Here is a 144,179-nt window from a genome sequence, read left to right as displayed (position 1 = left end):
GGGGTATTTCCACCTCTAATATGATCTTTCTATTAAACTCTCCCCATCCTTCCATACACTTACTAGGTTGGCAAACACTGACCAGTTGTTTAACCTCTCTGAAGTCAGTTTCATTATCTGTAAACACTAAAGTAAAAACATAAATCTGTTCATCTCCCTGAGAATGAAGTAATATATGTAAAAGTGTTTGTTGTAGTTCTCTATTACTATATACAATATTGTCATATACCTAGAGGCTTAAAACAACACAAATGTATTATTTCAAATTCCCCAGGATGAATTGTCTGGGCATAGCTTAACTGGATCCACTGCTCAGGGTCTCATAAAACTGCAATCAGGGTGCTGGTCTTGATGCTATTCTCCTTTGGAGCTCAGGCTTCTCTTCCACACTTAGTCATTTATGGGAGAACTCAGTTCCTTGCAGTTGTAGGACTGAGGTACCCATTTTCTTTCTAGCTATTGACTGGTGATCAAAAGCCATTCAAAGTTCCTTGTCACATGTCTCCCATAATGAGTCCACAATACCAAAGTTTGCTTTCTTCTAGTATATCTTCTGATGTTTCTTATATCTTTTAAGAGCTCACTCGATTAAGTCAAGCTCACTGAGGATGTCAACTAAAAAATATAGTCACAACCTGGAAGTAGAGAGTTATTTTATTTGGTGGGAATGTCAGGGGCCCTGAGGCAAGGAGATAGCATCTCAGTAGCCCTGAGAAAACTGCTCCAAGGCGGCAGGAGGGGGAATCAGTCTATATACAAGTTTGCAACAAAGGGAGCAGGGTCTGAACATCAAAAATTATTTTGAGGTAAGAAAACTCAGATATCAAGTTAAACAATTTAGCATTCTACGTATGAGAAGTTGCAAGCCTCTGGGTTTACTGAATTCCTTCCTTCCATATGTATCTCAGCTGTGTGCTGTGCTGTACTAGTTGCTTCAGTTGTGTCCAACTCTGTGGGACCTTATGGATTGTAGCATGCCAGGCTCCTCTATCCATGGGTTTTCCAAGCAAGAATACTGAAAGGGTTGCCATTTCTTCCTCAAGAGGATCTTCTGGACCCAGGAAAGGAACCCGCTTCTCTTATGTCTCTTGCATTGGCAGGCAGGTTCTTTACCACTAGCACCACCTGGGAAGCCCCATGCACCTCAGCTCTCTGGGGCCAAATCCTGGTTCCTTTTTCACCTTGAGGAGTGGCAGGTGGCTGCTTCTTGCATTTCCCCAGCTCCTCAGCAATCACCGTGGGGGTGGCAGCATCTGCTGGATCACAGTTTGGGGAGCCCTCACTTACATTTGGAGGCCAGAAATCACTGATGGCTGTGATAATTCTTATTTATTGATATGGTAGGGGATATTTTCATTTGACAAAGATAATCTCCATCTTGAGATTGGTCAGTCAACTAGTTAGTAACCTAGTCATAAGAGAGATACCCCACCATATTCACAGTTTTACCCACACTCAAAGGGTAGGGGCCATACAAGGTCATGGATCCTTGGGTATTAGTCTAGAATCATGCCTATTTATGCAGCATATCATTACACCCACTCCTCACATATAAACAATTAGAGCAAAGTTTTACAAAAAGTACAACTTGGTTTAATCTTTTGGCACACCAGATCTTGACTGGTTCACTCTACATAATGATAGAATAATGTTACCTAAAGGATTTCTCATATTCATAAATTTTTGCTTTCTTCATTCATCTGTCATTCATTTAGCAAATATTTGTTGACTATTTACTATATACTAGGCACAATGCTAGGCATTGGTGACATAATAACATAGGCATAGATCCGCCTTCACTGAGCTTATACTTAGTCCTGAGAGAATAAAACAAACAAAAACCCCAAACAAATAGGTACAATCTTTGCTAATTATGTTAAGAGATTTCAGTCATTAAAGGGCTTTTAGTAGAATGGTGATATTACTCAGATGGCATTTCTGAAAATAACACTGAACATTATGAAGAGATTATTGTTTGTTGAGATTGATTCGACTTATTCATGAAATGTGAATTTGGGACTTTTGGCCACATATAAACATAAATACATTGCCTTTGGGAAGACTCAAGTGTCTCTAATAAGCCTACCTTAAACTCTACTCACAATGCAAAATAACTGATGTCTAGTCTAATTCAAGCCTCAGAGCCCTGAGCTTGTGCCACAGCCCTAGGTGTCTGCTCCAGTCTAGTCACTCAAGTCTCTTCTTTAATTTCTGGATATTTTTGCATGTGATCTTAATTAGAATTTTCTCCAACTGGAATGGCTCATCATTTAGGACTAGCTTGGCTGCATATAACAAAATAATATTGACTTAAAAAATAAGTTTATTTCTCTCTCATGTTTAAAAAAATGCCTGAAGATATGTATGCCAGGGGTGATATGGAGCTTCATGATATCATAGACCCAGGTTTCATCAACTTCAGCTCATGCCTTCCACCTCATGGTGCAAGGGAACCTGTCTGTGCAAGGGAACCAGTCAAGTTCCCCGGGAACTGGTAAGAGAGAAAAGCCAGTTGAAAAGAGGGGGGCTTGAAGAAGAAAGGGGGCAAAGAACACATACCAGCTGATCAGTAAAGAAGGTATTTGAGAAACTGTAAAAACAAAAGTAAAAAAAAAAATCTTCTGCTTACATATCATTCATTTCAATCGCATGCCATAACTACCTGCCGGGAAGATTAGAAAGTAGAGCTTTTTTCTTCCTCAGGCAATCATGTTTCCATCTAAAATCCACAGTTTTCATCACAAGGAAGAAACGGGGAATGAAAAGTGGAGTGGGCAACTAGCAGTCTCTGCCATGAGGTCTAAGCCAAGGCATGAGTTTGGGTGGAATAGTCCAAAGGACTATTGGACTTTGGGAGGCAAAGTCCTCCCCTTTTGGCCAGTTTTGTTTTGGGTCACTCAGGCTAACTTGGTCTAGACAATAGGGGTGCTCTACCTGGGCCAGCACCTTCAACTAGCATTCTCAGTACAGAATCTAAAGGTTGAAGCCAATGAGGACTCATAGAGCAATTTGAGGGGAACTGCAGTGGGTCAGTTACTGCATGCAGGCTTCCTCTAGCTGCGGTGCATGCATGGGCTTTTCATTCGGACTTTAGGGCATGCCAGCTTCAGTGCTTATGGTGCATGGGCTTAGCAGCCCTGAAGCATGTGGAATTTTCCCGGACCAGGGATCAAACCCATGTCCTCTGCATTGGCAGGTGGATTCTTAACCACTGGACCACCAAGGAAATTCAGCCACTTTTATGTTAGAAAAAATAGAACAATCGAAAGTCTTGATGTATTAGTCAAGATTCTATCACATATAAGTGACAGAAACCCACCTTGAACTAGCTTAAGTGAAAGGGGAAACTTTATTGGAAGGATATTTGTCTAATGTTCAGAACTTAGAAAACAATCAAGACTTTGGAAGAATGGGTGTTGAACTAGCCTCAGGAATAAATCAATACTGAAGGACTCTTCTGTATATGGTAATATTCTCAAGATTTTCTCTCTACTTCTCATCTCTATTTTGAGGGGTGGGAATTAGCTTTATTTTCCTGGATTTCTCGTTCTGGTCGATATGTAGAATGCTTCCTGACTATTTACTTACATCCTATGGTTTCTGACCAGACAGAAGATAGAAAGAGGTTAAATTCCTACAAAGAGACTGATTTGCCCATTCTGGGAAATATTACCATCAATGGACCAATCACTGTCAGCCCCCAAGTGAACCAAACAGATGAAAACAGGAGTAAATGGGAGCTGTACATGAAGAAGCAAGAAAACAGCTGAGCAAATAAACTCAACAAAAGTTGCTAGACTTGGAGCTGATATGCTACAGTTTTGGAAGTCCTATGCATTGGTTTTAACAGCAGAGTGAGAGGCTGAAAGAGTATAGATTGTTCTGTATATATTTTAGAATTTTAATATTTCTTCAGGAATAATTTGAAGAGTAAGACCCCTTTGGGCTTCCCTTGTGGCTCAGCTGGTAAAGAATCTGCCTGCAATGTGGGAGACCTGGGTTCAATCCCTGGGTTGGGAAGATCTCCTGGAGAAGGGAAATGCTACCCACTCCAGTATTCTGGCCTGGAGAATTCCTTGGACTGTATAGTTCCTGGGGTCACAAAGAGTCATTCTCTTGTGATAACAAAGAGTATTCTTGATTAAGAGAACAGGTTCATTTTGCTCAGTTTTATAGAAAGCAAACTATTTTCAGACACTTCATATTTCTGGCCTCATATAACTGAACGGGGCTTTCATCTGGTCTATGTTGCATAGCCCTGGATAGTTCTTCCACCCAGCTGCATAAGAAAAGCCAAAGGATCTTCACTGAGTTCATCTTCCAGACAACCCAAAAAAATGGAGAAGGAGGGGATCCAACCAGCTTTGCCCTATGCCTTGAACCAAATACTTTCTTGATTTTTGTGCTTTCTTCCTGTTTGTTGCTAGATGATGTGCTTTCCTTGAGTGCTGATATTCAGAATTCAGATTTAAACCTTGGACTAGAAGCAAAGAAAACAAGAAAGTCTTCCTCTGGACTTGGTCCTAGCCCACTTAGGACCAATCAGCCAAGTCAAAAGAATTAGTGTATGGTCTAGGCTAGCCCAGCCACTGAAGATCCCCATGGGACTTTGGAACCAACACCAGATAACAAAAGTGTTCCTCTTTTTGTTTTTTCTGTGCATGGCTTGGGTGTTTTGTTTTTGTTTTATGGGTAGGGTGCTCAGCTTGTAAAGAATCCACCTGCAATGCAGGAGACTCTGGTTTGATTCCTGGGTAGGGAAGATCCACTGGAGAAAGGATAAGCTACCCACTCTAGTATTCTTGGGCTTCCCTGGTGATTCAGATAGTAAAGAATCCACCTGCAATGTGGGAGACCTGGGTTGGGAAGATCCCCTGAAGAAGGGAATAGCTACCCATGCCAGTATTCTGGCTGGAGAATTTCATAGACAGAGGAGCCTGGCAGGCTACAGTCCATGGGGTCACAAAGAGTTGTACACGACTGAGTCACTTTCACTTTCACCTGTTAAGAGTAGAACTAAAGTGTTCTATCTGGGCTAACCGTGTCTCTTTCTATAAAGGTCAGTTGCAGTTCACACATGTGTATATATGCACACTCACACACTCATATACTTTTCTACAGCTGTGCTTGGTGGCTCAGCAGTAAAGCATCTGCCTGCAATGTAGGAGATCATTTACAACGTAGGAGACATAAGAGATGCAGGTTCCATCCCTGGGTCAGGATGAGACCCTGGAGAAAGAAACGGCTACCCACTGCAGTATCCTTGCCTGGGAAATCCCCTGAACAGTGGAGCCTGGTGGGCTACAGCACACGGGGTCACAAGAGTCAGACATGACTGATATACTTCTAAACTAGATGTTTAGTTCTTTTTTACTGAGGAGCTTATGACAGCATTTTAGTCAGTGTAGATGAGAATACATAGTACATATACTGCTTCAATCTGTAATTCTCTTATATTCTCTTCTATGGCTGTGATAGTTTTATCAGGCCACCCACATTGGGATTTGTGTATTTCTTATTTGAAAGCCCTCGTTACTATTTTCAGAGTATCTTCATTTTTTCTATCTACATGCTTAGATTCCACTACCAGTTGATTCCTATGGAGAGTTGACTTCTCTAATTTGTTCTATAAAATGCTTTCAGCCTGCTTTACTTCTTAACCTTGAAATGCACCTTCTCTCTCTCCTTTCCCCTCTCCTTCCCTCCCTCCCTCTCTCTCTCTCTCCTATCTGTTTCTTCCCTGGATGGATAGATGGATGGATGGATGGATGGATAGTGGATGGATAAGAAAGAAGGGAGAGAAGGAGGGAGGGAAGAAAACAGAAAGAAAGAAAGGAAGAAAAAAAGAAAGTTCTCAGAGAGAAATGTTCTATAGACATTGGTAAGATGGGTTATCTCCAGATGGGTCGATAAAAACTTAGATATTGATTAAAGCATGAGTATCATGTATGACATGTCCTATGTCAACACAGACCATAGTAGTTGAAGATGTGTCTATTTAACAGCTTCGCACACAACACCAAAGAGGTTAAACATAGTTAAAACTCAGTTTACTTCTCTATTGGTTGAGGATAAATTCTCAGGAGCCCTAGCTAAGGAAAACAACAACAACAACAACAAAAAAACAAAAAGGCTCAGAAAAGAGAGACTGAGGCTGCCAAGTATAAACTTTACTGCCTCATTGCTTGGCCTTTTCTGGGCCTTTGGAATGAGGTGGGGAAAGGCTTTGCAGGGCCTAGGAGTGAACTGAATGATCCATTTGGTACATTTGAAATCAAAGAATCAGTAAGAGATGGCATCTCCCTTAACTTCCATTGTTTTGTAGTGGCCTGGCTCCTGTCAGAGAGCCCAGCACAGTCATTAGAGGTTACCTCTTGCCCCCTCATTTGGGCTTCCCTCGTAGCTCAGTGGGTAAACAATCTTCCTGCAATGTGGGAGACCTGGGTTTGATCCCTGGGTCAGGATGATCCCCTGGAGAAGGAAATGACAACCCACTCCAGTATTCTTACCTGGAGAATTCCATGGACAGAGGAGCCTGGCAGGCTACAGTCCATGGGGTCACAAGAGTCAGACACAACTTAGTGAATAAACCACCACCACACCCTCATTTAGAAAACTTCTTCACCTGAAAATGTTAATGAGCCTGTGATATGTGTTAACCTTGGAAAATCTCTTCTCTTTCCTACATCATTATCACTTGTGCCAACTTGTAAGTATAATTATAAGAAAAGTGAGTCTGAATTAAGTTTCAGACAGACTATAGTTACTATTCTTAAAAAAATGGAACTAGTGTCTAATCTAACTAGGTAAGTGTTGTCACGACTCAAGAAGAAGAACACCAGATGTGGAAAATACCACCTGTGTTAAAGCACCAACACTTACGAAGGACTAAAATTTTAAAGTAAATTTGAACCTATTCAAATTTTATTCCTAAAATGTTGTCAATTCATCCTGCATTTTGATATGTGTAGGGCTGGGGACGTTCTCAGTGTTCTGCCTAGAGCTCCTTGGGGCCCCATTACCTTCCCTGAATGGCCCTCTGCCCATTTCTAGCCTGTCCCTGAGTCTCCTCAGAAAACTGCCTAAGGCCACCTGAAGCTGTTTGCCTGTAGACTTGGAGCAAAGAAGCGAAGGCACCTGAGAGCTTATGTACCTGCCATGGTCCCAGCCCTTATAACTACTGACATAGAAATATGAAAGCCCAGTTCTTTCCCCCTCCAGTCAGGACAAATGTTGAGGTGAAATTCACATTCTGGAGAATGTGACATTCCCTCAAATCAGGCTGAGGCTCCTCCCTGGTTTCTTTCGCTTCCCTGTCCTGCTAACATGGCTCCCTTCCTGTGGTCTCTGAGCACTTCCTTTACAAATCATGAACCTGGGGGCTCCCGTGCTTCTCAGAAACTTGGCCTAAGACTATATGTTATCTTGAATAGAAGAGAAACTGATAAACTTTTTTCTCTCTTCCAAGGCAGAAAGACTGAATATGTTAAAAAGATTCTCCATCTAGGCTTAATTGTGGAGGGATTACAAGCTTTCTTTTGGAGTGACACCTCTCACAGATGGCATTCCAGGAGGGACAGTTCTGTGGGTGAACTTGGAGTCCTAAACAGTTTTTGACAGAGCATCTCAAAGTTTGTCTGTGTCTATAATTGGGCTCTATTATCATCAGCATACTTCAAATGGGAAAACTCCAGCTCTGAGATGTGAAGATATTTGTCCAAGGTCATCTCACAGTATGTGGCAGAGCTGAGGTCTGGTCCCAGGCAATCTGACTTCAGTGCATGTCCTCCAACCCACTCTGCTATACTACCTGCCCTGGGAGAGAGTGAGAGAAGTAAGTAGAAAGTGGCAGAGACAGAAAAGGAAAAAAAGAGAAAGTGAATTTAACATGTAAAAACTGACCCATACATAAAGATAAAGGAATGGGCAGGAAGGTATGAACAGAGAGAAGCACAAATACATCCCAGAGAGGCAATGGGAAATTGATATTAAAAAATTCATATGGTAACACAATCACAAAGAGAGATCCACACATATGAAAGAGGCATGTACTTTATAAAGTACATTTTATAAAGACAGATCAATATACAATCCAAGACAGGAAAGAGCACACATACACATAAACAAGCAGAACTCAGGAAAAATGGGATGATGGGCCACTAAAGGAGACTGGGAACTGGAATTCAGGCAAAGAAACCTTTATCTAGTGCAGGACTGGCTTTGTTGCTGTGATTTGAAAGGAACCATTGGGGCTTCCCTGGTAGCTCAGACAGTAAAGAATTTGCCTGCAATGCAGGAGACCCAGGTTCCGTCCCTGAGTCAGGAAGATCCCCTGGAGAAGGGCATGGCTACCCACCCCAGTATTCTTGCTTGGAGAGCCCCATGGACAGAGGAGCCTGGCTGGCTATAGTCCATAGCGTCGCAAAGAGTCAGACACGACTGAAGAGACTTAGCATGCATGCACGCACCCACATATAGCACCATCAGGATAACTCTTCTGCTTGATTTGGTCCTGATGTATCCAAGGAAAGATATGTACTCCACATCCACCTATTCCTCCACCCTCTTATTCCCCCTGTCCCTGTTTGATTTGTTAATCGGAAGACACAGACAAGGACTTCTTGGTGGTTGGTCCAGTGGTTGGGGGCTGAGACTCCTTGCCCCCAGTGCAGGGGCTGGAGTTCGGGCCCTGGCTTGGGGACTAGATCCTGCATGCCTCAACTAAGACCTGGTGCAGCCAAACAAATAAAGACAATTTTTTTTTTTTAAGTCACACACAAAGTGGATACATGCCTGCTAACAGTACTGTTGCTCAGTCATGTCCAACTTTTTGCAACCCCATGAACTGTAGTTGTAGGCTCCTCTGTTGATGGAATTTTCCAGGCAATAATTCTGGAGTAGGTTGTCATTTCTTGCTCAGGGGATCTTCATGACTCAGGGATCAAACCTGCATCTCTTGTGTCTCCTGCATTGGCAGGTGGAGTCTTTACCACTGAGCCACCAGGGAAGCTGATAGTACTGGCCAATTAGTAATTAAATCAGCAGGGTTTTCTTCTTCCAAGGTGAAAATAGAATAATTTGAAACAAAGTGGTATGGGCAAAGTACTCACTCTGGAGTCAAGTATAAATCTACCATGCCATTTGAAAGGTAACTTTTTAATCTTGTATTTAATGTGAAGTTAGTAATATTTATTTTCTAAGATTGTTGGGATTATTCAAGAATGCATGTTATGTGGATAGCACATAATAGTCGTTCAACATATTGTACCAATCATTATGAATACCATAACAGCTCAATATTACAATGCAAGTAGGGAACTAGAATAAAAGAATAAAACCTACAGGTGTAGTCCTTTGATCCAGTTAAACCTCTTCGCCTCTGGAACTTTAATTTCTAATATTTTACTTATTTTATAGTTCAACTCATATAATTACATGAATATTATGCAGATAGTTTATATGTATAACTCATATGATTATGTACTCTCCTTAAATCAGAAAACACACATTACATTGAAGTTTTCACCAAAATTTATTTTTAGAAATATTGTTCATTCTATCGCAAATTTGATTTGACTAGTGTATGATTTCACTGATTATCTATTTGATTATCCATTCTTTATTAACATGAAAATGTAGAAGATATTACTGTTAATGAGAAGCAATAGATTTAAAAATGACTTTTTAAAATCATAATGTCTGCTTGATGGATTATTTCTGGATAATCCGCAGTATATTTAAAAGGAATACTCTTGAAAAATGTGTGTAGCACTACAAAAGAAAGACCCCAAAAAGTGAGTCTTCTAATATGGAAGAGAATTTAAAATAGGTCCCTATAGGGACTTCTTTGGTGGGCTAGTGGTTAAAAATCTGCCTTGCAATGCAGGAGATGAAGGTTCAATCCCTGGTTGGGGAACGTGCGACAGAGCAACTACTGAGCCCCTGCTCTGCAATGAAAGATCCTGTGTGACCTAACACAGATCCCATGTGCCACAACTAAGACCCGATAAAGTCAAGCAAATATTAAAAAATAAAACAGGCCTCCCCATATCTATTTTATAGGTTCCCTTACATTAGAATTTTCTACTTCCTATATGACCGGGATCTGGTCACCAGGTTGTAACATATTATTTGTTAGCTCTTCTCTGTACACTTCAGTTAGAATTAATCTCTCCTTCATCCTCCTCTGTTTTTAAAGGGGATATGTTGTGTTTTTTAAAGAACTTATTTTAACATTTTTATTTGATGCTTTATATAAAGTTGTTTGTTTTCTGCCTGCCTCCCTCACTTACTAATGAGTTCATGAAAGATTAAAGACATTAACCTATGCTCAAAATACAGCCCAAAATACAAGTCAAGAATCTTTGTACATAAAAGTTATTCAATAAAAGGTATTAAATTTGCTAAAGCATACACATAAGCTAGGCATGTACTTCATTAACCAACCAAAACCAGATGATAATATAAAACAATAAATACTGGCTTTCTATAGCAACAGAAATATTTTTATGATGAACTCTTCAAAACACTGTCCTTACTGAAGTATTTCTGACTAGTTTTAATCCAAAAATTTATCATCTAGTGTCTTGAAACAGAATTGCAACTTTAATTTCTAAAGTTTAGACCAGTGTTACTCCAAGTATAGTCTGAAGACCACAATAGCATCTTGACCTCAGAATTTGTCAAAAATGCAAAGTATCTGGCTTTACCACAGATCCACTGAATCAGAAACTCTCAATGCAGAAATCAAGAATCTATGTTTTAACAAATTCACTGGGTGATTTTGTTGCTTGTTTAAGTATGAAAGATACTGCTAAATACTTCTTTTTTTAAGAAAAATAAAAACTCTATGCTGGAAGAGAGTTAGAGAATCTTTTGAGTCTAGCCTTTTACTTATTTATTGGATGAGAAATTGAGGCTAAGAAGGGATAAGGTAATTGCCTAAATGGCAGAACCAAGATCACAATCAGAACTTTTGTTTCCAAACCAGTGTTTTGTTTTGTTTTTTTCCAGTGTAACCTCCCTAAAAAAAAAAATCTCCTCTTAAGCAAACCAAAAAAAACTTTGGGCTAATACTATGTAGAATTTGGATTGAATTGAATTCAAATTGAATCAATGTGAGGTAGAATTTGGGACTGAAAATAAAATCATCATTTGTTAAAAATTGTCAGGTTAACCAAAAATTCTTACAAAGCATGGAAAGGTTGTATTCTTTTGGCTTCTGGGAAGGAATCCTCCTATATGTGACCTCCCTATTCGTGACCTGCCTATTCGTGACCTCCCTATTCGTGACATCCCTATTTGTGACCTCCCTATTCATTCTATCACTGAGAAATAAACAGTTAGGCACTTGCATGTATTCTTACAGATATAAACAAGGGAAATTTCACTTCAGATATGCAACTCTATCATGATGTAGCCCTTCCTCCCAATGACGAATTTAGGAAGAGCCAACATTTATGTCTTGTTCCTGCCCTTAGAGGAAAAACATTTGTTCTTTCTTTTACCATTAAGTATTACATCAGCTGTAGGTTTTTGTTTTTGTTTTTACAGATTTCCTTTTTCAGGTTGTGGGAGTATGCTTCTGTTATTTCTTTGCTAGTATTTTTACGAGGAATAGATGTAATTTTGTCAAGCATTCTTTCCATTTGTTGAGATGTTTTCGATATGATTTTTCTTTTTTAACTTGTAATTTAGTGAATGCATTGTTTTATTTTCTGTAAAACCAGCTTTCTATTCCTAGGCTAAAACCCATTTCATTATGATATATTATCCATTTAATATATTTAGGGGCTCAATTTGCTAAACTTTTGTTCGGAGTTTTTTATAGATGCTTATGAGGCATGTTGATCCATAGTTTTCTTATTTGTTTTCTTTTGTTTCTTTGCACAACTTTGCTTGGTTTTGGTATCACTTCAGTGGTAGCTTTACTATCTTTGTGGGAAGTTATATAATTGTTATATAATTATATAAGTTATGTAATTGTTATCTCTTTAACAGATGTAGGAGCATTCAAATTATCTGTTCCTGCTTGACTGAGCTTTGGTGATTGACGTCTTTCAATTTAACAATTTCCTCCCTCTCCACAGCCTGGAAACTGCTTCCCCTGGCCCTTTGGGATTACTTTGCCCCCGCATGCACCCCCCTTCCATGTATTCCGATATGGTACACAGAGGCTTGGGTTCAGTCCCTGGGTTGGGAAGATCCCCTGGAGGAGGGGAACTCATTCCAGTATTCTTGTCTAGAGAAACCCATGGACAGAGGAGCCTGGTGGGCTACACATCCATAGCATTGCAAAGAGTCAGACACAATTGAAGGAACTTAGCATGCACACGTGTCCACTCCCAAGCTGTGAGTGTATGTGGACAGTAAACCTCTGCCAGTCTCCTCTGTCCATTGTTGAGTGTCATGTGTTTGGCCACTTCATACTATTTAAGGTGAAGTCGCCTTCCTTCATCAACAGGCTAAATAGGAGGTCATCAGAACAATGTCCAAAGTACCCTTCAGTCTAGAGCTAAAGAAGTCCCACTAATGTGATGCTCTTCGGAAAATGTCATCTGATGAGCTTTGTATTGTATGGTATTTACACATTTGTTGGTAAGAACATGAACAATTCCCAACTGTGAGTGATCTCTAGGAATTATTCTGCTTACTTCTTCATGACAGTTCTTTCTATGATCCTCTGATAGTTTTTCTTATTTATGTGTAGGTTGCTTTTCAGCTAAAAACTCAAGAGATCCCTCTGAAAAATCTCTGGAACTCTTTTTGTGCAGCTTTTGATCTCTTCAGAAATTTTAGCAGCAAATTCTAGTCAATTCAGGCTCCCAAACTCTTACTTTTTTTCTCTTCAATTTAGTAAGGCCTTGGTAATTCAGTTTCCTTGAACTATATTGCAGCATGAAAACTATCTGTGAGAATAAACTGGTAAAAATGTAAGTCTTGCACTGTTTATTTCCCTTCTCTCAGGAGTCATAGTCCTGTGCTATTTGCTGTCCAGTGTCCAAAACCAGGTATTTCTCATGTGTCTCTTTTTCTAGTTGTTTAAAGCAAAGGGGGTGGGTTTCTGGTCTTGAAGGCAATATGTTCTCTATTAGTTCATTGTGACTGGAAGAGAAAGTTCTGGTTAAAAATTTTAAATTGTATTTTAAAAAAATTATGTGCTCACAAAATTTTTAAAATATAAATAAAAGCTAATTTTCCCTTTTAAAGTCTGAGAATTTATAGATGTATGAAGCACAAATTTTAAAGATTTACTTTGAAACTCTGGAAACTTGATTTTCATCAAGATTTACATGATATTTCATTTATAAATGAGGCAACTGACAAGGGATTAAGCTCCAAAACATGCAAACAGCTCATGCAGCTCAATATCCAAAAAAAAAAAAAAAATCAATCAAAAAATTGGAGGAAGAGCTAAATAAACATTTCTCCAAAGAAGACATACAGATGGCAAAAAAACACATGAAAAGATGCTCAACATCACTAATCATTGGAGAAATGCAAATCAAAACTACAGTGACGTATCACCTCACACAGGTCAGAATGGCCGTCATCAAAAAAATCTACAAACAATAGTGCTGGAGAGGGTTTGAAGAAAAGGGAACCCTCCTACACTGTTGGTAGGAATGTAAACTGGTACAATCACTAGGGAGAAAAGAATGGCGGTTCCTTTAAAAACTAAAGATAGAGCTACCATATGATCCACCAATCCCACTCCTTGGCATATATCCAAAGAAACCCATAATTTGAAAAGATACATGCATCCCAATTTGCAACATTATTTACAATAACCAAGACATAGAAGCAACCTAAATGTCCATCAACATTTATCCACTCCTCTATGTCCATCAACATGGAGGAATAGATACAGAAGATGTGGTATGTATATACAATAGAAAATTTCCTTAGCCATAAGAAAGAACAAAATAATAGCTTGTCTTACTGAGTGAAGTAAGTCAGACAGAGAAAGACAAATATCATATGATATCACTTACACATGGTATCTTTAAGAAAAAAAGGCTACAAATACAAAACAGACACAGAATTACAGATATAGAAAATAAACTTATGGTTACCAGGAGTAACAGGAAGTAAGGATAATTTAGAATACTGGGATTGATATATACACACTACTATATGTAAGATAGGTAACTAATAATGGCCTGCTGAATAGCACAAGGAACTCTTCTCAACACTGTGCAATAGCCTACATGGGAAAAGAAGCTAAAAAAGAGTGGATATATGTATATGTACAACAGGTTAAATCTGCTGTACATCTGAAACTAACAACATTGTAAATCAACTATACTCCCCAAAAAGGTTTGTTTTTTTTTTTAAATAGATGTATGTGATATTTCTTGGCAGTGTTTCCTATTTTTTCTCAATTTTGCCTTGCAGCATTCTTGTCATCATATATCTCTAGATTAAAATAAACTCAGATCTCTTGTTCAACAGTGTCAAATAGATTGCTCTCTACCACTATCTTTACCATAGTATCCTGTTCAAAACTGAAAGATAGGTTTATAATGCAGAGGAACAAAAACCAATGCTACAAATGAAAACTAAGAAAATGATATTCAAGGCATATACCTCTCCTTAAAAAATTCTTCATGGAGAAATCAAAATTCTTGAGTGCTTTTACAAAATTAGTACAAAATAATGACAAGAAAACAAGAAGTCCAATCCAAGAAATTAGAAAAAAGAATGCAGTAAGTGAAAATAAGGGAGACACAGTGAGAGGAATTAATAAACACAAATGTTGGAATATTCATCTTAGTTGAAATTCAAGGCAGAATTGGAAAGTAGACGAAAAGCAGGAACAAACACAGCAAACCTAGCTAGTATAGATGGTTTCCCTCTGACAATAAAGAAAATTCTGAATGAAATATTTTTTCAAGGGCTTAGCACAACTTTCAGCTTGAAAAGAAGACAGGAAATCTCCACGAGCCATGAACATAGAAATAAAGCAATAGTAGAGAACAAAGGTGAAGCTAGGTCTCAGCTCATGGTGTATTCAATCAGATATATCCGTAGGGCCTGGAATTCACAGGCAGAAAGGAAAATTGAAGTGTGACAAGGTATCTGCACAATGGAGACAAGTATTTTCACACCTGTCTCCAAGAAACTGACAGTTATGCATAGTTACTGATGGTTAGGGCTTCACTGGTAGCTCGGACAATAAAGAATCTGCCTTCAATGCAGGAGTCCTGGATTCAATTCCTGAGTCGGGACGATTCCCTGGAGAAGGGCATGGCAACCCACTCCAGTATTCTTGCTGGAGAATTGCATGGACAGAAGAGCCTGGCAGGCTACAGTCCAAGAGATCACAAAGAGTCAGACAATACTGAGCGACTTAACACTACTACTACTGACAGTTAATTTTAAAACATTTTTTAAAAGATGTGAGCAACAAAATTAATACCTTAATGAAGGTACTAAATTAGTGTACTGGTGGATGCACATTCTTTTCAAGCTCAAATGAGACATTTTCAAATGCTGACTAGGTTCCAGACAACAAAGTAGTCTCAACAAATGCCCCAAAATGAATAACATACACTGTGTTCCATAACTACTCTGCTACAAAATGAAAAACCAATATGTATAGCCTAAGAAATAAACAAATAAAAATCACAGTAACAAATATCTGGGCATTTAAATGAGCAGGAGTCTAGATAAGTCATGAGTCAAGGAAGAAATCATAATGGACAGTGTTTATTATCAAATATTAGGTCATGAATTACAACTAGGCTCCCATAAAGCAAAACCTGTGGAGTTCAATCTAAATAGTTTTCAGAGGAAAAATATGTTACAAAACAAGAGAAACTAAAAATGAATGAGTCAATCATCCATCTAAGAACTTAGAAAAATAATAAGATAAACCCTAAAAATAGATAAGGAGAATTATAACTAAGATCAAATATCTATTACTCTAAGAAACAAAGATATAAACCAGAGAATTAAATAATCAAAAATTATTTTTTGACAAAACTAGCCTTTTAGCCTTTGACTGTGTGGATCACAATAAACTGTGGAAAATTCTGAATGAGATAGGAATACCAGACCACCTTACCTGCCCCTTGAGAAACCTATATGCAGGTCAGGAAGCAACAGTTAGAACTGGACATGGAACAACAGACTGGTTCCAAATAGGAAAAGGAGTACGTCAAGGCTGTATACTGTCACCCTGCTTATTTAACTTCTATGCAGAGTACATCATGAGAAACACTGGGCTGGAAGAAGCACAAGCTGGAATCAAGATTGCCGGGAGAAATATCAATAACCTCAGATATGCAGATGACACCACCCTTATGGCAGAAAGTGAAGAGGAACTAAAAAGCCTCTTGATGAAAGTGAAAGAGGAGAGTGAAAAAGTTGGCTTAAAGCTCAACATTCAGAAAACAAAGATCATGGCATCTGGTCCCATCACTTCATGGGAAATAGATGGGGAAACAGTGGAAACAGTGTCAGACTTTACTTTTTTGGGCTCCAAAATCACTGCAGATGGTGACTGCACATGAAATTAAAAGACACTTACTCCTTGGAAGGAAACTTATGACCAACCTAGATAGCATATTCAAAAACAGAGATATTACTTTGCCAACAAAAGTCTGTCTAGTCAAGGCTATAGTTTTTCCTGTGGTCATGTATGGATTTGAGAGTTGGACTGTGAAGAAAGCTGAGTGCCGAAGAATTGATGCTTTTGAACTGTGGTGTTGGAGAAGACTCTTGAGAGTCCCTTGGACTGCAAGGAGATCCAACCAGTCCATTCTGAAGGAGATCAGTCCTGGGTGTTCTTTGGAAGGACTGATGCTAAAGCTGAAACTCCAATACTTTGGCCACTTCATGCAAAGTGTTGACTCATTGGAAAAGACTCTGATGCTGGGAAGGATTAGGGGCAGGAGGAGAAGGGGATGACAGAGGATGAGATGGCTGGATGGCATCACTGACTCAATGGACATGAGTCTGAGTGAACTCCGGGAGTTGGTGATGGACAGGGAGGCCTTGCGTGCTTCGATTCATGGGGTTGCAAAGAGTCGGACATGACTGAGCGACTGAACTGAATTGAACTGAATAAAACAGAAAAATATATAATAAGTTTGATGGAAAAGAGAGAAGACGAGAGGGAAAAGGGGAGAAAAAGAGTAGGCAAAGAAAGAGAGGGAGTTATGCTGGTTAATCAGCTCTCTCTGGAGTGGAGGTAGACTCTAAGTTGTAAGATTTCTGATCCCTATAGTGTAAATATTTGCACTTTTGCTGATTTTAATATACTGACATGATGTCACTGTACACATTAGGAAGAGACCATATAAATGGTTCTGGGCAGCTGGCACAAACCAGCTCCAGCACACCACTGGAGAAAAGTCACAAACACATATTATTAGAATTGAAAACTAGAGCACAATGCTCCAAGACTTAAAACATTATAAGAGAATATCCTGAATAATTCTATCGACATAAGTGAAATTGTGGACAATTTCTTAGAGAGCTATACCTTTCCAAATAGACTCAAAAGAAAACTAGACTAGAATTAGATCTATAATGAATTAATAGTTTCAAATGCACTCATTACTTAAGAAAATAAAACTGAACAACTTGGCCCATCAGATTTTATGAATAAATTTTACCAAATACTTATAGCAGTAGTTTCTGAAGCTGAGCCCTTAGAACATGAGCATGAGCATCACCTGAGAACTTGTTAGATCCACAAATTCTCAAGTTCCACTTCACACCCACTAAATGAGCAATCCCACGTGAGAGCTGATGAGTCTGTACACAAGGCAGGCTGAAGTTTGAGAATTTTGTTTCAAGGAAAAGATTGATCTAAAATTATACACACTATTTTAAAGGACAGTAAAAACAGAAACCCCTCTCTAATGACTTCATCTTAGAAAGCCAAGAAAGCCTTCACTCCAAAGTCAGATACAAATACTACAAGAAAGAAAAATTATAAGCTGACGTCACGTGGGATAAAAACCCTCTAAACAAACTATTAACGAATGGAATCCACCAGTGTTTATGTGTGTTTGTTTCTGTGTACGCCTTGACTCAGCCCTGGGATTTCTTTGGAAGGAATGATGCTAAAGCTGAAACTCCAATACTTTGGCCACCTCATGTGAAGAGTTGACTCATTGGAAAAGACTGATGCTGGGAGGGATTGGGGGCAGGAGGAGAAGGGGACGACAGAGGATGAGATGGCTGGATGGCATCACTGACTCGATGGACGTGAGTCTGAGTGAACTCTGGGAGTTGGTGATGGACAGGGAGGCCTGGCGTGCTGCAATTCATAGGATCGCAAAGAGTTGGACACGACTGAGTGACTGAACTGAACTGATGCCTTGACTAAGTTGAGAATATCTGGAAATCTGTTACTATATTTACCACATTGAGAAATTAAAGGGGAAAACTACCATATGATGATCTCTATCAATACAGAAAATATTTTTGATGTTTAAATACCCGTTCACTGTAATAATGATTAACTTTAGCAAACTAGAAATAGAAAAATTTTAGCCTGATAGAAATTATCTATTAAAGACCTTCAATAAACATAAAAGTTTGATAAAATTATAGACATGATTTTTTTTAATTGAAACAAGAAAAAGATACCTGCTATTACCACTTCTTCCCAGCGTTGTACTGGAGATCCTTTCTGTGCAGTTAAAAAAAAAAAAAAAAAAAAAAAAACAGTATGGATTAGGGACTAATATAATGGTCCAGTGGCTAAAACTTAGAGCTTCCAATGCAGGGGGCCTGGGTTCAATACCTGGTCAGGGAACTAGATCACACATGCTGAAACTTAGAGTTTGGAAACTGCAACTAAGAGTTCACATGCTGCAACGAAAGATCCTGTGTGCCACAATTAAGACCCAGTATAGCCAAATTTTAAAATATATATATATATTTTTAAACACGATTAAAAAATATGGATTTGAAAGAAGTAAATAAAGCTCATTCTTTTTAAGTGATGTTATTGTAAATACATAACATGTAAATACATAACATGTAAATACATGGATAAGGCAATGGCACCCCACTCCAGTACTCTTGCCTGGAAAATCCCATGGATGGAGGAGCCTGGTGGGCTGCAGTCTATGGGGTCTCGAAGAGTCAGACACAAAGGAGCGACTTCACTTTCACTTTTCACTTTCATGCATTGGAAAAAGAAATGGCAGTTCACTCCAGTGTTGTTGCCTGGAGAATCCCAGAGATGGGGGAGACTGGTGGGCTGCCGTCTATGGGGTCGCACAGAGTCGGACACGACTGAAGCGACTTAGCAGCAGCAGCAGCACTGTAAATACAAAAATTCAGGATAGTTTATAAGCAAATGCATTAATAAAGTTCAATAAGACTGCTAAATATGAGATCACTAAACAAAAATTAATAGAATTTCTGGACAGTAACAAATTTTCTCGTTTAAAATAACTTGAAAAATTTTAAGTCACCTAGGAATAAATCTAACAAAATGAGACAGATATACAACCACAATGATTTAGTGATACAAACACTAAATAGATGAAAAGGATATAGTATTTGTGAAAATGATGACAGTATTTTAAAGATGTCATTTCTTCCCAGATTACATTGTCAGAGTTATCAAATTAGAATAGAAAATAGTTAAATTTCAATTTCAAATGAATAATAAAAAGGCTCTTTTGTATAAATATGTCCCAAGTATTATACTCTTTGTGATCCCATGGACTGTAGCCTGCCAGGCTCCTCTGTCCATGGAATTCTCCAGCCAAGAATACTGGAGTGGGTAGCCATTCCCTTCTCCAAGGGATTTTCCTGACCCAGGGATCGAACCTGGGTCTCCTGCATTGTAGGTAGATTCTTTACCACCTGAGTCAACATGGAAGCCCTATATGGGCTGTACTTATACTACAAAATTATATACATACAACAATTATACAAATATATACATATATTTTGATTATCTGAACTTCAAATTTAACTGAACATCTTGGATTTTACTAGGTAACTCTATAATATATTCATCTGTTGATCCAGTATGATCCAAAATAATCCCAACAGGTTTTAAATTAAATTTAGAAATAATCCTAAAAATCATATGGAGGAGTAAAACATGCAATATATTAAATATGAACATGGCTTTTATAAGAATAATGGATAATGTAAAGAAAATCTATACTATTCCTGTGTTTCTCCTTTACTCTCATATTACTATCAGACTCACAATATTTCACATTTTAAAATTTTTATTAGAGTATAGTTGATTTACAATGCTCTGTAGTTTCTGCTCTATAGCAAAGTGAATCAGTTATGCACACACATAAATCAACCCTTCTTTAGGTTCTTTTCCCATATAGGTCATTACAGAGTATTGAGTTGGGTTCCCTATGCTACACAGTAGGTCCTTCCTTTTTAGTCATCTATTTTATATATAGTAGTCTGTATATGACAATCCCAATCTCCCAATTTATCCCTCGCCTGCAACCATAAGTTTGTTTTTTACATGAGTGACTCTATTTCTGTTTTGTAAACAAGTTCATTTGTATCATTTCTTTTTTTTAGATTCCACATATAAGTGATATCACATACTTGTCTTTGTCTTTTTGCTCAGTATATTTCTTGTCTATTTTGCTCAGTACAAAAATCTCTAGATCCATCCATGTTGCTGTAAATGGCATTATTTCATTCTTTTTATGGCCAAGTAACCATTCCAAATAGGAAAAGGAGTACGTCAAGGCTGTATATTGTCACCCTGCTTATTTAACTTCTATGCAGAGTACATCATGAGAAACGTTGGGCTGGAAGAAGCACAAGCTGGAATCAAGATTGCCAGGAGAAATGTCAGTAACCTCAGATATGCAGATGACACCACCCTTATGGCAGAAAGTGAAGAGGAACTAAAAAGCCTCTTGATGAAAGTGAAAGAGGAGAGTGAAAAAGTTGGCTTAAAGCTCAACATTCAGAAAACAAAGATCATGGCATCTGGTCCCATCACTTCATGGGAAATAGATGGGGAAACAGTGGAAACAGTGTCAGACTTTATTTTTGGGGGCTCCAAAATGTCTGCAAATGATAACTGCAGCCATGAAATTAAAAGACGCTTACTTCTTGGAAGGAAAGTTATGACCAACCTAGATAGCATATTCAAAATCAGAGACATTACTTTGCCAACAAAGGTCTGTCTAGTCAAGGCTATGGTTTTTCCAGTGGTCATGTATGGATGTGACAGTTGGACTGTGAAGAAAGCTGAGTGCCAAAGAATTGATGCTTTTGAACTGTGGTGTTGGAGAAGACTCTTGAGAGTCCCTTAGACTTCAAGGAGATCCAACCAGTCCATCCTAAAGGAGATCAGTCCTGGGTGTTCACTGGAAGGACTGATGCTAAAGCTGAAACTCCAGTACTTGGCCACCTCATGTGAAAAGCTGACTCATTGGAAAAGACTGTGATGCTGGGAGGGATTGGAGGCAGGAGGAGAAGGGGACGACAGAGGATGAGATGGCTGGATGGCATCACCAACTCAATGAACATGAGTCTAAGTGAACTCTGGGAGTTGGTGATGGACAGGGAGGCCTTGAGTGCTGCGATTCATGGGGTCGCAAAGAGTCGGACACAACTGAGTGACTGAACTGAACTGAACATCCCATTGTATATATGCATCACATCTTCTTTATCCATTCTTTTACCAAGTCCAAGCTTGCTCTTCTCACCACATGACAGGCCAATGAATCCAAGAGACAGAGGCGTTGATGCAAAGAATACATTATTTGGAAAGCTGGCTGACCAAGAAGACGGCAGACTAAAGTCTCAAAGTAATCATCTTGTCTGGGTCTGGATGCAGGTCCTTTTGTAGAACTAGAGATTTGAGAAGCAATGTAGAACTAAAGTCAAAGGGCAGAATAGAGAGGAAGAGGCAGTGAGGAGGTAAAGTAAAAAGGGTCTGCAGTCTTGCAAAACATCTTTGGGAAGGGCCAGCCTTTAGAAGGGGTGTGGTAATCCCTTCTCTTCACAGGTGGGCAGGGTCAGATTATCTCTCTATGAGCTGAACAAAGGCACTTTAAGTCAGGCAGAGGGCAGGGGCTTTTGAGGCAGTTCATTATGTATGATTATAATAACAGCAACAAAAAGCAAATCAAAGAAACAGTTCCAACATGGAGTCAGAATCAGTTCTCTGTAACAAACAATTGCTCTGTGGATGGACATTTAGTTGCTTTCATGTCCTGGCTATTGTAAATAATGCTGCAATGGAATATTGGGAAGTATGCATGAGACTCACAATACTTCTGACACCAGATGTGTGGGGGTTTTCCAAACACCAAGCAATTCTGTGACACCATCTGTGTGTCCTACAATTGAATTCAATTCTGACACTATCTACTAAGAGCATCTTATGCCGCAAGGTAAGGGCTCAGTCTCACAAAGCTGCCCACATCCTCAGACGCTAACAGCAAGTCCAGAGTCCAGGCTGTTACCTATACTTCTGACTGATCAGCTATAAATCAGAGTTCCTGTAACCACCCCCGCAGGTTCAATTCATTTTCTATAGCTTTTAACAGAAGTCAGGAAAAGAGCTTAATTACTATTTACCAGTTTATTTTAAAAGAATATAACAAAGAATACAGAAGAACAGCCAGATGGAAGAGATACAGAAGGAAAGGTATGTGGGAAGTAGTGTGGGGCATCCAAGCTCTCTGAGGCACACCACTTTCCCAGCACCTCCACTTTGTTTAGCAACCCAGAAGATCCCTGAACCTAGTATCTTTGGGATCTTTATGAAGGCTTCATCATGTAGACACGATCATAACTAACACGTTGAAGAGCCCATCAGGAGTCACCTCATTAGAGTGAAAGACACTGTTATCACCCAGGAGATTCCAAGGGATTTAGGAACTCTGAGTTAGGAATAAGATCAAACACCAAATATTAGAACAAAGGATACTCCTAGTTCCATTATCACTTAGGAAGTTACAAGAATTTTAGGAGCTTTGTGCCAGGAACCCAAGACAGACCCACAAACACACTTAATTTTTTTCTATTATCTTACAGACAGATTTTTGCTTTATAACTGTGATTAAAGCAGTTAGGGCTTCCCTGGTGGCTCAACGGTGAAGAATCTGTCTGCAATGCAGGAGACCACCTGTGATGCAAGAGACATGGGTTCAATCTCTGCGTCAGGAAGATCCCCTGGAGTACAAAATGGCAACCCACTCCAGTATTCTTGCCTGGGAAATCCTATGGACAGAGGAGCCTGGTGGTCTACAGTCGTTGGGGTCTCAAAGAGTCAGATATGACTTAGCCATTAGACCACCACCAGGGCATTCCTGGTGACTCAGGTGGTAAGGAATCTGCCTGCAGTGCAGGAGACCCGGGTTTGATCCCCGGGTTAGGAAGATGCCCTAGAGAAGGAAATGGAAACCCACTCCAGTATTCTTGCCTGGAGAAGCCCATGGACAGAGGAGCCTGGCAGTCTACAGCCCATGGAATAGCAAAGAGTTGGACACGACTGAGCTACTAACACTTTCACTTTAACTTTTAGGCCACCACCACCAAAGAGATTAGAGAAATACTTAGAGAGACATTTTTAAGAAGTCTAATACAAAACAAGGGATTGTCTTGCCCAAAGATAAACTCAAATTTTCACCCAGAACTCATAAGCCTCAGTTCTGATTACATTTGCATTTACCTATTCATTCCTGCCAGGTGGCAAGGACAGGAGAAAGACCTTGCACATCTCTGGTCATTATTTCCATTCTTTTCTTCTGTTTCAGTCATGGACTCAAAGAGTGCTTTTGATTTGAAGCAATAGAAAAGCAAAAATGAAAGTATTATTATTTGAAAATGCATCCTGAGAGTTATTTTACCTTACCAACCACATTCCAGGAATGACCTGATCTTGATCTCATGCTGGGATAGATCCAACATCTCAAGAGAAAAGTAGACCAGATGGGTGAATGGAGTTGGTAAGACCAATGTAGAATTCCATCCTGATAGACGCAGCTGAGTAACAGGAAGTTGGGCTTCTCTGGTGGCTCAGATGGTAAAGAATCCCCCTGGGATTGGACAGGAGACCAGGGTTTGATCACTGGGTCAAGAAGATCCCATAGAGAAGGGAATGGCAACCCACTCCAGTATTCTTGTCTGCAGAATTCCATGGACAGAGTTATCTGGTGAGCTACAGTCCACGGTATCACAAAGCTTCAGACACGAATGGGAGACTAACACACACACACACAACAGGAAGTTTAGAGAAAAAGCACACTTACATAAAAATACAATCATGAGTAGAACTTGTATTACTTAGAATTTTAGGTGCAAGAAAAAACCATAGAGGAATATATTGGAGGATTGAGGAACATGGGACATCTTTACACAACTTCAGAGTCAGTCCTGGAAAAGCCAGAAGCCAAAGTTTCTACAGCAAAAACGAAAAGGAATGAAAAGTCACAGCCAGATGGAATTGATCCACTCCAAGTGCTTTTTCCACCTTTCCCCACATTCCACATGTGCTTCAAATTCCAAGAAAAGAAAGGATCTGGTTGGTATAGCTTGGTTCGTGTGTCCTTCCCTTGGCCAGGGGAAATGGGGACATCTTGATTGATTGTTCCAGGGTTGCAACTAATAGTAAAGGAGTAGTTTTCCCAATGTTAAGTTCAGGGCACCATTTCAAAAGAAGGGGAAGTGGATTTTTGGCGGCCTTTAACAACAGATGTCCAGTGCATGACTGAATAACACAGGTTTTGGGAATTGTACAAATATAGAACAACATTGTGATGCAAGTTGAACCTTGGTTCATGACCATGATATTTTTTAGTAAGAGAAAGGATTTTTCAAGATCAGTCATTCCAGGAAGTGGTTAATACTAGAGTATGAATTGAGATGGGCCTCTATCTGGGAGAAAAAAGGTCTTTCTTCACTCTCTGGAGCTGAAGGCATCATGATGACACCAAGATGTTATCCTAGAACTACTTCTGCCTAGGGTGGCTTCTGGGAATCTCCGTGTGCTGTGTGAGGTGCAATAGCAACAGTGAAGAAAGATAAGCTATTTTCTGGAGCTTTTTGTGGTTGTAGAATTCTTCTGTGTCATGGAAGGCACCTCTGAGTAATAACTCAGTTCAGTTGCAGTCGTGTCCAACTCTTTGCGACCCCATGGACTGCAGCACACCAGGCTTCCCTGTCCATCACCAACTTCCAGAGCTTGCTCCAATTCATGTCCACCAGGTCGGTGATAATTGGTGCATAGCAAAAAAAAAAAAAACAAACTCTGAAAACAAAATAAACACATTCCCCCAAAACTGTTCTCTCCAAAAAAAAAGAAGAAGAAAAAGAAAAAGAAAACTGCAGTCATTTGGATTGCAGGAGTTTTTTCTTTGCTTAAGATCAGGAAGGGGTTTCCTCAACAGTGACCAATAGATGGTTTGTGGCCAGCAGAATAACACTCAAGAGAATCAGCAGCAGCAATATAGCATAGAAGCCAGATGAGAATGCTGGCGTGAAAGAAACTGCTTAGTCCAAAGCAAGCATTTAGTGAAAATTCATGTAACCATTTTTTGTACAATGAGATTCATATAAAAAGACAAAGAGGAAACTAGAAACACACACACGTGTGTAACATGTAAATGTGTATTTCACTTAAGAAATAACTGCTCCTAATAATCCCAGCAGTTTTTCATTCCCCTTTTAATTTAAGGTATTTTGATCTACAGAAACTTGTCATTTTTGTGGCATTAAATATTTTCTTTTCTCTTGTAATTTCTTCCATTTCTTTTATACTTGGAAAGGGCTTTTTCTGCAAAATGCCAGTATACTTCACTTTGAAGAACCTGAGCATAGACAGTGTGCTACAAGGTACCCGCTCCTTGGCTTAAGCTACTCCTTATGTGTAACTGTTTGTCCTAATTAGAATTTCTCATCCAAATGGTGATTAACTAGCACTCAATCAGAAAGGCCGCACTCCAAAGACTGAATGCTTCAGCGAGTTTGTCTCTAATACTGCTACTGCTAGAGTTTTGGCTAATCAATATACAAATTGTGGGAAAGGGTTTTTGTTGGTGAGATGAGTTCTTATTGGTGAACTCATTGGTGAAATTAATGGCATTTGAGATATGCACATTGGATAAAAAATTTCAGAGACACTTCCTACTCTTGTTTAATTAGGATATAAGAATTTGCTTGTTCAGTTGCTAAGTCATATCCAACTCTGCAATCCCATGGACTATCGCCTGTCAGGCTCCTCTGTTCTCCAGGCAAGAATACTGGAGTAGGTTGCCATTTCCTCCTCCAGGGGATCTTCTAGACTGAGTGATTGAATCCATGTCTCCTGCATTGGCAGGTGAATTCTTTATCCTTGAGCCACCTGGGAAGCATTTATGTAAGAATTTAGGAAGCCCTAAATATCCTAATGCCCTGGAGGAGGGCATGGCAACCCACTCCAGCATTCCGCCTGGAGAATCCTCATGGACAGAGGAGCCTGGCAGGCTGCAGTCCATGGGGTCACAAAGAGTCAGACATGACTGAGCCACTAAGCACAGCACAGCATTTATCCTGATGAGATGTTTTGCCAACTTTCTCATAAAAACTGCTGGATAAATGGCTGCTTGTGGGGAAGAATTTGGTGTGAAGATCGCTTTCTCTAGAATCTGATAGAGAGTTGTGAGGAAGTACTTAATCCTCACTCACCCCTAACCCCTGGAGCCTACCATTCATTAACAAGAATAATCAAAGAGTTAGTCCAGCTCACGAGAACCAGTTAAATATCCACCTGTGTTTTCATCTAATTTATTTCATGGTTTCATCTTTCACATCTAACTCTTGATCCATCTGGCGTTTTTCATCTCAAATGGCTACAGGACTGGAGCCACTCATATAAACGTGTGAGGCAAGCTGGCATAGCACAGGAGGCAGGAAGAGTTGTGCCAAATTGCTGAGCACCAGGAGGGCTGCCACTCCTCTGTTCCTGCCAATTAGTGCCATCTGGAAACGTGGGTCCAGCCTTGCTCTATCTTCCGATTTGCTTTTTCTTCCCAAGCTGTTTTTTTTTTTTTTTTAACTTTTATATTTTGATGTAAAATTTTCTGATTTTTAAAATACAATGCAATAAACATATACATTTGTGGTCCAATTATGGCAAAAGGATGGCCAGTTTGTAATCTTGATTTTACAGTATAAGAGATGGAGAGAAGATATTTTTTATTCAAGTACACAATATTCCCCCCAAACTGGTTGCTGAAAACATAGACTTTCTTAAGATCTTTTTCTTGCTTCATCACACACTGTACACTTGTTTACTAGCCGCTGTCTATTATTTACTGCGTGCATGCATGCTTAGTTGCTCAGTTGTGTCTCACTCTTTGCGACCCCATGGACTGCAGCCCACCAGGCTCCTCTGTCCATAGGGATTCTCCAAAGGAGAATACTGGAGTAGGGTGCCACGCCCTCCTCCAGGGGATGTTCCCAACCCAGGGAGAGAAACCCAGGTCTCCTGCATTGCAGGCAGATTCTTTACCAGCTGAGCTACCAGCATATTGGGATAAATTTAAGACTAACAGAAAAACATCTATTTCTGCTTTATTGACTATGCCAAAGCCTTTGACTGTGTGGATTACAATGAACTGTGGAAAATTCTGAAAGAGATGGGAATACCAGACCACCTGACCTGCCTCTTGAGAAACCTATATGCAGGTCAGGAAGCAACAGTTAGAACTGGACATGGAACAACAGACTGGTTCAAAATAAGAAAAGGAGTACGTCAAGGCTGTATATTGTCACCCTACTTATTTATCTTCTATGCAGAGTATATCATGAGAAACGCTGGGCTGGATGAAGCACAAGCTGGAATCAAGATTGCCAGGAGAAATATCAATAACCTCAGATATGCAGATGACACCACCCTTATGGCAGAAAGTGAAGAGGAACTAAAAAGCCTCTTGATGAAGGTGAAAGAGGAGAGTGAAAAAGTTGGCTTAAAGCTCAACATTCAGAAAACAAAGATCATGGCATCTGGTCCCATCACTTCATGGCAAACAGATGGAGAAACAGTGGAAACGGTGTCAGACTTTATTTTTTTGGGCTCCAAAATCACTGCAGATGGTGATTGCAGCCATGAAATGAAAAGATGCTTACTCCTTGGAAGGAAAGTTATGACCAACCTAGATAGCATATTGAAAAGCAGAGACATTCCTTTGCCAACAAAGGTCCGTCTAGTCAAGGCTATGGTTTTTCCAGTAGTCATGTGTGGATGTGAGAGTTGGACTGTGAAGAAAGCTAAACACCGAAGAATTGATGCTTTTGAACTGTGGTGTTGGAGAAGACTCTTGAGAGTCCCTTGGACTGCAAGGAGATCCAACCAATCCATTCTAAAGGAGATCAGTCCTGGGTCTTCTTTGGAAGGAATGATGCTAAAGCTGAAACTCCAATACTTTGGCCACCTCATGAGAAGAGTTGACTCATTGGAAAAGACTCTGATGCTGGGAGGGATTGGGGACAGGAGGAGAAAGGGACAACAGAGGATGAGATGGCTGGATGGCATCACTGACTCGATGGACATGAGTTTGAGTGAACTCCGGGAGTTGGTGATGGATGGGGAGGCCTGGCGTGCTGCAATTTATGGGGTTGCAAAGAATCAGACACGACTGAATGACTGGACTGAACTGAACTGAAGACTAACTTGTCCATCTCCAACAACATCCTTTCAGATTTTGATTTTGATTTTGAAATTTTAATTTCAAAGTAAATCATTATTAATTCAAACAATATTTATAAAATAAATAATATTTTTTTGCTATTTTAATAAAATTTTAATTTTTTATAATCTATTCTATATCTAAATATTTGACTTAATTTTTTTCTAGTTCTAAGTATTTTTAAATTTATTTTTTTGGGTTTTCTAAATGTATAGCTGAATAAATGGTCATAATTCTGGGCTATCAAACATTTTATATAACACAGAGAGTTTCTATTTATTGAATATTTAAAGAGTTCAATATTAACACTGTAATGCCTTGAAACTATTTTTTAAAGTAATACCATGATTATTGTATGTATATTTTGTGATTCTTATCATTTTTTACTTTCCTAAAAATTATTTTAATTATTTAAGGCTTTTATTGATAGAAGCTCTGTGCCTCTGTTCTATGAGCTTTGGGCAATACAGGTTTACAAGGTTCCTAATCTCAAAAGACTTACATTCTCAGAAGAAAAAGCATAATAAATTAAGATAAAAAGGTTTAAATATCAAGTTAACAAAAATATTTTGGTGAAATTAAGGATGTGATATGATAGGGAATGACACGCTGAGGGATGCTGAAGAATTTTGAAGAGTCAGAAGAAATTGTCTATGAGCAAGTGACATTTAAGGCTAAGACATCATTGACAAGAAAGAACCAGCAAAAATCAATGGAAAGACATTTGTCTTAGTCCATTTGGGCTGCAAGGAGATCAAACCAATCAATCCTAAGGGAAATCAATCCTGAACATTCATTGGAAGGACTGATGCTGAAGCTGAAGCTCTAATACTTTGGACACCGGATGTGAAGAGCCGACTAATTGAAAAAGACCCTGATGCTGGGAAAGATTGAAGGCAAAAGGAGAAGAGGGTGGCAGAAAATGAGATGGTTAGATAGCATCAACAACTCAATGGACATGAATTTGAGCAATCCTTGGGAGATAGTGAAGAACTATAGAGATAGAGAAGCCTCTATCTCTATAGACATAGAGAAGCCTGGGATGCTGCAGTCCATGGGGTCACAAAGAGCAGGACACAACTTAGCAACTGAACACATCTGGGCTGCTATACCAAAATACCACAGACTGGGTAGCTTATAAACAACAGAAACCTACGCCCACAGTTCTGGAGGCTGTAAGTCCAAGATTAGGGTGCCAGCCTGACTGGGTGAGAGCCTTCTAACAGGCTGTAAACCTCTCCCTTGTATCCCCCCAGGTGGAAGGGCTAAGGACCTCTGTTGTTGTTCAGTCGCTCAGTCATGTCCGAGTCTTTGCAGCCTCATGGACTGCAGCACACCAGGCTTCCCTGTCCTTCACCATCTCCAGAAACTTGCTCAAACTCATGTCCGTTGAGTTGGTAATGCATCTAACCATCTCCTCCTCTGTCATCCACTTCTCCTTCTGCCTTCAATCTTTCCCAGCATCAGGGTCTTTTCCAGTGAGTTACTTCTTCACATCGGGTAGCCAGTGTTGGAGTTTCAGCTTCAGTATCTGTTCTTCCAATGAATATTCAGGACTGATTTCCTTTAGGATTGACTAATTTGATCTCCTTGCGGTCCAAGGGACTCTCAAGAGTCTTCTCCAACACCACAGTTCAAAAGCACCAATTCATTAGTGCTCAACTTTCCTTATGGTCCAACTCTCACATCCATACATGACTACTGGAAAAACAATAGTTTTGACTACGTGGACATTTGTCAGCTAAGTAATGTCTCTGCTTTTTAATATGCTGTCTAGGTTGGTCATAGCTTTTCTTCCAAGGAGCAAGCGTCTTTTAATTTCATGGCTGCAATCACCATCTGCAGTGATTTTGGAGCCCAAGAAAATTAAGTCTTTCACTATTTTCATTGCTTTCCCATCTATTTGCTACAGATGGGACTAGATGCTATAGATGGGAAGTGATGGGACTAGATGCCATGATCTTCGTTTTTTGAATGCTGAGTTTTAAGTCAGCTTTTTCACTTTTCTCCTTCATCTTCATCAAGAGGCTTTTTTGTTGCTCTTTGCTTTCTGCCATAAGGGTGGTGTCACCTGTATGTCTGAGGTTATTGATATTTCTCCCGGCAATCTTGATTCCAGCTTGTGCTTCATCCAGCCCAGAATTTCTTATGATGTACTCTGTATATAAGTTAAATAAGCAGGGTGATAATATACAGTCTTGATGTGCTCCTTTTCCTATTTGGAACCAGTCTGTTGTTCCATGTCCAGGTCTAACTGTTGCTTCCTGACCTGCATACAGATTTCTCAAGAGGCAGTTCAGGTGGTCTGATATTCCCATCTCTTTCAGAATTTTCCACAGTTTATTGTGATCCACTCAAAGGCTTTATTGGCATAGTCAATAAAGCAGAAATAGATGTTTTTCTGGAACTCTTTTGCTTTTTTGATGATCCAGCAGATGTTGGCAAATTGATCTCAAGTTCCTCTGCCTTTTCTAAAACCAGCTTGAACGCTAGCATGTAAAGTGAGTGCAATTGTGCGGTAGTTTGAACATTCTTTGGCATTGCCTTTCTTTGGAATTGGAATGAAAACTCACCTTTTCCAGTCCTGTGGCCACTGCTGAGTTTTCCAAATTTGATGGCAGATTGAGTGCAGCACTTTAACAGCATTGTGTTTTAGGATTTGAAATAGCTCAGCTGGAATTCCATAACTTCCACTAGCTTTGTTAGTCGTGATGCTTTCTAAGGCCCACTTAACTTTGCACTCCAGCATGTCTGGCTCTAGGGAGCTCTGCAAGGTCTCTTATAAGAGTGCTAATCCCATTCAAGGGAGCTCTATCCTCAAGACCTCAAAGGCCCCACCTACTAATATCATTGCCTTTGTGAATTTAGGATTTCAGTCTGAATTTTGGCTATGCATAAATATTCAGACCATAGCAAGATTTTATGTAGAAGACACAGTTAGTTCAAAATGTAGGAAAAATTTCTGTGCACACAGAGATTGGTATGTTCCAAGTTACTCAAGTCACTGGAAGTTTTAGATTTATTAGTATACTGTTGTCTAATGATGCTAACTTCTCCCATTATATGTGGCTCTTTTTCTTATTCTGAATAATAATGCTTATTTGTACTTTATATCTCTTCTTAATAAAATTTGTCTAAATTTATCTGTTATATTGTGCATTTATTTCTTTTTTTTTTTTTTTTTTTTTTTTTTTAATTTTATTTTATTTTTAAACTTTACATAACTGTATTAGATTTGCCAAATATCAAAATGAATCCGCCACAGGTATACATGTGTTCCCCATCCTGAACCCTCCTCCCTCCTCCCTCCCCATTCCATCCCTCTGGGTCGTCCCAGTGCACCAGCCCCAAGCATCCAGTATTGTGCATCGAACCTGGACTGGCAACTCATTTCATACATGATATTTACATGTTTCAATGCCATTCTCCCAAATCTTCCCACCCTCTCCCTCTCCCACAGAGTCCATAAGACTGTTCTATACATCAGTGTCTCTTTTGCTGTCTCGTACACAGGGTTATTGTTACCATCTTTCTAAATTCCATATATATGCGTTAGTATACTGTATTGGGGTTTTTCTTTCTGGCTTACTTCACTCTGTATAATAGGCTCCAGTTTCATCCACCTCATTAGAACTGATTCAAATGTATTCTTTTTAATGGCTGAATAATACTCCATTGTGTATATGTACCACAGCTTTCTTATCCATTCATCTGCTGATGGACATCTAGGTTGCTTCCATGTCCTGGCTATTATAAACAGTGCTGCGATGAACATTGGCGTACTCGTGTCTCTTTCCCTTCTGGTTTTCTCAGTGTGTATGCCCAGCAGTGGGATTGCTGGATCATAAGGCATGTCTATTTCCAGTTTTTTAAGGAATCTCCACACTGTTCTCCATAGTGGCTGCACTAGTTTGCATTCCCACCAACAGTGTAAGAGGGTTCCCTTTTCTCCACACCCTCTCCAGCATTTATTACTTGTAGACTTTTGGATTGCAGCCATTCTGACTGGTGTGAAATGGTGCCTCATAGTGGTTTTGATTTGCATTTCTCTGATAATGAGTGATGTTGAGCATCTTTTCATGTGTTTGTTAGCCATCTTTATGTCTTCTTTGGAGAAATGTCTATTTAGTTCTTTGGCCCATTTTTTGATTGGGTCATTTATTTTTCTGGAGTTGAGCTGTAGGAGTTGCTTGTATATTCTCGAGATTAGTTGTTTGTCAGTTGCTTCATTTGCTATTATCTTCTCCCATTCTGAAGGCTGTCTTTTCACCTTGCTAATAGTTTCCTTTGATGTGCAGAAGCTTTTAAGGTTAATTAGGTCCCATTTGTTTATTTTTGCTTTTATTTCCAATATTCTGGGAGGTGGGTCATAGAGGATCCTGCTGTGATGTATGTCAGAGAGTGTTTTGCCTATGTTCTCCTCTAGGAGTTTTATAGTTTCTGGTCTTACGTTTAGATCTTTAATCCATTTTGAGTTTATTTTTGTGTATGGTGTTAGAAAGTGTTCTAGTTTCATTCTTTTACAAGTGGTTGACCAGAGTTCCCAGCACCACTTGTTAAAGAGATTGTCTTTAATCCATTGTATATTCTTGCCTCCTTTGTCGAAGATAAGGTGTCCATATGTGCGTGGATTTATCTCTGGGCTTTCTATTTTGTTCCATTGATCTATATTTCTGTCTTTGTGCCAGTACCATACTGTCTTGATAACTGTGGCTTTGTAGTAGAGCCTGAAGTCAGGTAGGTTGATTCCTCCAGTTCCATTCTTCTTTCTCAAGATCGCTTTGGCTATTCGAGGTTTTTTGTTTTTCCATACAAATTGTGAAATTATTTGTTCTAGCTCTGTGAAGAATGCTGTTGGTAGCTTGATAGGGATTGCATTGAATCTATAGATTGCTTTGGGTAGTATACTCATTTTCACTACATTGATTCTTCCAATCCATGAACATGGTATATTTCTCCATCTGTTAGTGTCCTCTTTGATTTCTTTCACCAGTGTTTTATAGTTTTCTATATATAGGTCTTTAGATTCTTTAGGTAGATATATTCCTAAGTATTTTATTCTTTCCGTTGCAATGGTGAATGGAATTGTTTCCTTAATTTCTCTTTCTGTTTTCTCATTATTAGTGTATAGGAATGCAAGGGATTTCTGTGTGTTGATTTTATATCCTGCAACTTTACTATAGTCATTGATTAGTTCTAGTAATTTTCTGGTGGAGTCTTTAGGGTTTTCTATGTAGAGGATCATGTCATCTGCAAACAGTGAGAGCTTTACTTCTTCTTTTCCAATTTGGATTCCTTTTATTTCTTTTTCTGCTCTGATTGCTGTGGCCAAAACTTCCAAAACTATGTTGAATAGTAATGGTGAAAGTGGGCACCCTTGTCTTGTTCCTGACTTTAGAGGAAATGCTTTCAATTTTTCACCATTGAGGATAATGTTTGCTGTGGGTTTGTCATATATAGCTTTGATTATGTTGAGGTAGGTTCCTTCTATTCCTGCTTTCTGGAGAGTTTTGATCATAAATGGATGTTGAATTTTGTCAAAGGCTTTCTCTGCATCTATTGAGATAATCATATGGTTTTTATTTTTCAATTTGTTAATGTGGTGTATTACATTGATTGATTTGCGGATATTGAAGAATCCTTGCATCCCTGGGATAAAGCCCACTTGGTCATGGTGTATGATCTTTTTAATGTGTTGTTGGATTCTGATTGCTAGAATTTTGTTAAGGATTTTTGCATCTATGTTCATCAGTGATATTGGCCTGTAGTTTTCTTTTTTTGTGGGATCTTTGTCAGGTTTTGGTATTAGGGTGATGGTGGCCTCATAGAATGAGTTTGGAAGTTTACCATCCTCTGCACTTTTCTGGAAGATGCATTTATTTCTAAATCAAAGAAAACTTTTGGATTATTGATCCTTCTTTGATTTTTATACCTACAATTTTGTTTCTCTATTCTTGTGTCCTTTTAAAAATTCCTAGTTTTATTCTTTATTTTTAGCAATAAAACATTTTAAGTCTATGAAATTTTCTCTGAGTTTAGTTTTGCCCATGTTCAAAAAGTGCTAATACATTATGTTCTTATTATTCTTGTTTTAAGATTGTCTCAGATTACAATACTAATTTTATTATTGGTCCAAGATTTAGAGACTTGGAATTTTGAAATGATACCGGATTTTTTCCCATTTAATAGTTTCTTATTAATATCAAGTTTAACTACATTGCTAATCAGAAAAAATATAGCCCAATAAAGCATTGAGAAATTTATTGAAATATTTGTAAATGAGTTTATGAGTTTTTTTCTTCTTTCTCTGTTTAGTAATTATTACATGGCCATCTGAATATAAAGTATATCTTCTCATAGATATAAAGTTTATTATATATCCATTGATTCAGACTTAAATGATCATGCAATTTCTCCTTATCATTATCTTCTTTTTTCCTGTGTACTTTGTGGAAGGTTGAAAGACGAATCAGTTGTGCAAAACAGTTTTTTTTCCCCACACTTGTCTTACACTTCTAACAGTTTAGAAGGATTATGCAAGTGTGAGAGCCAGAAATATACAAGTTTATAGCTCAAGTATGCGACCATTTTTTGCTAGATTCAGGAACTGAATCATGTGTTTTATTGTTTTTTTGTTGCAAATACTACATGAAAAACAAATTCAAATTGATAAACAACATAAGGGCTATATATGAACTCTGAAAATTGAGAAGTTCGGAGAAAGGACAGCTTTTCTGCATGCTTCGGTGAGGCCTTTGCCGTTCTGCGAGCCCTTCTGTCCTCTATTAGTTTCCCCGTCGGGCTGGTTTCCCCCAGGATATCAACATGGATGAGGCAGGTCAGGTGTCACACGTGCACTTGATGCCCTCTGAAGAAGCAGAGGCTCCCTATCCTCAAACTCTCTGTAAATGTCCTCAAATTTCAGATGATAGCAGCATCTTGGGTCAAATGTCCGCATCTTACAGTCATTAGCCACGGGTTCGTGTGTCCTCAATGACTTCATCTAGTTTACATCCTCCATTTACAAGAATGAAGTCATATTACCCAGAATCTCATGGGCCGATATGGCTATCAGGGGACAAAAGGGGGAACTCAATTCTAGTCAGAGTAGCAGCAAATTCCTTGTCTGCTGATGCCCAGCCTCTCACTGGCACTTGCATATTCTGTTTTATATCAAAGGGATCTGGAAAAGTTATTTCCCAGAAGCCACTGACCACTGGTTTCCTGTGTGGTTCTAGTAATGCAAGGAACTTATATGAAATAGAAGGAGGGGGAGGAAGAATGTGATTCTTTTCTTGTTCCTGGCTCTGGCAGTGGTGGGGTAGGCGACTGCTAATCACCATGAGTTCCTGTAGGCTTAGTGAGCTTATGAGTCCTGACTTCCTCCTACAGCAGTTCATACAGAGGTGCTTGAACAGCCTATGGGAGAATATGAATAGGCTCTTGGAAACATCAATGAAAATTTTGCTCCTCCATCCTTAGGAGAGCTTGTGAGTGTCCGCAGTTAGTGATTTCAGGGTATCCTCATCTTCCTTCTCTGGGTCCTCCAGTTTCATAATATATTGCAGCCAATTCACTGCATTAAAGTCCCTTTGTTCTAAATACTTACAGTGGTGTCAGTTTTTCAAACAGGACCCTAACGGATATACCACTGGGAAAAATATTTCAAGCTTCTAGGTTATAATTGCATTAAACTGATCATTGATATGTATATAATTCCTAAATAAATAAATAAAAATTCAAATATGCATAATTATAAAACTATTTGACATTGCTTTCCTAAATCCTAACCATTTGGAGGAAAATGTGGCATTGCAAAACATATTTGCTTCCCTTATGACTGTAAGCTATTTCCTTTATGCAATAGAGTACACTGTGTCAGTTCTATTAAAATAATGATCTAGCTTTAAAATAATAAGCAATTCTGCCAATAAATAAAATAGAGTAGTTATTCAACGTAATGCTCAATGAGGTCATGTCCAATGAAGCAAATACAAACTTTGGAGATAATAGCTAATGTTGTCAATATAAGACATCTGAAAACTAATACGTATATAATGTACACATACAGTCAAGGTTAGGAAAGGTGTGCTTGCCTTTACAGTCAAACTATAACATCTTACTCAGGGACTGTTTCATGTTGGGCTATTTCCCAAGCATAAAATTGTCAGAACTCAGCTGTAGCTTCCAGGGCTGCTGTAGAAACACTAAGAATGAGCCAAAGGAAGAGCACTGGTTATCATGTTAGGTAAAGGATGAGCACAAGCAAAACTGTCCAGTCTGCTACTATTTACAAAGGAATTCTACTCAAAGAGTAGATATTTTTGATTACTGAACAACATGTCAAATGGTAGGACAGAGATCAAGCTATATATCAGCTCTTGAAGCAAAATCTTCAACTGGAAATGGAAAAGTTTGCTTTCCAAAACTTCCTCTTGGCTTTATTTCTATTCATCTGCTAGCTATAATGACTGGGTGCATTCCTGAATCTGGTTTGTTCTGGTTCCAAACACATGAGAAAGTTGTGTCCACAGTTATCAGATGATTGCTGGCATGTGGGAAGAAATCTAGCTCAGGGCTGGTGCACAAAACGGTCCCAGACTATTCTAGAACTAGAGTTCTCTAAGTTCTTGGTCTTGGGAACTTCTAATAGTCCTAAAAATTATAGAAGCCTCAAAATAACTGTTTTATATATGTTAATCTATCAATAGTTACAAAACTAAAACTGAGAACAGTTTAAATTATTTATGAATACTTTACATTCATTAAAATTCATCAATTAAAATTAAGTCATTTAAAATAAAAATCCATTAATGTTAAAGTAAGTACATAAATATTTCCTGAAAAATAACTATATTTTTCAAAGCAAAGTTAACAGTGAGAAAGAACAGTATTATCTTAAGTTTTACAAATTTATTTAGTGCCTGGCCTAATTAATATAGGTAAATTCTAGAATCTGCTTCTACATTCAATCTGTTGGCCACACAGATGGTCACAAATCATGTGACCTCTGGAGAACTCCACCGTGGTAAAGTTAAAGGAGAGGGGTGGGAGAAAGAGAGAGAAAGAGAAACAAGGCAGGTAGAGTTTTTGTATGTATTATTATCCAGATAATTTTTTACCTCTAGGACTCTCTGATAGGATCTGAACAACCCCCAGGGAACACTAGGAAACACTCTGAAAACCACTGCCCTAAACTAGTTACAGCAATGGTTTTCAACACATTTTCCACTGAAACACATATAATTTTCTCAAGCACATTTTCATGGATGTCTTCAGAATTAACCAAACAGAATATTTTGATCACTAAACCAACAACATCAAACATTTTTATATGTTGGGGGGATAGTATGGGGAAGAAGGGGTGCCTGAGATATGTGGTATTTATGAACACATTTCATATTCTTGGGGGAAAGAGTTATGAATAGTGAGCAGATCCTAGCATTCTGTTGCCACTCCTTTCTCTCTGATTCAATGAAGCAAAATAGAATGCCAATGATAATAACATTATTACAAAAATATCTTGAATCTCTTGGACTCTGATTTAATCTCTTTCAGTAAACCATTTAAAAGAGATAAGGTAGGTTGTAGCAGAGGAGGTCAGGAGTCCGATTCTGAATGTGTTTTGAAGGAAGAGCCAACAGATTATTTGCAAAGTGGATATGAGCATAAGAGAAAGAGAGAAATTAAAGATAGGTTTTGATCTCAGATGACCTCAGCCTGCAATGATTTGAAGAGTGGCTTGGCTTCCCAAGTAGAGATAGAGGATGGGTCGTGGCAGTGAGAGCAGCAAATCCTAACCACTGGACCAGTGGTCAGTGACAAGGGCCCTGGCTTTTGGGCTTTGCAGAAAAGAATTCCCACAAAGATGGAATGTAGTGAAGCCAGTATTTATTGGGAGGAAAAAGAGTATAGCACGTGTGGATAGACACATGGGCAGACTCAGAGTTTCTGAGTCGAACCTTCATGGCAATCTGAATTACTTTTATGAGTCATTTCTTCTGATTTTCCTTTGGTCAGTCATTTTGACTTGCCTGGTTCAGAGTCCATATTTGTCATATCTCGGGCTCCTCCCTTGTGTGCACTCGAATCTCTTCGCTAAAAAGGATTCTACTAAAGAGGCCTCTGGGTATAGCATCTCTTCCCATCATGGCCCTTTGACCTTCAAGGAGCCTTTCTGCCTGTGGTCAGGGAGGTCTCCTGACTTAAAGAATGAGCATTATTAATACGGTGTCTGGGCAGGCCCCAGCCTCCTCTCTCAGTTGTCCTGCTATTCTCATCTTGGCCAAAGTAATTTCTCAGGAAATCAACCCTGAATATTCATTAGCAGGACTGATCCTGAAGGTAAAGCTCCAATACTTTGGCCACCTGATGGGAAGAGCTGACTCATTGGAAAAGACCCTGCTGCTGGGAAGGATTGAAGGCAGGAGGAGAAGGGGACAAGAGAGGATGACGAGATGGATGGCAACACCAACTCAATGGATGTGACCTTGAGCAAGCTCCTGGAGATGGGTGAAGGACAGGGAAGCTTGCCTGGCATGCTGCAGTCCATGGGGTCACAAAGAGTCAGACATGACTGAGGGACTGAAAAACAACAAAATTCTCCTCTTGGAGTTTCAACCACAGGGAATGACTCACCAATCCCTTTACCTTAGCAGCCGTCGGGCAGCTACAACCTGCCTCAGCTTGAACAAGGAAAGATAGAGCTATTCACTGAAATGACTAACACTTCAAGTGCAACTGAGACAGAGCCTGAAGCCCATAAGGGCATTTTAGTGAGATTCCTGTAGACGAATTCCATTTCTGCGTGCAGATGGATAAATCAGCAGACAGATAAACAGAATAAAATAAAATGCACTTATTTCTCTACATATAAGAAATGAAAAATTTTGAACCTTGACTAAACAGTTAATGAGAGTTGGAAATTCGACAGGATTGCAAGTAAGAAGATACTGGCAAAGAATGTTGAAATATATACTGCTCTTTTAAAGGTAAGAAACCATGCTCTTCCACCTTCATTTTACTAAGAATTAAGAAAGTACAGTTTCAAAAAAGACAACGTACAGGCTCAAATGAAATGGAGGATACAGCCAAGAGTTTGATGTTTAAAACCACATATGTCCAACAAATTAAGCCATTTCTTTAGTTTTTAGATTTGTATACTGATTAATCTTTTTCCAGCTTCTGCATTTCTCTGGTGGCTCAGGCGGTAAAGAATCCCCCTGCAACGCGGGACACCTGGGTCGGATCCTTGGGTTTGGAAGATCCCCTGGAAGAAGAACTCTCAACCCACTCCAGTATTCTTGCCTGGAGAATTTCAGGGACAGAGGAGCCTGGCGGGCTACAGTCCATTGGGTCGCAAAGAGTCGGACACGACTGAGCGACTTTCACACATGTGAGCCAGTCTAAGAAAAAGGGGCCCAAAAGGAAAGTAATTCTTTTTTTGCCGATTAAATTAATTGCTCAATGGTTCAAAATAGGGATAAACTGGACTTTTTTTGAACGAGAACGCGCAGTGTTGCCACAGACTCTTCAACCTCAAATCCAGCTAGGTGCCCAAAAGGTTCTCCTGGGTATGGAAGCTGGGTTTCTGAGCAGCACCACCTGCTGGCCCTACACGCGTCCTACTTCCTCGGCCCCCAATCTCGCTCTGGTGGACTTGCAGTCTTTCAGAATTCTTCGGCACGTAATTACAAGCACAGCAAAATATAATGTAGTTAGAAAGACCCAAGCCGCGAAACTGCACATCCCCAGAGATCCGAGAAGATCAGCCACTCGGGCTTCAGGGACGGGGCGTGGGGAAATAAAGCGGGGGCGGGGCCGGCGCGAGCTACCTTGGAGCGGCGCTGCTTCCGCCTCTCGCGGCCCCGGCCCCGCGACGCGATCGGCCGTCACGTGACGGCCGCGCGCCCGCGCGCGCGTTCCCGGCCGCTGCAGGCTCGTAGGCCGAAGAGAAAAGACGGCGAGGCGGCTTCGGCTGTGGCCACAGAGGTGGGAGTCGGGGCGAAGCCCACTCGAGGGGCAGGGTGAAAGTCAAGCCACTTCAGGGTCCTACTCGGGGAGAGGAGTGATGGCCCGCGGCGTCACCTCCAAGCGCGGCACACCCCGGGTCGGCCCTGTTCTCCGGGCCTGAGAGGGGCGGCGGCGGGGTCAGGGGCTGGGACGCGGGTGGACGCCCTTGGGCCGGCGCGGCCGCGGCAGTGGAGCCGAGCCGGCGTGGCACAGCTCAGCCGTTTCCGCCGCCCCTAGCTTGGTTGCTGTCAGAGGCAGGAAGACTGTGACGGACGCCGCGTTGCCCGTGGCCGCCGCAGCTGCTGCCCTGGGCGAGAGCCCGGAGCTGGTCACGGTCGGGGTGCGAGAGGCGGAGCAGCGGCCATTACTGCGCAGCCTCTTCCGCCGGGGTTCTCGTAGCTGCCTTCGGTGGCAGCCAGGTCCCTTTCCTGTCCCCTCAGCGCTGGTGTCAGGCCTCTACTCGGGGACTTTATGGGCCTCAAGATGTAGGGGCGGCGATGGTTGGAGGGGTAATCCCCCCGCCCCCAGCATCCCGTGCGGAGGCGTCCACTCGGGCCTTGGGTCCGGACGTAACAGTTCCTGCATTTTGTTTTTCCGGAGTGTCTTTGGCATCTTTTTCTCCCCTCTCCCTCCTCCTCCTGCTCAGTTCCTGGGTCTTGCCTAATCCGACGAGCAGTCCAGTCCCTCGTCTTGTCCGGGTTAAAGCGCAGCACTGTTGTTAAAGCATCAGAACCACTGAGAGGTGTCTCCGTACCCGCTGAGTCTCCAAAACCTCAGTGCATCTTGAAAGACGAGGCTGTTGCTTTGTTCTTCTGGTTGCTGGGTGCGGAGTTCTCTCCCTACCACCCCTCCACCTCCCCCCGCATCCCGTCTGAAAGGGTAAATGGATGTTCCATTGTGGCCGCTATTTTTTGTTTTCTGTGGGCACCTAGAGAAAGGCAGAAAAATTGTTTTGAGTTTATACACACTTCTGGCAACTAGATCTTTTTCTCTTGATATCAGATTTAGTATGGCTTTCTTTCTGTTCCCTAAGTGCCATTTTACTGAGCACTTATTTCTCAAGTTTCTAAAGTAGGTACATTTTGTTTGTTAAGTAATAGTGAAACTGGAATTGAGAGAAGAAAGCCAAGAAAGAGTAGAAAAACGCGTTGTCTTTGTGATTGATATTTTCAGGTGCCCCTCCAATGTGTGTACTTTTCTTTTTTGATTATATACTTTTTTTTTTCACTTAACATATGTATTTTATTGAAGTATAGTTGACTTACGCTGTTTCAGGTGCACAGGAAGGTGATTCAGTTACACATACATTATTTTTGAAGTTATTTCCCTTTATAGGTTATTACAAGATATTGATTGTAGTTTCCTGTGCTATATAGTAAGTTTTTGTTGCTTGTTGTGTATTTATTTTTTTAAATTAGAAATCCGCATTCTATGCATAGTGAGTCAAGCAAGTGGAATCAAAATGTCCTAAATTTTTTAGTCAAAAAGTCACAAGTTTTCTAAAATGTGCATATTGTATATATGTATACAAAGCTTTTCTACTGTGCTTGATAAAGATTTGAGAACATCAAAAAGAAAAGATGGAGAACTGGAAAATATAAATGAAATGGGAGCACTGAATATGAAATAGAAAAAGTGAAACAAACTAGATAAAAGTAAAAGATCGTCATATAGTCCAGTTGTTTTTAAACATGACTGCTCATTAGAAACATATCTGGAACTCTGGAGAAAAGCAATACCTGGGCATTTATGTTTTTCAAGAAATTTCAAGATAATTCGGATATGCATCTGGATATTAAAAAGTGATACAGGTTTTTCTATTAAATCATAGTTTTGGTGATACTGAGTTCTATTATTTTTCTGTTGATCAATCATGATAAATAATAATAAGTGAGTAATAGTTATATAATCACAATAGTGAAAGATGTTATCAGTTTTCACAATCAATGGCAAGATAAAAGATAATTACAATTGCAGGCCATAATGGGAACATGACTAACTTAACTATAAAATAATTATATACAATTTGGGTGGTCAAGCAGTGATGTGGTAAGTGGAAGTGCTTACAATGTGTGTCCTTTTAAAATAGGGTTTGAAAATACGTCATTGAAAGCAATATACGTTTCCAGAAATTGGAAGACTTAAGGCTATTTTGTTTTTTAAAAAGTGATTCTATATTCATACTTTTAAAAGACCTGACATATAGGACACAGGAAGAAAATCACCTGCTCAAGTAACGGGATTTATGATGTTGGCTTTGCTGTTTTTGTGACCAGCAAATATTGTTTGTGTTGAGTGTCTGGGAGTCTGTGGAGTGCGCTAACAAAACATGAAAATATGTCCAGTAAATCTAATTTTAAAGAGCAAACCGGAAGAGTGAAAACCCACTCTAAAAATAGATTTTGGATGTGTTTGCTTTTGCTTGTACATCTTAAATTGGAGCTTTTGTTAAGCTCAGTCTTTGATTTAGAATTTTGTTTCAAATGGGCCAATGTAAATTGTAATGTAAATTGTGAGCTAAATGAAAATAATTCTGCAAATGTTTACCTGTTCACATTTAATGTTAAAATGCAAAGCCCACATTTTTGGGTGAGAAGTGTAAAGTAAAGGTTTAATGCTTGGATATGAAGATTGTGAAGCCCAGAGATTGTCATACAGTAACTTTTTTTTATGGGAAATATTAAATGAAGTGGTGGAAATAATTCTTTAATACAGAGTAGTGTAAAATATTGGACCCCATTTAGTAGAAGCGAGTTTTGACTGAAGACTTTTGTTTCCTAGTATGACTTGTGCTTTCTGTAAGCTGTTTTAACAGGAGAGGAGATGGAAAGCTAAAAATGGAAAAACGTTAGGGCATTTAGTTACATCTCTCAATTTGGGACTCTCTCTTAAGTATTAAGATGTGTCTGCTAAATTACACCCACTCTATCTCTGTTCCTTTTACTGGTCCTTAATTTTTTTTTTCCTTTTTCTTTTTTGACTATAACAAAAGTTGTAAGATGTGTAATATTTTTCTTTTCTGTCACTGATCTCTTTTATGTAGAACATTTTATGTAGAACATTATGTGTATTTTGAATAAAGAGTAATAACTTTTATTAAACATTGGCTGTTAATAATTGGAAAAATACAGGAAATCTTCAGATCTTTATAATTTGATATTTTAACTGTCAACATGCTTATCTTTTCTTTGATTTTTTTTTAAAAGATAATCATTTATTTGAATCTATTATCTAAAAAAAACTTAGTCCATGACTGATTTGAAAAGTAGAATCATAATTAATCCTAAATATTTTCAGAGAAAATAATGGTGCAGTAAATAATAGGCTCATGAATTTGTTGAGTGGTCACACAATTACAAATAATACAATATTCATTTTCAGTTAAACTTGATTGGTTGAATGGGTAAATGATAATCTCTGAACTTTTATATATTTTAAAAAATAGTCTGCCACTTTTTCCCTTTAGAATTAAGGTGCAGAAATAACTGATTTAGTTTCAGATCTTTCCCTTTTTATGTTACCTTCCTAATAGTTTGTTTCGGTATATTATAATTTGCACCTTAAGAAGGAAACTTAACCCATTAACTAGTTGATAGATGCATGCCAAAATATAATGGTAAATTTTACTGAATAATTCATAAATTGTATTTAGTTTGGTGATAATTTACAAATCATTCATTGCAGAATGAATTATGTATGAGTTATTTATGTTTGCCAAATTATTTGTGGTCTGCAGTTAGAATTACACTATTCTTTTATCTTTGGTTAAAAGTAAAAGACTCCCCCTCCCTCCCTTAAAAAAATTCTTTGATTTCAAATGTATAAGTTTTCTGAGAGCCACTCAACTATTCTGAATATTACACATGACTATTCTGAATATTTCACGCCACACCATATGTTGTGCCCAGTTGGCATTACAATTGTCAGAGGCTAGGGTTGATGGATCTAATTGATAGAATTGGGATGCCTAAACCAGTCAGTTTTGATCACAGTAGAATATACGATTTTTTTTTAATCTATGCAAGCAGAGGTGTGAGTAAAGGAACATGGAGTTCGTTTTCTTTATTCAACAATTCTTGCACTAAAATTGCAGGTTCTTTTTTTTTTTTTTTTTTAAGACTGTTGGTATGCAAGACATTCTAAACCTGCATCATGAGCATGCTAGCCACTTGCCACATGGAGCTATTGAGCAAGCTGTGTGGCTAGTCTGAACTGAGTTGTGCTATAAAGTAAAACATGTATCAGATTTCATGGAGTGTACATACACGTACACACACATGAGTATAAAATACCACATTAATAATTTATATAAAGTACATGTGGAAATGGTAACGGTTTGAATATATTGGGTTAAATGAAGTATACTCTCTAAATTTGATTGTTTCTTATTATTGTCATTAATAGAAAATGTTAAGTTACCTATGTGGCTTGCATGGTATTTCTGTTAGATGATGATATTCTTTGAGATACAGCACATGGAGGAAAATATTTTTTTAAGGATATACTTGAGTTTGAATCTCATCTCCCAGTATTGATAGCTTTGTGAATTGGGACTAAATCCTTGTGGGCTTGGGTTTCCTCATTTATAAAATTTCTCACAGAGTCATTCTGAGGATTCAGTGATATAATGCATCTACTTAGTGACCTTCAATATGCATATGAAATACCTGGAGATCTGATTCTCCTGGCAGAGAGTGGGGCTTTGGATATTTGTTTGTAAAGAACTTTCCGGTAATACTGATACTGCTGGTTGAGGACCAGAGTTGTCATATCTGGAAGTCTAGATTACTATATAGGTTTTAGTTCATTTTCCTCCCCTCAGCTATTATCCATTTACAGCCAGCTTTGAAATTTTAGCCACAGGAGATAGTGATTGGAAAGGTCCCTGTAGCTGACAAGATTTACTAAAGTCTGTTTTATTCCTGGATTTTAATCTGCATTCTGGAGAATTCACTGCCAGTGAAGAATAGCTGGGTAAATTATATACTTGTCAAAAGATATAAAGATGGCATCAGTTTTATAATTTGTAAATGTGGTAACTCCCTCTGTTGGATTTTAAGTTGTTTAAAGAAAGGATTGAAAGTTGTATACCTTTATAGCTTTTGTGGCTAGGTGCCTGTTCACAATTAGAATGTAAATATTGTTTTAGGTGATTAAATGAATTTAGTTTTTCATTCATCCAAGGAATACCAGCTCAAGACAGCAACAACTGATTGGCAGTTGACTAGCCACTTAGAGATATAAGTAATCCTTATCTCAGGGGTCCCATGGTTTACTGAAAGAGTCAGAAGCAAACAGATAATTGCAATGCATGTGGTAAATTCAATAATAGAAAAATTACAAAATATAGGGGAAGGAACAGCTTTTCCAGAGGCAATCAGAGAAAGGTAGTAGCATTCATAAACCTTAAAAGAAAGACTATACAGGTAGGAGGAAATACAGAATTACAAAAAGAAATTTGGAGAACTGAGTAATTTGGTGTAACTAGAGTATTAATCTATGGGAGTGGTTGTGGGAGAGAGTTATTTAGGTTTCAGGTCTTTAAGGCTGTTGAATATTGTCTGAGGAGCTTTACTTTATTGTGTAGGCTGGAGAGCCCATATAGGGCTTCACGTATGGAGGATTCATTTTTCTTTTTAAGTGTATCACATTCGGAGACTTAATTTAAGGGGTGATACTGAAGCAAAAGAATCAGATGGAGCAGTAGTCCAATGATGGTAAAAGTCTGAACTAGGGCACTAGCAATGGCAAGTGGAGGATAGATTCCGAAAGTGTTAGGGCTAAAAGTTGACAATTTGATGTAACATGTTGAAAGGGCAGTGAGAAAAATAATTTTGTATTTCTCCATTGGCACTCATTGGTTAAGGCACAGAAGCCGAGATGTCATGTTGTAAGATACATGCGGAGATAGGGGTGTGTAGAGTATGTGTAGATGAGAGACAGAGATGTGAGAGAGCCAAGCATTCTCTCAAGAAGTTAAAATCGTTGGACTCCAGATTGGGCAGAAAAAGAAATGGAATCAGGTATTGGAGAAAGGAAAGGAGGTGGGCAAGAGACTGGAGAGGCACTTGGAATTAAAGAGCGGGTGTAAGAATGAGTAAGTGAGCTGGAAGAACCAGACCTTGTGGTCTGAGAGTGAGTTTAAGATTTTAGAGAGACAGCAGTTTTAGGTGGCATCTAGTTCCAAGCGTGGCCATTATATTTTGTTGGGGCAGAGGGTGAAGTTTGTTGAATTTAGGAATTGAAAAATAAGGACAGTGTTTCTCAAATTGTATTTGATGGGACTACCTGCATCAGCATCACTTGAGGTGCGATTCTTGGGCTGAAACCCATGTCTACTGGCCTACAGTATCTCGAGTTAGAGTCTGAGGATGTGTGTCTCTGGAGAAGTTCAAGAACCTCTGAGTTAGGTGTTGAATGGTTTATTCTCAAGGATATTTAATAAATTCATAGTCAGGTGTCAGGAATTATAATGAATTGGATGACCAGTAGTGAGTAGATAGATTGTCAGTATTTTAAGGGTTAAGAGAATAGCTTTAGGGGATTACAGCCAATGGTTAGAGACTTTGAAGAATAAGTGGGGGTTTGTTTGTTTTGTGTTTAAGAGTAATGATATTAGAATAGTAGAATGTTTCCTATTGTCCTGTGTGTGAAAGTGCGTGGTTTCTAATATTTTGAGTAGACTCTAGGAGGGAAGTGAATGATGGAGTCCTCTTTGGTGCCACTGAAGTTGTAGGCACTTAGTAAAGTGAAAGGGTTGTGGAGGGAAGTCAGGACACTGGAGTCCTTGTCATGGAAAGACTAGGTTCTAAAGTCAGAGTAAAATAAAAAGTCAAGTTGTTTATAAACACTTTTAGTCAGTTACTTTGAAAGGTCTTCAATTTTGAGATAGATTACATATTGTTTGGTCTGTTCTGTTAAACATTTGGTGAGATATGCTGGCTTATCTTAAAAGGGCATTTATCTAAAAAATCTTAAACACTAAATAAAATTCCAGGTTTTTTAGGGAGATAGATTCCCACACTGTAAGAGGTGCATGGAACTGAAAGAATAGCTGTCTCTTCTGTCTTGTTACTGTAGAGCCTGCCTCTCTCTTCATCATGTATGTTCTTTGCAGTAAATGAGCCCCCTGTAGTGGGCATGAAGTGGATGGAGGTAACACTAACTGTGAAGAAAGAGGACTAATGACTGAGATGATGTTTTGGTTGGTGCCTCAAGATGCCTGCTGTCCAGGAACCATCTTAATGGTTGTCAACTGGGGCATTCATATAGGTACCAGGAGATCCTAGTTAATGTGATGACCTTGCCTTCCCGTGCATTACCTCCTGTAGGAAGGCAGAGGCTGTGAAATACATATCATGTCCATATAGAACTTGTTTCACTTAAAAAACAATTCTTTTTTCTTGTAAAATATAATCAGTTGGCCATAGAGATGGGTTTATTTCTGCACTCTCTCTTTTGTTGGTGTATTTGTCTATTCTTACACCAAAACCACATGTATATTATGGTAGCTTTGTAATAAGTTTTGAAATCTTTAAGTGTGAATTCACCATCTTTGTTCCTTTTCAAAATTGTGTTGGCTATTTGGGGCCCCTTTCAATTCCATATGAATTGGAGGATGAGTTTCTTCATTTCTGAAAAAAAGAAAAAAAACTATTGGGATTTTGATAAGAATTATGTTGAATCTGTAGATCACTTTGGATAGTTCTGTCGTCCTCATAGTTTTCCAGTCTATGAACACAAGTTGTGTTTCCATTATTTTGCTCTGAATCTCTTTAAGCAGTGCCTTGTAGTTTTTCAGTGTGTAAGTCTTTCACCTCCTTGGTCAAGGTATTTCCTTCCTTCAGATGCTATTATAAGTGGGAATGCTTTCTTGATTCCTTGTTTGAATTGTTGATATAGAAACAGAACTGACTTTTTGTGCATTGAACTTATAAAGTACACCTATGCTAAATTTGTTTTAGGTTTAGCAGCTTTCTTCGGGATTCTCTGGAATTTTCTGTATAGAGAACAGAGAAAATTTTACTATCTCTGCAAATAGATCTGGTTTTACTTTTTCTTTACCAATTTGTATGCCTTTCATATCTTCTTCTGATCTGATTGCTCTGGCTAAAACTTCCAGTGAAGTGTTGAATAGCAGTGGGGAAAGCTGGCATCCTTGTCTTGAAATTTTTCCTCTTCAAGATAAAATTTGCCGCTGAATTTTATTAAATCAAAGAATCATACATAATTGACTAATTTTGTTGAGAAGTTGATGTTGAAATTTTTCTTTTGCAGCACAGGATGATCCAGCAATGGAGGAGAAAATTCTGCAAACTGGCTGATTACTCATGAAGATGAGATTTTATTTTTGTGGCACGCATCTGTGGGGTCTGTAATAGAAATGTAAGTATGGCATCATGGTTTTTACAAAGCTGCAACAAGTTAAATGACTGGTATAAAATGTAATAAATCGAGTATCAGTTTTAATCAAACAAAATGAATGTTTTATATTGACTTTTAGATCTTTAATTGAATTGACAAGTTTCTTCACATTTAATTACTATTAATATAGGCTTCCAAAAAAAAAGTCTCTTCATAGGGAATAATCCCTATAAAAGTGAAACTGAAGATAGAGAAATTTGCACATAGAAGGCTAAAAAACTGGAAAGATCTCCAGGTCTTTTAGGTTCTACTTATTCTTTACATAGTAATTTATTTAAATAAACAAAGTTAATTTTTTTTTTTTTTAAGTACATTATTGCATTTTAATTCTTATTGGAGTCACTCTAGTCCCCAGTTTTACTAGTTCTATTTTCCTGTCAGTTTCTCTTTGTGAAATATGCTTTAAAATGTTAACACTACCTCTGTCTTGGCTATATTGAACTTTAGTCTGTTATTGATGAAACTTTTTTACACAATGAACATCATATTTCCATCTTCCAAGTTGACAGTTTTTGGTGATTACAGTAGTTAAAATACTTGACCAAAGAGTAACCCTTATAGATACTACTTCATATGTTCTCCCCGTTTGACATGTAACTGTTGTTATCTACTTTTCTAGTGTGATGCTTTGATTATATACTCCCATTAAAAGTATTACCATATCATTTTTAGTGTTGAGAATTTTAATAAAAGACAAATGAAACCAGTAAGCATTTTTCTTTAAAATTGGGGCAAATATAGTTTTAATTTAATCCTGTTTACATGTTATCTGTTTATATACTTCTGTATATTTTTTAATCCTGTAGGTCAGATAGTCTGACCATCAGACTATCCCTGCCATCAAGGAATTAGACTGTAGTTTAGTAAGTAAGACACATACATAATTAATACAGTGGAAGAAATACTATATTGAGACACCAGTAAAACACTTTAAGAACTGAGAGAATGTATTCCATCTGAAGAGTTTAGAGTGAACAGGGGAACTTTTGGTTTGGTCTTAAAGAATGAATAGAATTTTAACAATCAGAAAATTAGGAATTATTTTTCAAGCCAAGGGAATGGGGAAGGGCACAGCTGCCTAAATATCCAGGCATCTTAGGGGAGTCAGGGAGCAATCCTGTGTGTGAAGGTCAATGGGAAATAGAGACTTCACAGTTAGTAAAGGGAATGAGTGTGTTTATTTGTACCTACTTGTTGCCTGGTGCTTACTGGATGTTTTACTTGGATTATTGAACTCAGTCTTAAGATTGTAGTAGCCTTATTTACTAATGAAGAAACAGATAAAACTCATTTTCCCTGGGTCATTGTTTACCAGATTTCTCAGAATTATCTGCTAGGGCACTTACTGAAAACAGATTTTTAGACTCTTAATGCAGATGAGTCCAAATTTCCAAGAGATAGCACATCAGCTAATTCTTATCTTTGGAGAAGTTTGGGAAACACTGTTCTAGGTCAACATAGTAAGAATAAATGATGGATTTTTAACTAAGTCTTGCTTTACTCTGAAGTTTGTGTCAGTGTACTTGAAAGTTAGTGCTTAGCAATTTTGATAACATTATGTAGGCAGTGCTGCTGCTCCTGCTAAGTCACTTCAGTCGTGTCCGACTCTGTGCGACCCCAGAGATGACAGCCCACCAGTCTCCCCCGTCCCTGGGATTCTCCAGGCAAGAACACTGGAGTGGGTTGCCATTTCCTTCTCCAATGCAGGAAAGTGAAAAGTGAAAGTGAAGTCGCTCAGTCGTGTCCGACTCGTAGCGACCCCATGGACTGCAGCCTACCAGGCTCCTCCATCCATGGGATTTTCCAGGCAAGAGTACTGGAGTGGGGTGCCATTGCCTTCTCCATTATGTAGGCAATAGAAAACTACTGAAGACTGAGTGGAGGAAAGACTAATTAGATAATTAAACTGAGGAAAGATGAGAGGAAGAAAGACTGAGAGGTCAGGAAGGCCACTTGAGAGGTCAGTATTTTGTATAAGAGTGTGCCCAGGAGGCCAAAATTAAGGTCACAGGCTTTAGTAACAAAGGGGACACATTCTATAAAGGTTTTTGTTGCAGAAAAGCAAAGTAGCCAAGGAATAGGGGAGTGCTGAGGATGACTCCTAAGTTTTATCCAAGATAGAGACCAAAAGAAGAGGATGTGGGTTTAAAGGAGTTAATTTTTATTTTAGTCATGTTTGATTTCAGGTGACTGGAGAATATTGAGGTAGACCTTTTGAATACAGAATTGGAAATATAGCTCTTAGGAATCCGGAACAGTTCCAGATACTACATTTTGGGGATATGAGATTTACATTCATACATATAAATTTGGAATATCCTGTAGATTGTCTAGGCATAAAATGTAATATTGAAAATTTTGTCACTCAGAGTCTCTGTGAGGAATCCTGGTATTTCAGGGAAACTAAAGAAGGTGGGGGGGGTGGGGGCGGGGAGAGGGGGAAATGATAACTGGGAGAGAGTACCGTCATGGAAATGAATAATATAAATTTTTAGATAGAGTCTGTGGTTAATATCATTTAATGCAATGGAATCAAATAGATAAGACTGAAAGAGATCATTAGACTTAGCATGTTAGTTGATTTTGAAATTTAGGAATAGAATATTAATTGAAATCTTGGAGGAATTGGGATGGTTTAGCTTGGAAAGCTACCAGTACTCCATCCTGAGCCAAGAGGAATAAGATAGAATGAAGATAAAGATAAATTTTGAGGAGTCATTCATACCTAATTTCTTAATTTGAGGGTTCAGGATATCTCTTAACTAAGAGGTTGGGAAACTTTTATAATAGTCTTTGGGACAATAAGGAAAGAAAGGTGTCTTGGTTAAGTAAAAAGTAATTGATACCAGGCACAATGGGTTCTGGGAACTCAAAATAGCTAATCAGTGTATGGTGTTCACATATTTTGCACCATGTATTTCACTACAATTGTGGAAATTTTCATAAGTTGGGTAATTTTTGTAACTTTGCTCCTTGCTTGATCCTTTTTTTTTTTTTTTTGCAAATGTCTGCCCTTGTGGCTTTTGAGGGAGTAGTCTTACTTTATTCCCCATCCTTCTCTGCCATTCTTCTTGTCCACTGCCTCACTTACAAATGTTGGAGTAATCCAAGGTTCTGTGATTAGCCCTTTTGTGTGCTGTCTGTGCAGATTTAATTTGGGCATCCATCCATTTTCATGTGTCAGTAATCGTGTATGTGTTGGTGGCTCAAGACACTTCTTTCTGCTTAGATTTCTTGAGCGTACCTGTCCAGTTAACTCAACTGTCATCTGCCTGTCTTCATTTGAAGACTTTATAAATATCTCAAAGTTACAATGTCAGAACTCACCTCAGATTCTGAATCTTGATCATCCATCAGTAACTAAGTGCTTTCATTTCTGTTTCCTTAGTATTTCTTATGTTCTACTGTTAGAACCTTACATCTGTCCCTTCCTTCCCATTATCTTTTTTACCTGGATTATTATAAATTCTAGTTTCCTTTTGGCCTCATCCTGCCAAGTCTTCCTCCAAACTTCTGTCCAACTGGTCTTGATAAACTAGTAAACCAACTTGTCACTTCCTAACATAACCTTTCAGTGAATTCCTCTTGACTCCTTAGGAGTTAGTATAAGGACCAACTTCATAGAGATCCTTGAACTCCTTAAATTATATGTAAGATTTCCCTAAATTTTTAATAAGGCTGTGACCAGAAGTGTTTACGAACCGTTTGCATTTAAAATGTTTAAACTTTATTAAGATTCCATAATATAGAAGGTCTCTGCTGTGCTTCTTTGCACAGTACTTTTCATCTATTCAAATGTATCTATTCCCTCCTTGCTAGTTACCATTTCTTCCTTTGTACTCCCTGGTATCTGTTATACTTCTCAAAAAATCATTAGGTAATGCAGTGTTCTTTAACTTTGATGGCAGACTTTATTATGCATTTCCTTTCCTAGTGCCATGGGCATGGTAGATGCTCACACATGTTCTCTGTTCAAAGTTGAAAAGGAATAAGGAGAAATACATGACAGCTCTTGGCAGCAGGTGATAAAATGTCATTCTTCTATCAGTCTGTGAAATTTCTTGTAACTTCCTGAAGCCTTATCTTTCCTAAAATTACTGATGGTGGTTCTTATATTTGGATAGACATGGTTGTTTTAGAAACAATATGTAGCAGTTAAGAGTAAAGACTCTGAAGTCAGATCATCTGGGTTATGGAACCTAGATTTGAGGCTGGCTCAATCACTTAATGAACTATGACTTTGGGTATATCATCTGAGCTTTTTGTACCTCAGTTTCCTCATCTGTAAAAAGGAAAATAACAGACCCAGTTTGTAGGGTGATAGGAGGATTAAAGTATTTCACAAAATATCTGCCACATATTATGCAATCAGTAATTGCTAGTTGTTAAATAGTTTACTATAATAAAACATACATCAATAGGCATCCAACAGAAATGAAATGACTTCCCTTGTAGCTCAGTTGGTAAAGAATCTGCCTGCAGTGCAGGAGACCCGGGTTCGATTCCTGGGTCAGGAAGATCACCTGGAGAAGGAAATGGCAACCCACTCCGGTATTCTTGCCTAGAGAATCCCATGAACAGAGGAGGCTGGCAGGCTACAGTCCATGGGGTTGCAAAAGTCAGACACGACTTAGCAACTAAACCACCATCACCACCAATTACAAGACACTGTGCAATAGGAAAAGTTAAGAATTTTGTCTTGAGGACTTAGGAATGGTCATTGTGAAAATTTTAATGTTAAATTTTTAACTTGTATTAAAGTTCAAACTCTTTATATTCCAACAGAAGTAAAGATTTGAGGAATTTAAAAAAAAAAAAATTTTGGGAAGGAAGATGACATTCTTTTTTGATAGGTCTCCACAAAAGAGCTTGTAGTACTTTATTCTTTGTTCTCTTTCATGTTTTTAATTGGGTTCTGAGCCCATACTTTAAAAAAATCGGTTTTTCAGTATTTGTAGTTTTTATTGGTGTCAGAAAGTTCCTCAATACTATGTAAGCTAAAAATCTTTCTCATTTATAGTAATTTTACCTTTCCTTTGATTAGATGTCTTGAAGAAGATTAGACAAAATCTGAATACTTACAGATTTCCAGTGAATCTGCCTATATCCCTCTGTATTTGATCTTGTTGCAGAGAAGTCTTAATTAGCATTAATAGACATTTTTTCATCTTCCAGAAATATTTTACATCGTTTAGAAGAATGGAATTTATGCGTAAAAGTAATAATAGCCCATTAAGGGTTCAGTTGGTTAAAAAAAAATGTCTTGGGAAGTGACTGATACATTTGTGTTCTTCAGTAGAGTTGGACTAACTTCCTTCCAAATTTCTACATATTAATTTAGTAACCAGGAAATAAATTTCCTTTTTTAAAATGATCTCTAAAGTTTCCTAAGAAATTTATTACTTAGGGAATATTTCTCTTTAATTAGCACTCTCTTTGTCAAATCCTTGCTCTACAAAAGGGAAAGAAAAAAAAGCATTTCTTACTTACATATTCGTAGGATCCTCTGCACAAATTTAGCCTTCAGCCTATTTGAAGATCATCGAAGGCTTCCCAGGTGGCTCTAGTGGTAAAGAACCTGCGCGCCAATGCAGGTGACCTAAGTGATGCAGGTTTGATCCCTGGATCGGGAAGATCCCCTGGAGGAGGGCGTGGCAATCCACTCCAGTATTCTTGCCTAGAAAATCCCACGGACAGAGGAGGCTCACAAGCTACAGTCCATAGTGTCACAGAGTTGGACACAACTGAAGCAACAGCACACGTGCATGGAATGTCTTACAGATGGGCAGGCTAGTGGTTTGGTTGCTATGTCTTTATCTTCTTACATATCTTAATGGTATCTTGTCTACTGCATGTACTTAATACAGAATTATGTAAAAAGTACTTAAAGTTTTTCTTCCTCATGTCTTACTTGGGATACACTAGGAGTATACTTGGTGAGCTACACAGAATCATAATTTGGTATTTGCTATGGCAAATTGATAGTTGAAAGTTGTTGTTGTTCAGTCCCTAAGTCATATCTGACTCTTTGTGACCCCATGGACTACAGCACACCAGGCTTTCCTGTCCTCTACTCGCTCCCAGAGTTTGCTCAAATTCGTGTCCATTGAGTCGGTGATGCTATCTAACCATCTCATCCTCTGCTCCTTTCTCCTTTTGCCTTCATCTTACCCAGCAACAGTCCTTTCAAAGAGTATTCAGTGTTGATATCCTTTAAGATTGACTGGTTTGATCTCCTTGCTGTCCAAGGGACTCTCAAGTCTTCCCCAGCACCACAATTTGAAAGCATCAATTCTTTAGTGCTCAGCCTTCTTCATGGTCCAACACTCATATCCGTACATGACTGCTGGAAAAACCGTAGCTTTAACTACACAGACGTTGTTGACAAAATGATGTCTCAGCTTTTTAATACACTGTCTGGGTTTGTTATAGCTTTCCTTCCAAGCAAGCGTCTTTTAATTTCATGGCTGCAGTCACCATCCACAGTGATTTTTGGAGTCCCAAGAAAATAAAATCTGTCACTGTTTCCATTGTTTCCCCTTCTATTTGCCACGAAGTGATGGGACTGGATGCCATGATCTCTTTTCTTGAATGTAGACTTTCAAGCCAGCTTTTTTATTGTCTTCTTTCACCCTCATCAAGAGGCTCTTTAGTTCCTCTTCACTTTCTGCCTTTAGATCAGTATCATCTGCATATCTGAGGTTATTGATCTTTCTCTTGGCAATCTTGATTCCATCTTGTGATTCATCCAGCCCGGCATTTCATGTGATGTACTCTGCACAGAATTAAATAAGCAACATGACAATATATAGCCTTGACGTAATGCTTTCCCAATTTTGAACCAATCTGTTATTCCATGTCCAGGTCTAACCTGGATACAGGTTTCCCGGGAGACAGGTAAGATGATCTGGAATTCCCATCTCTTTATGAATTTCCACAATTTGTTGTGATCCACACAGCCAAGGCTTTAGCGTAGTCTGTGAAGCAGAAGTAGATTTTTTTCTGGAATTCTGTTGCTTTCTCCATGATCCAGCACATACTGGCAATTTGATCTCTGGTTCCACTGCCTCTTCGAAACCCAGCTTGTATATCTGGAAGTTCTCGGTTCACTTACTATTAAAGTCTAGCTTGAAGGATTTTGAGCAAAATTTTGCTCGCATATGAAATGAGCAGAATTGTATGGCAGTTTGAACAGTCTTTGGCATTTCCCTTCTTTGGGATTGGAATGAAAACTGACCTCTTCCAGTCCTGTGGCCATTGCTGAGTCTTCCAAATTTGCTGACATACTGAGTGCAGCACTTTTAACAGCATCAGCTTTAGGATTTGAAATACCTCAGCTGGAATTCCACCACCTCCACTAGCTTTGTTCGTAGTAATGCTTCCTATGTATGACCCACTTGATTTCACACTCCAGGTTGTCCGGCTCTAGGTGAGTGACCACACCATTGTGGTTATCCAGGTCATTAAGACTTTTTTTTCTCTAGTTCTGTGTATTCTTGCCACCTCTTTTTGATCTGTTCTCTTAGGTCCTTAGTGTTTCTGCCCTTCATGGTTGTCCTTGCATGAAATGTTCCCTTGATATCTTCAACTTTTTGAAGAGATCTTGATAGTTGGCCTTAAAAATAGCTGTGAAAAGAAGAGAAGCCAAAAGCAAAGGAGAAAAGGAAAGGTATAAGCATCTGAATGCAGAGTTCCAAAGAATAGCAAGGAGAGATAAAGCCTTCTTCAGCAATCATTGCAAAGAAATAGAGGAAAACAATAGAATGGGAAAGACTAGAGATCTCTACAAGAAAATTAGAGTTACCAAGGGAACATTTCATGCAAAGATCGGCTTGATAAAGGACAGAAATGATATGGACCTAACAGAAGCAGAAGATATTAAGAACAGGTGGCAAGAATACACAGAAGAACTGTACAAAAAAGATCTTCACGACCCAGATAATGACTAAGTTCTGATCACTCACACTCACCTAGAGCTGGACATGCTGGAATGTGAAGTCAGGTGGGCCTTAGGAAGCATCACTTCGAACAAAGGTAGTGGAGGTGATGGAATTCCAGTTGAGCTGTTTCAAATCCTAAAAGACGATTCTGTGAAAGTGCTGCACTCAATATGTCAGCAAATTTGGAAAACTCAGCAGTGGCCACAAGACTGGAAAAGGTCAGTTTTCATTCTGATCCCAAAGAAAGGCAATGCCAAAGAATGCTCAAACTACCGCACAGTTGCACTCATCTCACACACTAGTCAAGTAATGCTCAAAATTCTTCCAACCCAGGCTTCAGCAGTATATGAACTGTGAACTTCCAGATGTTCAAGCTGGTTTTAGAAAAGGCAGAGGAACCAGAGATCAAATCGCCAACACCCGCTGGATCATGGAAAAAGCAAGAGAGTTCCAGAAAAACATCTATTTCTGCTTTATTGACTATGCCAAAGCCTTTGACTGTGTGGATCACAACAAACTGTGGAAAATTCTGAGAGAGATGGGTATACCAGACCACCTGACCTGCCTCTTGAGAAACCTATATACAGGTTAGGAAGCAACAGTTAGAACTGGACATGGAACAACAGACTGGTTCCAAATAGGAAAAGGAGTACATCAAGGCTGTATATTGTCACCCTGCTTATTTAACTTCTATGCAGAGTACATCATGAGAAATGCTCGGCTGGAGGAAGCACAAGCTGGAATCAAGATTGCCAGGAGAAATATCAATAACCTCAGATATGCAGATGACACCACCCTTATGGCAGAAAGTGAAGAAGAACTAAAGAGCCTCTTGATGAAACTGAGAGTGAAAAAGTTGGCTTAAAGCTCAAGATTCAGAAAACTAAGATCATGGCATCTGGTCCCATCACTTCATGGCAAATAGATGGGGAAACAGTGGAAACAGTGGCTGACTATTTTTTTGGGCTCCAGAATCACTGCAGATGGTGATTGCAGCCATGAAATTAAAAGACGTTTGCTCCTTGGTAGCAAAGTTATGACCAACCTAGCTGTTGCTGCTGCTGCTGCTAAGTCACTTCAGTCGTGCGAAGTTGACTCTGTGTGAGCCCATAGATGGCAGCCCACCAGGCTCCCCCATCCCTGGGATTCTCCAGGTGAGAACACTGGAGTGGGTTGCCATTTCCTTCTCCAGTGCATGAAAGTGAAAGTGAAGCCACTCAGTCGTGTCCGACTCTTCGCAACCCCATGGGATGCACCCTACCAGGCTTCTCCCCGCAAGGGATTTTCCCAGCAAGAGTACTGGAGTGGGTTGCCATTGCCTTCTCCAGACCAACCTAGAGAGCATACTAAAAAGCAGAGACATTACTTTGCCAACAAAGGTCCATCTAGTCAAGGCTTTGGTTTTTCCAGTGGTCATGCATGGATGTGAAAGTTGGACTATAAAGAAAGCTGAGTGCCGAAGAATTGATGCTTTTGAACTGTGGTGTTGGAGAAGACTCTTGAGAGTCCCTTGGACTGCAAGGAGATCCATCCAGTCCATCCTAAAGGAAATAAGTCCTGGTTGTTCATTGGAGGGACTGATGTTGAAGCTGAAACTCCAATACTTTGGCTACCTGATGCGGAGAGCTGACTCATTTGAAAAGACCCTGATGCTGGGAAAGATTGAAGGCAGGAGGAAAAGGGAACAACAGAGGATAAGATGGTTGGATGGCATCACCAACTTACGGACATGGGTCTGGGTGGACTCCGGGAGTTGGTGATGGACAGGGAGGCCTGGCGTGCTGCAATTCATGGGGTCGCAAAGAGTCAGACATGACTGAGCAACTGAACTGAACGTTGAAAGTTCTTTAGGTGAAATAATGAAGCTTTAACTATCTTCTGTTTTCTGATGATGTTTATCCAGTTTTATCTCATTCTAATGAGGGAACCAGAATAGCTGCCCGAAAAGAATTGTTTTGCCTTCCCTAGTATGTTACTTTCACAGTTCATGTCTTCCCCTGGGATGTCTATCATTTTTTTTTAATTTGTTAATTATATGTTTACATTTATTTATGCATGCAAGAGTAAGATTCATATAAAGTATTGGTCAGGATGGAGAGGAATGCTTTTAGGTTGAAAACTTTCTTTTTCATAGATAAGGTAACTGCATCGAATGGAAAATTGATATTTGGGGTTAATTTTATTTATAATACAACAGGGTCTGAGACTGTGTATCTTTTAAAAGTATGGCATTCATCCAAGTTGCACTGTTAGATACTTAATTTACAGTTTAGTAGACTTCTATTTTTCTTTTTAAAATGTTTAAATTTATTGGCCTTTCTTTTGTCCAGAAGGCACCTAGATCATTTAGGTGTATATGAGATGTTGCTATTGTTTTTCCAAAGTAGTGATGAGCAGTAGCTCATTTAAACATTTTGTCTTACAAATAGAATCAAATCTCTCTCTTACTCAGTTAAATTATTACTTGTGGATGAAGGACTTCCTTGTTTTTAATTGGGCCTTAAATGTGGAAATTAAAAAAAATTTTTTTCAGAATTTCATTGACTGAATTTTTTTTAATTGAAAGGGACAAAAGAATATATTGTTCACTCTTTCTTTAGCTAATTTTAGCTAATTTTAGTTCTTTTTGTTAGTACAATGTTTTAAGTTATTCTATGATTTAAATGTAGCAATAGGACCTGATGAATGAAACCTAGTTAGTCAGTGCCTTACAACTGTTTTCAGTTGTTTTTTCCTGAGAACAGTATATATATCAGATCAGATCAGTCACTCAGTCCTGTCTGACTCTTTGCGACCCCATGAACTGCAACACACCAGGCCTCCCTGTCCATCACCAACTCCTGGCGTTTACTCAGACTCATGTCCATCGAGTCAGTGATGCCATCCAGCCATCTCATCCTCTCTCGTCCCCTTCTCCTCTTGCCCCCAATCCCTGCCAGCATCAGAGTCTTTTCCAATGAGTCAACTCTTCGCATGAGGTGGCCAAAGTACTGGAGTTTCAACTTCAGCATCATTCCTTCCAAAGAAATCCCAGGGCTGATCTCCTTCAGAATGGACTGGTTGGATCTCCTTGCAGTCCAAGGGACTCTCAAGAGTCTTCTCCAACACCACAGTTCAAAAGCATCAATTCTTCGGCGCTCAGCCTTCTTCACAGTCCAACTCTCACATCCATACATGACCACAGAAAAAACCATAGCCTTGACTAGACAGACCTTTGTTGGCAAAGTAATGTCTCTGCTTTTGAATATGCTATCTAGGTTGGTCATAAGTTTCCTTCCAAGGAGTAAGCGTTTTTTAATTTCATGGCTGCAGTCACCATCTGCAGTGATTTTGGAGCCCCGAAAAATAAAGTCTGACACTGTTTCCACTGTTTCTCCATCTGTTTCCCATGAAGTGATGGGACCGATGCCATGATCTTCGTTTTCTGAATGTTGAGCTTTAAGCCAACTTTTCCACTCTCCACTTTCACCTTCATCAAGAGACTTTTTAGTTCCTCTTCACTTTCTGCCATAAGGGTGGTGTCATCTGCATATCTGAGGTTATTGATATTTCTCCTGGCAATCTTGATTCCAGTTTGTGTTTCTTCCAGCCCAGCATTTCTCATGATGTACTCTGCATATAAGTTAAATAAACAGGGTGACAATATACAGCCTTGACATACTCCTTTTCCTATTTGGAACCAGTCTGTTGTTCCATGTCCATTTCTAACTGTTGCTTCCTGACCTGCATATAGGTTTCTTAAGAGGCAGGTCAGGTGGTCTGGTATTCCCATCTCTTTCAGAATTTTCCACAGTTTATTGTGATCCACACAGTCAAAGGCTTTGGCATAGTCAATAAAGCAGAAATAGATGTTTTTCTGGAACTCTCTTGCTTTTTCCATGATCCAGCAGATGTTGGCAATTTGATCTCTGGTTCCTCTGCCTTTTCGAAAACCAGCTTGAACATCAGGAAGTTCATGGTTCACATATTGCTGAAGCCTGGCTTGGAGAATTTTAAGCATTACTTTACTAGTGTGTGAGATGAGTGCAATTGTGCGGTAGTTTGAGCATTCTTTGGCATTGCCTTTCTTTGGGATTGGAATGAAAACTGACCTTTTCCAGTCTTGTGGCCACTGCTGAGTTTTCCAGATTTGCTGGCATATTGAGTGCAGCACTTTCACAGCATCATCTTTCAGGATTTGGAATAGCTCAACTGGAATTCTATCACCTCCACTAGCTTTGTTCGTAGTGATGCTTTCTAAGGCCCACTTGACTTCACATTCCAGGATGTCTGGCTCTAGGTCAGTGATCACACCATTGTGATTATCTGGGTCATGAAGATCTTTTTTGTACAGTTCTTCTGTGTATTCTTGCCATCTCTTAATATCTTCTGTTTCTTTTAGGTCCCATACCATTTCTGGCCTTTATCAAGCCCATCTTTGCATGAAATGTTCCTTTGGTCTCTGATTTTCTTGAAGAGAATTCTAGTCTTTCCCATTCTGTTGTTTTCCTCTATTTCTTTGCATTGATCGCTGAAGAAGGTTTTCTTCTTGCTATTCTTTGGAACTCTGCATTGAGATGCTTATATCTTTCCTTTTCTCCTTTGCTTTTGTCTTCTCTTCTTTTCATAGCTATTTGTAAGGCCTCCCCAGACAGCCATTTTGCTTTTTTGCATTTCTTTTCCATGGGGATGGTCTTGATCCCTGTCTCCTGTACAGTGTCACGAACCTCATTCCATAGTTCATCAGGCACTCTATCTATCAGATCTAGTCCCTTAAATCTATTTCTCACTTCCACTGTATAATCACAAGGGATTTGATTTAGGTCATACCTGAATGGTCTAGTGGTTTTCCCTTGTTTCTTCAATTTCAGTCTGAATTTGGCAATAAGGAGTTCATGGTCTGAGCCACAGTCAGCTCCTGGTCTTGTTTTTGCTGACTGTATAGAGCTTCTCCATCTTTGGCTGCAAAGAATATAATCAATCTGCTTTTGCCAATAAACAGAAAAGAGAGGAGCTAAATTCAGTTTATCAAGTATTTATTATGTAGTGTGTATTAGATATCTTAGAAAAGGGAATTGAGTCAAAACATGAATTTTCCCCATTTTACTGATAAGAAAACTGAAGTCCAAGAAACATGCTGTGAGATGAAGCTGGCATGAGAGCTGGCGTCCAGACAGACTATGCAGGGCATATAGATCCTGGTCTCTAACCTGAAACCAAGTTTTTAACAAGACATAAGGCTGGACCCATTAAAAGGCATATGCAGTAATTTAATAAATATTGTTTACTTGATGACTTGGGAAGGGCAGAGATGGACTATAGTTGGATTTAGGGGACTGTAGTTGGATTTAGGGGATATTTAGGAGATAAAATGTAGGACTTGCTAATGTTTTGAATGGGAAGGGGTTAGGAGAAGCCAAAGATGGAGAAGCTGTATACAGTCAACAAAAACAAGACCAGGAGGTGACTGTGGCTCAGATCATGAACTCCTTAAAGTTACCAAATTCAGACTGAAATTGAAGAAAGTAGGGAAAACCACTAGACCATTCAGGTATGACCTAAATCAAATCCCTTGTGATTATACAGTGGAAGTGAGAAATAGATTTAAGGGACTATTTCTGATAGATAGAGTGCCTGATGAACTATGGAATGAGGTTCGTGACATTGTACAGGAGACAGGGATCAAGACCATCCCCATGGAAAAGAAATGCAAAAAAGCAAAATGGCTGTCTGAGGACGCCTTACAAAATAGCTGTGAAAAGAAGAGAAGCGAAAAGCAAAGGAGAAAAGGAAAGAAAGATATAAGCATCTCAATGCAGAGTTCCAAAGAATAGCAAGAAGAGATAAGAAAGCCTTCCTCAGCGATCAATGCAAAGAAATAGAGGAAAACAACAGAATGGGAAAGACTAGAATTCTCTTCAAGAAAATTAGAGATACCAAGGGAACATTTCATGCAAAGATGGGCTCGATAAAGGACAGAAATGGTATGGACCTAACAGAAGCAGAAGATATCAAGAAGAGGTAGCAAGAATACACAGAAGAACTGTACAAAAAAGATCTTCATGACCCAGATAATCACGATGGTGTGATCACTGACCTAGGCCAGACATCCTGGAATGTGAAGTCAAGTGGGCCTTAGAAAGCATCACTACGAACAAAGCTAGTGGAGGTGATGGAATTCTAGTTGAGCTATTTCAAATCCTGAAAGATGATGCTGTGAAAGTGCTGCACTCAATATGCCAGCAAATTTGGAAAACTCAGCAGTGGCCACAAGACTGGAAAAGGTCAGTTTTCATTCCAATCCCAAAGAAAGGCAATACCAAAGAATGCTCAAACTACCGCACAATTACACTAAACTCACATGCTAGTAAAGTAATACTCAAAATTCTCCAAGCCAGGCTTCAGCAATATGTGAACCGTGCACTTCCAGATGTTCAAGCTGGTTTTCGAAAAGGCAGAGGAACCAGAGATCAAATTGCCAACATCTGCTGGATCATGGAAAAAGCAAGAGAGTTCCAGAAAAACATCTATTTCTGCTTTATTGACTATGCCAAAGCCTTTGACTGTGTGGATCACAATAAACTGTGGAAAATTCCGAAAGAGATGGGAATACCAGACCACCTGACCTGCCTCTTAAGAAACCTATATGCAGGTCAGGAAGCAACAGTTAGAACTGGACATGGAACAACAGACTGGTTCCAAATAGGAAAAGGAGTATGTCAAGGCTGTATATTGTCACCCTGTTTATTTAACTTATATGCAGAGTACATCATGAGAAATGCTGGACTGGAAGAAACACAAGCTGGAATCAAGATTGCCGGGAGAAATATCAATAACCTCAGATATGCAGATGACACCACCCTTATGGCAGAAAGTGAAGAGGAACTAAAAAGCCTCTTGATGAAGGTGAAAGTGGAGAGTGGAAAAGTTGGCTTAAAGCTCAACATTCAGAAAACGAAGATCATGGCATCTGGTTCCATCACTTCATGGGAAATAGATGGGGAAACAGTGGAAACAGTGTCAGACTTTATTTTTTGGGGCTCCAAAATCACTGCAGATGGTGACTGCAGCCATGAAATTAAAAGACGCTTACTCCTTGGAAGGAAACTTATGACCAACCTAGATAGCATATTCAAAAGCAGAGACATTACTTTGCCAACAAAGGTCCGTCTGGTCAAGGCTATGGTTTTTTCTGTGGTCATGCATAGATGTGCGAGTTGGACAGTGAAGAAGGCTGAGCGCCGAAGAATTGATGCTTTTGAACTGTGGTGTTGGAGAAGACTCTTGAGAGTCCCTTGGACTGCAAGGAGATCCAACCAGTCCATTCTGAAGGAGATCAGCCCTGGGATTTCTTTGGAAGGAATGATGCTAAAGCTGAAACTCCAGTACTTTGGCCACCTCATGCGAAGAGTTGACTCATTGGAAAAGACTCTGATGCTGGGAGGGATTGGGGGCAGGCGGAGAAGGAGACAACAGAGGATGAGATGGCTGGATGGCATCACTGACTCGATGGACGTGAGTCTTGAGTGAACTCCGGGAGTTGGTGATGGACAGGGAGGCCTGGCGTGCTGCGATTCATGGGGTCGCAAAGAGTTGGACATGACTAAGTGACTGAACTGAACTGAGAAGGACAGCTTCAGTGATGGATTTCTGGCTTGAAAAGCAAATGAATAGGTGTCTCCAGAGGGGCGTTTAGGGAATAAGTAAATGAGGAAACAGATCATAAATTCAGTTTTTTAGCCAAGAAGAGAGCTAAAGTAGGTAATTAAAAGATAGTTCTAGGGCTAAAACGAAAAACCCGGGCTGGTGATTATCATTTTAGGAAGTGGTAACAATTGAAGCCATGAACGTAGATGAGATCATCTTGAAAGAGTACAGCAAGAGGAACGTTTGTGTGGTTTAGAACAAGCCGCAACAATAAAAAGTCCATTAAAAGAAAAGTTGTTTCACAGAGGGGGAATGAGATGACTGGTTTAACCAGTGTTTTTAAGATTATACAGCAGAGAAACGGAGTTTCTAGGATTTCAGCTCTAGTCATTTTACATGGTCTACTTGTCAAGTACCAGAAGTACATTAATACATGGAAGTATTGCAGAATTGCACTTAGTGGTATCCTAAAAGGCTATAAAATTTGTTACTTTCTGTGATTGTAATCTGAATTATTTTTAACCATTTTTTGTTTTTCTCTACTGTCCAGACTGATTATAAAAGTCTAGATGGATTGTACATTTTAAAATCTTAGCATTTAGTTCTATTCTGTGAATAGAAATGGTATATTTATTTCAAATCTATACTTTGGTTGTACCTTTTTATTTGTGCCTCATTTCCCCCCCACAAATAAGAATAAATTCAAATCAAAAATATTGTTCTACATAAGTTTTTTCTCTGCTTTCAATTTTGTGTCTCCATTGTCTTGACTTGCATATAATTGGTGCTTAGTAAGTGTTTTCTGAATGTTGAATTAAGATTTTGGAAGAGTTAAAACAAGATTTTAATATTACATGTATTTTCTCTCATTTTCTCAGGATGGCTGGCTGTGGAGAAATTGATCACTCTATAAACATGCTTCCTACGAACAGGAAAGCAAATGAATCCTGTTCTAATACTGCACCTTCTCTAACTGTCCCTGAATGTGCCATTTGTCTGCAGACATGTGTTCACCCAGTCAGTCTGCCTTGTAAGCATGTTTTCTGCTATCTGTGTGTGAAGGGAGCTTCATGGCTTGGAAAGCGATGTGCTCTCTGTCGACAAGAAATTCCCGAAGATTTCCTTGATAAGCCAACCTTGTTGTCACCAGAAGAACTCAAGGCAGCAAGTAGAGGAAACGGTGAATATGCCTGGTATTATGAAGGAAGAAATGGGTGGTGGCAGTATGACGAGCGCACTAGCAGAGAGCTGGAAGATGCTTTTTCCAAAGGTAAAAAGAGCACTGAAATGTTAATTGCCGGGTTTCTGTATGTTGCCGATCTTGAAAATATGGTACAGTATAGGAGAAACGAACATGGACGTCGCAGGAAGATCAAGCGGGATATAATAGATATACCAAAGAAGGGAGTAGCTGGACTTAGGCTGGACTGTGATGCTAATACCGTAAACCTGGCGAGAGAGAGCTCTGCTGACGGAGCGGACAGTGTACCAGCTCAGAGCGGAGCTTCTGTTCAGTCGTCTTCTGTGAGGCCCCTGACGTCAGTAGACGGTCAGCTAACAAGCCCCGCCACACCATCCCCTGATGCAGGCACTTCTCTGGAAGACTCTTTTGCACATTTACAACTTGGTGGAGACAGCATAGCGGAAAGGAGTCATAGAGGGGAAGGAGAAGAAGAGCATGAATCGCCATCTTCAGGCAGGGTACCAGCACCAGACACTTCGATTGAAGAAACCGAATCCGATGCCAGTAGTGATAGTGAGGATGTATCTGCGCTTGTTGCACAACACTCCTTGACCCAACAGAGACTTTTGGTTCCTAATCCAAGTCAGACAGTATCTGATCGATCAGGAACTGATCAATCAGTGGCAGCAGGTGGAACAGTGAGTGTCAGATCTCGAAGGCCTGATGGACAGTGCACAGTAACAGAAGTTTAAATAAAAGTTTTCAGATCCATGCGCAAGATGAAAATGGTTATCTGTAAACTTCTGCCCACGTAACATTATACTCATCCCTAGTAGTGCATTTTGGGAGTTGGGGTGGGAAGGGGTATGGGAAGGATAGACCTGTAATTAAAATGTCTAACACATCTCTGTTGAGAAATTTATTTAATATAAAGAACTTGGGTGTTAATAGTTGAGAGCTGTCCAGTAATAACGCAGTTTTCTTGAGGTCTGTTTATTTTATAGTTTTTTAAAATACCTTCAGTTCTTTTGGCCAGCGTGTGTGTACTTGTGCATTAATGGTCCTCATCTGACTACTGCATTGGTTCATATTTTTCTGCATGGATTGACATAAAACCATTACCAAAATTTGGCACCTACGAGATGTCTGGTATCAGTATGAACAGAAAGCTTAAATAACGTGAGAACAAATGTGAATTTGGGGTTTTAGAATAACAACTACTTAACAGTAAAGTTACTGAAATGGAAATGTAAAGGAAACAGCTTATAACTTATGTTTCAGAATCTTGTTTGTAACACACTTCATGGCATTCTCATAGGCTTTGCTGTCTAGTCCTTGTAGTTAAGAGGTTTTTCTTGATCCACGTTTTTTTTTGATTACAGACTTTATAATTTAATAAATATTAGAATTTATCAAAATTAATCTGTCTCTTGTTTGAATCTGGAAGGGAATGGAAACATTTTGTGGCCAAAGATCACTAAAAAGGTGGTGATTTAAATTGGTGGTATATTCAGCTTACATGGCCACTTGCTCAGAAAAGTTTGATTTCTTCTTAGAGAAATTTAAACAGTCTCCAGGGAATTTTCATGGAATAAATATGTGTGGAAATAAACCTAAAGCCTGTCTTAAATAACTTGATAGTAGAGGCTATGTATATACTGGGGTTTCCTTGCCAGTCTTCATTAATGGCTAGCACTTACATGAATTCAATGATAGGTTTATTTCTAAACAGCATTAGTAGACACAAACTCACTCAACACAAAATGTAGAATCTACAGCAAGGTTGGAAATGTTGGGTTAACTTGGTAATCCAGAATTTGATTCTGCAAAAAAGTAACATGAGTTTATCTTCTATATTTTCCTAAATCAAAACAGCAGGATCATGTTGATGAAGCATATGCAAGTTGTCTTTAATACAATTTATCACATGTGAATTGAATGTTACAATGGCAAATATAAACTGTCATTAATAAAATCACCTTTTACCTCTTGTGGTAAGATTAGGACTTAATTGACTTAGATTTTTTTTTAAGTCTGTATTACTAAGATCATAAAAGTTTGTCATCCATTATTAAATTTACTTTTAAATACAGCTAGTTATAAAAGAAGATGGCTACTTAGGAAAAAAAATAGAAATCTGATTCATGTGTAACAATGCTTCATGAGTCTCTGATCAAAGAAAATTAGACTACATAAACTGTAGTAATTGCTAGCTTGGAAATTCTGGTGCATACAAATGAACTGGCCAGTTTTGTAGAATCAACAGACTTTTTGTATGGTGGCCATCATTGTTTCATAGATAACCAAAAATAGAAAGTAATTATTTGAAACATCAAATAAGGTCCAAGTATGTAGAAGGGTGGGGTGAGGAGCATCCTTAAAAGAAGGGCCAGTCCATGACTTCTTTAATGCAGCTGCATGGAGGGGAAGAAAAGGACAAATCATAACTTTGGATATCTTCCTGTCCCCTGACCCCTTTCCAATTTTGTTCTCTTAGCTTCATTACATTATTTTTGTAAATTATTTCCAGGTTAAGACAAGACAAAGACTTTGTGAGAAAGAACACCAGGAATAGGTTTTGTGTAGTTTTTCCTTTCAAAAACTAGTCTTTGGTTATAGCCTAATAACTATCATGGGAATCGGGGAATTAATGATTATGTTTAAGCCCAAAGTGTTGTGTATTTTAGTTAGAGGTTCAGAATTACTTAGCAACTACCTGAATAAACTGAAACTAGGCCAACTGAGTTCAAGTAGTCAAACAGTTGTTATACTGCAAATTACTAATACTACCTTCTAAGTAGTTTTGACATTCATATTTGGTATCATTCAACTTTTATCCATATTAATCATTGGGGTTTTAACTTGCGCGTTGACTCATTGGAAAAGACTCTGATGCTGGGAGGGATTGGGGGCAGGAGGAGAAGGGGACGACAGAGGATGAGATGGCTGGACGGCATCACTGACTCAATGGGCGTTGAGTCTCAGTGAACTCCGGGAGTTGGTGATGGACAGGGAGGCCTGGCGTGCTGCGATTCATGGGGTCTCACAGTCAGTCAGTCAGGACTGAGCAACTGATCTGATCTGGTGTATTTTTAAAAATTATTTATTAAACTTTTCCTTCCTAGCAACAGCCTCTAAATTTGCTGGTCCACCCCAAACTGTTCCTAGAAGATCTCTCTCACTCTGTAATGCCTCCTCTAAACAAAGCTCTTTGCATGAAGAAACAGATTTTTTCAAAGCTCTGATTACTTCTGGTGGCCCTTTGATAAACTGCTGTAGCCACTCTTGTGCTTCTTTGAGACATTCGGTTTCATCTGAAGATGGCAAGATGTCGTCCACCATTCCTATATGTAATGCTTTTTCTGAATCCAGCTTAAGGGCCCCACTTAATACTTTGAGAGCTTGTCTACTGCCGATGATCTCAACCAGCCGGGTGGCACCGCCCCAGCTTGGTATTATGCCCATCTCCTTGTGGACAAATCTGATCTCACTCTTTGTAGTCATTAACCTGCAAAAAAAAGAAAAAAACTAATTGAAAGTATGTATGCTTTAGTCACAAAGTACTACCTATTCATAATCTGACCTGAAATCTCATAGGTCTTTATAGGTAGCCGTGTCATTAAAAATAATGTTCAAAAAACCTAGCTAAGTATAGAATTCAATTTACTACATGGCATTTAGTGCTCCTGTCTGAAAACAAGGTCACCAATCTTGTGTTATCTTTTACTTTGCATATATGAATCTAATCTTCACGTTTATTCTGAAAACCCAATCTAAAGTGAGTGGTAGCCTAATGAGAAAACCTGGATTAAAGTGAATATATGGGAGTGGGAAATGTTAGGTGCATACTATAAAAAAAGAATTATAATAAAGTCATTAGTCCTTAGGGTAAAAATACTGTTTTCTAACTTGGGATTTGTTTTTTAGCTCCACTCTTCCCACAAGTATTTACTAAGCTCTATCAATACCAGGTGGTCTAGATGCAGGACTACAGGAATAACCAAAATAAAATCTCTGCTCAGTTTACATTCATGTTAGGAGAGGAAGACACTGAACAACAATATAATGTCAGTGGTGATACATGCTACAAAGAAAACGGGGCAAGGGACTACAGTATGAGGATACATGTGTTGGGTGTGTGCCATCTTATATGGAAAAGGCCTCTGAATTTTTGAGCAACTACCCAAGTGAGTGAGCAATGCAAAATTCTGGAAGGGAATTCCAGGAAGAGAGAATTACACGTGCAAAGGCCTTGAAGCAGAACTGCTTAGTATCTCTCGGGACCAGGCTTATGTAGCAGGAATAAAGCCAACAGAAATGGGGGATGAGATCAGAGCGAGCTTACAGGCACTTGGATAAGGGGTCAGATTTTATTTTTTAAGTGTGAGGCTCTTAAGGAGGAGGCTGTCCAAAGGAGTAGTATCTGATTTATTTTGTGAGAGTTGCCTATTTAGCATTTAACAGCACACCAACTATTTAAGGAATTTTATGTTAACATCCTCAGAACAACCCTGAAGGTATAGTAATATGCTCATTTTGCAGACGGAAACAGAGGCAACAGATTAAATAAACAGCACACCCAAGGCCATGCAGCTACAGCAGGGACAGAATTTTAAATCCAAGCAAGTTAGCTTCCCCACGCATGCTCTAAACGTCCCACTACATACAATAGGTAACTAGGGAAGAGTGGAAGCGGGGATGCCAGTAAGAAAGCTGACAGTGGCTTGGGTTGGACTTGAGAGGGATGATTTCCTACAGCAGGGATTCATTTTCCCCAAATATTGGGACTTTTATGTACAGGGTGATTAATCAAGTGGAACAAAAAAAGGGAATAAACAAGGAGATTAGTAGGCAGAGCAATCATATTTACCAGTTAAATATGTGTATGCTGTTATTAACAGGCTGCATAAAGCCACAGTGTTTGGGGAATGCAGCCTATCAGTATTTTGACTGCATGCCTCAATGCATTCACTATTAAAATCTAATTTGGTCTAAAGGTCATGTCTGAATTTTAATTTTTTAAGAAAAATTACTGCTTTCAAGCTACTCATGACAAAAATGAAGACTAAGTAAGTTCTGTATTTCCCAAGTGTTCAATGCCCAGCTGCAGGTGGTTGGTTCTTTTAGCACCAAGAACAACAGACTCTCAGTCTTTGACCCTTTGATCAAGAGAAATATTCCAATAGAGAATTCTCACAAAAGCCTATTTACTAACCCACTGGGAAAGAGGACGTTCTCCTTGGCAGCTGTGAATTCCTATGAGGGAAAATCCGCCTCAATTATGGACCACTGTTTTTAGAAGCAAACAGCCATGAAAGTAGTAGTTTTCAATAAATAATTTTCAAATGGGAGGAAGAAGGAACCAAGCGTCTTAAGAATCTGAACTAGCCCCAAATTGTGAGGGAAGAACAGCTTTGTTAAACAGAAATCAAGGTCAAAAGAAAGTAGAAATTACAGTAATGTCTAATAACTTGGAAATAATAATATTGAAAATCCTATAAAGCTTTTCACAGATAAAACTGTCACAGTTCCTAATTATACCCTGGAACTGACATTGATGGCTCAGAGCTATGTCTACAATACAAAGAAGGACTATGTCAGGAAAAAATTCACTTAAAATCATCTGAACATAAAAGCTGGTTAAAGCCCTAGATGTTGGGCTAATGCAGATGAACTTATGACAACAAAAGTTATTATGTATAAAACATATATATTTGGAATTGCTTCTAAAGAATTCCTTCTAAAGCCACTTCCCTGGTGGCTCAGACGGTTAAGCGTCTGCCCACAATGTGGGAGACCCGGGTTTGATCCCTGGGTCGGGAAGATCCCCTGGAGAAGGAAATGGCAATACACTCCAGTACTCTTGCCTGGAAAATCCCATGGACAGAGGAGCTTGGTTAGGCTATAGTCCATGGTCGCAAAGAGTCGGACACAACTGAGCGACTTCACTTCTCCTAAAAATAACATCATCTTTATACTGGTTGTTTTCCTTTTGCCACGTTTTATAAGGTGAGGTATCACTTGTAAAGGACGCTAACAAATCCTGAGGCTGTCCTTGTATAAATACCTGTTGTCATCAAACTCTGACATCCATTCTTTATACATCATGCCTAGGGTGTACTTGTGAACTGAAGTGCATATTACATTAGAAAATAGGACCAAAAATTTTATTAGTGACGAACACAAAGTAGTTTAACAATGAGAGAAATATGGGACATTTAGATGATAACCCTTCAAAAGACTCTTTATTAATCTAAAAGTTCAAGTTTAAATATAAAATTTTCAATGGTGATAATCAGAATTTATGAAGAAAATGTCCTATCAACAAGATATATCCAAAATTAGAAACTTCTTCCTAAGAGCCCTTACAGGATTATACACTAATTCCTGCTAGTTTAGATGCAGTTATCTGGTACCACCTATAATGTAGTTTACTGCAAGTGATAATCTATTAATCTATGTAGAAAACTGGAAGACCCAAATCTTAAGATTCTGAAGCCTTATAGCAGACTCATTAAACCATATTAACTCTCTTAGAATTCTGACAAGTAGAATTGTAAGTATCCTCTGACTGTTAGTGTCATTATCATTGGCAAGGTTGAAAATTTCCTGTGACACCCACTGAGAGGGGTGATGAGGAAATTAATCTAACTTGGATATACCTGGTGTTGTGGTATGGATACATCAGGAAAAACTAACCATAACTTGGAAAAGAGTATCTTCTGACAGGTGTTGCAAAGTCAATGTTGATACCTGAAAAGACTGTTCATTGTGCTACTAATTTCTGATGAGTTGAGCTATAAGTTTCAGGACTTTGAACAAACTTATTCAAGAAAAACAATTACCAAACTGTACTAAAATAGGAAACTTTTTCGTAAAAGTTATTTTTTTTAAGTGTTAAAAATTGTTTATTATTAAAGAAAGGTACTTTTCATAAACTAAATGGCAAAGAAATGAGAAACAAATAGATAATTGCACTGGGGAAGAATATAGCTTAAGCCAGACTACCAGGCCTGACCACTAGACCGGCTGCATTTTACACCTTGTAAAACACAGCAGAGACCAAAGACTCAATGGTATAAAGAGGAGGAAGGGTAGATTATTTAACATCCCTGGGCCTCTGTATGCTTATCCAGCAAATAGATATAAAGATAGTATTTATGCCTTAGAATTTCTATGAGTACTACAATAAATGAGTTAATATATGCAAGTTACTTAGGACATATATATGCCACAATTCTGTTAATCCTAGAGGAACTTGCTTATATATATTTTTAAAAAAAAATCAGTATGGGACTTCCCTGGCAGTTCAGTGGTTAAGACTTCACCTTTCAGTGCAGGGTATGTGGCTTTGATCCCTGATTAGGGAGCTAAGATTCTAACATGCCCCCTGGCCAAGAAATCAAAATATAAAACAAAAGCAATATTGTAACCAATTCAATAAAGACTTTAAAAATGGTCCACATCAAAAAAAAAAAAAGTGTGAAATTTTCTGCCTCTGCCACATCTATAGAACACAGTATTATTTATACTTTTATTTGGTATATAAAAACTATGTATTTTATAGCCTCACAGTACACGTATTACATTCTCTGTGTACTAGCTTTCCTTATTATCAAGTTGGTTGCCTTAACAGGTAAGTCACTACAAATAATAGCAGTGTTTCTGCTAGAATGGCATTATAAAGTTTTTTGCTGGACTAAAGTCATTCAATCCCTAAAGTATTGAAATGTAAAAGAGCTATACTTGCACTGGAAGCCCAGCAAATAATGATACACTGCTGCTGCTGCTGCTAAGTCACTTCAGTCGTGTCCGACTCTGTGCGACCCCATAGACGGCAGTCCACCAGGCTCCCCCGTCCCTGGGATTCTCCAGGCAAGAACACTGGAGTGGGTTGCCATTTCCTTCTCCAATGCATGAAAGTGAAAAGTGAAAGTGAAGTTGCTCAGTCGTATCCCACTCTTTGTGACCCCATGGACTGCAGCCCACCAGGCTCCTCCATCCATGGGATTTTCCAGGCAAGAGTACTGGAGTAGGGTGCCATTGCCTTCTCCGAATGATACACTATCTTTCCTCAATATCTGTTAATGGAGACTACAAAATATATACAATTCTTAATTTCCAAATAAAGGTAGAAATAATACTGTGTTCCGTTATAGATATGACTGAAGTGGAAGATTCCAAGTTGATTTTTTTTTTAAAAACATAGACATAGACATATACCTAAGACTAACTTAAGGAATATTGTGCAATATAAGTAAAAGCATAAATATTTAAGGACAGCAGTCCTGTTATAAAATTAAATCACATGATATCATAAATTTAAAGTCTGGAATCATTGATTTAAATAAACTTTTAGGGTCAGAAATTGCTGGTCGTTTACATGACATTAAGAACAAACCAAATACAACAAAGCAAACTGTAGTGACATGGAGAAATACGGTACATAAGCAGCAACATCTTTGACCACAAACAATACTTTTTAGAATCATGCCTTGAACACAGACGCTTATTGATTTGTGTGTGTACCTTCCTGGCATTTTCTTCCTCCTGTTGTCTATCACATCACAAGGCAAATTACAGAAAATAGAGGGAAAGATCTCAAAGATCCTCCCCTTATCTCACCTTTCTGATTTCCTGCTCTTAGCTGATTGGTCTCATGAGGCTCCATGTACTTTATGTAAAGAGACTGCTTGAGTAAGAAAGTATGCGGTTGAATGAAGTTTTTTTCTATTTGTGTATGTGCGCATTTGTGTGTGATGGTGGTGGTACAGTGAGAGAGAAACAGACAGGAGAATGTTTGGGGAATATAAAGTCTGATTTTAGTATTCAGTTGTAATCCTAGCATGCTCAGAGAAGGGGATGTTCTTGATATCACAGGCTCTGAAGTAAGACTTTTCACATAATACAGTGATAACTACAGAAAAAGCAACATGCACAGGAAATGTGACTGCTTCCTGAGCTGGACATCTCATATTCAGAGTACAGGCACTGCCACAGCAAAAATGGAATTTGCTTTTTAATGACTCTGGGATGTGTTGGTTGGGGTGTGTGTGAGTGTTTGTATGCACATTTGTGCAAGTATGAATATTATGTTGTATTTCATGTTTGACTTATTAGGTAAGTATTTTAAGAAAAGGGCTATGTACAGTAGCTCCCTTGGGACAAGCCTGTTTACAGCTCCCTTTCTTTGTAATATACTTTGAACTAATAGGTAGCAGCTGGAAATGCTAATATCTTTGGCTTAGAGTTATTTATATTCATAAAATCAATGTTCAAGATTGAAAACAAATTAAATAGCAGGCTCTAAATTGCATAATTGAGAATTTTATTCCTCTAGGGAGATGACGGAATAAAAATGTGTTTTTCATCCAGTGTATAAACAGCAAAATCTTAAGATACTCCAAAGAAAAACAAAAAGAAAATGCACACAATTCACACAGATACACATCAATGAATATATGAAAATTTATGCCTCACCAAAACTTTAAAAAACACAAAATAAAATTTAATTTTTGATTATCAAAGTTAGAAGAGAGCTTTTAAAAGAGTAATACTTATTGTAAAAAGGATGCTCTCAAATAGACACTCATATACTGCTGGTCGTAGCATAAACTAGCAGAATCTTTCTTGGAGGGTAACTTGGCACTATATATCCAAACTTTTAAACATGTTCACATTATTTGACTAAGTACCTGAAGTACTTAGTAAGTGTTAGGATTTATAGAATAAATCAAAGAAAATAATCCAAAATGACAAAGCCTTACATATAAGGCAGTTATCACAGCATTAATCATGATAGAGGAAAATTAGAAACAGCCAAAAGAGGATATTTTAGTACATCCAAACTGATGGGATATTTTAAAAAATTTTAAATTCATATTTTTCAAGTACACAAGTGATATGGGAACACTGTCGTTAAATATAAAATATAGGTCATATGATCCTAATTTTTAAAAAATAGAAAATTATATGTCTATTTTAAAAAGATATGAAGAAAGCACACTGCAGTGCTAATGCTAATTACCTTTGGCCGCAACTTTAATTTTTATGCTATAGCTAACTCTATATTCTTAAAATTTAATATACAGTAAGGTATATTTTATTATTATAATATTTACAATATGTTCAAAGTAACAATCTTCCCTGGTGGCTCATATGGTAAAGAATATGCCTGCAGTGTGGGAGACCCAGGTTTGATCCCTGGGTTGGAAACATCTCCTGGAGAAGGGAATGGCTACCCACTCCAGCATTCTTGCCTGGAGAATCCCATGGACAGAGGAGCCTGGCGGGCTGCAGTCCATGGGATCACAAAGAGCTGGACATGACTGAATGACCAAGACAAAGTAATCTAGAACGTTGCTATTCAGTGAGTGGTCTGTGAACCAGTAATATCAGCATCAACTCAGGCTTCACCCCTGAGATGAAATCAGAACTGCATTTCAACAAAATCCTCAGGTGATTCATATTTACCAGAATGCACACAATATCCTTTTACAATAGAAAGCACAATAAACATTTTTAAAGTATCATTATCTGTATTGCTTTCTATTGATGTTATCACACAAACTTAGTGGCTTAAAAAACATTATCTCAGTTCTGAACATAAAGAGTTCTGACAACTAAGTGCAGTGTATGATCCTGCAGTAGAGGAAATGTCCAGGAGCGCTATAAAGGACATCACTGCCAAACTGACACAATTAGAATATGGATAGTATAGTAGATAAAAGTATGGCATCGGTGTTAAATTTCTTGCATTTGACAACTGTGTGCTGTGGTTATATAAAGAACACTCTAGTTCTTCATTAGAGTATAGTCAGTTACTATATGGACTCTTGCTGACAAAGGTCCATCTGGTCAAAGCTATGGTTTTTCCAGTGGTCATGTATGGATGTGAGAGTTGGACCATAAAAAAGGCTGAGTGCTGAAGAATTGATGCTTTTGAACTATGGTGCTGGAGAAGACTCTTGAGAGTCCTTTGGACTGCAAGGAGACAACCAGTCAGCCCTAAAGGAAATCAGCCGTGAATATTCATCGGAAGGACTGATGCTGAAGCTGAAGCTCCAATCCTTTGGCCACCTGATGTGAAGAGCCGACTCATTGGAAAAGACTCTGATGCTGGGAAAGACTGAGGGCAGGAGGAGAAGGGGAGGACAGAGGATGAGATGGTTGAATGGCATCACTAACTCAATGGACATGAGTTTGAGCAAACTCCGGGAGCTGGTGATGGACAGGGAAGCCTGGCATGCTGCAATCCATGGGGTCGCAAAGAGTCAGACACAACTGAGCAACTGAACAACTAGTTCTTAAAAAAAGAATATATATTTATGTGTGTGTGTGTGTGTGTGTGTGTGTATAAAGGAGTAAAAGGGTAAGATGTTTGCAACTTATTCTCAAATTTCTCATAAAAAATTATTTTACATATATGTGTGTGTATATATATAAAACATACATATACACACACACGTAAGAGGTGAAAAACAGAACAGCAAAATGTTAAAAATTGGTGAAGTTACATTAGAATATGGTGCAGGGAGCCTTTGTCCATTCCACAACTGGTTCCAGGATCCCTCACAGATACCAAAATCCTCAGATGCTTAATTTCCTTATATAAATTGGTGTAGTATTTTTATATAACCTGTACACATCCTCCCATATAGTTTAAATCCCTCTAGAGGTCTTCCCTGGTGGCTCAGACAGTAAAGCGTCTGTCTGCAATGCAGGAGACCCAGGTTTGATCCCTGGTTTGGGAAGAGCCCCTGGAGAAGGAAATGGCAGCCCACTCCAGTATTCTTGCCTGGAAAATCCCATAGACGGCAGAGCCTGGTAGGCTACCGTCCACGGGGTCAGAAAGAGTCAGACACAACTGAGCGACTTCACTTTCACTTTTCTTTCAGATTACTTATACCTAATTCAGTGTAAAAGGAACATCAGTAGTTGCAAGCACATGGCAAATTCAAGTTTTGCTTTTTGAAATTTTCTGGAATTTTTTTCCAGAGTATTTTCAATCCTTGGTTGAAATCTTGAATTTGGAACGCACAGATACAGAGAGCTGACTGTAAATTCAAACCAAAAGCACAATTCCAATTTCTCTCTTATACCAAATTAAGTAGCAAAAACTGAATTAAACTGTTGACATGTTTCTGACTGCCAAAAGTTGATGCTGAAAACTCAAGCAGTTTGAGTTTGTAATTTTCTATTTTCTAGGATATTTCTGAGAGATTTTTCCTTCCTTTCCCCTTCCCTCTCACACCCCCTTCCTTTTGTTGAATGATAGGGCATAAGACAAGGGGAATCAAGGAATGCGTGTTCTAAGTACCCCCTAAAGCACACTCTAGAATCTTGAGCTTGAAACCAATCTAAGAAACTATAATATAACAACACATTAAGTAATTTTTGTATCAATGAACCTTTACCAATTTGGTATATCTAAACAAGTTTAAAAAGATGCAGTTCACAAAGGTAACTTAGAGTAACAAAGTTACCAATTTTAATTGGTGATCAAATAGGAATATAAAAGTTAGCAAAAAAAAAAAAAGCTGGCAACTATATTCTCTATGACAAGCCCTTGTGATGGAGGTAGAATGGTCCCACAAAGACATCTAGGCCCTAATCCCAGGAAGCTGTGCATATGTTACTTTACATGATAAAAGGGACTGTGCAGATCTAATTAAGGTTGTGTGTGTGTGTGTATGTGTGTATGTGTGTGTGTGTGTGTGTGTGTGTGTGTGTGTGTATCTCAAAATAGAGGCATTATCCCAGATTATCTGAGTGGGCTCATTCTAACCAGTGAGCTCTTAAAAGCAGAAAACTTTCTCCAGCTGGAGTCAGAGAGATGCAGCAGAGGGAAAAGTGAGAAAGATTTAAAGTATGAAAGGAACTTAACCCACCGCTGCTGAAGGGGGTCAATGGAAAACATGAGAAGGAATACAGGCGTCTTCCAAGAGCGAAGACTAACCCCTGGCTGGCATGCTGATGGAAGAACAGAGACCTCAGTCTTACAAGTGCATGGGACTGGATTCTGCCAGCTGTAACCAGGGTGAGCCTGGAAGTGCACGCTCCCCCGAGTCCTTAGAGCTCAGTCCGGTCAACCTACTGACTTGGGCCTTGCGTGACCAGGTTTAGAGAACCCAGTTCAGCCCAGCCAGACTTCCAACCTATATATCTGTGAGATGAACACGTGCTGTTATAAGCCAATAAATTTGTGGTGATTTGTTATGGCTGCAATAGAAAACTAATATTCAAATACATATTTTCTTAATTTGTGTTTCATTTAATCAAGACAAATTTAAAAGTTAGAAGCAGATGATTTTATCATGGTTCTACCTTTTTATTTCCTCATCAATTTTGTCACTAAAGAGAAACATAATGTTTCAATGACTAGTTTTTGAGCACTGTGGAATGACAATTTTTAAGTTTCCAGCTTTAGAAAATGTTTTTTAAAAGCCATTTTCTCTAAGCAAGTTTTAACATGAAAATGATGACTCAACTGAAGGCAATTCAGTATGAGAGTCTATATATGTTATGTAGACCTGAGTGTTTCTGACATATTAATTCATTACATGTATTATCAGCTGGTGCTTAAAGGGTTTCAGGGCAGGGAGTGGGGTAATGCACTCACTTATTACGAATATTCATATTAAAAATATTTCTCAAAAAAAGGCTCTCTCATCTCCAGAAATAGTTTCCAGTTTGTTATAGAAAATAACCGACAGAACAATGGTAAAGTTAGGTGGAAGATCAGCTAGAGTAATTTGTATTGGTTTATCACTACCTTATAACTAGTGGTTAGTAATGTACTTCAGTTATACAAGCCTTTCTATTAGGCTTTACCTTTAAGAACTCTTGTGTTGAGTGTGTACATTTAAAAGAGCTGAATAGTCTAGGAGAGTGTTTTTCACACTTCTACTGTGAAGGATCAGTTTCTATGTTTTTAAAACTTCTTATAAGTTGTGAACCAAGAATTTTATAAAACGTAATAAAACTGTATTACTAAAAATACTAAATAAAAAACCAAGACACACAACTTTCTTGAATGGCAATGCCGAGCTAGCATCAGTCAGTTCAGTTTGGTTCAGTCACTCAGTCATGTCTGACTCTTTGCGACCCCATGAATTGCAGCACACCAGGCCTCCCTGTCCATCACCAACTCCCGGAGTTCACTCAAACTCATGTCCATTGAGTCGGTGATGCCATCCAGCCATCGCATCCTCTGTCGTCCCCTTCTCCTCCTGCCCCCAATCCCTCCCAGCATCAGAGTCTTTTCCAATGAGTCAACTCTTCGCATGAGGTGGCCAAAGTACTGCAAAGTTCTTTGCATCAGTCCTTCCAAAGAACACCCAGGACTGATTTCCTTTAGAGTGGACTGGTTGGATCTCCTTGCAGTCCAAGGGACTCTCAAGAGTCTTCTCCAACACTACAGTTCAAAAGCATCAATTCTTCGGTGCTCAGCTTTTTTCACAGTCCAACTCTCACATCCATACATGACTACTGGAAAAACCATAGCCTTGACTAGATGGACCTTTGTTGGCAAAGGAATGTCTCTGCTTTTGAATAGGCTATCTAGGTTCGTCGTAACTTTCCTTTCCAAGAGTAAGCGTCTTTTAATTTCTTGGCTGCAATCACCATCTGCAGTGATTTTGGAGCCCAAAAAAATAAAGTCTGACACTGTTTCCACTGTTTCCCCATCTATTTCCCATGAAGTGATTGGACCAGATGCCATGATCTTCATTTTCTGAATGTTGAACTTTAGGCCAACTTTTTCACTCTCCTCTTTCACTTTCATCAAGAGGCTTTTTAGTTCCTCTTCACTTTCTGCCGTAAGGGTGGTCTTATCTGCACATCTGAGGTTATTGATATTTCTCCCAGAAATCTTGATTCCAGCTTGTGCTTCTTCCAGCCCAGCGTTTCTCATGATATACTCTGCATATAAGTTCAATAAGCAGGGTGACAATATACAGCCTTGACGTACTCCTTTTCCTATTTGGAACCAGTCTGTTGTTTCATGTCTAGTTCTAACTGTTGCTTCCCGAGCTAGCATAAATGTGTGCTAAATATATGTTTAATGAATGACTCTACTGAATGCAGCTTAATATGAGGATCTATACAAGCCAAGTCATTGATCCACAAATGAATATGTCTTCACGGAAAAGTGACTGTATCCGTTTATGATACTGAATATATCTCATGAGGGTAGTACCCTGAGACTTCTCATAATCAAAAAAACTCAGTATTTTATGAGGTTTTAGGACATATGACACTTCATTTATAGAAAAACATAGAAAGGTAAATTAGTAGTATTAAAGGACTAAGTAATCTTTAATTATTTTTTCTGTGATTTTACCTTTTGTCCTAAACCCTAACTCCACCCAAACACAGATCAGGAATGAGTATTAAAGATGAAGCAAAAGTCTAATAAACGCTTAAAGATGAGCACATGATTCTGTGTTAGAGGGTACATTTTGTCCAGAGTATATCTATAAAGCTTTAATTTTCACTTACTTTTATGTAGAGGATTTTTAAGTGTAATAATGTATACTTACATATAGCTTAGGATTCTTTAGATATATTACATTATATCTAAATATATACTTTATAGTTATACATAATTATATGTTTAAATGATATATTTCATAAGTACCTTTATTTCAGGGTAAAGTGAGAAAACCATTTAATCCTTTCACACACATTTTCTATTTAGTCTCATATCGTCCATAAAGCCAATATAACTGCTTCCTCCTCATAGAATGAAAATGTAGCTTCCTGATAGAATCTGCAATTAGGTCTATATAGTCAAAGCTATGGTTTTTCCGGTAGTAATGTATGAATGTGAGAGTTGGACCATAAAGAAAGCTGAGCATTGAAGAATTCATGCTTTTGACCTGTGGTGTTGGACCATAAAGAAAGCTGAGCATTGAAGAATTCATGCTTTTGATCTGTGGTGTTGGAGAAGACACTTGTGAGTCCCTTGGACTGCAAGGAGATCAAACCAATCCATCCTAAAGGAAATCAGTCCTGAATATTCATGGGAAGGACTGATGCTGAAGCTGAAACTCCAATACTTTGGCCACCTGATGCGAAGAACTGACTCCTTGGAAAAGACTCTGATGCTGGGAAAGACTGAAGACAGGAGGAGAAGAGGACGACAGAAGATGAGATGGTTGGATGGCATCACCGACTCAATGGACATGAGTTTGAGTAAGCTCCGGGAGTTGGTGATGGACAGGAAGGCATGGTGTGCTGCATGCAGTCCATGGGGTCTCAAAGAGTCGAGCACAACTGAGCGACTGAACTGAATGCAATCTGCACTGATGACAGCAGAGGGCACTGTCATGTGAAATGGCCAGTTTTTGTTGTATACAAGAATGCTCCCCAATTAGCAAGTAAAAGGCAATGGCACCCCACTCCAGTACTCTTGCCTGGAAAATCCCATGGACGGAGGAGCCTGGTAGGCTGCAGTCCATGGGGTTGCGAGGAGTCGGACACGACTGAGCGATTTCACTTCCACTTTTCACTTTCATGCATTGGAGAAGGAAATGGCAACCCATCCAGTGTTCTTGCCTGGAGAATCCCAGGGACAGGGAAGCCTGGTAGGCTGCCATCTATGGGGTCGCACAGAGTCGGACATGACTGAAGCGACTTAGCAGCAGCAGTAGTCTTCAAAGGGGCTTCCCCAGGTGGCGGTGGCTCAAAGGTAAAGAATCTGCGTGTGATGTAGGAGCCACAGGTTCAATCCCAGGGTCGGGAAGATCCCCTGGAGTAGAGCATAGCGATCCACTTCAGTATTCTTGCCTGGAGAATCCCACGGACAGAGGAGCCTGGCAGGCTACAGTCCATAGGGTCACAGAGAGTCAGACACAACTGAAGCAACTTTAACACAGTTTTCAAAGAGACTAGGATCTTTGTAATTTGTCTTATACACCCAAACTATTTTAAAATCTCAATTTATTTGAATACAAAGTGACATATTTCAACTTATAAACTGAAACCTGAGTCATAAATTTTAAAACGTTACCTCTTTTGCATGAATTAGCTAACTGAGTCTTTCCTCATAGTATTTCTATTAGTATGCTATTTATATTTAGTTCAAAAGGAAAATAAATAGAATATATTGGTTATAGAATGGTTAACTTATAAAACTATAAAGGATAATGACAAAGTAATTATAAAATTTCGGGTAATACTCTTACAGATGGAAATGAAGGGGTTATGACTTAGGGAGTTCAGGAATGCTGATAATGTTTCAATTCTTGACCTATAAGATGGTTACATAGCTTCCTATTTTGTAGCAAGTCATTAAACTGACATTTATGTTTTATACACACAAAACCAAAATATAGAGAGCCTTACAAAAACTGCATCATTCCTATAAAGTACAGCTGCATGTGTTAGTCACTCAGTCGTGTCTGACTCTTTGTGACCCCACAAACTGTAGCCCGCCAGGCTTCTCCATCCCTGGAATTCTCCAGGCAAGAACACTGGAGTGGACTGCCATTCCCTTCTCCAAAAGTACAGCTATCCAATACTAAAGAGAATTCTAGGATTAAAGGGTTGCTGCTGCTGCTAAGTCGCTTCAGTCATGTCTGACTCTGTGCGACCCCATAGACGGCCGCCCACCAGGCTCCGCAGTCCCTGGGATTCTCCAGGCAAGAACACTGGAGTGGGTTGCCATTTCGTTCTCCAATGCATGAAAGTGAAAAGTGAAAGTGAAGTCGCTCAGTCATTTCCGACTCTTAGCGACCCCATGGTCTGCAGCCTACCAGGCTCCTCTGCCCATGGGATTTTCCAGGCAAGAGTACAGGAGTGGGGTGCCATTGCCTTCTCTGGATTAAAGGGTTAATTGATACCAAATAATTTTCTCTAAATGAATTCTCTAATCAGCTCAAAATCCCCACAAAGTTTCTACAAATCACAGTAGAGACAGGGTCTCAGAAAACCTCTTGTCATTAGTAAGAGGAAGACCCAAGCAGACCCTTTCCCCATTCTATTTCTTTGGGTTTTTTTTTTTTTTTAATTCTTTTCTTGTATAATTCTTATGACCCTTGGCTTGTATTTATTCTTTTCTTGTATAATTCTTGTGACTCTTGGCTTGTATTTCCTTGGCTTCATTCCCTGGGGACTTTGTTAATATGGATTTTTTTCAAAATCATTTTAACTTTTTGAAATGCACAGCAATGAAGTAATTATGGAGTTATATTAGACTGATTATCTACTTTAATGATATGATTGGCAGAAAGAAAATATTTCCTCATAATCATCCTATTTTAAAATATATTAAATACTTATAATTCAGGCAAAGAAATAAATTTCACACGTTAATTATATTTGTGCGAGGAGTAATACAATTTTTACCCTACCTGAAATCACATGCTGTAGTAACTTCTGCTCCTCCACCCAATGCCCGACCTTGAACCAGTGCAACACTTATTAAAGGAAGTCTGTATATTGAAGGAAGAAGGAAAAATGGATGTTAATATTTTAAATTCTGATATTAATCTACAAATATTTTAAAAACTTGAAAATACAGTAGAAACAAAATTATTGATCTATGTTTAAAAAACAAGCACACCTCAAGGTACAGTAGACTCATTAGCCTGTAAATCATGAGAAGCAAAACAGTATAATAATGAAGATATAATAATTCATACTAAATGTTATGCAAACTTATCAAAGTGAAGGTGTTAATAGCTAAGTCGTATCTGACTCTGTGCCACCCCATGGAATATAGCCTGCCAGCTTCTTCTGTCCATGGAATTCTCCAGGCAAGAATGCTGGACTGGGTAGCCATTCCCTTCTTCAGGGGACCTTCCTGACCCAGGGATCGAACCTGGGTCTCCTGCATTGCCATCTTTACTGTTCTGAACCACCAGGGAAGCCCCAAACTGATCAACATACCTCCCCAAATCATTATTTAAACTATAGGCATATTAACTTTCTTCCAAATAAACAGTTGTTTCTGTATAATGCAAGCACACCTCATTTTTTTGTGCTTCATTTTATTGGGCTTCCCTGGTGGCTCAGCTGGTAAAGAATCCACCAGCAATGTGCGAAACCTGGGTTGGGAAGATCTCCTGGAGAAGGAAAAGGCTACCCTCTCCAGTATTCTGGCCTGGAGAAATCCATGGACTGCATATAGTCCATGAGGTTGCAAAGAGTTGGACACGACTGAGCAACTTTCACTTTCACTTATTGTGCTGGATTAAGCTTTGGCTAACAGTTAGCCAAGTTGTGAATGCAAAGTAAAAGTTCTTGAAAGAAATGAAAAGTGCTCCTCCAGTAAACACATGAAAGATAAGAAAGCAAAACAACTTTATTGCTAATATGAAGAAAGTCTTATTGGTCCAGATATTAGATCAAATTACCCACATTTCCTTAAGCCAAAGCCTAATCCAGAGCAAGGTCCTAACTCTCTTCAGTTCTATGAAGGCTGACAGAGATGTGGAAGACATAGAAGAAAAGTGTGAAGCTAGCAGAGGTTGGTTTATGAGGATTCAGGAAAGAAGTTGTCTCCATAACATAATGTGCTAGGTGAGGCAGCAAGTGTTGATGCAGATCAGATGCCAGCTGCAGCAAGTTATCCTGAAGATCTAAGATAATTCATGAAGGTGAGGATGCAGACAAAACAACCTTATATTAGAAGAAGATGCCATCTAGGACATTCACAGCTAGAGACGTCAATGCCTGGCTTCAAAGCTTCAAAGGGCAGGCTAACTCTCGTTTTAGGGGCAGCCTGTTACTAGTTGAAACTAAATGCTCATTTACCACTCTGAAAATCCTAGGGCTCTTAAGAATTATGCTCAATCTACTCAGTGTTATGTAAACAGAACAACAAAGGCTGGGTGAGCACATCGGTTTACAACATAGTTTCTGAATATTTTAAGTCCACTGCTGATTTACTGCTCAGAAAGAATAGATTTCTTGCAAACTATTACTGCCCATTGACAATGAAATGCACCTGATCACCCAAGAGCTCCAATGAAGGTGTACAGTGAAATAAAAGCTGTTTTTCATGCCTGCTAATACAACATCCATTCTGCAGCCTGTGGATCAAGCAGTAATTTTAACTTTCAAGTCTCATTATTTAAGAAATATAATTCATTAGTCTTTAGCTTCCACAGAGAGTGATTCTTCTGATGGATCTGGGCAAAGTAAATTGAAAACCTTCTGGAAAGGATTCACCATTTGAGATGCTGTTGGGGCTTCTCCAATGGCTTAGCAGATAAAGAATCTGCCTGTGATGCAGGAGACCCAGGAGACTGGAGTTCGATCCCTGGGTCGGGAAGGTCCCCCTGGAGGAAGAAATGGCAACCAACATCAGTATTCTTGCCTGCAAAATTCCATGGGCAGAGGAGCCTGGTGACACTATTAAAAACATCTGTGATGAATGGGAAGAACTCAAAACATCATCATTAACAGGAGTTTGGAAGAAGCTGATTCCAAACCTCTTGGATGACTTTGAGGGGTTCAAGACATCATTAGAGAAAGTAACTGCAGATGTGGTGGAAACAGCAAGAGAACAAGAAGTGGAGCTTGAAAATGTGACTGATTTTGCTGCAATCTCATGATAAACTTTAACAGATGAAGAGTTGCTTCTCATGGATGAGCAAAGAGAGTGGTTTCTTGAGATGGAATCTATTCCTGGTGAAGATGTCGTGACGACTATTGAAATGACAACAAAAGATTTTAAATATTAAATAAACGTATTTGATAAAGCTGCCACAGGGTTTGAGAGGATTGACTCCAATTTTGAAAGAAGTTCCTCTGTGGGTAAAAATGCTGTCAAACAGCACTGGATGTTACAGAGAAATTGTTCATGAAAGAAAGAGTCAACTGAAGCTGAAAACTTCACTGTTGTCTTATTTCAAGAAATTTCCACAGCTACCCCAACCTTCAGCAACTACCACCTTGATCAGTTAGCAGCCATCAATACTGACCCTGCACCAACAAAGAGATTAAGATTCACTGAAGGTTCAGATGATGATTGGCATTTTTCAGCAATAAAGTGTTTCTAAATTAATACGTACATTTTTAAAGACATAATGCTATCACATACTTAACAGACTACAGTAGAGTATAAATATAACTTTCATATGCACTGGGAAACCAAAAAATTCTGTGACTTGCTTTATTTTGATACCATTTTGTTGTGGTGGTGTGGTACCCAACCTGCAATATCTCCGAGGTAAGCCTGTATACAGGCTTCCCTGGTGGCTCACATGGTAAAGAATGTGCCTGCAATGCAGCAGACCCAGGTTTGATCCCTGCGTCGGGACAATCCTCTGGAGAAGGAATGGCAACCCACTCCAGTATTCTTGCCTGGAGAATTCCATGGACAGAGAAGCCTGGTGGGCTACAGTGCATGAGGTCCAAAGACTTGGACATGACTGAGTGACTAACAAGCTTGTAGAGAGCTCCTGGAATTTCTAAGCACCTGACAACTGGGAATTATTTGGTGTGCTATAGTCTTAGTCCATTTTTGTTGATATCAAATTATAGAGGGGAAAATTAAGGCTGTATCAAAAAGGAAGAAATGTGGTATGGAAGGTTCCTACCAAAAATCTTTTCATTCCTCATTGAAATGACCCAGAGACTGATCCTACATAAAAGAATGGTTCTGAAGTAAAAATAGTCTTCACCTTTCATGTTTGCAAAGACCCATTTTGCAGAACTGTGTATTAAAAGGTGAATTTAAAATGTTTCAAAAATATAAAATTTTTTGTAGGTCTAACCAAAATGAAAAGATACAGGTCTTAAGAAATTACACATTTCTTAACACACACTGCTTCCAAATAAAAAGGATTATCTAAAGAAAAAAACTTCTAAGATTTACTTAAGAAAAGGTCAAATGTGGTGAATAGGAACTAATACAATGAAGATCACTCTTTCTAGACTCTCATATATAAAGAGTAACAAAAATATATTCATGTCCAATAAATAAGTGTGCTAAACAAGTATGAATTTCCTGAGTTTCCCCGAATTTTAACTTTTTTTACATTCAGAATATGGAAGTAGAAAGCTAATCACCCCAATCATGTCATAGTTTGTAACCCCAAATGCATAATGACAGGACCCAAATTTTTTCCCTTTTCTTCCTCTTCTAGGTGCAAAGTGAATCCATCTTTCTCAGAAATATGTAAAAGCTTTCTCCAACTGGTAACTCTTTTTCTCTCTCCTTATGGATACAGATCACTTCACTATGCTGCTGCTAAGTCGCTTCAGTCATGTCCGACTCTGCGCGACCCCATAGATGGCAGCCCACCAGGCCCCCCCATCCCTGGGACTCTCCAGGCAAGAACACTGGAGTGGGTTGCCATTTCCTTCTCCAATGCATGAAAGTGAAAAGTGAAAGTGAAGTCGCGCAGTCGGGTAGGACTCTTCGCGATCCCATGGGCTGCAGCCTAACAGGCTCCTCCGTCCATGGGATCTTCCAGGCAGGAGTACTGGAGTGGGGTGCCATTGCCTTCTCCTACACATTCTACTAATTTTGAATATTAGGTTATCTTTATGCATCTTTTCTGCTCTAGTATCAGCATTTAATTATACTTAAATATAGCCAGCTTATAACTAAATACAAACTCTTTAGGGAAAAGAGCTAAGTCTTAAATTCTTTTTACCTCTCAAGGCTCTTATTTTTTAAATATTTGTATGTACTTCACTAACACCTAATTATATGACTGTCCTTAATGGCAAAAATAAACAGTTCATCATTAGAATAAATATGAACCAGAATATATGAATATTGGATTCATATATTCTAAATATGAATAGACTATCAGTGACTATTTTTTAACTCGTGCAAAGCACAGACTAATAAAGAGTTATTTGGGGTTTTTTTAGAAATTGTGTTCTTTTTTTAATTATTGCCTTTTTTATTTTTTAAATTATGAAAATATAACACATTTATAGGAGACTTGGAAAATACAGAACAAAGTTACATACAGTTCCACTATATATTACAATTATTTTTTAATAAAGATTTTTAGTTGGAGTTTCAATATCAAACTCTCAAAAATTAATGGACTGAACATACAAAAAAGTAGAAAGATACAGTAGACCTGAAAGGTACCGTGAACCAATTCAACATAATTAAGATTTATACAATTTTCATACAACAGGAGGATACAAATTCTATTCAAGTTCTCATAGACTATAAACTAGGAGGCCCTGGAACATATCCAGGGACATAAAACAAGATGCAAAAATTTCATGGTCTAAAGGTATCGAAATCAGAGTCTGTTCTCTTACCACTGTGGAATGATGCTAAAAATCAGTATCAAAAGATATTTGAAAATAATCCATGTATTTTCAAGTACCATGTGACATTTACCAAGAGAGATCTTTGACTTAGCCATGGAAAGCCTCAATTAAGTTAGAAGACTGAAAAAACACGGAGGGTGGTTACAGAGAAGAAAGCATAGAAATCATGTTTTAAAAACAAAGATACATTACCTCATAAATCGTGTTAAGGTGTTTTGCATGAACATGCATACGGCCATTCCATCCTTTAAATAAGAATAAACACAAAGATACAATGTAAATGTTTTACATAAGAAATTAAAAAATAAAAACACTTTTAGGATTTAGAAAGTAATAGAGCCAAAAATAATGAAATTTTTAAAATGAGGTTTTCATTTAAAAACTCTTTGAAGCTGTCTGAAATGCAAATGATATTGTATTTATTGTGTTGATCTTCAAGGGTTTTTTGAATTCAGCTTTGTATGAGGTATTACCATGGACTTAGGTGTAAGAGTCAGGTCTCAGAGAAGTGTAGAGTTCTACTCAGGGTAATTTGGAAGGACAAGGCATAAGACATACCCACCTATTAGCCCAAACTCTGATCCCCTAAGAATATAAACATATACAAAACAGATTTCTTAATAGTAGTATAAACTCATTGCCTCTTCTTTTTACCCTCATATACTTTCTTAAACCAAGTATAATGTGGTCTTCAGCTTTCTCTCAAAAGACTTTCCTCAAAGGTTTCTAACAATCTCCTATTTGTTAAATTAAATAGCTTTTCCTTATTCTCATCTCCTTCTGTATCCCTATAACATATATAGCATCTTCCTTTGATCAATTTTTTCATTTTGATAGTCTCCGTTTCTAGCGACACTTCAACTCCCAATCCTCTTCCTATTTCTTTGATTACTATATTCTAGTTTTCTTCTTTGTCTCTTTTTTATTCAGCTAAATACATGTTACCAAAAATCCAATCCATGATTCTCTTTCTCTACCTTATCTATAATTTCTTCCTTGGAAGTCTCATCCATTCCCATTGCTTCAACTAGTGTTTCCTTTAGAGTCCCAAAACCTGCTAAGAAATTTCACATTCTGCCAACATTTCAAATTTGGCATGGCAAAACCAACTAGTTATGAAAAAGCTTATTTTTAACACAAGTATCACCACATAATAAAAACATAAACTTGAGCAAGTCATAACAATGAACTTCAGTTTTCTTACACAATAAGGAACGAAAAATTTTAAAGACTTGTTCCATTTGATTTAAAGAATGGTTAGAAAGATGAAAATGTACCTAGATGCTTTGTAATAGATCACAGAGTTCTGAATTAACAGGAATGGTTTCTCTAGTCCAAGAGGTTCAGAATTCTTGGCATTATCTTTAACTCCTCCATTTCAGTTTTCCTGTGTTTGCTGAGTTACCAAGCATGTCCCCTCAATCCTTCTTTTGAAATATTTCTAATTTAAATCCCTTTGTCTTCTATTTTCACAAGTTTGAACTTGTGTTACTCATGGTTAGATTATTGTAACAGCCTTGTTTCCTAACTGGCCTCTCTGTATTTAATTTCTCTTTCCTCTGTAATGTATCTTGCATCCTGCCTGAAAAACCTTCTTACAGGATAATTTCATATCACCAATAAAATAAGGTCAGAATTCCTTGGGAAGGATTGATCCCAAACTGTTTTACCAACTTTATTGACTACTGTACCCTTCAGTAAAGCATCCTAACTTCTTCTGCAACAAGCTATTTGCCATTCCTTTAACACCTTACATTTATTGTTGTTCTATGTCTTGGCTCATGTCATTCCCACTATTTGGAACAGCTGGTCCTTGTCTCTACCTATTTCAAGGAATGCCTGAATCAAACATTTTTTCAACAAGATTTTCTAAATCCCAGAGTAACAACTTTTTCCTTTTGTGTTTCTGTAGTATTTTCCTTTTTCTAACTTAACTAGAGAATTTATAGATTGTATATACATTGTGTTTAGATTTATTATTAGTCACACCATCTATACAAGATAAAGATAGGGAACATGATCAGTAGAATGTGGCCCTGGTTCCCAGTCTTCAAAAGTCTTGTGAGAAAAAAGAAATGCATCATGCATCAAGGTACACATTAAGTATTCTGAGAAATGCTTAAACAAGCTGAGAATAGTGGCAAATAAGAAACAATTCACTGGGTTGGAGTAGTTGAGGAGGCTTTACAGAGGAGAAGAGGAGACAGCATTTGCTAGACAATTTGAGGCTGACAAAACGCACTCTTTATCCTCAGAAGCCAGCAGTGTAATCAACGTTCTGCATATAGTATGTGCTTGTTGAAGTTAACTGACTCAGATGAATTTGAGATGGAGAACTACGTTGTTTCACAAAACAAAGGCAATCAATGAGTAGTAAAAACCAGTATGATACAGCTGGGGAGAATTTGGGAAGGGCCAAAAGGAGGGAGGAGATGCCAGCCCATAATATATTCTGCCAACCTCCCAGAAATCCTTTTGCTGGACACCATCGAGACTGAGAGATGTATGTGCTGCCAGGAATCGGACCAAATATGGATATAAGCAAGATGACTGGCCGGAGATAACCTGGAAAGCTAACTCCCAGTTACAATAAAACCTGAGACCAAGAGCCATGTGGCAGAGCAGTTCTCCTGGGTTCCTTTACCCTGTTGTTCTCTGCCTGGGCATCCCTTCCCAATAAAGCATTTTGCTTTGTCAGTATGTGTCTCCCTGGACAATTCATTTCCGAGTGTTAGACAGGAGCCCACTCTTGGGCCCTGGAAGCGGTCCCTCTTCCAGTAAGAGAACCATAAATGGGCCTTCCTTTTTTTCCCTAAGTGCCTGTTGTATGAATTTACTAATTTCCTCAAAATACACAGAAGGGTTTTGAGAAATTTATAACAGCTTGTCTACAAATCAATAAGGCTACAATGGAACTGTACAATAAGCACAGCAAAAGCAAAGAAGTTAGACAAGAACTTTGAGGCTCTTTGACAAGAACTGCAAAAATTTAGGCCACAGAGAAATAGGGGGCAACAGACTGGCCAGAAACTTAACAAGGGAAGTCACTGAACAAAGGAGGATACCATCTTCAAGGAACATAGAGAAATATACAGGTTTCTAAAAGGCCAAACTTTTCCTCGAGGCATCAAACCCATTCACTGCAGAGTAAGAAGGTTTTTATTTCCCATCTTAAAGCTTCAACTGGACTCTTATTATATCTGTCCTCTGAAAAAAGACTTCTCAGAGTCTGCAGAACATCTGCAGCATCAAGTCACATCTTAGAAATGGGTTAATATTGCACTAGATTTTTTTCCTCTTTTATTCTTTTTTTCTGTTCCATAACTTTTCAGGGCTAATGTTTTTCAGGGCTAATTCATCTCTCTGCTTGGACCATCTTAATGAAGGATTAACTGTCTAATAGGAACAATTAGGGACTTCCCTGGTAGCCCAGATGGTAAAGAATCCACCCGCAATGCGAGAGACCTGGGTCCGATCCCTGGGTTGGGAAGACCCACTGGAGAAGGGGACAGCTACCCACTCCAGTATTCTGACCTGGAGAATTCCATGGACTGTATAGTCCATAGGGGTGGCAAAGAGTCGGACACGAGTGAGTGACTTTCACTTTCTTTCACTAGGAACAATGAGAGCTTTTTTCCCTGCTCATTAAAAAAAGGGTATCAAAATGAAACCAACCTCTTGAGACCAGGTCCTAAAGAAAAAAAGAAAAACACTACCGATAGATAAGCAAATACAATGCTGATGATTGTTGATTCTGAGTGCAGGAGGGTTTCAACATATTAGTCTGAAAAATAAAATACTGCCTATCCTATAGGTAAACAAAGGATGAAGCAGTCATCAGCGATCACAGTCAACCCTGATGGTGAACCCTAAGGGAGCTTAGAACTGAAACAAGGAATGCACCCCCATCGAGCAGTCATTAGACTGTAGCCACTCCCAACAGTGCAGCTTGAGGGAACTCAGGATGAGAAAACAGGATACTGGCCCCTACAGCTGAGGTACATACCAAAGGAAACAATTTCAGTGAGCCCAGATTCTTGAATCTACCCATACAAAGAAAAGTGCTGAATTCCTTAACTTCAACGTCTGGCTTTCTTTAATTAACAATAATTTCCTGACTACTTGCCCTTGTTGCAAACACACCCATATATCTTGGCTCCCCTTCACAGCCTCAGAGCGATTTCTCAGGGTTATGAGACACTGTCTCCCCTCAGGTTTGAAGTCCTAAGAATGCCCGCAGAATAAAACGTTAACTCGCAACTTCTAGGTTGCCCATCTTCTTTCAGTCAACAAGTCTACTTTTTTTAGTATTTGGTAATTTTCATTAGCAAAATATTTTTCAAAGCTTTGAAAAAACACAGTGGCAAAAACATCAACATAATTATCTTTTTCAAAAAAAGGCATTTAATAATCACTTTCAAGTACCTTATTAATAATCTGAAAGAAAAGAAATCCAATTACTAAAATCATCATCTATTTTACTTATCCATCCTCAGAAGAATGAATTCACCAAACAAGCAGATGCAGTGACACATCTCTGAGAACAAAGAGTAAGTATGTGAGATAAAAAGAGCTTTGTTCAGAGAAAGGCTGTGTATAACTTTAAGTCATGTTAAGCATCTGAGAATCTCTTAGTTGTGAGGGACAGGAGTGTTCATATGTGCAATTGCAATTCATAAACATGTATGAGCCTCAAAAATCCCAAAGCCATTTAAAAGTTCAGTTTTACACATTTATAGTTACTTTTCAGGCATATAGGAATAAGCTCTATATGAGAAATGGAAACAGTTACCAGGAATTTTATTTAAACTGTTTCTAGTTCTTCTTAATTTTAAAGTCATCATGTGACCAATACACCATGCATGCATGTACATTACACGTGTGTGGTGCTAAGTCATGTCTGACTCTTTTACGACCCCATGGACTGTAGTCTGCCAGGCTCCTCTGTCTATGGAATTTTTCAGGCAAGAATACTGCAGTGGGTTGCCCCTTCCTATTCCAGGGGATCTTTCTAACTCAAGGATCGAACCCATGTCTCCTGCATCTCCTGCATCGGCAGGTGGATTCTCTACTACCATGCCCAATATTATCAATAAAGAGAATTTATTCAAATTATTTATATCTATGCTATATATTTCCTATAACCATGACTAAAGGTATTTCATAGAAGTACAATAAAGGATTCACCTACACAAGACAATATTTTGAAATAAGGTATTTTAAAGCCAATCTGGGCCTGAAAAATAACACACTGTAAAGCAGAATCACAATTCCAGGTGGTTTTTTTTTTATCGATATTGGCAGATGTGCGTGACTACAAGGGATGGACACCTGCATCCCTTAAATAGCACCCCAGTGCTATTTAAGCACTGAGGTCACATCACCCGAGTTCTCAGCTGTAGATCAAAATCCACACTCACTCTACTGCAAACATTCAACAAGTTATCTGGAGAAGGTCCTCACTGGAAAGAATAAACTTCATTAAGTGATATCTTATCTGAAGTCTGATATTTTCCTACCTGATTTACATCAGACCCACTATATATATGTGAAACAATTAGCATGTTTCCACTTGTAGTTTTTACATATATAGCAGAAAAAAAAATGCTGGCCACATGATCTAAAGAAACAGAAACAACCTTCTAACTAGAAGAAATAAAAATAACCTGTCGCATTTTTAGGGATGATTTCCTATCTGACTGAAAGGTCAGGCCACTCCAGGTGGCTCTTCTCTGGCTCTCTGTGCATCCCTTCCTTGACCACTGCCTGCTTCACTTATACCCTACTCACATGGCTGGCCTTCCTACATCCTTGCAAGTCACTGTCCTCAAAGGTGTGGTGAGGGGCATGCTGCTAGTTTCCCTGGTAACCAATGAGCCAACATGAATCTAATTCCCCGTATAAGTAGCTCCCCTTTTCCATGAAGCAAAGACTGTCCTGCCCTGTCTGCCACAGCTGGTGGGGTGCTGCTTCAGGACTTTGCTTCAGACATGTAAGCTCCCCCTTTCCACTGGCCCACTGACAGCTGTCACTGACTCCGGGCTCTTTGGTCTTGCAGCTGGGCAAGTGTAGGCTTTCCAGGCCTGAAAGTACAGCCCAACACTGACTTATACCAGACCCACAATAATCTATCATTACTATCTCATTCTATCTTTATAGTGTCTTTCGTGAACAGAATAAGATGTGTAGCAACAGAATCATTCTGCTGCTGCTGCTGCTAAGTCACTTCAGTCGTGTCCAACTCTGTGCGACCCCATAGATGGCAGCCCACCAGGCTCCCCCGTCCCTGGGATTCTCCAGGCAAGAACACTGGAGTGGGTTGCCATTTCCTTTTCTAATGCATGAAAGTGAAAAGTGAAAGTGAAGTCGCTCAGTCGTGTCTGACTCTTAGCGACCACATGGATTGCAGCCCACCAGGCTCCTCCGCCCATGGGATTTTCCAGGCAAGAGTACTGGAGTGGGGTACCATTGCCTTCTCCGCAGAATCATTCTAGAGGTGAAAAATTATAATCAAATGACCTGCAGGCCCCATAGTAAAATTACTAGTAAAGCCTGGTTAAGAATCCATATATTCAGATTACCGGCTTAGTATTCTTGATAGGGATAGAGTAAAGGGATAAAGCAAGTGGTTAAATAATTAATCCCAGGAGGGGATTGTAAATAAAACCAAAGTGTGGGAGAGCCAGTTAGTTAATGATCATTTAAGACAGCAGTTTTGCTTCACCACAAAACCAATCAGGCTTCCTTAGCAGCAAAACCATGCAACAGACACAAAAGACGTGCCCCCAAATAATAAAATAATGGTGGAATGAGACCCACATCCTGCCCAGTAAGCTCAGTAAGTTAATGATTTCTATGATGTGGTTCTCTATACACAGTAAAAGCAAAAATATATGGAAAAGGTGGTATTACCTGAAACCTGAGACGATTTACCATATTTTAGCATATGTTAGCACCTTTTTGTTCATTTCCATTGCACCATGACAGTGCCAGTTTGACCACATAGGGACAAGAAAAATCCCCCACCCAACATGGAGGAGGAACTATAAGGAAGACAGTGGTCTTCTCCCTGTCTTCACTTTTCCTTAGATTATAAAACTGTAGCCCACTCGGTTCTTAGGCTGGCACCATTTACTGCCAGAAAATGCTGAAACCAACTTTCAAATACAAATCTATCAAAATTACAAAAAGAGAGATCTTTCCTCATAGATATTATGCAAATTAAAATCCTTATACTACATAGAGTGGTGCAAGAGCTGTCCAATAACATTAAACCATTATTACCTACATACAGTTCACATCTATCATTAAATGGTAACAGACACGTTTTTCTCCCTTTTTCCTCTCTCTCTCTCGTCTGCTTTTTTTTTTTTTTTTTTCCTGCCTAGGGGATGTTAGTGGAGGGGTGAATTCAAGAAAAACAGCTTCCGTGGAGGACAAATACTGAGAGATGATTCAGACTGCTTTTCTGTCACCATAATTCAAAAGCAAATGTTTCAACTCCCAGCATTTGTTGGAGCCTATCAAGTGCCAAAGCCATGCTAGGTATTTTATATATGTACCTCATGCAAAACTCCATATCATGAGATGCTATAGGGCTTCACATCCTTGCTGGTTTTAATAGTGGATGTTTTATTGCTAACCTTCCTGTCCTTCATTTTTCCCCATCACTTCACACTATTACAAGCTAATCTTTAAGATGCAAAAACAAAAGCTCTGATCTTTGGAAAGCTATTAGAGAATAGCTGTCATCATAATAACCATATAAGTAGAATATAAATATCTTAGCCATAGATGGCTGACAAACGTGTAGAATCTACTGCATAATTCATACAATACTTGCCTCTGGAGTTCCTAGTGCTTTCACAGCATTCAGATCAGATCCTGAGGAAAAAGTATTTTTTGCCCCACGGACAATGAGGCCTTTCCCCTCTGTCCAATTTTCCAATTCAATCACTTTTTCCAGAAGTTGTAGCATCATAACACCTGCCGGAGAGGGGAGGGGGAATCACATACACATAAAATATTGGACAAATAGAAATAATTTAGTAACTGAAAGGTGTCAAACAAGACTCTTAGATCACAAATTTTACAAATACTGAATGTCTATCAAATGCCTATAATGTTGGTACTGAGTATATACAAAGAAGATAGGCATGACAGTCTCTGTGCTTTAAAAATTTACAATTTGTTAGTGATCTCTCTTTCTTTCCCCCTTAATTAAGAAACCACATAAATATGTGGTTAGGTAGGAAAAAAAAGCTGGTGCTGAGTATGAGAAACCTATACCAGTAGTTAAACTACTATTATTGACTCTGTGAAATAAACATGAGATGAAATGGACCATGAAGAGTATCTGCTTGGGTGATCTTCAGGCAAGGCCCTGAGAGTTCTGAGTGTAGGGCTCATTCATCATCTCTCAACCCAAACCAACCCCATCACTCTAATCAAAGTAGCTCTGCTTGTATTAGTTTTAAACACTAGGCATCAAATTAATACTTGTTTCCATTTGAATAAAAAGCTTTACTGATATAAATCATAAAGTATAGCTATTCAGTAGTTAGTTAAAATTAGTAGCTAGCTAGTCTAAAATCTCTAGAACAGTCTTACCTTTCTAATTTTATTTTTTTCTAGGCTCATATAAAAGTTGCCTTTTATTCTCTGAACCAACTGAAGGTATGGAGCTGCACTGTCCAATGAAGTAGCCACCACCCACATGAAATCACTGAGCACCTGAAATATGGCTAGTCTAAACTGAGATGTGCAGTAGTGTAAACAGTTTTTGGCAGGAAAGAGCTCTCGACAGGAAGCCCCTTCCGTCTTGTCACTAACCTTAGGCCAGGCAACCCCATCCTCTACTCATCTCTGGCCTTAGGCACAACTATCAGATCTCTGGATGATACAATACATTGCCTAACATGTTGGTTCTTTCCATAGATCGGATAAGTAGAGATGAAGAATAAGTAACAGAGGACTAGATCTCTTCCCTAGCTGCTTCTTCAGAAGTCTCAAGAACAAATCCGTGCAAACTGTGTGAACGAGAGCATCTAAAGAAAAATCACAAGAAGTCAACAAGCCAGCACACAGTGGGGAATGGCAATGACTCAGACACCTTATCCCGGTGACTGAGATTATGTCCCCTTTTTCCTTTAAAACTTTCATGGCTGAGCAGAATCTTCAGAGGTGGTTTTTGTGGGACACTGAGTTCACCATCTCCCCAGATTGCCAGCATTCTGACTAAAAGCAACTTTCTTTCCTAATAACACTTGTTTTGAATGCTGATTTTTGAGTAGCAAGCAGCCAGACTCAATTCACTAACAGTAGTATGAAATACATAGCAGATTTCAAAGACTTGGTATGAAAAAAAGAGGAAAATACCTCATTGATACTTTTAATATCAATCACAAGTTGCAATATTCTGAACACACTGATTAAACACAATGTTATTAAAATTAACCCTTCTTTTTCCTTTTAAAAATAGGGCTACCAGAAAATTTTAAATGATATATATAGCTGACACTTGTATCCTGCATTATATTTCTATTCGTTAACATTAATAGCAAGAGATATCTCTGAATTCTGCTGAGTGTAAAGAAAAGTCATCTTGTGTTGAAAGACATCATTGATAATTTACAAAGTTTACAGTCTATCGAATTACGTCTATAGTTATGATTATGTAAAGACACATAAAACTTTATTGGGATATTTTTGACCCAATATTTCAAATGCTACTACAAAATATAATTCACAACCCCCTCTCTCCATGAAGCATATAACTGATAAACAGAGACTGCCAAAATCACCTTGAAACATGAGTGCTGGGTAGTCAGCAAGGTTATTCATTGGCTTCTGTATTACATCATGGTAGAATAACCCAAATTTGAGCTTTGGCAAAAAATTACAAATTATCCAGGTCCTGGACGTTGAGGTCTCTTAAATGTAAAATTCTTATATGCCAAGAGTGTTGCCTAGCAATAGAAGGTATTTACCTGTTTCTCAGAGTTAGAAAAGGGGCAGCAAATAGGCAAGTGCAGTGCTTTCACTGATTATTAGAATTACATGGTTAAAATGACAGTCTTATTTTAGTTCACAAAAAAATTAAACTAACTTTTTTTTTTCATTTTAGGCTTTTCTCTTTAGTTTTTAATCTTTGAAATATCCTTCCCTTTGTCTCCTAGTGACAGTTGAACACAAATGAAGTTATTAAGCACTTAAAATTTCCATGGAAAAAATAATCAAGCTCAATTTGATTAATTTTATCAATATCTGTATTCATATATTAAAAAAAAATTAAAACATACACAATTAGTAAAAAATGTTCCTAGTTCAAACAAGACAATGGTGCCCACTCTCACCACTATTATTCAACAGAGTTCCAGAAGTACTTGTCACAGCAATCAGAGAAGAAAAAGAAATAAAAGGGATCCAGATTGGAAAAGAAGTAGTAAAACTCTTACTGCTTACAGACGACATGATACTATACATAGAAAATCCCAAAGATATTATCAGAAAATTACTAGAATCAATCAGTGAATTTAGTAAAGTCACAGGATACAAAATCAATCTATACACAGAAATTATTTGCATTCCTATATACTAACAATGAAAAATCAGAAAGAGAAATTAAGGAATCAATCCTATTTACCACTGCAACAATAAAATACCTAGGAATAAATCTACCTAAGGGGGACAAAACAGCTGTATACAGAAAACTGTAAGACACTGATGAAAAAAATCAAAGACAACATAAACAGATGGAGAGATATACCATGTTTTTGGATTGGAAGAGTCAATACTGTGAAAATGACTATACTACCCAAAGCAATCTACAGATTCAATGCATCCCTATCAAAATACCAATGGCGTTTTTCACAGAACTAGAACAAAAAAAAATCTCACAATTTGTATGGAAACACAAAAGACCCTGAGTAGCCAAAACAGTCTTGAGAAAGTATAGAGCTGGAGGAATCAACCTTCTTGATTTCAGACTATACTACAAAGCTATAGTCATTAAGACAGTATGGTACTGCCACAAAAACAGAAATACAGACCAATGGAGCAAGATAGAAAGTTCAGAGATAAACCCTCATACCTATGGGCACCTTATCTTTGACAAAGGAGGCAAGAATATACAATGAAGAAAAGACAGTTTCTTCAATAAGTGGTGGTGCGAAAACTGGACAGTCACATATGAAAGAATGAAATTAGAACACTTCCTAACACCATACACAAAGATAAACTCACAATGGATTAAAGAACTAAATATAAGATGAGAAACTATAGAACTCTTAAGAGGAAAACATAGGCAGAATACTCTTCGGCATAAATCATAGCAAGATCCTCTATGACCCACCTTCTAGATTAAGGGAAATAAAAACAAACAAAGGGAACCTTAAAACTTAAAGTTTTTGCATAGCAAAGGAAACTATAAACAAGGTATAAAGACAACAAAAGACAACCCTCAGAATGGGAGAAAATAACAGCTAATGAAACAACTAACAAAGGATTAATCTCCAAAATAGATACGCAGTTCATGCAGCTCAATACCAGAAAAACAAACAACTCAATCAAACAATGAGCAGAAGATCTAAACAGACATTTCTCCAAAGAATACAGATAGCTAATAAACATATGAAAAGATGCTCAATGTCGACAGCTCATTATTAGAGAAATGCAAATCAAAACCACAAGGTATCACCTCACACAGGTCAGAATGGCCATCATCAAAAAACTACAAAAAATAAATGTTAAGAGAGGGTGTGGAGAAAAGGAAAGCCTCTAGCACTGTTGGTGGGAATGTAAACTGGTACAGCCACTATGGGGCACAGTATGGAGATTCCTTAAAAAACTAGGAATAAAACTACCATATGACCCAGCAATTGTACTACTGGGCATACACCCTGAGAAAACCAAATCTGAAAGAGACACATGTACCCCAATGTCCACTGCAGCACTATTTACAAGACCTAGGACATGGAAGCAACCTAGATGTCCATCAATAAGTGAATGGATAAAGAAGATGTGGTACATATATACGATGAAATATTACTCAGTCATAAAAAGGAATGCATTTGAGTCAGTTCAGTTCTAATGAGGTGGATGAACCTAGAGCCTAATATACAGAGTGAAGTTATGTCAGAAGGAGAAAAACAAGTATCATATATTAACACATATACATGGAATCTAGAATAATGGTACTGATGAACCTATTTGCAGGACAACAATGGAGACACAGACATAGAGAACAGACTTGTGGACACGGTGAGGGAAGGAGAAGCTGGGGGAAATTTAGAGAGGAGCATGGAAACAGATACACTACCATATGTAAAACAGATAGCCAGCAGGAATTTTCTGTATGATGCAGGGAGCTCAAACCAGTGCTTTGTGGCAACATAGAAGGGATCAGGTGGGAGGTGGAAGTGGGGGTTCAGGAGGAAGGGGCCATATGTATACCTATGGCTGACTGATGTATGGCAGAAACCAAAACAATATTACAACATAGTTATCCTCCAATTAAAAATAAATAAATTTTAAAAATATTCCTGGCTCATGTGACAACTTTTCATTTTTACATGTTCTACAAAGAGTACCATGACTTTCAAGAATTCTGTCTACAGAGTTTAAGAATAAAAATCACAAGATAGCAGGTTAGATTTGGTATCATTCTTTAACATAAGAAAGATCTCGATACCTGAGAAGGCATTCATTTTGCTTGGATTGTTCAGAGTAAGAATGCCAATGCCATTGTCTTCCTTCTGAAGGTCAATGGATCCACCAGGCAACTGTTCAAGTTTTTTTTTCACTTCTTCTTCATGGAAGCCATGAGAAGTATTATAAAGTGACAATCCTATCTGATGCAGGAATTTTTTCTTTACAGCGTTAGGCGACGTCTTCAAAAGACTTGCCATTTCTGGAAAAAAGAGAGAAGTAGGCAGTAGTCTAGCTAAACAGACACTTTTCTAATATAATACATTAATAGGCTTTAGCAAGGAACCTTTTTGTTTACTGAAAGGACTTCCCTACTTCTCAAAGCACTCTAAGTACCAGATTACTTCCCTTTTCCCAGCTTCTCAAACCAAACAATTCACAAAGTACACTATTTCAGTACATGACTAGGAGATGATGACATGGTTACAGGACATTTACTGAGATCCAACACACAAGAGGGTTTAGAAAACTGTTGCTCTTCTGTAGTTTGCACCATCTCCTGCCTTCAGGGAGTCTTCTTCATGATGGCAGTTCTTCAAACTCTAAATCTAAGAAAAAATTCAGGCCAAAAGTCCCTTTGGAAACAACCTCTAGGCAGAAATGCAACAGAGCAGTATTCTTGGTATTATCCTTATCTTATGTAATGCTCTCACAGAAACAGAAGGAGTCCCAAGGAAAATAGGGAAAGAAATAGGAACACATATGTAAGGTTTCTGCATCCCCCAAAGTTCTGTCAACTCTTCTCATTTTATATATCTCATCTCCGGGTAATCGCCTATTTGTTCAAATGCTTTTTTGTAAGTATTTTTGCTGACATAAAAAATACACTCAGAAATGATACAAATCATAAGTTACAGTTCAATGAATTTTCACAAGGCAAATACATTCAAGTAAATAGCACTCAGATCAAGAAACAGAACATGAACCTAATAAGGTCCACCATTCATTGTGCCACTTTTTGGTCATGACTCCAAATAAGGATAACAACTATCTTGACTTCTAACACTCAAGATTAGTTGGCCTGCTAGTGAACATTATATAAATTGAAAAATATGGTATATCTTCTTTTGTCTGGTTTCAACTATGTTTGTGACACCTATTACTATTATTATGTGTAATGAAATTCTAAATAGTCCATTCTTTTCATTGTTGTATTTCATTATATGAATATACCACTATTCATCAATTCCAATGTAAATAGACATTAGGGTTGTTTCTGGGTTTCGGCATTACAAGTAGAGCTGCTGTGAACATTTTAGTATCTGTCTTTGGGTCAACACATATGCACTTCTGTTGGCTATATCTAAAAATAGAAGTAGTGGATCAGGCAGCAGCTGGCTAAAACTGATTGTTAAACAGTGAAGAATTTTGCAAGTTGTTTTTTTTAAACCACTGGTAGCTTGAAATTATAAGAAATAAAAAAACTTAAAATGGTCCATTTTCAAGGGTGCTGGCTTTGGGTGGAAAAATTACTACCAGCCAAAGTGGCCTAACAGCTTAGTGACACAGTAACCATAAGGGTTATAAAACTGGAAAGTCAGGGCAAACAAAGGGAGGGTGGAATGTCTAGGATTTTCATGGAGGCTCATTCTACTAGTGAATTCAAAACAGAAAACAGGAATGGGTGCACAGGAAAGGAAGAAACAAGATGTAAGGGAGGGGCAAGCCCATATAGAGAGAAGGAACAAACCTAGGCAACATCCAGGAAGACTGTTCATCACACAGTACTCAGCCAAGAAGGAAGTGGGGGAAGGGCTTGCATGCCAGGGGATAAAACTGCTTGTTTTAATGACACTGGGTATGCCTGCCCACCAGACACCAGATCTTGCAAGACCGTCATTAAAGCCTCTCTTCTAACTGCACCTAGTGTCTCCAAGTTCCTTCTTTCAGTCTGGGCCAGTGGGCTTTATTTCCCACAGAAATTACTCATGGTGAAAAGTATTAGCAAACTCTACGTATCAATCTCTCTCTCCTTCTCACACTCACACACATCACACACACACTGCCATTTGCCATTTTCTAAGGGCTGGTCATAATGATCATACCTGTTCATTTGTTCCACTTTAAGAGATATTGGCTAATAAGAGTTTTCATATCTACAGACAGTGAACATTCCAGTTGCTCCATGATCTTATTAATCATTTGCTAATGTCTTTTTATTTCCTTTCTTTCCATTTTAGGTATTCTAGATAGTGATACAGTCATTGTGGTATCACTTTGCATTTCTATGACGTCTAATGAAGTGAAACTCCATTTTCATATGCTAACTTGTTATTTGTATATCATCTATTGTAAAGTGCCTCTTCCAAGTTTTTTTTACCTATTTTTTCTATTTATTTACCTTTTATTCCAGCACAAGCTGGAATCAAGATGGCCGGGAGAAATATCAATAACCTCACATATGCAGATGACACCACCCTACGGCAAAAAGTGAAGAGGAACTAAAAAGCCTCTTGATGAAAGTGAGTGAAAAAGTTGGCTTAAAGCTCAACATTCAGAAAACGAAGATCATGGCATCCAGTCCCATCGCTTCATGGCAAATAGATGGGGAAAGACTGGAAACAGTGTCAGACTTTATTTTGGGGGGGCCCCAAAATCACTGCAGATGGTGACTGCAGCCATGAAATTAAAAGACGCTTACTCCTTGGAAGGAAACTTATGACCAACCTAGATAGCATATTCAAAAGCAGAGACATTACTTTGCCAACAAAGGTCCATCTAGTCAAGGCTATGGTTTTTCCAGTGGTCACGTATGGATGTGAGAGGTTGGACTGTGAAGAAAGCTGAGTGCCGAAGAATTGATGCTTTTAAACTGTGGTGTTGGAGAAGACTCTTGATAATCTTTTGGACTGCAAGGAGATTCAACCGGTCCATTCTAAAGGAGATCAGTCCTGGGTGTTCTTTGGAAGGACTGATGCTAAAGCTGCAACTCCAGTACTTTGGCCACCTCATGCAAAGAGTTGACTCATTGGAAAAGACTGATGCTGGGAGGGATTGAGGGCAGGAGGAGAAGGGGACAACAGAGGATGAGATGGCTGGATGGCATCACCGACTCAATGGATATGAGTTTGGGTGGACTTCAGGAGATGGTGTTGGACAGGGAGGGCTGGCGTGCTGCAGCTCATGGGGTTGCAGAGTTGGACATGACTGAGCGACTGCACTGCACTGAACTGAACTTAACCTTTTACTACTACCTTGTAGAAATTCTTTTATTCATTTGCCTATAGCTTTTTATTAAAATTCTTATGACAATAAATCCTGCATTTCCATCTCCATTGGAAATGTTATGCCTGTGTACTCCTAAATCAAACAAAAATCTACTTCCATATGCCTCACCTCACCACAGGCTTCTCAAAATCAGTTTAAACCTACTAAAACCTGTAACTACTTTATTCCTTCCCTTAATTATCTGTAGTATCAACCACACAGAAAGCCAGAGTAGAAAACCCAATCTCCCAATCTCCTTCCCCTCCTTCATATCTCATGTACAACCTACCTTTTTATTTTTCCAATCCTTTATTTCCCCTACAACAAAGTTCAAACCTATGTCTCTGGATGAATACAATGGTCACCATTAGTTTCACACTACTCCTTAAAATCAGAGCTATCTTTATACTGTATGCTACTAAAAGCACAAATCTACAAATACATTTTCAAAGAAACTGAAAAGATTTAAAATAGGGTGACTTCTCAGGTCTTGAGCATGAACCTAAATGAACACAAAGAAGAAATAAAATGATAAAGGTTGATAAACTTAGGTCTATGGGAAATGGAAGGTGAAGTTCAAAAATATAGTATTTTTACTAATTAAAATATGAAATAGCTATGAAAAAATAGAGGATTTTAGAGGCTTTCTAAATTATTTGCTAAATGTAAACATCAAGTTTTCTCAAGATTCTCTTAGCTAGCAGAGGAAATCTACACTAAAAATTTCAGGAGTTGTTGAGAAATGACAAGCAATGGAGCTAGAAACAAATTAAATTAGCAAACAAAACTTATATACTCATGCCTATATACATAGGGGAACCACTGCCCAAAACCACCTACCCTGGCCAGGGTCGACAGTAACCACTTGCATGAGTTATCTTACAACAGGAGACCTTGGTAGGGAACACGGAAGCTACCACCAACTGGAAGAACTTGGGAAAAGTCAAAAGGAGTGAGACGCCAATTCATATGTCCTGCCAACCTCCCAGAATCCCTCTCGCTGGAATCCATCTTGGCTGAGCAATGCGCAGGCCACCGGAAGGAACCTGAGTCAGAATGATTAGCCAGAGACAACCCAGAAACTAACTCCATTATCATAAAACCAACACTGCAAGCCACGTGGCAGAGCAGCTCTGGGTTCCCTTACCTTGCTGCTCTTCACCTGGGAGCCACTTCCCAATGAAGTCTCTTGCTTTGTCAACACATTTATCATCTGGAACAATTCATTTCTAAATGTTAGACAAGAGCCTACTCTTGGACCCTGGACGGCATCTCCCTTCCTGCAGACCCTTTCCTGCAACATACATAAGCTCACAACTCCAGCCATGTGCATAAAAAATCCATCTCGACCTCAAACACTGTTCTCTTTTTCATCTCCCCTTTCACTATCCCCAGATTCAAGTTCAGTGATCAATATTTGTGGGAAAAATAAAGAAATAGATCATATTACTGTACATCATTTCAAAATGAGTTTGGAAGCCTTTTTGCTTTTTGAAGATAAAATCTGAGAAACATACATTATGACTAGATTAGCAATTAAGATACATCTTTTAAAACAGGTCAGGATTCTTTATTGGATTATTTAAAATAGACAATAGTTTCATTCTAAGAATAAAAAGTGGGTTGAAGAGTTTCTGTGCTTAAGACCCAGTAAGTAAATGACACACTACATGTAGGTTTTTATAGTCAAGAAATTCATAGGACTGGGATCCTATATAAACACATGTGCATGTGATAAGATATATTTGGTAAGATATAATTGGTAACAGTTCAATGGAAATTAACTGAGTTCTTATTAGTCATCTCCCCTCTATTAAAAAAAAATTTACCCTCAACAAATTTTCAGTTTTATCAAAGAAATGAAGTATTTACTAAGCAAAAATAACTCAATTCTCTAATTGAAAATAGAACAAAATTCCTCCTTTTATTAAGCTTTATTAGAGACGTGATTTTTTCCCCTCTCTTCACCAGTTAAATTTTATCATGAAGTCTAAGAATTTTCTATAGGCAGAAAGGGACCTGAAGATACTAAATCAGTGCATAGGATTATGATATTTTACTTCCCTTCGTTCTTTCTGAGTTTTAACATTTTAGGCAGAAGTAGAACAAAAATTAAGCACCATCCTAATTTGCTGGGGAGTAACGAAAGGAAAAAGTAAACTCAGATTAGCTTTTCTCTATAGTGTCTTGTGGCCAAAATATTGGCAGAGGGGGCTACTTTAAGAAACTCTCATCTTATATACTTTCAGAGTATCAGTTCTTCACCTAACTATATACAGTCCTCCTTGTCCATCACCAACTCCCAGAGTTTACCCAAACTCATGTCCATTGAGTCAGTGATGCCATCCAGCCATCTCATCCTCTGTCATCCCCTTCTCCTCCTGCCCCCAATCCTTCCCAGCATCAGGGTCTTTTCCAGTGAGTCAACTCTTCGCATGAGGTGGCCAAAGTACTGGAGTTTCAGCTTCAGCATCAGTCCTTCCAATGAACACCCAGGCCTGGTCTCCTTTAGGATGGACTGGTTGGATCTCCTTGCAGTCCAAGGGACTCTCAGGAGTCTTCTCCAACACCACAGTTCAAAAACATCAATTCTTTGGCGCTCAGCTTTCTTCACAGTCCAACTCGCACATCCATACATGACCACTGGGAAAACCATAGTCTTGATTAGATGAACCTCTGTTGGCAAACTAATGTCTCTGCTTTTGAATATGCTATCTAGGTTGGACATAACTTTCCTTCCAAGGAGTAAGCGTCTTTTACTTTCATGGCTGTAATCACCATCTGCAGTGATTTTGCAGCCCAAAAAATTAAAGTCTGACACTGTTTCCACTCTTTCTCCATCTATTTCCCATGAAGTGATGGGACCAGATGTCATGATCTTCGTTTTCTGACTGTTGAGCTTTAAGCCAACTTTTTCACTCTCCTCTTTCACTTTCATCAAGAGGCTTTTTAGTTCCTCTTCAATTTCTGCCATAAGGGTGGTGTCATCTGCATATCTGAGGTTATTGATATTTCTCCCGGCAATCTTGATTCCAGTTGTGCTTCTTCCAGCCCAGTGTTTCTCATAATGTACTCTGCATAGAAGTTAAATAAGCAGGGTGACAATATACAGCCTTGACGAACTCCTTTTCCTGTTTGGAACCAGTCTGTTGTTCCATGTCCAGTTCTAACTGTTGCTTCCTGACCTGCATATAGGTTTCTCAAGAGGCAGGTCGGGTGGTCTGGTATTCCCATCTCTTTGAGAATTTTCCACAGTTTACAGTTTACTGTGATCCACACAGCCAAATTAGCACTAATCAATTAGAATGAAAATGATACAGCCTCACTCCCCTTCCAAAACAAATCTAAGAAAACAAGAAACAAGGCCCACATTTCCATTTCATAAGTAATGAAAGCTTACCTATATGTGAAGCTTTCCTCTAGGGAGTCACCTACTTACTGTCAAATTCTGAAGCAATAGGAAAGACCTCAAAGTTCTTACTCTTTTTCTCTAAATAAATACATATATTTTTATAGCATAATATTAATTTATTAAAAAGCTTTAAAACTTGAGGCATCACTTCAAGTAACTAAACAGCTGCCCAGAATCACAAATCTTTTGAACAGGTAAGAATATATTTTACATAAAATATGTATCTGATGAAATAAAAATATTTGTTATGAAACTGTGATATTATTATTCCTAAATTACTTCTATAAAAGACTGTTGTCTTAAATTTGAAATCAGGTTTCAGTACAGTGGCTAGAATGAAAATAAACGTAGACATAAAGAAAGCTAACCTAACATACTTTTGAAAAAGTTAGGTTTCAGAATGAGTGTGTTGTATTTCCTAACCTAGACAATGGATAAACAGGTATTTATTTTTGTTGTTGCTGTTCTTTAAACTCTTCTTATGCTTTTTAAACTATGTGCAAGTATGCTACATTTCTCATTAAACTTTTTTTATTAAAGGATACCATTTCAAATTTGGAATGGAGAGGTGTCTCTGCCTTTACCAATAATCTCTCCCAATCTTCTAAAACACTAATTTCAAAACTAATTTTTCTAAGTATTCTGTTTTTTGCATAGAAGATATTTAATAAAGAACATACATATTGCTATAGGTGGCCACATAGGTATCTGTAGTCTCTTGCAGTTCTGAAAACTAAGAAGTGTCCTCATTAAAGGTAATAATATTTCTTAAAACTTGATGTATGACCAGAAACCAGTTAAGAAAGAATTAGAGACACTCCTGCCTCCAGTAAATTATGATGACTCATAATGATGCTCCTGCCTCCAGTAAATTTAAAAACTCCCTATTGGCAGGGGCCACATCTTATTCATGGTTTTAGCACACAGAGTTTTTACATTTAACATTTGTGGTACTAAATGACACCTAATGTGGTTATTACTGTATAGGGATTACTATAGTTGTTATTCTTGTATGCTCAGTCGTGTCCAACTCTTTGTGACCCACGGACTGTTAGCCCTCCAGGCTCCTCTGTTCAAGGAATTTTCCAGGCAAGAATACTGGAGTAGGTTGCCACTTCCTCCTCCAGGGAGTCTTGCCCACCCAGGGACCAAACCAGCATCTCCAGCATTTCCTGCACTGGCAGGGGATTCTTTACCCCTAGCGCCACCCAGGAAGCCCAGTGATTACTGTATACCTAACCATCATTTCCCAAACTAAATAAAAGATCTCTGTCTACCAGACAGAAAAAGTTTATTTCATTGTGGGGATTTTAGGAATTCCAAGTCCAGAATATGTAGCTCTAAGTGCTTAAGGGTATTAGAGTCAGCCAGAGAAGAAGGTCTCCCTTTCATTGGCCCCTGGTCAGTTTGATGCAGAACCACCACTCCACTATCATCCCCAGCTTAGGAGTCCCTACCCCTCTTCACAAGAAGGGTAAGAGCTGTGGGTCTGATTTTTTTTTTTTTTCAGGTATACAAATCAGGTTGGCATACAACACAATCTTTACCACATCATTAATAAAAATAGACACTTTTTAAGAAATGAAGTTAAGTTACAGATAATAAGACATTACCTACTTATAATGTCTGTGGTTAGTGATTCACATTTTACAAGGATTTGGTTAGTAGTGTACTTCATATTTTAACTATATAACGATTTCTCTCACAAGGGTTAGAGCGAGGCAGTTACGTTCTCTGACTTTCTCAGAATCAGAGGCATTTTACCCAGGAAGTACTGAGCCTAAGACCTAGTAACTGTTAGCGGAAAACTTAAGTGGAGAACTCATGACTTGATCTACTTTCCCCGGTCGTTCTTCCAAAGAACAAAACTATTGGTTTTGAGCCAAGATAAGTAATTCAGTCACAGCACTACAGCTTTCCGTAGAAGGCAACAGAGTGAAACTATTTCCACTGGTACTACTGCCGCTTTGGATTTTCTTTGTTCTGATTTCCCTTCTTTCGTCCTTTTCATCTCTACTGCCTTGTCTCTCATGCTCCCCTCTCTGCCTCTCAGCTTGTGTGGGACATGGAACCAGGGGCTGCCTTTATCTTGGGAAGGCATTTGAAGAAGATTAAAGCTGTAGGGCTCATGGTTTCTTAGGCCTGCTTCTAGTCTAGGAAAAATAAGCTCTCAAGGTCACTGGCCAGATCAGTTCACAAAACTGAGGGGCCTACACAGAGAGAGCCAAACACAACATGACCAAGCTGGCTTTTGCCTAGAATATGCTCTCTGCACGTTTTGCCCCGAGTGATAAGTTATATATAGTCATATATAGAAGAGACTATTAAATGTAAAATTCATTTGGGGGTGAGGTCTTTTCCACGTTGACCATGACTTTAATGTAAGAGAACTGTGCCAAAGAAACTTGATGAGAACTTAGATGGCTATTTAAAAAAAGAAAAATGTTGCCTATGTTTTCCATAGTATTCTGTTTAGGGAAAATAAAAAAAGAGTTAAACTAGAAAATAAGAAGGAGTAAGACTTGTAAAATCATTAGCATTTTTAATTATTATGAAGGGATAATAGAATCAATAAACAACATATCTTTTCTAATTGTAAGGAGTCTGCCTGTTCTGTCTTCACATACATCTCCCCCCACCACCACTTCCAATGAAGCTTCCCAGGTGGCGCTAGTGGTAAAGGAATCCACCTGCCAATGCAGGAGATCTAAGAGATGCGAGGTCGGGAAGATTCCTTGGAGAAGGAAACGGCAATCCATTCCAGTATTCTTGTCTGGAGAATCCACGGACAGAGGAGCCTGCTGGGGCTACAGTCCATAGGGTTGCAAAGAGTCAGACACGACTGAAGTGACTTAGCATGGCACCCCACCCCAATATCCAAAACAAGGGCAATCAGTATAGACATCATCAGATGTACCTTTTTACACTTAAATCATTACCAAATTTAAACATTATGTCACTAATATTTTTGCTTCATTGGACATCTTTGATATACTCATTTTTCCATGGAAACCTCATAATAAAAACCTCATGGATCCTTTCCTCTATTGATTCCATTTTTTTTTTTTTTTTGGCCCCCTCAAACTCCTGTCCTCCTTCCACTAACTCTCCCTTCTTTTCTCTCCTCAGATCCCCTTGTTGGTGGCAAAGAGTAGTACCTGAGAAACTCAAGTACAATGCTAAGCCTCTCAAGTTTGCCGATTCCAAGATTAGGGGTCCAATCCTTGACACTGGATAAGAGCCTATTATGAATACTTTCTGGAGAATGGCATGGCAACCCACTCCAGTATCTTGCCTGGAGAATCCCCACGGACAGAGGAGCCTGACAGGCTACAGTCCTTGGGGCTGCAGAGAGTTGGACACGATTGAGCAACTTACCACAAATCACATGGATCAGTTCAGTTCAGTTGCTTAGTCATGTCTGACTCTTTGTGACCCCATGGACTGTAGCCTGTCAGGGTTGCTAATCCATCCTGCTGGTTGCTTTGCTGTCCTACCACAACCAGACTCAGCCCAGCTGAACAAGCTCATAACCATGCCATCAGAAAGGGGAAAGAGAAGAGATCCGAGATCAAAGGTTTCACTCTCTCCATGTTTTCTAACTTTTTCAAAGGCAAACAAGGAAGCTCCCTTCCCTACACAGAGACTAAGCTCTCTGTTCTCTCAGAAGCTGTAACCTGTTTCATCAGGTGCTGGAAATATCCAGAAAGTAAACACAAACACATACTGAGCAAGAAAAAAATAAGCATAAGGCAGGGAGTAAACAAAAAATCACAACTATTCCATTTCAGACTGTCAGCATATGACCCATTTTTGGCATTTGAATTTGGTTTTAGGCTGTCATTAATTAACACTTCACTTCCCTGGTGGCTCAGACGGTAAAGCATCTGCCTACAATGCAGGAGACCCGGGTTCGACCCCTGGGTTGGGAAGATCTTCTGGAGAAGGAAATGGCAACCCACTCCAGTACTCTTGCCTGGAAAATCCCATGGATGGAGGAGCATGGTAAGCTACAGTCCATGAGGTCACAAACAGTCAGACAAGACTGAGCAACTTCACTTTCTTTCTTTCTTAATTAACCTTCAAGTTTCACTACTTGAGTCATACACTATACTGTGCATGTACTGAGTATGCCACACATACCTTTTTTCCTGCCAGCCAAAATGAACTTCTTTCAGTTGTTCATATCCTTCAGTTGTTCTATTCATTCCAACCCTCTGAGTATGTGATTCCCCATTACACTTTTTTCTTCCTCAAAGCAACTCCAAATCAACTCCTCTAATACCCTCAACTACACAAAATACTCTGTCTGCTCTCACAATGTTTAGATCCTTCATTAACCTTCACTCACACTTTGCTGTAACTACTCCTTTAACCAAATCTTCCCGCTAGATTTAGCTGCAAGAGGACATTTGCAATGCCTGGTACTGCTGCTGCTGCTGCTAAGTCACTTCAGTCGTGTCCGACTCTGTGCGACCCCACAGACGGCAGCCCACCAGGCTCCCCCATCCCTGGGATTCTCCAGGCAAGAACACTGGAGTGGGTTGCCATTTCCTTCTCCAATGCATGAAAGTGAAAAGTGAAAGTGAAGTCGCTCAGTCGTGTCCGACCCTTAGCATGGACTGCAGCCTACCAGGCTCCTCTGTCGATGGGATTTTCCAGGCAAGAGTACTGGAGTGGGGTGCCACTGCCTTCTCCGAATGCCTGGTACAATACTTGACAAATAATATTTGCCAATAACAATTCGGCACACAAGGCTTGAGAATCCACAACACAAGACAGGCTAAAGAATCTCTCCACAAGTCAATTCCACCTACCCTGTTCATTAATCCCACCACTTACCTTGTTTCAGTTCCACTCTTCTATGCAAGCTAGTCTCTCTTCTTGGAATGCTTATCACTGCCAACTCACCAGCTAACTAAGATCTACTCATCTTTCAGGTCAGACTAATAAACTATCAAGAAAAGATCAGCTGTTTTATTACTATGCTCCTCCCTCCCCCAGCTGATTTCACAATTACATGTGTGTGTGCAGTATTAAAAGAATTTTTGAGGCTCAAAAAGAATACTAGAATGAAAGAACATTTACCAAAAATGAGTTTTTCATTTTTATTGTTGAAAAGCTGGCTGCATGAAATCAATGATGCAAATTTTACTTAAGATAACTTAATATGGGCAGTGAGAAGAACAATTATAGCATTCCCAGAGAACACTACTGACGGTTGGAATCAATTTCTAGGCACAAAATACAGCTACTGCTGCCAGGGCTGCCTCCTCAGCAAATCCAAACTGACACAACCTCCAGTAGATAACTTTCTGTATTAAAGGCTTTATCCTTCCTGTGAGCACTCACGCACTTAGCATTTGGCCCAACTCCTTTGAAATTAAGCTGTTCCCACTGGAACTGTGCTGGGCTATGACCTGCAATTTGTTTAGGAATTTTCCCCTTTCAGGGACTCTGTTGTTGCTGTTCAGTCACTCAGTCATGTCCAACTCTTTGTGACCCCATGGACTGCAGCAAGCCAGGCTTCCTTGTCCTTCACCATTTTGCTCTTTGCTGGAGCAGCCGTGAAGAGATACCCCACGTTCAAGGTAAAAGAAACCCAAGTAAGATGGTAGGTGTTGCAAGAGGGCATCAGAGGGCAGACACACTGAAACCATAATCACAGAAAACTATTCAATCTAATCACACTAGGACCACAGTTCAGTCAGTTCAGCCGCTCAGTCGTGTCTGACTCTTTGCGACCCTATGAATTGCAGCACACCAGGCCTCCCTGTCCATCACCAACTCCCGGAGTTCACTCAGACTCACGTCCATCCAGTCGGTGATGCCATCCAGCCATCTCGTCCTCTGTCGTCCCCTTCTCCTCTTGCCCCCAATCCCTCCCAGCATCAGAGTCTTTTCCAATGACTCAACTCTTCGCATGAGGTGGCCAAAGTACTGCAGTTTCAGCTTTAGCATCATTCCTTCCAAAGAAATCCCAGGGCTGATCTCCTTCAGAATGGACTGGTTGGATCTCCTTGCAGTCCAAGGGACTCTCAAGAGTCTTCTCCAACACTACAGTTCAAAAGCATCAATTCTTCGGCACTCAGCCTTCTTCACAGTCCAACTCTCCCATCCATACATGACCACAGGAAAAACCATAGCCTTGACTAGACAGACCTTTCTTGGCAAAGTAATGTCTCTGCTTTTCAATATGCTATCTAGGTTGGTCATAACTTTCCTTCCAAGGAGTAAGCGTCTTTTACTTTCATGGCTGCAGTCACCATCTGCAGTGATTTTGGAACCCCCCAAAATAAAGTCTGACACTGTTTCCCCATCTATTTTCCATGAAGTGTTGGGACCAGATGCCATGATCTTAGTTTTCTGAATGTTGAGCTTTAAGCCAACTTTTTCACTCTCCTCTTTCACTTTCATCTAGAGGCTTTTTAGTTCCTCTTCACTTTCTGCCATAAGGGTGGTGTCATCTGTATATCTGAGGTTATTGAGATTTCTCCCAGCAATCTTGACTCCAGTGTGTGCTTCTTCTAGCCCAGCATTTCTCATGATGTACTGTAAGAATTGCAGCACCATAGGTAAGACAGGGGACGAATCTTGAGACTGTTGAGCCCCTCAAGACAGGGTGGCCAGTCAAGCCCTGGGCTTAACAACATTCCAAGTTTAAAGGACAAACAGGAACTCAGAGCTGCAATTTGCTCACAGGTTGATGATATCAGTTTGTGTCCTAGGATTATAAGCGGGAACCCTGAAGTGCAGTCTTTGAAGTCTCTTCCAGAGTGGATGCGCTACCTAGGACCTTTTCCCAATTAGGACTCCAGATGTGCTGTGTCATGGGACTTCCCAGCGCTGTTTGAGTCTGGATGTTGGTTAAAACCCAATTTGATGATGTATCCTCTGCTATTTCTATTTCTCTCTTCAATGTTACTGTATATTGAAAGTAAGCTAGAAAATTCTCTAATAAATATTGGTATTATTTAGTTTGTATACAATGAGTGGCTTATTAGGTTAACAAACCCTTTGAACCTGAGACAAAAGTGAAAATTTTGGCAAAACATTAATCACATTTATTTCAGGTGCTTTAAGGTAAAAATAGCCTCTTTTATAAAGAAGAGCTAAGGGTTTGGTTTGGCTTTTTTGTTTTGCAGCTATGTAACCTTCTCTATTTATCTTCTGAAATCTTTTTGTCATTTTGATTAAACAGATACTTAGTGTTTTGTAATCTTCTGTAATCCTATTTGTTGAATTTTCCAAAACCTTTTGATATTTTTGAAAACTTCCCCCCAAAATTCAAACTCTAAATTAAGTTTTTTTGACCTGAAAATAACTTTAGGAATGTCCAGAGGGGCCCCTAGAACTTCTTAAAGAACACGTTCTCTCTTCTTATAAAAGGAGATGGTAATTAGGTTTATTTGGTATGTCAAATTTTATGGGAAGCTTTGTCAAAGAAATTATAATAAACTTTCTTAGGTTATCTTGTATACATGAATGCTATTTAAATATTAGATATTGTAGATATCTAGATATTGTATGAAATATCTAGATATTGTATGAAATTTTAGATATTGTATGCAAATTCTGACAATTCTCATGTGTTCTAGTATAATGTTATCAGTTCAGTTCAGTCACTCAGTCATGTCCAACTCTTTGAGACCCCCATGGACTGCAGCACGCCAGGCCTCCCTGTCCATCACCAACTCCCAGAGCTTTCTCAAACTCATGTCCATCAAGTCAGTGATGCCATCCAACCATCTCATCCTCTGTCGTCCCCTTCTCCTCCCACCTTCAACCATTCCCAGCATTAGGGTCTTTTCCAATGAGTCAGTTCTTCGCATCAAGTGGCCAAAGTATTGGCGTTTCAGCTTCAACATCAGTCCTAACAATGAATATTCAGGACTGATCTCCTTTAGGATGGACTGGTTGGATCTCCTTGCAGTCCAAGGGACTCTCAAGAGTCTTTTCCAACACCACAGTTCAAAAGCATCAATTCTTCAGCACTCAGCTTTCTCTAATAATGCAACTCTTACCTTCATACATGACTACTGGAAAAACCATAGCTTTGACACGATGGACCTTTGTTGGCAAAGTAATGTCTCTGCTTTTAAATATACTGTCTAGGTTTGTCATACCTTTTCTTTCAAGGAGCAAGTGATTTTAATTTCAAGGCTGCAGCCTCCATCTGCAGTGATTTTGGAGCCCCCAAAAATAAAGTCTGTCACTGTTTCCACTGTTTGCCCATCTATTTGCCATGAAGTGATGGGACCAGAAGCCATGATCTTAGTTTTCTGAATGCTGAATTTTAAGCCAACTTTTTCACTCTCCTCTTTCACTTTCATCAAGAGGCTCTTTAGTTCTTCTTCACTTTCTGCCATAAGGGTGGTGTCATCTGCATAACTGAGGTTATTTATATTTCTCCCAGCAATCTTGATTCTAGCTTGTGCTTCATCCAGCCCAGCATTTCTCATGACGTACTCTACACATAAGTTAAATAAACAGGCTGATGATATACAGCCATGGTTTTAAAGATGTGGTCACAGAAATGACCAAACAAATTTGTCGATTACATTAAATTGAACCTTCATCTTTAATTATTACTATTTTTAAGTCTTTTGTCATTTATACACAATTATTGTTTATACACTGAGGCTTTTGCAAATGTATTTATCTTCAAAGAAATTCATGGAAAAGATTCTGACAAATACTCTAGGATGAAAGTATTAGATAAATTTAAGATATTGTACAGAACTGGACTTAAAGGACCCTTTTTTTCCTCTCCTTTAAGAAAATGTATCTTACAACAAGGGTTAAAACATTTATTTTTTTTTCCTCCCTTCCTGGTTCCTCCAGAATTTGAAAACCTAAGTATTTTTTTTTTTTCATAACAATATGTATATTTGCAGAAATTCACTGGGAATCTGTTCTCCTCGTAACAAGACACCACTGGAAATACTGGCTATATTACCATAGCTTTGGCTGTATTATCATACTCAGGAAAGGTGTACATAGACTCAGATGTGACCAGACAGCTTTAAGGACCTACTCAAGAAAAATAAATAAATAAACTGGCCGGATACCTTGTTTACAAGGTTCAAGCAAAACAAACTTGAAAAAGAGCTTATATGGTCAGTCACTATTTTCATGGCATTTATGTGAATAATCAAACCAAGTTCAATACCAACAAGATAATTTTACTATGAGTGTCTTTAATAAAAGGATAAACATGGGAGAAAGAAATCATGTTTTCACTTACACAGATATTAAGTTCTAGTCCTACCAATGATCTTCAAGGTTTTGTTACATACCTATATGCTGGACTGGATTCCAAATTCTTCTGCTGTTGTTGTTCAGCCATGTCTGACTCTTTGTGACCCCCATGTACTGCAGCACGCCAGGCTTCTCCATCCTTCACTACCTCCCAGAGTTTGCTTAAACTCATGTCCATTGAGTCAGTGATTCAACCCAACCATCTCAACTTCTGTCGCCCCATTCTCATCCTGTCCTCAGTCTTTCCTAGAATCAGGGTCTTTCCCAATGAGCCAGCTCTTGGCAGCAGGTACCCAAAGTAACTCTTTGGTCAAATATTTTTCCTATCCTTACATGTCTGGCTACTCCTCTTCAAACTAATGTTTTCAATTTTCTTCCACTTTTCTGGTTTGAAATCAGTAGGAAAAAAAGACTGCTCTTGAATTTCCTTAGAACAGTCTATACCAGGTCCTCCTCACGACCTGGAAGGTAACCAAACTTCAAGGACTTGAAACATGAGTACACATCTCACAGCTAAAGAAGACTGCACCTGACAGCTGGTCCTGTACAAACACTGCTGCTGCTGCTGCTGCTGCTGCTGCTGCTGCTAAGTCACTGCAGTCGTGTCCGACTCTGTGTGACCCCATAGATGGCAGCCCACCAGGCTCCCCCGTCCCTGGGATTCTCCAGGCAATAACACCGGAGTGGGCTGCCATTTCCTTCTCCAATGCATGAAAGTGAAAAGTGAAAGTGAAGTCACTCAAGTCGTGCCCGACCCTCAGAGACCCCATGGACTGCAGCCTACCAGGCTCCTCCATCCACGGGATTTTCCAGGCAGGAGTACTGGAGTGGGGTGCCATTGCCTTCTCCAGTACAAACACTGGAAACGCCTAAATCAAACTCACTAGGAAAATAAGCAGCTAGCTTTCCAAAGATGACCTGACCAGGCTTGTATACCCATTTTGTCACTGTTGCTTTTCTCTTTCACGGAAAGACAACACCCAACATACCTACTGGTATTTCTCAAATTATAGTGAGAGGGGACAACCTCTTCTTTTGATTATGGCCTTTCAGAATCTCCATGACAAATTAATCTTTTCACTTGCCAGTTTTTTTTGTTTGTTTTTCTTTTTTTAAGAGTTAGAAGTTCCAGAATTCACTTAAGTTTTTCTTTGTCTGGACTATTAACTATTCTGGACTCTTACCTAGATTCATGGTTTCTGAATTTGCAACCTTACGGCCTGTATTATTGGGTAATACATTTGGTTCTAAACAGTTCTTTTGAAATAACAATACTATTTTAATGGCCTTCCCAGGTGGTGTTAGTAATAAAGAACCTGCCAGTGAAGGAGATGTAAGAAATGTGGGTTAGATCCCTGGGTCATGAGGATCCCCTGGAGGAGGGCATGGCAACCCACTCCACTATTCTTGTCAGGACAATCATATAGACAGAAGAACCTGGCAGGCTACAGTCCATAGGGTCACAAAGAGTCAGAGACAACTCAAACGAATTAGTATGTATGCATACATGTTCACCTTGAGTGGGAACTTCCAGGAAGCATACCTGACTCCAGGTTTGGCTCAGTAGGAAGAGCCTTTTTTCCCTTGGGTCTGAGTAAATGTCAAAGAAAACATGATTAGAGAAGCAGAAACTCAATTGCATAGAAGAATCAGAGAGAAAGACCACTTCCAACAGGGTCACCTGACACTCCCCCTTTCCCAACATGATTTCTTCTATCGGCTACTCTCAGGCTTAAGGTCCTTGTTTAGAACCATCACACAATTTGGTTCTAAACTTCTAACTCTGTATAACTATTTTAAGTTCTGTATTTTGTTGCCTGTCAAATCTTTGTATAACCAGTTTGTTCAACAAGGTGAGGCTTGCTCCACATTTCAAAATGATCAGAACGATCTCAAACGATTTAAGATCTTAGGATCGCAATTTCTCCCTCCTACTCCTCCTTGTTAGGTTTTCTCAATAGGTTTCCAATCGGTGCACTTTCCCACCAAGGTGGGGCCCAACACCCAGCAAGAAGTCCTTCTTGGCACCGAATGACAAAGGCCACTGAAACTAGAAAACCTGCCTCTTCATCAGCGATGCTTTCAGAGAAAAGTAGAAAACGTCAAACTGAATTAAAAAAAAAAAAATCGTTTAAAATAGCTGGAAGGACACACGGCCAAGGGAGGCATCAATTACTCCTTGTTAATTACATACTCCAACAAGAGAGCATCACTCACAGACCCACTAGAAGGGAACATTTCCTGTGTACCTAGCTACTTAGCCTATGAGAAACCATCACTACCTGAACTCTCACCTCAACCCAGGGACTTTCTTCAAAACAACTCCTTTCAACTTCCTCCTTCTTCTCTTTAACATAATGGGCTTCTCCTTTGTTGAACTTATCCATGGCTTTTGCTATAGTTCGCTGGTCCCAACTCCAATTCCTTGGCTACACCCAAATAAGCCCATTTTACTGGTAAAAGAACTGGATGTTTTATTTTTATCTTGAAAGCTTCATGCCTTCCACTTGATTCTGCATTTCTCCAAAAGGAGGCTGCCCACTTCATGGCAGTGTGAACTTAAATGTATCACCTAAATTATCTTCTTTCGTCTTTTATTTTTTTTTAACACTACTGAGAAAGATTGAGGGCAAGAGGAGAAGGCCGCGGACAGAGGATGAGATGGTTGGATGGCATCACAAACTCAATGGACTTGAGATTGTGCAAACTCAGGAAGATACTCAAGGACCGGGAAGCCTGGTGTGCTGCAGCTCACGGGGTCCCAGAGAGTCCGACACGACTTGGCCACTGAACAACAACTGAGTACAGGAATAAGAAAGTATTCAGCATTTAAATGAAATTTAAATAAATTCAGCACTGAAATTACGCGTCTCTATCCTTTTGAAAACGTCAACATCAGCTATTTCTTCACCTTCACAGGAAAGTTCCACTGACCTTTTTCCATCACCTTCCCTCACCGGGCAAAAGGCTCTGCGTCGCTCTGAACAGCGTACCTGCGCCCAGCACAGGGCAGTGGGCCTGCGGCAGGGCCTCACACGGACAGTGCCGCCGAAGCCCCGCGGGTCGCCGTCTGGAATTCTAGTGAAGAAGCGCTAAAGTCCATTACACAGTGACTGCTAGGGTTCGCCAAGACATGCTCCTTAAAGTGTAGCTCCCGCAGCAACAGGGACCTGAAGACCCCACTGGCGACAACATTCCCTTCCGCCCCTCTGCGCCCCTCTTCCGGTCCGTCCGGCTTCCCTTCCGCTTTTCCACCCCGCCGCGGACGCGCTGGCCGCCCTCTTTCTGGTCCGCTGCTTCCGGGTTCCTGTGTTAAATGTCTGCTCCTTCTCTGGCCTCTGGGTTTTACGCTCCTTGGCGGGCACCCCAGACCCAGGAGCCCCGCCCCGACGCGGAGCGCCCCACTCTCTGCCAGGTGCCCGCAGGTGCTCGTGTAGTAAGTGAGCTCGGAAAGCGGGTCTCTGGGCCCGAGCTTCGCTACGCAGGGCTGGGCCCCCTAAGCTCTGAAATCCTGCAGTCCTGCTTTTTTTCAGGCTTCCATGTAAACGTGGAGGAGAAGAAAGACAGTTCAGGAGAATTTCCAAAGGGGAGGGGAGAGAAGTTACCAAGGCTGTACCTTTTCTTTTTTTAGCTTAAATTTATTTATTTTAATTGGAGGCTAATTACTTTATAATATTGTATTGGTTTTACCATACATCAACATGACTCCACCACGGGGGTACACGTGTTCCCCATCCTGAACCCCCCTCCCACCTCCCTCCCGGTACCATCCCTCTGGGTCATCCCAGTGCACCAGCCCCAAGCATCTTGTAACCTGCATTGAACCTGGACTGGAGATTCATTTCTTATATGATATTATACATGTTTCAGTGCCATTCTCCCAAATCATCCCACCCTTTCCCTCTCCCACAGAGTCTAAAAGACTGTTCTATACATCTGTGCCTCTTTTGCTGTCTCACATACAGGGTTATCGTTACCATCTTTCTAAATTCCATATATACTGTAATTAGTGTTTTCCTTTCTGGCTTACTTCACTCTGTGTAATAGGCTCCAGTTTCATCCACCTCATTAGAACTGATTCAAATGTATTCTTTATTGTGTATATGTACCACAGCTTTCTTATCCATTCATTTGCTGATGGACATCTAGGTTGCTTCCATGTCCTGGCTATTATAAACAGTGCTGCAATGAACATTGGGGTACACGTGTCTCTTTCAGTTCTGGTTTCCTCGGTGTGTATGCCCAGCAGTGGGACTGCTGGGTCATAAGGCAGTTCTATTTCCAGTTTTTTAAGGAATCTCCACACTGTTCTCCATAGTGGCTGTACTAGTGTACCTTCTTAAACATCTTTTCTGCGTTCTTGAGCAGAGAGAGGTTTTTTGTCGTTGATTTGTTAAAGACAGCGTATATACCACATGTGATAAGGACATTGTGTGTGTGTCTGTCTGTCTGTCTGTGTGTCTGTACTAGACAGTCATGTCTGACTTTGCGACCCCGTGGACTGTAGCCCGCCAGGCTCCTCTGTCCATCTAATTCTCTAATACAATTATGTAAAGTTAAAAAAAAAAAAAATACTGGAATCCATTGCCATTCCCTTCAGGGCATCTTCTGGACCCAGGGGATCAAACCTGAGTCTCCTGCATTGAAGGAAGATTCTTTATCGTCTGAGCCACCAGGAAGCTTCATTATACTGCTCAGTTCAATTCAGTCACTCAGTCCTCTCTGACTCTTGGCAACCCCATGGATTGCAACATGCCAGGCCTCCCTATCCATCACCAACTCCCAGATCTTACTCAAACTCATGTCCATTGAGTCGGTGATGTCATTCAACCATCTCATCCTCTTTCCTCTCCTTCTCTTCCTGCCTTCAACCTTTCCCAGCATCAGGGTCTTTACCAATGAGTTCTTTGCACCAAGTAGCCAAAGTATTGGAGTTTCAGCTTCAGCATCAGTCCTAACAATGAATATTCAGTACTGATTTCTTTTAGGATGGACTAGTTGGATCTCCTTGCTATCCAAGGGACTCTCAAGAGTCTTTTCCAACACCACAGTTCAAAAGCATCAATTCTTCAGCACTCAGCCTTCTTTATAATGCAACTGTCATATCCATACATGACTACTAGAAAAACCATAGCTTTGACTAGACGGACCTTTGTTGACAAAATAAAGTCTCTGCTTTTAAATATGCTGTCTAGGGTGGTCATAGCTTTTCTTCCAAGAAGTAAGCGTCTTTTAATTCCATGGCTCCAGTCACCATCTGCAGTGATTTTGGAGCCCCCAAAAATAGACTGCCACTGTTTCCACAGTTTCCCCATCTATTTGCCATGAAGTGATGGGATGCCATGATCTTAGTTTTCTGGATGTTGAGTTTTAAGCCAACTTTTTCACTCTCCTCTTTTACTTTCATCAAGAGGCTCTTTAGTTCTTCTTCGCTTTCTGCCATGGGTGTGGTGTCATCTGCATATCTGAGGTTATTGATATTCCTCCTGGCAATCTTGATTCCAGCTTGTGCTTCATCCAGCCCAGCATTTTTCAAGATGTACTCTGCATATAAGTTAAATAAGGAGGGTGATAATATACAACCTTGACAAACTCCTTTCCCAATTTGGAACCAGTCTGTTGTTCCATGTCCAGTTCTAACTGTTGCTTCCTGACCTGCATACAGATTTCTCAGGAAGCAGGTCAGGTGGTCTGGTATTCCCATCTCTTTCAGAATTTTCCACAGTTTGTGGTGATCCACATAGTCAAAGGCTTTGGCATAGTCAATAAGGCAGAAGTAGATGCTTTTCTGGAACTCTCTTGCTTTTTTTGATGATCCAACAGCTGTTGGCAGTTTGTATACTGCTCAACAAGCTTACAGTTACTTGCCAATCAGAGATGCTTTGAAAGGTGGCTGAAAGGAGGCTTATGTTTCTCCAGGAATGGGATTTGGGATTGTTTTGTCAAATAAGATGGATGGATGTCATGTCATGTATGGATGTGAGACTTGGACTATAAAAGAAAGCTGAGTGCTGAAGAATTGATGCTTTTGAACTGTGGTGTTGGATAAGACTCTTGAGAGTCCCTTGGACTGCAAGGAGATCCAACCAGTCCATCCTAAAGGAGATCAGTCCTGAATATTCATTGGAAGGACTGATGTTGAAGCTGAAACTCCAATACTTTGGTCACCTGATGTGAAGAACTGACTCATTGGAAAAGACCCTGATGCTGGGAAAGATTGAAGGCAGGAGGAGAAGAGGAAGACATAGGATAAGATAGTTGGATGGCATTGCAGATTAGATGGACATGATTTTGAGTAAGCTCTGGGAGTTGGTGATGGACAGGGAAGCCTAGTGTGCTGCAGTTCATGGGGTCACAAAGAGTCCGGCATGACTAAGCAACTGAACTGTCAAAGAGGAGGAACTGAAGGTGGATCTCAGTAAATACAGGGTTGATAAACTAGATGTGTACAATAAGGAGGAAGTGGCAAACAAGATTGAACCAATAGGAAGAAGTTCTCATTGAAAGTATTTCATTTCTATTTAATATGATTGGATCATTTCATGTCTCTTCCTTGGTTCTTATCACAACAGAGATTTGGAATGACAGGCTAAAGAGTTTGAAGCAATAAACATGTCACAGTACAGTTCAACTCAAACAGACTGATCTTTCCTCAGACCTTTCCTAAGACATGAGCAGAGCAGGCCAACTCTGAAGGAGTCATAGTCTTTGTACTCCCTCTTGGCACCCTCCTTTTCATACTTCCCGTAGCCTCCTTTTGGTTGTGCCCTATGCAAAATAGAGCTTATATCCACCATCAGTCAAGAAAGGAGATGCAGATGGGCATATATTCAAGGCCAATTGACAATTTCAAGTTATATAACAACAGGCTCAGTTGTGTATGTCTTCCCATAATTTAGACTGTTCTAATCAGATGTGTATATGTATAGATTATTTATGAGCCCTTAATTGGCTCCTGGCTGCCTATGGTTCCTTGAGGAAGCCCCTGTGGTTAGTTTGTATCCTCTGTGTGCTTAGGGTGCCTGTGCAGGAGTTGGAAAAGTCTCTGTGATTATTTTTGTAGCATATCTGTGAGCTCTCCTGGGAGTACCTGGATGGAATTTAAAGGTCTGCTTGTATCCCTTTCCGCTAGGCCACCTCTCCTTGCTCATGAGTAAATTCCTATCTAGCAATATGAAACGGGGGGGGTGGGGGGGCCTTCCCCAGTGGTTCAGCAGTAAAAGAATCTGCCTACAATGCAGGAGATGCAGGAGGCATGTGTTTGATCCCTGGGTTGGGAAGCGCTCCTGAAGGAGGAAATGACAACCCACTTCAATATTCTTGCCTGGAAAATCCCATGGACAGAGGAACCTGGTGGACTACAGTCCATGGGGCTCACAAAGAGACATGACTGAGCACACGCTTGTAAATATGAAATGGGCAACTTGGGCCATTACACGCTGTCTAACGAAATATTCACTTGATTTAAAGGTGATTCAGGAGCACTAACTAGTTTGCATAATGAATGGGAGTAACTAGATGTCTGGTTTTTGTCATGAATTTGTATAGGACATGCGGTATTGCACCAGCTTTGTGTATTGATACAGGATATTGCATTTTTCCAAGGTTGGCAGCTTCAGCAGCTTGTGTAGATCCCTGATAGCATCTTTCTTTCTTAAAGCATCTCATTTAAGGATGAGTCTATCCGATGTCTTATCTTTTCTGTGAGTATTTGGTTACTTGCCAGTTCTCAAAGAATTTAGCGTCAAATTGAGGAGATAAAATATGTAAAGTTTCATACACGTATTAATATATATGGTTATAAAATTATACACATAATCAAAAGGGGTCCAAAGCACTTAGGAGTTTGGCCAGTTGTGCTGGCAACAAGATCATGGGAAGTAGCACAGATGACACAAGCATTTCAGTTCTGTAACTAATATGCTAAGAGATTAACCAGCATTTCTTTTCTCTTATTATGCTTCACACACAGAAGTTCCTCTTCACCCACAGATATAAGCATGTAATTGGAAAAGATGAGAATCTGCAGTGACATGTCAGTGGTGTGATGCAGTGACACTCAGGGATTGAACCTGGGTGTTCTGTATTGCAGGGAGATTTGTTACCAACTAAGCCACCAGTTAATTAGCCTTGATAAATTAGGATCTACTTTGAGTCTAAACCACAGAAAAGAATTTAAGTGTCCTGAAAGGACAGGAAGGTGGGAGCTGGGAAGGCTGACACCAGGATATCTGATACTTGCTTCTCATATCCTGTAGGATAAAGCTTTCTATTCCAAGACCTAGTCTTTCTCATTCTTTTGTTTTCCAGTAGTGTTCTGTTTGCTCATCTGTATGTATACCGTTTCAGTGTATCTTTACATACAACTTAGTTGTAAATATACCTTTTATAACAATAACCTTTGTTCCAAACCACAGACTGAAAAACTAATGCTCTGTAATATTACCATGTCAGTGCCTCAGTTCAGTTCAGTTGCTCAGCCGTGTCCAACTCTTTGTGACCTCATGGACTGCAGCACGCCAGGCTTCCCTGTCCATCACCGACTCCTTGAGCTTGCTCAAACTTGTGTCCATCGAGTCAGTGATGCCATTCAACCATCTCATCCTGTCATCCCCTTCTCTTCCTGCCTTCCCCTTCTCCTCCTGCCTTCAATCTTTCCCAGAATCAGGGTCTTTTCCAATGAGTCAGTTCTTCACATCAGGTGGCCAAAGTCAGTGCCTAGTCCACGTTTAACTGCTGGCTCAATCTGCAAATATTAGTTTGTTATTTCTTTAATTGTTTCCTGCTGCTGCTGCTGCTGCTAAGTCACTTCAGTCGTGTCCGACTCTGCGACCCCATAGACAGCAGCCCATCAGGATCCCCGTCGTTTGAGTTTTCATAAAATACCTATCCAGTTATTCTTATCCCTCTTCACTTGACTTGCTGTTAAACTGCCTTTCTTCCTTTTACTCCATCTCATGTTCCGCAGTCAAGACTTTTGAGTGTCTACTCTTCTGAGAGATTCGCTCAAAATAGCTTTCACTCTTGAGGCACATAAAATTGTCTTTTCTATGTCACGCTTAATTACTTTCTGTGTGTGTGTTTACAACAATCCCAGAAGACTTTTTGAAACCTTAAAAAGCATTTTGACCCAATTTTATATCTTAATAGTCACCATTCATCACTTTCTAACGAGTCTGAATGTCCAAGAGAAGCCCAATTGAGAAATAAATGTAGATATTTTTATCAAATATGAGGGGTATCAATTGGTTATAACTTCTGTTACTTTGCCATTTTCTGCTCTCCTCTTTCTTGTCCATGCTTTTCCCTCTCCCTCTCTCTCATTCGGACACTTCATCACTCCCAAGATAGCAAGAGATATTCCCTTGTATCCTCCCATCTATTTTTAACAGTGTAATTCTCTGCTGGCTTTAGAAAAAAAAATAGTAACTATTTTTTCTGCTTAGAAATAAAATGTTGGGATACTCTTTTTGCCCCCTTCTGATGCCTATGTCAGAAGCTTTCTCTATCTCCTTTATACTTTAATAAAACTTTATTACACAAAAGCTCTGAGCGATCAAGCGTTGTGTCTGACCCCGGATTGAATTCTTCTCCTCTGGGGGCCAAGAATCCCGGTGTATTCGTGTGATTCAACAACATTTACGCCCCTTTTCCCTAGGCAACATAATTCTCCTGAAAGAAAAGAGGGGAATGAGAGAGTCATTTCCTAGGCAGGTTGATAAGGAGTCTAGGGGTCCCCAAGGAGAGAGGGGTCTGGAATTCTCAAGGAGGAAGAAAGGACAAACTTTTTTTCTTTCTCCACATTCCTTAGGATTATATAACAATAATGTATCCTGCCTAAGGACAATCTTTGGATTCAACCTTCTGTTATCTTAAAATGTTAATTATGGGAGTAGACCTGGTCTTTACAAGGATGTATTTTGCCTGAGGACAGTATTATCTTAAGATGTAAATTATGGGAGTAGGTCTGATGAGGTCTTTACAACTTCAAGATATTCTTTGGATTATATAACTTCATTGTTAACACTAGCAAGCGGGTACTCTTTCTGCCCCCTTCTGATGCCTATGTCAGAAGCTTTCTCTATCTCCTTTATACTTTAATAAAACTTCATTACACAAAAAAATAAAATAAAATGTTACTGTGCACATAGGACAAATTTTAAAAAGCAACAAAAACATTCCCTAGTCACATCACACAGTGAAAATTGCTAATGTATGAGCATATTCTAAAAATATAAATTAATATATTCTATAGATAGCAACATCTATACCTGATGGATATATATATATATATATATATATATATATATATATATATACACACACACACACACACATACAGATGTATAAAAGAATATTTTTCAGCCATAGGAATGAAAGGAGTCATTCAATTTGCTACAATATGGATGGATCTTGAAGGATACAGTAAGTGAAATGTTATACAAAAAAGATAAATACTGCATAAAATCACTTATTTGTAAAATATAAAAAAGTCAAACTCATGGAAACTGATACTAGAAAGGTGGTTACCAGGGGTTGGGGGATGGGGAAAATGAGAAGGTATTGGTCAAAAGACACAAAATTTAAATAACATAGGATGACTAAATCCTGGAGATCTAACATATAGCATGATGACTGTGCTGCATAATTGAAACTTGCTAAAAGAGTAGATATTATGTGTTCTCACCACACACACAAACACACACACACACAAGGTAACTGAAGTGATATAGAACTGTTCTGTTCAGTCGTTCAGTTGTGTCTGACTCTCTGAGACCCCATGGACTGTAGCACACCAGTTGTCCCTGTCCATCACCAACTCCCTAGGCTTGCTCAAACTCATGTTCCTCCAGTCAGTGATGCCATCTAACCATCTCATCCTCTGTCATCCCCTTTTCCTCCTGCCTTCAATCTTTCTCAGCATCAGTGAGTCAGTTCTTTGCATCAAATGGCCAAAGTGGAGTTTCAGCTTCAGGATCAGTCCTTCCAATGAATATTCAGGACTGATCTCCTTTAGGATGGACTGGTTGGATCTCCTTGCAGTTCCAGGAACTCTCAAGAGTCTTCTCCAACACCACAGTTCAAAAGCATCAATTCTTCAGTGCTCAGCTTTCTTTATGGTCCAACTCTTCACATCCATTCATGACTACTGGGAAAAACATAGCTTTGACAGACCTTTGCTGGCAAAGTAATGTCTGTGTTTTTAAATATGCTGTCTAGGTTAATCATAGCTTTTCTTCCAAGGAGCAAGTGTCTTTTAATTTCATGGCTGCAGTCACCAACTGCAGTGATTTTGGAGCCCCCCAAAATTAAGTCCATCACTGTTTCCATTGTTTCCCCATCTATTTCCCATGAAGTGATGGGACTGGATGCCATGATCTTCATTTTCTGAATGTTGAGTTTTAAGCCAACTTTTTCACTCTCTTCTTTTACTTTCATCAAGAGGCTCTTTAGTTCTTCTTCACTTTCTGCCGTAAGTGTGGTGTCATCTGCATACCTGAGGTTATTGATATTCCTCCTGGCAATCTTGATTCCAGCTTGTGCTTCATCCAGCCCAGCATTTCTCATGATATACTCTGCATATAAGTTAAATAAGCAGGGTTACAATATGCAACTTTGACAACTCCTTTCCCAATTTGGAAACAGTCTATTGTTTGTTCCATGTCCAGTCCTAACTGTTACTTCTTGACCTGCTTACAGATTTCTCAGGAGGGAGGTCAGGTGGTCTGGTATTCCCATATCTTTCAGAATTTTCCACAGTTTGTTGTGATCCACACAGTCAAAGGCTTTGGCATAGTCAATAAAGCAGAAGTAGATTTTTGTTTTTCTGGAACTCTTTTGCTTTTCTGATGATCCAAAGGATGTTGGCAATCTGATCTCTGGTTCCTCTGCCTTTTCTAAATCCAGCTTGAACATCTGGAAGTACACAGTTCACATACTGTTGAAGCCTGGCTTGGAGAATTTTGAGCATTACTTTACTAGCATGTGAGTTAAGTGCAATTGTGCGGCAGTTTGAGCATTCTTTGGCATTGCCTTTCTTTGGGATTGGAATGAAAACTGACCTTTTTCAGTCCCGTGGCCACTGCTGAGTTTTCCAAATTTGCTGGCTTATTGGGTGCAGCACTTTCACAGCATCATCTTTAAGGATTTAAAATAGCTCAACTGGAATTCTATCACCTCCGCTAGCTTTTTTGTAGTGATGCTTCCTAAGGCTCATTTGACTTCACATTCCAGGATGTCTGCCTCTAGGTGAGTAATCACACCATCATGGTTATCTGGATCATTAAGATCTTTTTTGTATAGTTCTTCTGTGTATTCTTGCCACCTCTTCTTAATATCTTCTGCTTCTGTTAGGTCCATACCATTTCTGTCCTTTATCGAGCCCATCTTTGCATGAATGTTTTGTTTTCTTGCTATCTCTAATTTTCTTGAAGCGATCTCTAGTCTTTCCCATTCTATTGTTTTCCTCTATTTCTTTGCACTGATCATTGAGGAAGGCGTTTTTCTCTGTCCGTGCTATTCTTTGGAACTCTGCATTCAAATGGGTATATCTTTCCTTTTCTCCTTTGCCTTTTGCTTCTCTTTTTTTCTCAGCTATTTGTAAGGCCTTTAGACAACCATTTTCGCTTTTCGCATTTCTTTTTCTTGGAGATGGTCTTGATCCCTGCCTCCTGTACAAGGTCACAAACCTCCTTCCATAGTTCTTCAGGCACTCTATCAGATCTAATCCCTTGAATCTCTTTGTCACTTCCATTGTATAATCATAAAGGATTTGATTTAAGTCATACCTGAATGAAGTGATAGACAAGTTAATTAGCTTGACTGTGGTAATCATATCACAATGTATACATATATCAAAACATCACATTATGTACTTTAAGTATATAGAATTTTATTTGTCAATATACTTCCACAAATCTGGAGAGATAGAAGGAAGTGGGGTAATACTGAATTATTACTGTTGAATTTGTTTTTCTAAGTCTATTTCACCCTTCAGTTTTGTGAATTTTTTCTGCAATTTTGGCTCTAATTTTAGATAAACATGGTTACAAATGTTTTATCTAACAATGACACTGTTATCATTTTTAAAAATCCGTCTTTGTCTCTTGTAATATTCTTTCTGAAAGTCCAATTTGCCTTATATTAGAATAAGCAGTCCAGGTTTCTTGTTATTGTTTACATGATACATATTTTCCATCTTTTTACCTTCAACTTATTTGTACCTGGAAGTCTAAATTTGTCTGTTTTAACAGCATATATATGGTTGTTGCTTTTTTAATCAGCGGCCAAAGTACTGGAGTTTCAGCTTTAGCATCATTCCTTCCAAAGAAATCCCAGGGCTGATCTCCTTCAGAATGGACTGGTTGGATCTCCATGCAACCCAAGGGACTCTTAAGAGTCTTCTCCAACACCACAGTTCAAAAGCATCAATTCTTCGGCACTCAGCCTTCTTCACAGTCCAACTCTCACATCCATACATGACCACAGGAAAAACCATAGCCTTGACTAGACAGACCTTTCTTGGCAAAGTAATGTCTCTGCTTTTGAATATACTATCTAGGTTGGTCATAAGTTTCCTTCCAAGGAGTAAGCGTCTTTTAATTTCATGGCTGCAGTCACCATCTGCAGTGATTTTGGAGCCCAGAAAAATAAAGTCTGACACTGTTTCCACTATTTCCCCATCTATTTCCCATGAAGTGGTGAGACCGGATGCCACGATCTTCGTTTTCTGACTGTTGAGCTTTAAGCCAACTTTTTGACTCTCCACTTTCACTTTCATCAAGAGGCTTTTTAGTTCCTCTTCACTTTCTGCCATAAGGGTGGTGTCATCTGCATATCTGAGGTTATTGAGATTTCTCCCGGCAATCTTGATTCCAGCTTGTGTTTCTTCCAGTCCAGCGTTTCTCATGATGTACTCTGCATAGAAGTTAAATAAGCAGGGTGACAATATACAGCCTTGACGAACTCCTTTTCCTATTTGGAACCAGTCTGTTGTTCCATGTCCAGTTCTAACTGTTGCTTCCTGACCTGCATACAGATTTCTCAAGAGGCAGATCAGGTGGTCTGGCATTCCCAACTCTTTCAGAATTTTCCACGGTTTATTGTGATCCACACAGTCAAAGGCTTTGGCATAGTCAATAAAGCAGAAATAGATGTTTTTCTGGAACTCTCTTGCTTTTTCCATGATCCAGTGGATGTTGGCAATTTGATCTCTGGTTCCTCTGCCTTTTCTAAAACCAGCTTAAACATCTGGAAGTTCACGGTTCACAGATTGCTGAAGCCTGGCTTGGAGAATTTTGAGCATTACTTTACTAGCGTGTGAGATGACTGCAATTGTGCAGTAGTTTGAGCATTCTTTGGCATTGCCTTTCTTTGGGATTGGAATGAAAACTGACTTTTCCAGTCCTGTGGCCACTGCTGAGTTTTCCAAATTTGCTGGCATACTGAGTGCAGCACTTTCACAGCATCATCTTTCAGGATTTGGAATAGCTCAACTGGAATTCCATCACCTCCACTAGCTTTGTTCGTAGTGATGCCTTCTAAGGCCCACTTGACTTCACATTCCAGGATGTCTGGCTCTAGGTCAGTGATCACACCATCATGGTTATCTGGGTCATGAAGATCTTTTTTGTACAGTTCTTCTGTGTATTCTTGCCATCTCTTCTTAATATCTTCTGCTTCTGTTAGGTCCATACCATTTCTGTCCTTTGTCGAGCCCATCTTTGCATGAAATGTTCCTTTGGTATCTCTGGTTTTCTTGAAGAGATCCCTAGTCTTTCCTAGTCTTGAAACTCCAGTACTTTGGCCACCTCATGCGAAGAGTTGACTCATTGGAAAAGACTCTGATGCTGGGAGGGATTGGGGGCAAGAGGAGAAGGGGACGACAGAGGATGAGATGGCTGGATGGCATCACTAACTCAATGGACGTGAGTCTCAGTGAACTCCGGGAATTGATGATGGACAGGGAGGCCTGGCGTGCTGCGATTCATGGGGTCACAAAGAGTCAGACACGACTGAGCGACTGATCTGATCTGATCTTTTTAATCAGTGTCACAATCTCTGCCTTTTATTGGATTGTTTCATTTACTCACATTTAATGCTATTATTGATTTATTTGATTTACATTTGTCATTTTACCTTTTGTTTTCTGTCTCATGTCTTTTTTTTTTCTTTATTTTTCCTTCGCTTCTTAGTTTTACATTCATGAATGTTTTTCTCTTGTCACATTTTTTTCCCGTTTATAATTTTTTCATTATTTGGGGATTATTTTCTTAATGGTCGTTCTAGGATTTGCCATATGCATCTTACCTTATCAGAGTCTTCTTCAGATTTATAGTAACTTCATTCCAGTAATGTATAGAAATGCTATTCCTATGTAGTTCTTTTTCTGCCTTTTGGTTCCATAATTATTACATATTTCATCTACAAATGTTACACACCCCTAGTACGTTGTTATAAATGTTAATTCACATAGTTATATATCTTTTAAAGAAGCCAAGAGAAGAACAAATATATACTTATAGCACTTATTATATAAACCATGTTTATCATTTATGGCTGTCTTCAAAATTTGAGCTTTATCCCAGTGTGGCTTTGCTCCCACCTATCTCCTCTGTGCTGTCATTGGCAAATGTTACATTTCTATATGCTATAGACCTACTTATGACTGTGTGGATTACAATAAACTGTGGAAAATTCTGAAAGAGATGGGAATACCAGACCACCTGACCTGCCTCTTGAAAAACCTATATGCAGGTCAGGAAGCAACAGTTAGAACTGGACATGGAACAATAGACTGCTTCCAAATAGGAAAAGGAGTTCGTCAAGGCTGTATATTGTCACCCTGCTTATTTAACTTATATGCAGAGTACATCATGAGAAATGCTGGACTGGAAGAAGCACACGCTGGAATCAAGATTGCCAGGAGAAATATCAATAACCTCAGATATGCAGATGACACCACCCTTATGGCAGAAAGTGAAGAGGAACTAAAAAGCCTCTTGATGAAAGTGAAAGAGGAGAGTGAAAAAGTTGGCTTAAACCTCAACATTCAGAAAACTAAGATCATGGCATCTGGTCCCATCATTTCATGGAAAATAGATGGGGAAACAGTGGAAAGTGTCAGACTTTATTTTTGGGGGGATCCAAAATCTCTGCAGATGGTGATTGCAGCCATGAAATTAAAAGATGTTTACTCCTTGGAAGGAAACTTATGACCAACCTAGATAGCATATTCAAAAGCAGAGACATTACTTTGCCAACAAAGGTCCGTCTAGTCAAGGCTATGGTTTTTCCAGTAGTCATGTATGGATGTGAAAGTTGGACTGTGAAGAAGGCTGAGCACCGAAGAATTGATGCTTTTGAACTGTGGTGTTGGAGAAGACTCTTGAGAATCCCTTGGACTGCACGGAGATCCAACCAGTCCATTCTGAAGGAGATCAGCCCTGGGATTTCTTTGGAAGGAATGATGCTAAAGCTGAAACTCCAGTACTTTGGCCACCTCATGCGAAGAGTTGACTCCTTGGAAAAGACTCTGATGCTGGGAGGGATTGGGGGCAAGAGGAGAAGGGGACGGCAGAGGATGAGATGGCTGGATGGCATCACCGACTCGATGGACATGAGTTTGAGTGAACTCCAGGAGTTGGTGATGGACAGGGAGGCCTGGCCTTCTGCGATTCATGGGGTCACAAAGAGCCGGACACGACTGAGCAACTGAACTGAACTGAACTGATACACATGTTGTTTTACATAATTGCTTTTTAAGTCAACTAGGAGAAGAAAGGAGAAGCAATACAGATTCAATGTTTTTTTCATTACCTAATTATCCTTACCAGTATCTTTTGCTTTTCTTTTATTTTTTATATGATTTCTAACTACTGTCTGAGGTCACTTGTTTTCAGGCTGAAGAAGTTCTTCTAGTATTTCGTGTTAGTTGGATGGACTTCCAATGAATCTTTTTCAGTTTTTGTTAATCTGACATTGTGTTCATTAGAGCTCCATTGTGCTGCTTTCAAATTTTTCCCTTTAGACAAAAATATTTGAACATTTAACTGCCATGTTTCTGGGTAATCTCTCTTTGCGTTTTTCCAACTTGCAGTTTGTTGAGGCTCTTGAATAATTTTTTAATGAAATATAATAAATTGTTATGATCTCTTTGAATACATTTTTGTAGTTTTGTTTGCTTGCTTCTTTCCCTCCTTTCCATGCTCTGGCAATCCTATTACATGTATGCTGGTGAGCTCAGTGGTGTTATGCATTTCTCTTCTTGTCCCCTCTGTTTTTTCAGATTGCATAATCTCTGTCAACCTTTATTTTTATTTGCTGCTTTTTCCTTCAGCCAGTTCAATTCTGCATTTGAGCCCTGTAGTGATTTTTCTTTCTTTTGGTTATTGTATTTTCAATTTTAGAATTTCTCTTTCTTTTTTGTAATTTCTTTCTCCTTTTAGATATTCTCTCTTTGATGAGGTATCATAATACTGTACCTTCCTTTAATTCCTTAGGCATGATGATGCCCTTTGATTCTTTGAAGGTATTTGTGATAGTTGCTTTGAAGTCTTTGCAGTGATCAACATTTGGGCCCCCTCAAATAAAGTTTCTATTGTCTGCTTTAAAAAAAAAAGTATGTATCACACTTTACAGTTTCTTTGCATGTCTCATTATTTTAAAATTTACATTTTAGTCTTAAATTCTATTTATTTATTTTTGGCGGCATGGTGTGGCATGTGGGACTTTAGTTCCCTGACCAGGGATCAAACCTGTGCCCCTGCATTGGAAGCATAGTGTCTTAACCACTGGACTGCCAGGGAAGTCCCTAACTTTACATTTAGACAATATACTGTAGCAACTCTGCATATGATTCGCCCCCACCCATTTGGTGCTTTTCATTGTTTGCCTGTTTATTTCTTTAGCTACTGGTACTACTATTTTAGTTTGGAGACTCTAATATTGTCTGGAGACGGTACTGCAAACAGTTCCTGGGATAATAGTGGTTTTAGCAGGGCTCTCTTTGATTGTCTCTTTCCCTGATCACACTCAGATGTCAGACTCCTTTAATTTCTGGCTGATCTGCGGTATTTTTCTATAATGCCCCTTGGGCATAAGTTGCGCCACAGTTAGAAGCAGTTAAATCCAGGCCTCATTACAGGGGTAATGTATGAAGCCAGTGTATGAAGATTGCTCTGACCCCAAGACTGATTTCCTTAGGTAACTTTTCCCCTGTTTCCCTCTAACAAACTTGTTGGTCAATCTTTTAGCTTGTCTTTCTCACTCCCAACAAACAGCTCCACTATTTCTAAGAGCACACTTAGGTTCAACCTTTGCCTGCACTCTGATTCATATAAAGTTAGTTCATTTGGTAGAGCTTCAGAACTTTCTGTTCTAAAGTCCTACTTGTCCTCCCGAAGAGAAAATAAATCTCTGAGCCATGGAACAAAGGGTGGGGACTTCTCTATGTACTTCTCCCCCTTTAGGAGGAGGGTGCAAGTTGTATGCAGAAGCCTCTGGTCCCCTTGACTTGCCTCACCTATAGTAGAACCCTCACCTCCACAGGAGCTAGCATGGGAGAAATCAAGGTCCTAATCTTTTCAGCCTACCACACTTGTAGTAGAGCCTCTGACCTATGAGTTGAGGCTAGGTGAAAGAAGACAGCCTGTGACCTCTATTGCAGTCACCGGGAATTTAACTTCTACAAAGGGTAGCTGGGGTGTTTGATAAACACTGGCAGCCTGTCCCTTGCATAGCACTAAAGATGAGAGGGAACTATATATTCTTGGCTGCATTTGTCTGGAATGAAGTTTCTTTCATGCTGAGCTGGAACAGAGGAAGGGGCAGAGGAATAGGTTGTGATTCAAATGGCCCAGATTCTCAATGTTCTTATTGCACTTAGTAGTTTTCTTGAATAAATGTTTCTTTATTTGTTGCATGTCCTTATGCCAATTTCCATACACATTAAATGGTTGTCTTTTAAAAACAGTTTTTTACTAATTATGCTTATTTGGTTGAGGAATGGGTCCATAGAACTCATGCTGCCATCCTAGAAGTGGGAGTCCTGAAATTGGTTACCTTTGAGAGACCAGTTTTCATAAAGGTTGGAAGAAACAGTGCAACTGATTAAAAACTCAAAGGATGATAATGAAATGAAAGCAAAGGCTAGAAACTACTCTTTTAGATGTTTTGGTGCAGGTAGAGTGAAGTGACTTAGCAACAGCAGCAGCAGCAGAGTAGCTATAGGGCTTCCCAGGTGGCGCTAGTGGTAAAGAGTCACCTGCCAATGCAGAAGATACCGGTTCGATCCCTGGGTTGCAAAGATCCCCTGGAGAAGGGCACAGCAACCCACTCCAGTATCCTTGCCTGCAGAATCCCATGGGCAGAGGAGCCTCGTGGGCTACAGTCCATAGGGTCGCAAAGCGTCGGACACAATTAAAGCAACTTAGCGCACACACACAGAGGGTTGCTAGAAAATCATAGACAAGAAATGGTCTTTAAGGTCACCTTGGGAAATATGATTCTGAGTCTACAAGAAATGAATTAAAAGGCTCCTGGAACTGAGATGAAAATTGCAAGAATCCATATGATTCAGAATCATCTTTGACATACAGGAGCATCAAGCATTCTAAGGGAAAGAAGAGTATGAGCCTGGCAGTTATCAAGATTTTTGACCTGATTTTGTATGTTGATGGAAGGTTAGAGTTTAAGGATTTAAAAGCACTGGGAAAAACAGGTCAGAGTTAAAATCTGCATGCATGAAAAAAGGGCAGAGTTGAAATGTGCTTGCATGAAATTAGGCTAAATATAAAAGTAAGAGAAGTCAAAGGGGCTCTAATGTACTAAAAGAATACAGAAGGGGAAAGAAAACCAGAGGTCTTGAAGAGTAGTGGCAACAAATATGAGAAGAAGGAAAGATTAGATAGAAGTGGAGCCTTGGGATTTACTCTTCAATGTGGAGCAATTTAGATCTGTAAGACTGTGACAGAGGTGAAGTGGAAACAGGTTTCGCAACTGTGGAGACTGAGAAATTGTAAGACTCAGTTGCAAGATTTTCTGACGCATCATTTAGAGATGTATATAATGGCAGGCCTGAGAAGGAAATGGCAACCCACTCCAGTATTCTTTCCTGGGAAATCTCATGGACAGAGGAGCCTGGCGGGCTACAGTCCATGGGGTCACAAAGAGTCGGACACGACTGAGCACTCAAACACACAAACATAATGACAGGAGACGGTTCACTGCCAGTGACGATTACTGTAGACAAACTAAAGGGTGGGAAGAAGGTAGGAGCAATGGCGTTTCCCCATCTCCTGGCCCATGGTTTCATAATCGGTGGCAGTTGTGCTTCCTAATGAGACTCCAGCTTCCAGGAGGCCTTGGCCTTGGCCCCTGTGTTCTCATAATGCCACCTCTGCCTTTATGTCCCTTCAGATTGAAGTGGGAGAAGAATGGGTTCCTATTGTTCCAGCCTCTGACTTGAGAGCCTCATGGTTCTCTGTTGGGCTTCTCAGTTTGTCATCACGTTTATCACCATTCCTCTGCAATAAATTCCCACTGTTTTAAATACTCAAGTGGTTTTTGTTTTCCTGATTAGCTCTTTACACATACCCAATATACTTTGTACTCCATGACAAAGTTCAGTGTGCTTGTGATTCTATATTTAATAAATGTCTTCTTAGCCAAACTCTGAGGGCAGAGATCATGGCTGTCTCCTTTAGCTCTGCATTGCTGTGATCACCAGATGAGAGGTGCTTGATAATTATTTGTTGAATGAACAGATAGATAAGATGTGCAGTAGTTTTTCGCTCCTGAAAGTTTCTCAGTCACCTCTTCATTTCTTATTCTTGCCTTGGAAGAATAAGATAAACTGCTAACAGACAAAGCAAAGCTATACTTGATGGCATGTCCTCATATCTTTCCAGCACCTAGAAAAGTCAGTTTGTTCAAAAATCAAATAACATCTGCCCAAATAATTAAAATGAGAGTGGATTACTTGAATGTATCAAAGGGAAAAAGAAAAAGTTTATGAAACTCACTCAAGAAGCTGATCGAGAGAAAGCTTAACCTGATATAGCTTTATAGGACCTGAGGAAAACCAAGTGAGCACTGAACTAGTTTTATTTTACCATGGAACTTATCTCTTTCTGTCATTTTTACCTGTCAAATGATTTGAATTTGATTGAGTCACACCAGTGATTCAAACAGTTGGAAATGATATTGCTGCTGCTGCTGCTAAGTCGCTTCAGTCGTGACCGACTCTGTGCGACCCCATAGACGGAAGCCCACCAGGATCCCCCATCCCTGAGATTCTCCAGGCAAGAACACTGGAGTGGGTTGCCATCTCCCTCTTCAATGCATGAAAATGAAAAGTGAAAGGGAAGTCGCTCAGTCGTGTCCGACTCTTAGCGACCCCATGGACTGCAGCCTACCAGGCTCCTCCATCCACGGGATTTTCCAGGCAAGAGTACTATAGTGGGGTGCCATTGCCTTTACCAAATTTAGTAGGAAAGAGAGGAAGAATTTCTTTCGAAATTTCATAAATCTTAAAAGATATGTTGCTTTGTAAGAGTTCAAAGTCATGTGTGGTCTCTCCAGAAGTACAATTTGAGCAGTGCTTCTGGGTTCTTCAAGTCTGTTTTCATCACAGCAGAGCTCACTGCGTATGCTCCTAGCATTTTTGGAGGATCCTCTCTCCTCCCTTTTCCACTGTTACAGGGGGAGCAGGAGGGCCTCACGGTGTGAGAAGGAAAGGAGATAGGACTCAATCTTCTGCTGGCCACGATTGTGAAAAAGGCAGCCCGTTCCTACAAAAATTAAGTGGGAGAAAGTGAAGCAATACAGAGTAAGCCAAAATCATTTGGTGAGCATCAACAAACAATGAGCTGAAAATGATCTCTTTGTGTAAAGAAACTGCACAACATTAAATATCCTTCTGGAATCCAAATTCTCTTATGTCAGGAATATATCTAAAATGCTACTCTGGGATGTTCTTATGCTCAATTTAGGGTAAGGGGGAAAAAAACTTCCAGCTGTTGTCTAAATTTAAAATACAGACACATCTTCTTTTACTGTGCTTCACCTCTGTTACACATAGAAAATACTGTGTGTTTATACAAATTGAAAGTTGGTGGCATCCCTGTGTGAAGCAAGTCTATAGGCACCATTTCCAAATAGCCTTTGCTCACTTGGTGTCCCTGTATCACATTTTGTTAATTCTCACAATATTTCCAACTTATTGATTATTATTATTATTATATTTGTTATGGGGTTCTATGATAAGAAATTTTTAATGTAATCACTGTAAAATAATTCATTAAAAGCATTTTTAGAAAATGAAGTATTTTTAAATTAAAGTATGTACATTTTTTTTCGGGAAATGCTTTTACACACTTAATAGACTGCAAGTACAGTGTAAACATAACTTTTATATGTGCTGGGAAACCACAAATTCATGTAACTCACTTTATTGAGACATTTACTTTATTGCAGTGGCCAAAAACAACCCTATAGTATTTCCAAGGTATGCCTATATGCACACAAAATTGAAATAGGTGAGCTGTATATAGCCCAGAGAATAGCAGACACATAGCATAGCACATGCAAAAAGCCCTCATGTGGCTCCTTTTAGAACAGGAGGGATGAGGCAGTTGAAGGACTGTCAAAAAAAGTATTTAATATTATGTAGTGTTATTTGCAATGGCACCCCACTCCAGTACTCTTGCCTGGAAAATCCCATGGACGGATGAGCCTGGTAGGCTGCAATCCATGGGGTCTCCAAGAGTGGGACACGACTGAGCAACTTCACTTTTCACTTTCATGCATTGAAGAAGGAAATGGCAACCCACTCCAGTGTTCTTGCCTGGAGAATCCCAGGGACGGGGGAGCCTGGTGGGCTGCCGTCTATGGGGTCGCACAGAGTCGGACACGACTGAAGCGACTTAGCAGTGGCAGCAGTAGCAGCAGCAGTGTTATTTAAGTTGTCTTTTAAAGAGAGTGTCCACTACATATTTACTGTAATATAACAACCAGACAAATATGAACAGATTTAGTGTTGAAGTAATGTAATAACTCCTGGCTCTGTTTTGGACTTCTCTGGTGGCTCAGACTGTAAAGCCTCTGCCTACAATGCAGGAGACCCAGGTTCGATCCCTGGGTCAGGAAGAATCCTCTGGAGAAGGAAATGGCAACCCACTCCAGTATTCATGCCTGGAAAATCCCATGGACGGAGGAGCCTGGTAGGCTACAGTCCACGAGGTTGTAAAGAGTCAGACATGACTGAGCGACTTCACTTTCACTGTTTTGACTTACAAAGTCATCAAAAAACTTTTGAATACCCAGAACATGATAGATGATGGCAATTCAGGTTCTTTTTAGTTAGAATGTATATTTAAGAGTGGGCATGTGTGCATATGTGTGTGTATACACACTTACAAGGTGAGTATCTTACAGATAAATGCAAGTGGATAAGTTACAGGATAAATTCACACTGGTGGGTTCATGAAGCTAAATGACAACACAATCAAAGTTGCTGAGATTTCCGTGACCCTTTTAACCTTAGGACTTTCTCACAAAGTGCTTGTAGGGATACAGTGAAATACAGTCTGTAAAAATACCCTGTGAATTGGAGTTTCTTTCCAAGTGTTATGAGCTACAAATGTAGTAAAGAAAATTGATTTTTAATGACAAATTACTCCAAGGTAGGAAATCGTGGAAAACTAAAAATTGGGGGTGTCATGTGACCCAAGTCTTGAGAGATTTTGTAATATTTTACTAGGCTTGGAGAGAAAGGGATTTCAAAGGTTGGAGAGAAAGGAATTTTGAACAGGAAGGAAACAGCATGTGCAAAGATATGGAAGTATGCAACTGTATGGTTCATGCAGCGAGCTGGAAATAAGGCTCTGTAGTCAAAGTGGGGATAATAACATACATTTCAAGGCCTACTTAGCTGTCTGCATTTCTCTATTTTCTGGATTACAATTGTTGAGAATTTTAGTGGTGGGTTGAATTATTGACCCTATTCTTCATCTCTGTATTCAACCCCTTGCTATTTCCCGTAAGTGGAAGCTAAATTTGCATCTCTTACCCCTTCCTATCCTTCTGCTATAGGGATCTGCCTCCAAACACAGCCCTTCTGCCCTCCTCCTTCTTTCAGAGTTTCAATGAAAAGACAGCTCTGTGTACCAAATCTGCCTTAGCTGGTTCTGGAGCACTGTGTGATTCAGTGGTTGGTATTATGAAGCCAGGATTCAAGCACTTCTAAGCCCCATCCTCCAAAGTGAGTCCGTCTGACTGATTTTCATACTCTGCTGGGAGCCAGCATGGGAGTTCCCACCCATGACAAAGGTCATGCGGAGAGGCCTGATATGCAAAGGCGAGTCAGGATTCAAGGGACCCCCTGGAACTGCTCAAGCATCTACCCCAAAACCAGAATCTGTCTGTTTTACTATTTTACGACTTTCACCAACTCCTCTGACATTAACGGGGGGCTATCCTCAACCACCTTTTCTTTGAAGAAAATCAACTTAGAGCTCTAGTTAATTAGCCTCCTTGGCATAATAGGAGTGTTTCAATCCAAACCCCTCAGATGGCTCTCTAACTTGCCTGACAGGTTTATCCGGACTCCTACAGCTACGCATACGATTGTTTACAGAGGCACGGGAAGCTTAAGATATTCAAATAGTATAGAGCCTCTCGGGGAGTTAGAAATTGTTAGAATAGAACTAGTAGAAGATTTCATTGTTGAGCCAATGCTTGCTGCCAAGTTTCCACATCCCCTGTATTGTGTCCTTGGGAGTATATTAATTAATATAGTTGGTATATAGAAAAAATAAATAGTGGCCTTGGTGCTAACAAGTTTAGACCCTTAAGGTAATAAGTTCTTTCCTTGTTGTAAGCCCACTGCACCTTTGCCCTATAGGAATGCAACTTTATCTAACACTTTCGAAGGATGGCACCAAACTTTAAAATAATTACTCTTAAAAAAAACAAGTTTTCTGGTTAACTAACCTTTATCGGAACTAAGAGTCATAAAATGTTACTAGGCCTTCTGGCCAGAAGATGATGTAAATCACCTAAAGCATTTGTATACGATAAGTTTGCAGAAAAGAAAGCCTGATCTCGATAAGGATCAAAGACTGCTGACTTTGCATGACTTTACACCCCCTATTATCCTCTATGCACAACTTAGGGTATATAAGCTCCCTTTGAAAATAAAGCTACAGGCCTTGCTCATCAGGCTTGGTCTCCCCGTGTCGTTCTTCCTTCCTTTTCTCTCCTTTTCTTCTCTGTTCTTTCTTCAGGATGACTGATTTGGAGCGTGGGGGCTCTCTGAGACCACTTACCTGCCTGGGCTTCTAAGACCCACTAGAGAAGGTGCCTAAGGTGGGGCACCTTCAGCTATTCGAGAGGACGCCTGCGGCCTCCATGGTCAGAGCAAGTTCGGTATCACGAACTTTATCGGTTTCCCATGTAAACCAGTCAGATCAAGCCTCTGTCTCTTTCTCCTTTTAACTATCCTTTTGCCAATGCCGTCCTCCTGAGGATATCCCTGGATCCAACCGGGGCTGGACCCTGGTAATACTCTCTCTTTCTGTCTCAGCCTCCTTTTCTATCTCTATTTACCTCTTTCTCTGTTTCCATTGATTCTGAAATTAGGGTGAAAAAAGAGGTGTTATGGGTTGGTTCCCCTAGTGTCAGCCAACCTTTGCTACAACACTATAGAAAAATGAACTGCAGTGTCTCAATAGCATGAAGCAACAAACATTTACTTTACTCCTGGATCCATGGATCAAATGCTGTAGTGTCATTTCCTGTGTCCATATCCTGGGTTCCAGGCAAAGGAGGCAGCAGCTGACCAAGAGAGACTCTCCCCATAATAAGAGTTTACTCAGTCATGTCCAACTCTTTACAACCCTATGGACTGTGTAGCCCACCAGGCTGCTCTGTCCATGGGGATTCTCCAGGCCAGAATACTGGATTGGCTTGCCATTTCCTTCTTCAGAAGATCTACCCTACACAGGGATTGAACCCACATCTCCTGCATTGCAGGTGGATTCTTTACCACTGCGCCATCCAGGAAATGCAAGAGGGTAAATCTTCCTCCTCAAACACATTTAAGGTTCCTGTCTTACATTTACTCACATCCCATTGGCCAGAGTAAAGGATCTGGAAAGGATACTCTGCTTTAGAGAGAAGAAATTCAGGAGCTGCTTCTTGACAGGGTGATAGAAACACAGGAGTGAACAAAGCCTATCTGTTATAAGAGAACAAAGAGGCAACAGGTGCCATTTGCTTAGAGCCCTGTGAAACCTGAGCAGAGGTAAAGGCAGCCCACAGTGTGATGGAGTGGGGGCACACTGGGCATTTGGATGCACCCACTGGACAGAGAGTCTGCTTGAGGATGATAGTTTTAAAGCTTCTGGATCCATCTACACTTGTCATTTCCAGCTTATGTAGCTTTTGGATGTGAAAGAAAATGGTGTGAAGAAAAATCTAAATAACTTAAAAGCTGTGTATCA

The 144,179-nt window shown here is 39.3% G+C and overlaps 2 protein-coding genes across 4 annotated transcripts; one reads left to right on the top strand and one right to left on the bottom strand.

Moving 5' to 3' along the window:
- Nucleotides 1–40,495: 40,495 nt before the first annotated feature.
- On the top strand, nucleotides 40,496–67,249 carry RNF146 (ring finger protein 146). 2 transcript variants are annotated; one of them, XM_055534941.1, is made up of 3 exons: nucleotides 40,496–40,637; nucleotides 48,936–49,043; nucleotides 65,527–67,249. In XM_055534941.1, coding segments are annotated over exons 2-3 (1,059 nt in total). In that variant the 5' UTR covers nucleotides 40,496–40,637; nucleotides 48,936–49,041; the 3' UTR covers nucleotides 66,584–67,249. The 2 variants fall into 2 exon arrangements, with proteins under 2 accessions (XP_055390916.1, XP_055390917.1); XM_055534942.1 differs by having other exon boundaries at nucleotides 40,501–40,637; nucleotides 48,941–49,043.
- Nucleotides 67,250–67,720: 471 nt separating this feature from the next.
- On the bottom strand, nucleotides 67,721–120,937 carry ECHDC1 (ethylmalonyl-CoA decarboxylase 1). 2 transcript variants are annotated; one of them, XM_055534945.1, is made up of 6 exons: nucleotides 120,669–120,937; nucleotides 101,779–101,997; nucleotides 96,931–97,073; nucleotides 89,280–89,332; nucleotides 84,188–84,268; nucleotides 67,721–69,339 (listed from the first exon to the last, which is right to left on the bottom strand). In XM_055534945.1, exons 2-6 carry the CDS (start codon nucleotides 101,993–101,995, stop codon nucleotides 68,931–68,933), a joined length of 903 nt encoding a protein of 300 aa, XP_055390920.1. In that variant the 5' UTR covers nucleotides 101,996–101,997; nucleotides 120,669–120,937; the 3' UTR covers nucleotides 67,721–68,930. The 2 variants fall into 2 exon arrangements, with proteins under 2 accessions (XP_055390920.1, XP_055390918.1); XM_055534943.1 differs by having other exon boundaries at nucleotides 120,610–120,934.
- Nucleotides 120,938–144,179: the final 23,242 nt, after the last annotated feature.

The sequence above is a fragment of the Bubalus kerabau genome, chromosome 9 (assembly GCF_029407905.1).
Source record: "Bubalus kerabau isolate K-KA32 ecotype Philippines breed swamp buffalo chromosome 9, PCC_UOA_SB_1v2, whole genome shotgun sequence".
NCBI lineage: Eukaryota > Metazoa > Chordata > Mammalia > Artiodactyla > Bovidae > Bubalus > Bubalus kerabau.
Note: the sequence above shows the minus strand (reverse complement) of the source record. Positions and strands in the feature narration are given on the sequence as shown.

Excerpts from the sequence above, each read along its gene's own strand:
- ECHDC1 (XM_055534943.1), bottom strand. Across the intron at positions 84,269-89,279 it reads ACCTTAACACGATTTATGAG|ACTTCCTTTAATAAGTGTTG; the intron begins GTAATGTATCTT and ends TTCAATATACAG. Across the intron at positions 69,340-84,187 it reads ACTACAGCATGTGATTTCAG|GTTAATGACTACAAAGAGTG; the intron begins GTAGGGTAAAAA and ends TTTTTTTTGCAG.